Source organism: Podarcis pityusensis (assembly GCF_964106645.2).
Source record: "Podarcis pityusensis genome assembly, chromosome: 6".
Lineage (NCBI taxonomy): Eukaryota > Metazoa > Chordata > Lepidosauria > Squamata > Lacertidae > Podarcis > Podarcis pityusensis.
The window spans coordinates 18,188,680-18,332,858 of NC_138030.1; the positions used below are offsets into that span (position 1 = coordinate 18,188,680).

General features: G+C 42.4%; 5 protein-coding genes and 1 long non-coding RNA gene across 14 annotated transcripts in view; 2 read left to right on the forward strand and 4 right to left on the reverse strand.

Annotated features, from left to right (window-relative positions):
* Positions 1 to 3,160: 3,160 nt before the first annotated feature.
* On the reverse strand, positions 3,161 to 5,651 carry MOCS3 (molybdenum cofactor synthesis 3). Its single transcript, XM_081011404.1, has one exon. The coding sequence runs from the start codon at positions 5,639 to 5,641 to the stop codon at positions 4,331 to 4,333; it is 1,311 nt and encodes a 436-aa protein (XP_080867530.1). The 5' UTR covers positions 5,642 to 5,651; the 3' UTR covers positions 3,161 to 4,330.
* Positions 5,652 to 5,774: 123 nt separating this feature from the next.
* On the forward strand, positions 5,775 to 16,448 carry DPM1 (dolichyl-phosphate mannosyltransferase subunit 1, catalytic). Its single transcript, XM_081011595.1, has 9 exons — positions 5,775 to 5,951; positions 8,349 to 8,448; positions 9,711 to 9,744; positions 10,246 to 10,322; positions 10,443 to 10,468; positions 11,815 to 11,910; positions 12,368 to 12,436; positions 12,635 to 12,749; positions 16,101 to 16,448. The coding sequence occupies exons 1-9, from the start codon at positions 5,848 to 5,850 to the stop codon at positions 16,203 to 16,205; spliced, it is 726 nt and encodes a 241-aa protein (XP_080867721.1). The 5' UTR covers positions 5,775 to 5,847; the 3' UTR covers positions 16,206 to 16,448.
* A 13,725-nt stretch (positions 16,449 to 30,173) lies between these two features.
* Positions 30,174 to 77,883, forward strand: ADNP (activity dependent neuroprotector homeobox). 8 transcript variants are annotated; one of them, XM_081011045.1, is made up of 6 exons: positions 30,174 to 30,859; positions 33,078 to 33,188; positions 65,640 to 65,755; positions 68,402 to 68,494; positions 69,332 to 69,619; positions 73,665 to 77,883. In XM_081011045.1, exons 3-6 carry the CDS (start codon positions 65,648 to 65,650, stop codon positions 76,800 to 76,802), a joined length of 3,627 nt encoding a protein of 1,208 aa, XP_080867171.1. In that variant the 5' UTR covers positions 30,174 to 30,859; positions 33,078 to 33,188; positions 65,640 to 65,647; the 3' UTR covers positions 76,803 to 77,883. The 8 variants fall into 8 exon arrangements, with proteins under 8 accessions (XP_080867171.1, XP_080867172.1, XP_080867169.1 ...); XM_081011046.1 differs by having other exon boundaries at positions 65,643 to 65,755; XM_081011043.1 differs by lacking the exon at positions 33,078 to 33,188.
* Positions 77,884 to 79,466: 1,583 nt separating this feature from the next.
* BCAS4 (breast carcinoma amplified sequence 4) lies at positions 79,467 to 132,134 on the reverse strand. Its single transcript, XM_081011642.1, has 5 exons — positions 131,806 to 132,134; positions 122,036 to 122,107; positions 115,331 to 115,432; positions 112,808 to 112,942; positions 79,467 to 81,079 (listed from the first exon to the last, which is right to left on the reverse strand). The coding sequence occupies exons 1-5, from the start codon at positions 131,986 to 131,988 to the stop codon at positions 80,975 to 80,977; spliced, it is 597 nt and encodes a 198-aa protein (XP_080867768.1). The 5' UTR covers positions 131,989 to 132,134; the 3' UTR covers positions 79,467 to 80,974.
* Positions 125,518 to 131,042, reverse strand: LOC308480293. Its single transcript, XR_013988003.1, has 3 exons — positions 129,006 to 131,042; positions 127,928 to 128,066; positions 125,518 to 125,649 (listed from the first exon to the last, which is right to left on the reverse strand). It is a non-coding gene; the product is annotated as an uncharacterized lncRNA (long non-coding RNA).
* A 10,746-nt stretch (positions 132,135 to 142,880) lies between the features above and the next one.
* The window catches only part of PARD6B (par-6 family cell polarity regulator beta), a 19,819-nt gene continuing 18,520 nt past the window's right edge, over positions 142,881 to 144,179 (reverse strand). For both annotated transcript variants that reach the window (XM_081011467.1, XM_081011468.1), the window contains exon 3: positions 142,881 to 144,156. In XM_081011467.1, coding sequence (XP_080867593.1) covers positions 143,324 to 144,156 — 833 coding nt within the window. In that variant the 3' untranslated portion in view covers positions 142,881 to 143,323. The remainder of the gene's footprint in view (positions 144,157 to 144,179) is intronic.

Below are 144,179 nucleotides of genomic sequence, written 5' to 3' on the forward strand. Positions count from 1 at the left end.
TAATGAGACATGAACTGGAGAAGCATTCTGAATATCCAAAGGCCTGAAAATTAACCAGCATGTTTGTGATCCTACCGTGCCTGTGCTACTTAGCACTGTCCATTCATTTTAATGAAATCTGCATGGCCACCTGCAGCACCGCACTTGAAATGAATGCAGGCAACACAGAAACTTTTTGATTCATTCTTTTTTCTCTCTTTTTAACTGTCTGCAGGCTGTCATTATGTGCTGCTTTTGAACTGCTAAATTATACGTACCCAATTGCTGCTGTCGATTTTATATGATTTGCACAAAATTCTAGTCCTCCCAAACGAAGTGGCTCATTCTCATCCAGTATATTGAGATTCCCGCCATGAAAGTTATTCATGTATTACCCTGCAGCACCACCTAGCACACGTTTATTTAACTGTGCAAACTTTAAAATGCAATTTTGCACTAGATTTCACTGCAGGCAGATGTGCATGTTGTATTATTCCCATGAAATCAGCCCTGAGTGCTCACTGGAAGGACAGATCCTGAAGCTCAGACGCCAATACTTTGGCCACCTCATGAGAAGAGAGGACTCCCTGGAAAAGACCCTGATGTTGGGAAAGATGGAGGGCACAAGGAGAAGGGGATGACAGAGGACGAGATGGCTGGAAAGTATTCTTGGAGCTACCAGCATGAGTTTGACTAAACTGCGGGAGGCAGTGGAAGACAGAAGTGCCTGGCGTGCTCTGGTCCATGGGGTCACGAAGAGTTGGACACGACTAAACGACTAAACAACAACAACTATTCCCATGATGTAAATCTGCTGTTAGTAAATCTGCTGTTAGTATGTATGTGAGGGTTTTCCACAACAGCCATAGAGCCAGCTCATGTGTGGGCTGAATCACACTAAGAAGTGTCCAGGTTACTGCCAGTCATTGCTGCTGCCATCCGTCTGTCTCGGAAGATAATGGAGGAATGCGCCTTTTGGGGTGAAGTCAAACAGTCGGAAGGGTACAGTTCCTGCTGTGGCTGTAGAGGCTGACACAGGAGGCACATGTTTTGTTGCAGCTGTCACAGAGGAAGGCATCCGATTGTGCTGCTGCAGATGCACCATGATGTTTATTTTCTCTGCGCTCCTTGCTGCAGTCATTCCTTCTCTGGTCACTATGGATGCACAACCTGACAGCCTGTCTCCAGCCACTGCGGTCGTCTGCAGGGAATTCCCGCATGGTGGGGTTGGTGTTCCCAACCTTCATGGCATGATTGCAGATATCTTTGCAACGCAGAGTTGGTCTGCCAGTCATTACCAAGGAATTTACTGCAGAGGTACAGGCTTGCTACAAGATGTGCACAATGGGTGGTATTAGCCACATTATAACAAAAGTCTGTAGAAACCGCCAGTGTAGATCTACAAGTACAAAATGTAATATGGAAAGCACGAATGCCAATAGCAAACATGAAAACACACATTCAAATCAACCGTAAGAGCCAATGGTTTCTCAGGAATGTAATTGTAGTGATATAAATCTAAGATTGCAACATGATTCTGAGTTGCAGCCTAGCTAGGCCATGTTTCTTGAACCTAGACATTTAATTACACAAATGTCTAAATTAGCAAGATCAACTGATTGGACTGTTGAGATTCTATTTATTAAACATATATCCTAGCATTCATCTAAGGTCATGCAGACAGATAATGGGGAGGGGCGGGTGTGTAAGGTATGTTCAGCTTCAACTGTAAAATTGCATCCCATGTCAAAAGTCTCTAGCATGCTGGATAAGGGAACTAAGAGGAAGAAAGAATGAATGTAATATCACAGCCTATTAAAGCTGTTAGAAACATTACCCATTTTACAGTTAAGCCATATAGAGTGGTATCCAAGTCAGAGTCCAAGTAGAAACACTGAAATCAATGGGATTCAGTTAGTCATAATTAACTTGTCCACTGATCATAATGATCTGCTCCAAGATTTAGTCAGGTACCAGCCTTATCACTTTGTATTTTCCCCTAATCTCCCATAGCTTGGCTAAATACCACTATCATGTTCTCTAAAGCAGTGGTTTTCAACCAGTATGCCGTGGCACCCTGGGCTGCCTTGAATGGTCAGGGGTGCTGCAGGCAACACTGGCCTCTGTTGCTCTTTCCTTCCCTCCCTCCTCTGATGCCCTCTCCCATCCCTGCCTTTCAAAGACTTGAACAGCTGTTTGTTGCAGCAGCCCTGGCTACAAGCTCCCCAGGCAAATGGTGCCTTTGGGGCTGGGTTGCCAGGAGCTGAGGCGGTTCAGAGACCAGGGGTGGCTGTGGCAGTTGCCTGGAGGACTCCCAAGGAGAGAGGAGATTGAGGCGGAGGGAACACTTCACAAGGGAGGTTGTTTGAAAAAGGGTGAGGGGCTGCCAGCTCCTGAGCCCCACAGGGGTGCCGCAGAAATAATGTAGTTGGTCAAGGGAGCTGTGAACTCAAAAGGGTTGAAAACCCCTGCTCTAAAGTGTCCAGAAAAGATTTGATTGAATTTCTAGTACACATGCACTCCACCCTGCAAAAAGTAGCCCTATTTCATTTCATTTGGCAGGAAACAGGATCACAGTCATAGCTAGTAAACGTATGAAAAGGGGACAAGAACAGTATAGGAATACTGTATAACAGGAGACACAGTGCCATTAGCAGTCATGGTGCTCATGACTTCAATCTAAAAGACTAGATATGTTTTTCTGTTTAAATTTTATTGTAGTATTCTATTGATTATGGCATGCTTTCATATTGTCAGCTGCCTCAAGAATTACTGTGACCGAGGTGGGATATGAATGTTTTAAAGTTCTCTCTGTGTAAAAGTTCACTATTTAAACTCATAATCAGATACTTAAAAAAAGATTATTTGGGAATAATAAATTTTATAGCAAGCAACAACTGAAGTGAGAGGGACTCCCCAAACTCCAGCTTTCATCTTCATATATCTAATGCCTGTGTCTGCAAAGAAATATTTGGGGTGGGGGGGAGTGTGGACAGTATCTGTTCAACTATCAATAATCACATGGCTCTCATTCTCCCTCCTATTGTGACCTTTATTGCGCAGCTGTTTCACCCTATTTTCTGTCCCAAATCTCCAAGATCTGTTTGACATCATGAATTCTGAACACAGAAAAAAGCAACGCAAATGCTTGTGAATACATTTATATGTTCAGTGTGCCAAATTATTTTTGATTTATGTTTTTATTTTGCAGCACTGAGGAAGCACATGTTCTGTTAGTATTCTCCCAAGATCTGTTAGTTGAGTAAACATATGAGCTTTGAACTTCATGCCAGAGGAAATTTGTACACCGGTACAGAAGTACAGGCATAGAGATGAATACTATAGCACACAACAGACACCATCTTCTTCTTGTACAGAAAATGACTCTTTCCGAAATCCACTACTAGTCGGGTTCAAACAGATATGAGGGAGGAAACCTCAAGTTATTGGTTATATAAATGTCTTCCTCTAAGGTATTTAGGAATGCCTCTCTCACATGATTTTATAGCTCACAACCAAGCAGGTCATAAAGAAAAGATGGAGAGTCTGGAGCTAAAGGAAGAGATGAAGTGCTAGATAACAAAAGTTCCCAGCAATAGCGTGTGGGAGAAAGCAAAGTATGTGTGCAAAATGTAAACCCCATACACCCAATAGGGCTCAGGAGCAAATATTCTCCAAGATGTAGAGGCAGCAAATGGCATCCAAACTGATATAGTGGGGTGCAGCAAAGAGGGGAAGAAGGAACACATGAGAAAGTTGAACAGTGCTCTCTCTCAGCTTTGTTAAGCAAAATAATTACTAAAGACACACAAGGGAGATGATAAAGAAAAGTGAAGGAGAGACTGCCATTTTCAAAGTTCACTGGATCAGTGATGTTCAATGCTCTCAAGAGTATTAGACGATACATAAGTGGAACCTGATATAAGCCTTGATGTGGCTTTTGTCGCAGCTTAAGACAAGCATCAATACTAGTAAAAGGAAAAGTACTAGGGATTCAAAAGTAAAGATGTAAATAAACCAGCTTATTATGGAAGCAATTCTTCTGACACGAAGATTTTCTCATCTGTAGATCCATTAAAAGTAAAAGGCCTAAGTTAGTGATGTCCATTAATTTCATTGGGTCTACTCTGACCATGACTAGCATCGGCTACAACCCCATACGACTTATTGACAAATCAACACACACACACATTTGTCTTTTATAATAATAATAAGAAGAACTTTTTTCCTAAAAAAGAAATTTCACATATTCCAAAAAGGCTTCTGCAGGATTATTACAAATATTTTCAGCCACCACAGTGATCAATGAAACACTTGAATAAAAACAGACCGCTATTGCTCTTAGAAAACATCAATACTGGGGGAACTCTTCGTCGATTTTGCTAGCCCACGCCATCAGACCCCCCCTGATATCCTTGACAGAAATGGGACCAAGTCCATTCTGAGACAACCCCTGCAATATTCGCACAGCCTTCTGAGAGTCATTTCCCAATTTGCAGACCACGTAAAGGGGGAGAACCACGCTGTCACCCGCCCCTTGCCTCTCTTCGTGTATCCTCTGCTGCAGGGACTTCAAGGATCCTTCGTCTCCTCCTTCCAGCTTACTTAAGGACACGTGGAGGGAATGCGGCAGGCGGCAGATGTCCACTTCCACCGGCGGGCGCACGTCCACCAGCACGTGAGGAGCCCGGCTGTCCAGGACCCTTTTGTACTCTTCCACGGACACCCTCTCCTCGCCGCTCAACAGGTGCAGCGCCCGGCACTTGTCCGTTGCCGACGACCCGCAGAACTCCTCGTAGTCCTGGAGGGCGGTCACCGTGGGGTGGTCCCCGCACACGGCGCACCTGGGGTCCCTGGGCCTCAGCTTGATGTGGCGGAACCTGCCTTCCAGGGCATCAAAGAGCAGCATGGACCCGTGGCACGTGGCGCCCATGCCAGAGGCGATCTTGATCACTTCCAAGGCCTGGAGGGTACCGAGGATGCCAGGCACGACCCCCAGGACCCCCCCGTCTGCGCAGTTGGTGACCGTCTCCGGAGGGGGTGGCTTGGGGAAGAGGCAGCGGTAGCAGGGGCCCCCTCGGTGGTTGTACACCGCCAGCTGCCCTTCGAGCCTGAGGGCGCTGGCGGAGACCAGGGGCTTCCCGGCCAGGACGCAGGCATCGTTGACCAGGTATCGGGTGGGCACGTTGTCCGAGCAGTCGGCCACCACGTCGTGGTCTCGGACCAGCTGCAGGGCGTTGCTGGGCGACAAGGCCAGCTCGTACGGCACGCAGCGCACCCGGGAATTGAGCTCCCCCAGCGCCGAGGCCGCCGAGCGCGCTTTCGGGGTGCCCAGGCGGCTCTCCCGGTGCAGCACCTGCCTGTGGAGGTTGTCCAGCTCCACCACGTCCGGGTCCACCAGGCCCAAGCGCCCCACGCCCGCCGCCGCCAGGTACTGAGCCACCGGGCAGCCCAGCCCTCCGCAGCCCACCACCAGCACCGAGGAGCCCGACAGCCGCAGCTGGCCGCTCACGCCCAGCTCCGGGAGAACCAGCTGCCGGGAGTAGCGCCGGATGTCCAGCCGGCTCAGCGGGAGAAGAGGGCCTGGCGCTTCCGACTCCTGGGACTCGCCGCCGCCGCCGCCTCCCAACACGCTCCCCTCAGCGCACTTTCCCGCCGCCATGATTTACCTCAGCGCCTCACGGAGAGGGTAGAAACGCCTCAGCGGCGAGCCGCTGGCTTTTGGGAGGGAGGGAGGGAGCAGAGGGAGGCCTCGCCTCTTCCGCTTCCGCGGCTCTTCGGTGCTGAGGAGGCCGGTTGGCACGCAGGCGACGTCGGCTCGGCCCTTGCCAGGCCTCCGCCTCCTCCTCCGCCGCCGCCGCCACCGTCATGGCCGCCTCCCGGGACAAGTACTCGGTGCTGCTGCCCACCTACAACGAGCGCGAGAACCTGCCGCTCATTGTGTGGCTGCTGGTGAGGAGTTTCGAGCAGAGGTGACTGAGGGGAGGGGACTGGTTTCGTTTCAGCGGCTTGACTATATACAAAAAAGCCCCTAGCGCTAACGAGCTCCCCCCGAAAAAATCCGCCCCGTTCCTGTACTCCGCGTTAGTTAATCTGGAATAACTAGCCCCATCTCCCAGACCCCCGTTCCGTTTCCCATCGTCGCCGTCCTCCATATCGTGGGGAGAAGCTTTTCTCCCGAGGCCGTTTTAAAGGTGTTGGGGGTTGTGAATCCGTGGTATATGTACCCCGAAGTAAGGGCATGATGGTGTTGGGTCTGCTTAGCTTCCAGGGGTAAAAGATGTACTGTATCTGCTTCGTTTGTTTCAGGCAGCACCCTATAACTAGGTTTTAAGGATGCGTCAGACCCATTACGCCCCCATAGAATATGTTTAGACATGACTTTTGTCTGTTTGTTTTAGAAAAGCTAGGACTTCGCAGGGCAGCCCTGTACATATAAATCTCACTGTGTCTAATGGGGTTTTTACACTTAGGGGAGTTTGTGCATAGGATTAAAACCTGGCAGCACATGCCTATGCGTGTCTACTTGGAAGTAAACTTTCATTCGTGTCCAAGTGAGATTTCCTTCCAAGCAAGTGTGTCTTAGGATAGGTGTAAAACCTAAACATTATTTCCCCCTATCTGCATGTAAACTGGATGGTGATTTTCCAGGGACATTCCTATATTATTATGAAAATCAATTTATTAATCACCTTCTAAACCACTGTCTCAAGGCAATCTATAGACCGGTTTATGTGTACCTGCAAGTGAGTAAGTGTCAGAGTGTAGATTTTGTAGGTTTTCATTAAGCAGTCTTTGGATTCTTGCCTATGGTAAAAATTTTCAGCCTGTTTTCACAGACGGAGCAAGCGATGTGTAGATTGCCAGCAACTTCTCCTGAAACATGATTTTTCACCAGCTGTAAGCACATTATTGTGTGTTGATCAAGAGCCAAAATCCAATCTGATAGCTTTATTTATGGAGTAGTAACTTACTTATTAGGGACGCGGGTGGCGTGTCCACAGAGCCTAGGACTTGCAGATCAGAAGGTCGGCGGTTCAAATCCCCGCGACGGGGTGAGCTCCCATTGCTCGTTCCCTGCTCCTGCCAACCTAGCAGTTCGAAAGCACGTCAAAGTGCAAGTAGATAAATAGATACCACTCTGGCGGGAAGGTAAACGGCCTTTCCGTGCGCTGCTCTGGTTCACCAGAAGCGGCTTAGTCATGCTGGCCACATGACCCGGAAGCTTTACGCTGGCTCCCTCAGCCAATAAAGTGAGATGAGCACCGCAACCCCAGAGTCGGTCATGACTGGACCTAATGGTCAGGGGTCCCTTTACCTTTAACTTACTTATTTGGAATGCTGGCTTTAAGGGCCAGATCTCTTGAATGGGACACCTGGAGTAGTATTTGTGAAATACTACTCTTTGCCAGTAGTATTTGTGAAAAGGATCTAGGGGTCTTGGTAGACCACAGGCTTAGCATGAGTCAACAGTGTGATGCAGCAACACACACAAAAAGCTAATGCTGTTCTAGGCTGCATCAACAGAAGTATAGCATCCAGGTCAAGGAAAGTAATAATATCACTCTATTCTGCCTTGGTCAGGCCAGTACTGTGTCCAGTTCTGGTCACCATGGTTTAAGAAGGCTATTGACAAGCTGAAACATGTGCAGAGGAGGGTGACCAAAATGATCAGGGACCTGGAAACCAAGCCTTAATGAGGAACAGTTGAAGGAACTGGGGATGTTTAGCCCAAAGAAGAGGCTGAGAGGAGATACAATAGCCATCTTGAAATACCTAAAGGGCTGTCCCATGGAAGATGGAGCAAGCTTGTTTTCTCCTGCTCTGGGGGCTAGAACTTGAACCAATGGATTCAAGTTACAATAAATGAGATTCCATTTAAACATCAGGAAGAACGTTTTGACATTAAGAACTGCCTCCCTTGGGAGGTGATGGACTCTCCTCCTTTGGAGGTTTTTAAGCAGATGATGGATGGCCATCTGTCATAGATGCTTTAGTTGAGATTCTGCATTGCAGGGGTTGAACTAGATGACCCTTGGGGTCCCTTCCACTTCTAGGATTCTAATCCTTCAGTTTCTGAATCAGGCAAATGCCTGGGGCAACTGTGACCCATGAAACGAATAACCAGCATTGGCCAACAGTGCAAACCCTGCCGTTACTCTGCGGTATTTACTTGGAGCAAGGGCACTATGAAGCATTTCAGTTCCATTTTGAGAGGAGAGTGCATTGTAATAGAATTAATAACACCATTTACCTTTGATGAGGAACCATTGGCTGTTTCTCTCTGTTCCCCTACCCCCTTTTATAATACTTTATATACTTTTAACTTTTGAACCTGGCTTTAAAATGTAATTCTCTATTTTTTTCAGTGGAAATGATTTCGAAATTATAGTAATAGATGATGGAAGTCCTGATGGGACCCAGGAAGTTGCCGAACAGTTGATAAAGATTTATGGATCTGATAAGATTGTGAGTCATATGTTTATTTTTTCCCGTGACTTGTTTGCTGTTACAACACAAGATGCTTAATAATATTAGCATTAAGGGATGAAATTTGAATGCATGGGTTGTTCGTTTTCTTAACACTGAATTGTTTACCAGTTTATTCAGGTTGATAACATGGGTAGCAACATTGGGAGTAATTTGAATTATCCTGAATTAGCATATTTGGATATTAGCATATTTGGGTGCAGTTTTAATTTTCACTTTATAAAGTTGTGCTAATTCTTAGAGTTGTCATCACTTGACCTCATAGGATGCTCTAATAGCTGTCTGTGATAAATCTACCAGATACCACTTTCCCCATAATTTTTGCATTGTGACACACACAGAAGAGTTTGTCATGTTCAGCACTGCAACAGGGGATCCAGGTGCAGTGTTAGCAATGCTTCTTCAGCTGCATATACAGTGGGTAATATTCAATGTTGGTTGTAGTCTGAGTAGATCCATTGAAATCAGTGGACTCTACTTGTCCATTAATTGCAATGGGTTCTACTCTGATTGTGACTCAGTTGGATATTATCCAGTACATTTTCATCCATTTGATACTGTACCCACTCATGTTTGCAGAATTAAGTCCTTAAAGGTATATGCTGCTGAATACCTCTTGATGAAGCATTGCTAAGAAAAATTGGAAATGCATTATTTTTAAAAAATGCAATACATATTTCTGATAATGAACAAACTTACTTGCACTAAGCCCCTGCAGTTTTTATGTTAGCGTCTAAGAGAGCATAGATGTATGGCAGGTGTATGCCCTAACCCTGCTAGTCAAGCCTCCCTTATTTTGAAGTGCTTGGTGGTGATCCATACTTTACGCTAAGGGAGGGGGACTTTTTTGGCTCTTTGGGCTGAAATCAACAAGTGGGTGGGCTGACCATCTGTCAATCACCTGACATCGCAATGACTTCAAAGACCCAAAGTCAGGACTACAAAGCACCATGCACAGCTGATTCAGCCAGCTTTGGCTCTATTTCCCATATTCAGCAGACCATTCTAAACTTGGTCTACAGCTCTATATTCTGTAACTGTTTTGATCTGAATTAATGCCTGTGTAATCCAAATGTTAAAGGCAGGTTGCTCTGTAAATATGGAAGTGTAGCAGCCCTATTTGAGAGAAGAGCAACTGTGGTAGTGTTAATATTTAGCTGAAATAATAAAAAAAAACCTACAATCATGGATCATTTAATGCAGTTAATCGGTTGCTCATTTCTTCCACTGATATTTTACAGCTTTTAAGACCCAGAGCAAAGAAACTTGGATTGGGTAAGTATTCATTAATTTGAGGATTTACAAGTTTTATATCCTGACCTTGAACTCCCAGGGCAGTTTACCATTTTAAAAAGCGCAAGTTTAATCATACCTTTAACTCTGTTGGTTAGCGTGTGTGTTGAAAACTTGGAAAAAACTTACATATGTATATATATACCTTTCTGGGGGTAGGAAGGCATATTTGTTGGTTTTCAACAGCGTCCAACATACCACAACTCCAGTTAAATAATAAGCCGAACCTACACAATTTTCTCTAACCATGAAATTGCACTGTTTATCCCCATTTATACACTACATTTTGGGGTTGTAGTAGCCGCTTGAAATTCATGCATGGGATAGCAGATTGATCAAGCAGCCATTCAATAAAAATGTAGGGCATTTTTTTATTCCATATGTTGACTTTAAAGAGAAACTGAATCAGCCTTGTAGCTGACAGCTCACATACATGATTCTGAATGTGGGTGACAGATCTTGCCTTTGTATCATTTACACCAGGGACTGCTTACATTTATGGAATGAAGCATGCCACAGGCAACTTCATTATTATTATGGATGCTGACCTCTCACACCATGTAAGTGTTTCCGTTGTATCTGTGCATACATTTCTTTAGCCTTTATAAAGTTTTCTTTATTTAACTTGCATTGAGCTGGAGTATATTTTCATTTTCCCACATCTCTCTTTTGTGTTTCAGCCAAAATTCATTCCAGAGTTCATCAGGTGGGTAGTATTTTTAATATTTTTAGTATTTTTTAAATATTTCAGTCAGACCTTGACACTTATTGCCCAAGTACATATGAAGCTGTCTTATACCAAGTCAAACTATTTCTCCAACTAGTTCAGTATAATCTACACTGACTGGCAGCAGTTCTCTAGGGTTTCAGGCAGAAATCCTTTCCAGTCTTACCTGGAGATATTGGGGGATGAACCTGCAACCTTCTTCGTGTGAAGCAGATGCTTTGTCCTGTCTGCATTTACATTTGGTACATTAGCAATGGGCAATAGGTTGAACAATGAAAGAAATCAGAAAAGAAGAGTCTAAACTTTAATTTTGAATTGGATAAAGAATTGGATAATTTTGAATTGGATAATTTTGAATTGGATAAAGAATTGGATAAAGTTTGCAGCAAGGTCAGAATCCTGCCAAACTTCACAAGGATAGCAGCACAGAGATGTGAAAGCCCACAAAAAAAACACCTCTTAAAATTGTGGTGGCATGGGGGAACATATTCTGCCTATGCTTTTGAGTTTTTCTGAAAAATAATGAGTTATGAAATATTTTCCTCCAAAACAGTGAATAAAGTTTTTAAGACTAGGTTTTCATAAGCATACTCCCCCAGAATGATTTCTAAAAACTATGCAACAGGTAAACTTTTATGTAAAACTATGAAGAGCATCGGATTCCTGTACACCTAGAGTACAACTCTCAAATGCAAGAGCAAGAATCGTTTTTGCCTCTAGGGGGCACTGCCGTTGTCACAAGAGAAGGGAGAATTCAGGTTTTCTTTGCTTATGGGCTTCCTTTTGTTGATGTAGTTGGCGGATCTGTTTCTGTCTTTTCTGTCCTCTTGACTTGACCTCAAACTTGTCATCGTTTGATACATATGAAGAAGCAGACACTGATAGTGATAGCTTAGAAAATGAAAGTGATTGCATTCATGTAGTATTTATTGAGTCTTGCTCCCCACCCCTTTTTCTCTGCTATTTTTATGGAAACGAGTGTTTTGTGTGCTTGAAACAGTGAGGCACTGGAGGAGGCATAGTAAAACAAAGAAAATTATTATACTGTTGATTGTTTCTTCTGTTATTATTGCTTTTTGCCTGCTCCTCAAACTGGCAAAACTAAGATGGGAAGAATTAAAAGGGATTAGTTTGCCAGTTGAAATTACTCCCTTTTACTACAGCCTAGACCTGCCAGTCACAAATGGACCCTTTTTCTCCCCTTCTCAACTTGGTGCCTTCCTTAAGCTGAATTTATTGTATTAAATCGGACCTAGATTACTGGAAGTTAATAGATTTTTGTTAATGTAATTGTGTTTCCCTCTTCCTCTCAAATGTTTACATAGAACACAGAAAGAAGGTAACTTTGACATTGTGTCTGGAACGCGATATAAAGGAAATGGAGGTGTGCATGGGTGGGATTTGAAACGAAAATTGATCAGGTTGGTAGCTACTTCTTCCACCATTCAAGGTCTGTGATAGAAAAAGCCACACAGGAGGATTCTGAGTTCTGTTATTAACTCTCCTCCTCCTCCTTTTGTACTGTTCCAGATTAGTCTTTTATTCTTGCTTTTTTAAAATTCTTGCATTCCCCCCCCCCCCGTCCTACTTCATAGATAGTAAACCTGTGGGCAGAGATTTGATTATCTTTTATTCTTGTAATTCTCCTGGTTGTGTTTGGCAATATATAAACAATTTACAAACTGGGATAGATAAATCTTTTTTTGTTCTACATGCTTCTTTTCTTGGCTTGATGTGAATTAGCAAACTCTTCCAAATTATGCATTTGTATTGACACAGGCCAATGTTATTATAGTGAAATCCCATCTATAGAACAGTTTGTGATTTTTCAACATCGGATTCTAAATGTTTACCAAAACTCCTTATCTTTCTTGGCAGCCGTGGCGCCAACTTCCTAACTCAAGTTCTACTGCGGCCAGGTGCATCCGACTTAACAGGCAGCTTCAGGTGTGTTGCTTCTAACGTTGCATTCAGCTTTCAAAGATGAGCAATAGAATGAATGGTCAATTTGAAATGGATAATAATGTCAGACATGGATTGAAATTGTAAAGCTTGTTTAATTTTGGGAGTAAAGACTGCAATTGTGGAGTGTTTGTATAACGGAAATATTTCAAGAGGTTTTGATTTTATGTACTTTCTCTGTAGGTTATATAGAAAAGATGTTTTACAAAAACTGATGGAGAAATGCGTCTCAAAAGGATATGTTTTCCAGATGGAAATGATTGTCCGGGCCAGACAACTGGGTTTCTCTGTTGGAGAGGTAAAGAATGTTAAATCACAAACACTACATTTTAAATATTATAAATTTACCTGACGGATAATAGAATAATAATTGGCTAACAGCTGCAAAATGGCCCAGGAGGTGTAATAAGCCTGAGAGCTACTAAATCTAATATTGTGACAGAAATTACACAAATTATGTAATGTTGTGAGGAGCTTGGCAGTCAGCAACGTGCAAATGTAGGCTTGTGGTAATTGCTGTTAAAAATATGGATATTTAATTTGTTTAACATCCTGTACTGAGACAGGTACCCGCTTGAGTTCCATGTGTTCACAAAAATGTATTGAATTGAGCCAATAATCCAATGATCTCCAGTCATAACCCCTAATTCAGATCAGTTATACAGACACTGTGCAACTACGAGTTAGTTCTCTCCAACCTTCCAGCAACTATTTAGACTTGGACTGTCAACTTAATTGCTATTAATGAATTAGAGATAAAAGTTAATCCCTATCTATGCCATAGTACACTGGAAAGCCCTAATTAACAAATGTCTACCTAATATGTACCTAACTTCAACAGTCATTCCTTATTTTAACAAGCTTTAAACAACAGCAGGTGTGGGTGCTTCTTTTGCGGATGAAAATCTCTTCTTGGCACCCTCGCACAAACATGGTGGCCTGCCTTTGTTGTGGATTCTGCTCTGTATTTTGGAAAGTTGTTTGTTCACTATGCATTTGGACATCTCTTACGATACTGGGCGAAATTCAGTTGTAGTGCTAAGGAAATCATTCCTTCCATTTCTGCTTTGCCCTATGGAATGATCTCCCCTTGGCTCCCCCAGTGTGTTGTTCTGGACATTCTCCCAATCCTCCAGAGTGGATTTGGGGGAGGCGGGTATGAGAGGGAACAGGGGAACCCCAGTGCGCCAATGGGAGTCCTTGCACTGGTTTCCAGTAGCAGAACAGGGCAGTTGAATCTCATCCTATGTAACCAAATTTTGCATGATGGTTCCTGACATCAAGGAGCAGGTTTTTATCTATGTTTAGATACCATTTTGAATCAAGATAGTGGACTGAACCGTTCAGAACTGCACTGATTTTAATCACTGATTTCAAAATTGTACTTCTTTTTTGGTTTCTTAGGATTCCCAAACAGGTACAAGACTGCTAAGAAAATAAACATGTTTTATGAGATTATTTTTTAGCATAAGCGTTCTAGACTGTCTCATTCCACTACATTCCAAGCTGCTTTTTCCTGCACTGGCAAGAGCCTCCAGTAGGAGTCCCAGATTCTTTAGCAATTCTGTCTCAAGACTGTGCCCTTGTTGTCGTTGAAGCAACTGAAAATGTACTAGACAAGCCTCTGCCTTTGGCTCTCCATTGGCAGAAGAAACTATTGCCTAGAGATGCAACAACTCATGTTTGGCAGAGCGGCATGTGTGTGGGAAGCGTGGTTTTTTCCATTTCTGCCTGCCAGCTGATTTCTGGTTCAGTATGCCAACTGAGAGTACCTAGCCAGACTTTCTGTGGATTCCACCGTCTGACTTTGGGCCCTTGGGTATTATTTAACATATAGTCTTACACGCTGGAATGTTAAAGTTCCTGCTTCAGTATAGTGAAAATAGCTGGCATTCTAAAGCACTGCAAATCAGTGTTTACTATATTTAAATGAATAGCTACTGAATTAGAACCATGTGCAATATAGTTATTAAAGGAGCAGCACTTCAATATGTTTGCTACAAAAATAAAATGCATGTTAGGCTTACTGGTAATCTTATTTAACACTTAGAAGGTATATACAGTAACATTTGCCTCTCTTGTTCTCACAGCAACCCTGTGAGGTAGGTTAGTATTGTTCCCAAATTACAGATAAGGCACTCAGGATGAGAGGTAGTAACTTTCTCAGGGCTATATGAATTCACATGCTTCTCCAGATCAAGTCTAGTATTCTGTTCATAGGACTGTGCTAATTCCCCTAACAGTGCGATCCTATGCACGTTTATCATTGAATATTTCCTGCATTCAGTGGAAGTACTGTGTTACTTCCAGATAACACTTGGCACTGCTTTTGTAAAGGGTCACTCTACTTATTGTGCATATATTAGCTCTCAATTGAATTGCCGGTATTTGTACTTTTTGCATTTTGTTTCCCCCTTATCCCACTATTTACAACCATATATACCGGCAACTGAGAATTACACTTCATGCATCATGCTAGAATAAAGTGTGCTAGTTTTTAAGGTGCTACAAGAGCAATTGTTGTCTGAGGCTAGTGTGTGTGTAGGATTGTAGCCCGAGTATGTATCCCTTGGAAGTATAACACTAATTGCAGGTATAACACTATTTTAACTACTGTTGAGATGGTGATGAATTCTGCTGCAATATGGAAAACCCACCACCACATAGATGGGGATGCTGAAAAGAAAGCCAAACAGGATTTTGTCTCTGCTTTTCCCTTTGTTTAAAAGATTTATACCCTGCCTTTTGAACAAAGAGTTTTAATAATATTTTTGCCAGGCTGTTTGCAGCCATGCCCAATTCAAGACCTTGACTTTAACTTACAAAGCTGAAAGAGGGCCTCTCCCTATATCTGCTCATCCAGGCATTGACATCTGCAAATACGGCTTATTGGGTGGTGATGCGAGATAGGACCCCCTCTGCAGTACCACCAGATCTGTGTAACTCCCTCCCTTTGGGGGTGTATCCCTCACTGATGTCTTTTTGTTCTCAAGTCTTCTTTTCACCAGGTGTTTGTGGGTGGAGTGTAAGCCAGAGAAGTAATTTTTTATGCCTGCTGTAATTACTTTTTATGTCTCCTGTAATTGCTGATGTTATTGTTCTAATCTAGTGTTTATGCTGTTTTCTTGTACTCCATCCTGGGGTCCAAAACAAATGTTTCTTTAAAACAAACAAACAAACAAACAAAACAATTTAAATCATTAAAACAACATAACAGACAGAATAACATAGCAGGACATTTTGCTGCAGAAAATCGTCAGATTAAAATGCTGTCAAACACCTGAGTGAACAGAAAAGTTTTCAGCCACTGCTTGAAAGACCATGTTAACCACAAAGAGAAAGGAGAGCCTTAACTATTCTTCTGAGCCATTGGAGCTTCTGCCACCACATGCAAGATACAGTCATGCACACTAGGAACATGCTTTTACAGGAGATGGTAGCTGAGATGTTTTGGATTAGAACTAGATTTTGAGAGTGAAAATGGCTATGATAACATAGGTGCCATCATTTCATACCTTCTCACCAAAGCAGATTTTATTCTGGACATGATGCTAGATGGAGCTGAAGTGGCCCTTTTTCTTTCTTTCTATTACTTCTTGAACTTGTTATGTTAAAACTAAAATAATTTTGTGTTTTGTTTTTTTAATAGGTACCTATATCATTTGTGGACAGAGTCTATGGCGAATCTAAACTAGGAGGCAATGAAATAGTTTCTTTTGTAAAGGGACTGTTGACTTTGTTTGCAACTACATAATTTATTAAAGAGAATCTTCCTAGCATTCCATATACCTTTGCATTGGACTGAAGAAATTATTTTTATATGGGATAGTGGAATCTTGCTAAGTTTTCTTGTGGCTATATATAGAAAATCATTGCTAATTTCTGATTTGAAGAAAAACAATACAGTGCATATAATTCGGGCGGCATTATTTATTAAATGTGAATAATGATCACTGTGTAATGTTTACTATTCAAAAATAAACCCATTCCATTTAAATTGTGTTTAAATTTTGGGTATGTGTGGGATGAGACCACCTGCTCTGAATGGAGTAAGCTATTTGCATCCTTCTTTAACATGATATTCATTGTTTAAAGATTCACATGTCCGCTGGCGGGGTGGGGTGGAATGGGCCTATGCATGTTAGATTTTATGCATGTAGACTACATTTGCACGTTGCATCCCAGGGAAGCTGAAGGTGGATCAACTGCATTTGCCCCTCTCCATGTGCATAAGTCAGAGCAACAGAAAATACCATTCAGCCTGCCCCTCCATGTATTTAAATTAAGTGCATTTGGACCACGCAGGATCACACCCCTGATGATGAGCTGATGTGAGGAAGGCAGGTCCTATTTAGTGCTGGGTGTGGTTCTGCCTCTCATGGACCCAACCCAGCGCTAAGCAGCCTTGCTTCTTCTTCCCCCATCATATGGCACAGAGGGGAGAAACAAAACTACATTTTGCAAGCAACTGCAGCAAAGCAAAACAGTCACACTTGCAAACTGCAGCCTTGTTTCTCCTGTCCTTGTCAATGGATGGGAGGCGACAAACAACCACTTTGTCAGCTCTAGTTTCCCCAAGCACTGAACATGGGGCTGATAACATCCCTTGCAGTGTGGTTCCCAAGCGAAAACCCCCATGCAAGTTCCCAGGCTGTGGGGGCTCCTTCAGAGGAGGTGCTGCCCCATCCAGCATGGGAAATCAGCCAGTTTCTCAGACACAAGAACCACTTGCCCCTAAAACCTCCATTTTGCCAGGATTCAAGCCTAGTTAATTTCCCAGCATCCCCTGGTCCAGGGCCTGCACAGCCTCCTGCGATTCAAATGTTGTGGAGAAATAGAGCTGCGTTTATTTTATCAGCATATTGATGGCACCTGACCACAAATCTCTTAATAACTATTCTCAACAGCTTCATATGGATGTTAAGCAACATAAAATGCCCTATGGCATAACTGCTAGAGGTCCAAAAAACACACTCCTGGCGCTAAACTTTTGATTTGGACCTTTAGGTAGGGCCTGAACCACATTATGTAATTCATAATTGCACTGCTTTGGAAAATTACTACCCCTCACTAGGAATTATGGCTGGACTTTAGCTTCCTTGAGCATTTCTATCCAAAAGCAAGGCAGGATTTTTTAACAAATAATGTTCGTTTGGGACGAGATAGGCAAAAAACTCCAGAAGCACTTGGATATGGACACATGTACAGTGTGGCCTATTTTTCATGGGTGCACCTACATAAGATTTTTTGCAGCTAAATACAACAGTGCATACTTCTCTGAATACAGCTAGTGCAGTAATGTCTTCCTGGCTGTACACTTCTCCATATTTAGATTACTGCTAACATTAATAGAATCCTAATGTGAACTGTTCATGGAAAAACAAAACAAAAAGTACACTCTGATCCCCAGCAGTAATTTTTTGTGCAGTATACCTCTGCTCTTCAATTTGTAATTCATAGTATACATGAAAGGAATATGGAAATCAAGCTCCAGAGTTCAGGCTATATAGAATTGCAAATTATCCATGAATGGTTAGGTTCTCTTCTGGAAAATATAGCAGGCCCACAGGTACTCCCAAACTGTGATTGCATTGGGGGAGTGGGGATAAAACTACAACCCAATCTGTTATGTTTGTGTGTAGTGGTGAATGCAAGAGAAAAGGAAGCTTGCTGTTGCAAGACTATGTATTTCCTGTTGTGCTTTATAAATGTTGGTTGGTTGTTTTTCAGACTCCAGGCCAAAAGCAGGACATAAATCCACCAAATAAAAAAAACAGTAGTGTGATGGGACCTACATCTTAAGACTTGTCTGTTCACTGGAATAGGCACATGTAGCCAATGCCATTGAATTTACCACCCCATTTTACAAGTACCCAGCAAGAAATACCATTTTTGGTTGATTGAATATTAATATCTGCCAAGTTTTATTCCTCTTTTTTCAATAATACAATGCAGTTTAAACTGTTGATCAGGGAGCTATGAAGCCATAATAATAATAATAATAATAATAATAATAATAATAATAATAATTTTTTATTATTTACACCCAGCCCATCTGGCTAGGTTTTCCCAGCCACTCTGGGCGACTCCCAACAGAATATTAAAAACAAGATAAAACATCAAAAATTAAATAATTCCCTAAACAGGGCTGCCTTCAGGTGTCTTCTAAAAGTCAGATAGTTGTTTATTTCCTTGACATCTGATGGGAGGGAGTTCCACAGGGCAGGCCTAAGCTTACTCCAAAGAGTACAGATACGTTACGCTAATAATAGGGAAAAGCACACACTAAATATGTTCTCCTTGACCTAACACAACAAACTATTTCCCAAAAGGCACAATGCAAATGGAGAAATATTTCCAGAAAAAAATACCTCAGCAAAGTCTGTGGAAGAAAAATGCACAGCATCTGTCAGTATGCCAGTCTCACCAAATGTTTAGCTTGCTTAAAACAAGTAATATCCTTTCTACCCCAAATTTGGCATGGGCCATCCACCAAGCTTGCTTTTATTACACTGCCAAGTTTTAAGAGTTGAACCATTTTTTAACTATAAGCCTTAGAACCTCGTTCCCCCAGCCATGTCTCATTATAATGACAGTATGTGATCCAACTCCCTCACCTTTAAGATAGTGCCCTGGCTATAGTACTTCATATCTGAATTCATGTTTAGGAAGCTAAGATGAAAAAGGTTGACTTTAGTTTACTTTGAACCTAGTCAGCGCTTGATCAGAACTTGAGTTCATTGGGCTTAACATGGCACCTAAAAAAAATAATGTAAGGCCAAATATGCTTGGAAAACTAAATTTAGTATCATAGAATTGAAAGGGACTACAGGGGTCATCAGTCCAGCCCTCTGCAGTCCAGGAGTCTTTTGCCCAATGTGGGGCTCGAACCCACAACCCTGAGATTAAAAGTCTCGTGCTCTAGCGACACAGCTATCCCAGCAGTAATTCCTTGAATGCACAGGACTCAAGCCAGGCATTACCAACCTTCTCTTCACAAGAACCCTTTAAGTTAGCCTGCTGTTATGTCCAATATGCAGAGGAAGATTCGAGTCGGGGAATAGATGGTTTCAGGCAGCTGCTCTCACACATTCCGATAGGAGCATAGACCACCATTCTCTTCACACCCTCTTGTTAGTAAGCCAGTCCTCTAACTTACCTTTAACAAATTCCATTTACGTCCTCGGTTGTCTGCATGCTGGCATTATCTTTGATTCCTTCAAAGGGTAAGAAGTCCCTTCAAAGTGACTGGAAACAGAAATGTACTACTTGAATGGAAAGCATTCCTTTTAAACGAATGCCTATTTGCTCATGTTTAATTGCTGGTGTTTACTAAAATAAGCTCTAGCTTTCCTTTCTCTCTCCCTTCCTTCCTTCCATCCTTCCTTCCTTCCTGTGGCCAGAAGATTAAGCGCCATAATGTCATACTAACTGTCTGAGCTGATGGTGACTAACCAGAGTGGTTTAAGAATCACTCCCTCTTCCATTGGGACTCTGGGAATTGTAGTTCTCGGAGTGGAACTCTTCTAACAACTCTCAATGCCCTTAACTAACTAGGGCTCCCAGGATTCCTTTTGGAAAGCTATAACTATTTAAACAGGTATGATACGGCTTTAAGTATATAGTGCAGATGTGGCCTCTTGCCTACTTTTCGAAGTGTGACTCTAGATGTGCTTAATCTTGAAGTAGCTGGCATCTGTCTGTTTCAAGAGACAATGGAGTACGCATCTGGTGGCTGAAGTCAAACCGCTGCTTGCAGGCTTTTTCAGTGGGTGTTCTGATCATATGCGATTTCACACAAGTGTGTAATGGCCTGAAATGAACTCCCCACATAAGGGGGGAGTTGGCTGTCATAATAATAATTGTAATTATACATTGTCATTATTATTATTTACAATAATACAACTATTATTATAATATTTTACACCTGTGAACATAAATTGACACAACTCTGATCTCAGAAAGGGCAATATTTAGAGAATATTTCAGTGCCCTCAAACACTCTGTCGCCAACCAATGTGGCCATTCTCGAACATAGGAACTTCAAAGGGAGACTCCAGAGTGGAAAGACAACTTATCAAGAAGTTCAAATCTATCACCTGAGGCCTGACATTTCTTTTCTTTTCCCATTACAAGTTTCAAAAGGCTGAAGGATGCCAGGATGTTTCTGTTATCAACACCGCTTTGTGAATTATCTGTCATTATTTTGCATACGTTTAAGATAATTGTCAGTTCGCTGCTGTATGCATTTCGTATCCCTCTCTAACCTCACTGCTTATAATTAGGGACACAGGAAATTGTCTTGCACTGAGCAGGGTTCATCTAGCTCAATATTGCCTAAACTGACTGGCAGCAGCTCTCCAAGATTTCAGACATGGGACATTCATAGCCCTACTTGAAGCAACAGGGAATTTAACGTGGAACCTCATGCATCCAAGGCAAGCACCACTTTAGCTAATGGGGCCTCCTGCTGCCGCTGCGCCGCCAGAGCACGATTTCTGTTCTTATCCTGAAGCAAAGTTCTTAACCCGAGGTACTATTTCTGGGTTAGCAGAGTCTGTAACCTGAAGCATATGTAACCTGAAGCGTATGTAACCCGAGGTACCACTGTACTCTTCTACTGAGCTATGGTCCTTCGCATTCCCCACAACCACAGACCCTCCAAGTGTCCCTATTTTCCAGGGACAGTCCTGGATTTACAGAAGCCATCCCAGTTTCTGATTTGATCCCAGAACATCCCACTTTTCCTTAAGACGTCCCTATTTTCATCAAAAAAATGTGGGGATATGGAGTTATGCAACCCCCGAGTCAGGGAGAAAAGTAACTACTCAACCTTTAGAAGACAGCTGAAGGCAGCCCTGAATAGGGAAGGTTTTCATTAAAATGTTTAATGTTTTATTACATTTTTATATATGTTGGAAGCAGCCCATGGTGTCTGGGACAGGCATAGGCAAACTCAGCCCGCCAGATGTTTTGGGGACTACAATTCCCATCATCCCTGAACACTGGTCCTGTTAGCTAGGGATCATGGGAGTTGTAGTCCCAAAACTTCTGGTGGGCTGAGTTTGCCTATGCCTGGTCTGGGGTAACCCAGTCAGGTGGGCAGGGTAGAAATAAAAAATAATAAAATAAAATGCCAATTTTTATCAGAAAAATGATGGAGGATATGCAACCATGTATATGTACACTTGCCAACTTAGGATATTCCGTGCACCTGATGAACTTAACTCTAGCCCACACAAGGTTATCCCATAATAAAATTTGTTAGTCTTTAAAGTGCCACAGGACTCTTACTCATATTTGAATTGGGATATGTATCTAACAGAAGCCTTGGTGATGAAATGGAGAGTGTATTAGATTTAGGCCTCAATTCAGCTGTCTGCTTCAGCCAATTACAACAGAAAGTCTTCCTGGGCAAGTGACCCTAACTCAGACTCTTGTGTTTGCTTTGATGTCCATATGCTCTTCCTGCACATGCAGGAACAGCATATGCACATTTCATTTCAGTCGAGGGACATCTATTCATTTCAATTCATTTTAGTCAAGGGACATCTATGTAGAACGGAAGAAAAAGGCACGGATATGCATTCTCCATTGAAACAAACAAGGAATATTTTGCAGTCAGGGAAGAACTCACAAGGAAACGCTAGTTTGGGCTGTTTTACTCCAAGCTTCAACTCCCTGTGGGTACAATGGAAGCAACAGCCATCTCTCCCAGGGATTGTCTCAAAGCCCATGAAACCACCATCGTTTCCTTCATAGAATCATAGAATCATAGAGTTGGAAGAGACCACAAGGGCCATCGAGTCCAACCCCCTGCCAAGCAGGAAACACCATCAGAGCACTCCTGACATATGGTTGTCAAGCCTCTGCTTAAAGACCTCCAAAGAAGGAGACTCCACCACACTCCTTGGCAGCAAATTCCACTGTCAAACAGCTCTTACTGTCAGGAGGTTCTTCCTAATGTTTAGGTGGAATCTTCTTTCTTGTAGTTTGGATCCATTGCTCCGTGTCCGCTTCTCTGGAGCAGCAGAAAACAACCTTTCTCCCTCCTCTATGTGACATCCTTTTATATATTTGAACATGGCTATCATATCACCCCTTAACCTCCTCTTCTCCAGGCTAAACATGCCCAGCTCCCTTAGCCATTCCTCATAAGGCATCGTTTCCAGGCCTTTGACCATTTTGGTTGCCCTCCCCTGGACACGTTCCAGTTTGTCAGTGTCCTTCTTGAACTCCATGCAGGCGTAGCAGTGTCCTTCTTGAACTCCATGCAGTACGGTACATCGTCAAGCTATGAAATTCACTCCCTCAGTGATGGCATTAACTTGGATGGCTTTAAAAGAGGATTAGAGGAATCCATGGAGAAGGCTAGCTGGCCATTCCTTTTCCCCTCCACAGCTGGAGGCAGCACAGGAAGGGAGAGTTGTTCTTGTGCTCCCATTCTGCTCTCTGGTTTCCCACAGGCATCTGTGAGAACGGGATGCTGGACAAGGTGGGCCATTGGGATATCTAAGTAAGGAAAGGCAGAAAGAACATATGACGTGTAGAATGCTTTGCCATCTTTAACTTTGCAGCATGCTGGTGAAGGAGGGTTCGTACCTGGCATAATCTCAGGACTGCATGGAGCCACCGGGCTTGCAACCGAGGCAGCTAAATGGTACAAATGGAAGCAGTTGCAGATAGGGCTCTAGAAGGCAGTAGTTCACACACATGGTACCACAATGTGAGCGTGGTCCATCTGCAGTCAAATACTCACAAGGTAATACTCCTGCAGGGGCCAACAGTTCAAATGTCATCTCAGCCACATAACTCAATAGGTGGCCTTAGACATGGACGGGGCCAGGGCAGGGTGCAGGAGCAGCTGCCCCCGCCTAAATCAAGTACAGTGGTACCTCGGGTTACAGACGCTTCAGGTTACAGACTCCGCTAACCCAGAAATAGTACCTCAAGTTAAGAACTTTGCTTCAGGATGAGAACAGAAATCGTGCGGTGGCAGCGGGAGGCCCCATTAGCTAAAGTGGTGCTTCAGGTTAAGAACAGTTTCAGGTTAAGAATGGACGTCTGGAACGAATTAAGTACTTAACCCGAGGTACCACTATAAACAAATAACAATACTTAACTCAAAGTAGAAATAATCAGAATATTTGAAATTGAAACATTCACTGAGGTCATTTGTGAGATATTTGAAGGCAGGCCTGTTTAGGAAAATTTTTAATGTTTGAAGTTTTATTGTTTTAGTGTTCTGTTGGGAGCATCTCAGAGTGGCTGGGGAAACCCTGCCAGATGGGCAGGGTATAAATATTATTATTAATATTATTATTACTTGGATGATGTTGCGGTGCATTCTAGCGATGCAACTGACAACCTGACTGAGCAATAGGTGTGGCTTCGTGTCAGAGGTAGCTCGGTTCTGGAACAGGTCAGGTGGGTGTCCTGCCCACCCCCCCACCCCCGCTAAATCCTGGCTACGCCCATGGCCTTAGACAAACCATTATATATACTTAGCATACCTCCTAGGTAGGGACAATAATGGTCCTGGCATAACAGTTGGGGCTGTTGCAGTAATGATTGGTACAATTATCCATGAAGCACCTTGAACCCTTGAAATGCTTGTCTAAACAAAGCTATTATTCATAACATATATTTGGAGTACTACTGATGGATTGTGACTGGCAGTACATGTGTGGACTGGTGGGAAGGCCCACAGGCTGTTCAAATCCTTGGCCATGTATTCGACATGTACTCTGAGCACAGATATGCTTTGCACATACTGGATGTTGTCCCTATGGATGGAAGCCAGACCACCCAATCTCAGAGGCAGTGAGCAGGTTCTTGCCTCACTGAAACACTCTCCCTAGGTGCAGCACTTTAAATCTCCCCCATAGGAGTAATTCCCATTAATCTTTCCACCGTTTCCCTTTCTTTTCTCCGTAACAGCGCTTTATTCTTCATCCCTTCCACAGGGTTGTGATCTTTTTTCCCCAGCCTTCCCCATTCTGGCGCCATCCAGATTCCGTGGACCACAACTCCCACTAATCCCTGTCCATTTGGGCTGATCCGGCTAATGCTCACTGGAGTTCTAGTCCAGAAATCTGGAGGTTAACGAAATGGCAACCAAAATGAGCAAGGTGGAAGCAATTCATCCATGACAAAACATTGAAGCATTTGGGATTTTTTTCATTTAAAGGAAAGGCAAGTAAGAGGCGACATGATAGAAGTTTACAAAACTATACATGGAATGGAGGAAGTGGATGGAGAAAAAGCTTTTCTCCCTCTGTCATAATTCTAGGACTCATGCACATCCGATAAAACTGAATTTTGGAAGGTTCCGGACAGATTTTTAAAATTATTCGTTCTATTGCAGAGTTAAACTATGGAACCCGCTCCTGCAGGAGGCAGTGTTGGCCAACAACTTGGATGGCTTTAAAAGAAGATTGGACAGATTTATGGAGGATGAGGCTAACTGTGACTCCTAGTCATGACGGTTATGTTCTGTCTTCACTGTCACAGGCATGACTCTGAATTCCAGTTGCTGGAAGCTGCATGTGGGCAGTGCGCTCTTGTGTTCATGTCCAATTTGCAGGCTTCTCACGGGCATCTGGTTGACCACTGTGAGAGAAGGATGCTGGACTACAGGTAGATGGGCTATTGGCCTGATCCAGTAGGCTTGTCTTATGTTCTTAGGATGAAAGAAAGGCTTTGGTGTTTTAGTTTTTGTACAATGCTTGGGAATTTTAAGAACAAGGATAAATAAAAGTAAGGGTATAGTTAAGAGAAAGGGTGGCTCCACATTTAAGAAGGCGTTTGTCAACCTTATCTGCCAATGTCAGTGGGTCCTCCCAGCATCAGGCTCACGACCGCCATTTTAAATTTGCCACAACATCCTGGAGAGTGCAGTTTAGTCTCTCTTGGGCACAGTCAGAAATCAAGATGGCGGGTCCTGCTGTTCTCTCTCTCTCTATATATATATATACACACACATTTTTATTGATTTTTTTAACATATCAGTTCCAACAGTCATACAACATATCTTCTCATACTTCTCAACATATCTTATCTTATACAATGTTTTAGACTTCCGACAACACCTCTGATGATTTTCCGTTCTTTATCACTTATTCTGCATTTCTTAATTTCTATATTGCATTTAATTGTCCTTAACCAATAATTCTTTTCATAGTCTTTCTTGTAGTGTTTCAGATAATCCACTTTACAAAACTTCTTGCAGTCCTACTAGCGTAATCTGTTCATCACAATTACTTTTCAAATAGTTCATATATTTACTCCAGTCCTCTAAGAATCTCTGATCCCGCAGGTTTCGAATCCTTCCTGTTAATTTATCTAATTCTGCATAGTCTAGGTGGGTCCTGCTGTTCAAAGTGCTGGGCGCTGATACCAGGCCTGCTTAGGAACATTATTGGGGAGGAAGGAAAATCTGCCCTCCATCCCCTAGTGTTTCTTCTGTCCAAGCAACTTCCCCCGCCACCCCAACACTTTGTTCCACATTGCAACCCATTTATAGTAATATCTGCACGGTCCCCTCTGGTAGACTGAGATAAAAATGCTGGGATAATGAAATGATATACTAATAACTTTCCTTCATATAGGTAACCATATTATAATTAATCACATATATTAAGGATAATGATGATGCTTACCAGTACAGTGGTGCTAATGGCATGCTGTATATAAACACCTGCTATACAGCCACAACAGCAGCATCAAGTGGTATGATGGAACTCTGTTATTATTTTATTTATTAATTAAATGGTTATACTGCCCTTCATCCAAAAATCTCAGGGTGGTTCATAACATAAAAATACAAAATAAAACCAAAAAGTACACAATGGAAACAAGAACAAATCAAACCAATACTTCTCCCCCTTCACAAACACATTTAAAAGATATCAAGATTCACAAGACAGAGAAACTAGTAGGAGAACACTTCAATCTCCCAGGACATTCTATACAAGATCTCATAGTAGCTGTCTTATTACAAAAGAATTTCAGAAATAGAGTGGAAAGAGAAGTTGCTGAGTTGCAACTTATTACCAAACTTAAAACCATGGAGAGACCTGGTCTGAATAGAGACAATGGATTCTTATCTCATTATACATGATAAAGCTATTTTTAGCCATCTCACCCATTGCTTTTTCCTGTAAGACCAATTGCAGCCGTTAACAGTCGCCAACAGGTTTACCATACCTATCAGCCAATCACCCATTCCCACCACCCTTCTGAGTAATACCCATCCCCACCCTCTCACTATATATAAGGGTCTGGTGACTTCTGTTTCAGTGTATCTGAAGAAGTGTGCATGCACATGAAAGCTCATACCAATACAGTGGTACCTCGGGATAAGAACTTAATTCGTTCTGGAGGTCTGTTCTTAACCTGAAACTGTTCTTAACCTGAGGTACCACTTTAGCTAATGGGGCCTCCCATTGCCACCACGCCGCCAGAGCACGATTTCTGTTCTCATCCTGAAGCAAAGTTATTAACCCGAGGTACTATTTCTGGGTTAGCAGACCCTGTAACCTGAAGCGTCTGTAACCCGAAGTATCACTGTAACTAACTTAGTTGGTCTCTAAGGTGCTACTGGAAGGAATTTTTTATTTTATTTTATTTTATTTCGACATTTAAAAGGACATAGACTATTACATCAGGCAAAGGCCTAGTTGAAGAGGAAAGTTTTCACCCGGCACCTAGAGGTGTGTAATAAAGGTGCCATATTAACCTCCCCCAGAAGAGCATTCCACAAATGTAGAGCAACTGCAGAAAAGCCTCATATGATGATTGCAGGGTCTGGATAGGTTCATATGGGGAGAGGCAGTCCTTGAGGTATTGCGGTCCTGAGCGGTTTAAAGCAGTTTAGAGCCAGTGTGGTGTAGTGGTTAAGAGCGGTAGACTCGTAATCTGGTGAACCGGGTTCGCGTCTCCACTCCTCCACATGCAGCTGCTGGGTGACCTTGGGCCAGTCACACTTCTCTGAAGTCTCTCTGCCCCACTCACCTCACAGAGTATTTGTTGTGGGGGAGGAAGGGAAAGGAGAACGTTAGCCGCTTTGAGACTCCTTCGGGTAGTGATAAAGCGGGATATCAAATCCAAACTCTTCTTCTTTATAGCTCAAAACCAGCACTTTGAATTGGGCCCGGAAACTAATTGGCAGCCAGTGCAGTTGTGCCAAGACTGGCATCATATGCTTAAACGGTCTTGCCCTAGTGAGCAACCTCACTGTCAAATTCTGCACCAGCTGAAATTCCCGAACTGTCTCCAAAGGCAGCCCTACATGTAATACTTTGCAGTAATCTAACCTAGAGATTACCATAGCCAAGATCACCAAAGTTAGCCTAAGCCTGCCCAGATAGGGGCACAGCTAGGCCACCAGCTGAAGGTGATGGAAGGCACTCTGTGCCACAGAGGCTACCTGAGCCTCAAGCGACAGCAAAGGATTCAGAAGTACCCTCAAGCTACGTACCTGCTCCTTCAGAGGAAGTGCAAATCTATCAAGAGCAGGCAATCTCCCATCCATCCAGTCTAGGGAACCATCCACTAACATTGCCTCAGTCTATGCCAAAGCAGTTTATGTGCCAAACTGGGCCTAAAACCTAATTGTTCTGCTCATATTATTGCTACTGTTGTGTGTGGCTAGTATTTTCACCTCTTGAGCCACGCTGTGGTGCATGCTTGACATAATTGCATGTACAGTGCAATTACGTCACAGTTGCACTGTCCTATATAGTTAGTAATCAGACCGTTACTGCTATTATATGGTTAGGCTAGCTGTATGCAATGTATGGTTGCAGCTGCATTACCCCAGGCACATCTGCCAGCATAGTGAGGGGCTACTAAAGCAGTAGTCACTAATAATAATACCTTTATTGTCAATGTACAACCTTTGTACAATGAAATTAGCTTGCATTATCTGCACCATTGCAGCTTTTAAAAAATTGTGAGTTGAAATGTCCTTAGAATGGCTTCCCCTGTGATGTTTGGTCTCTAATTCGGTGATACTGAGCGTTACTGTCAAGGAGTCACCAAAGATTGGCCCAAAACAGTTTGCTGCACTCAACGTAATTGTATTACCTGATGCTACAGGCGTGCCACAAGATCTCTCGCAGTGTTCAAGAAAATGCTGAGGTGCATCTCTGAGATTATGCACTCCTGCCACAATACCACAGCTTAGGTTGCTTGTGTAGTCTTAGAATTATAAAATTGGAAGGGTACTGTGGAGGTTATCTAGCACAACCCCCTCCTTAATGCAGGATGTAACCATAACATCGCTGATAGATGGTTGTCCTGCCTTTGCTTAAATACCTCCAGAGACAAAAAACAAACAAACCACCATCTCCAGAGAAAGCCTTTCCACTGTCAAATACAGTGGTACCTCAGGTTAAGTACTTAATTCGTTCTGGAGGTCCGTTCTTAACCTGAAGCACCACTTTAGCTAATGGGGCCTCCTGCTGCTGCCGCCGCCACTACACGATTTCTGTCCTCATCCTGAGGTAAAGTTCTTAATCCGAGGTACTATTTCTGGGTTAGCGGAGTCTGAAACCTGAAGCGTATGTAACCTGAAGCGTATGTAACCCGAGGTACCATTGTAGTTCATACCGACTTGAAGTTTCTCCTAAGGTTTAGCTGAAATATGGTTCTCTGCAATTTTCACCCATTGGTTCTAGTCCTGCCTTGTGGAGCAACTGAGAACAAGTCTTCCTCAACCTACACAACAGCCCTTTAGATACCTATCGTGTCTGTACTTAAAATTATCTTCTCTATGTTAAACATACTCAGCTTTTTCAATGGCTCCTCATAGGACCTGAATTCCTGACCTGTTAATTGTCTTTGTTGGCCTCATCTGGACATACTCCAGTTTGCAAACCTCCTTCTTACAATGCCGTGTCTAGAAATGGACAGAGTACCTTTGACAGGGCCTGACCACTGCATAATGGAGTGTAATTATTACTGCTCACGCTTTGCATCTGTTAATGCAGCCTTAAGAATGTATTAGCTTTTTTAGCAGATGTACCATATTGGTGGCTCGTGTTCACTTTGCTATCAGCTGCAACATCTTGATCCTCTTTTCACATGCACCCGATACTGCATTCTGTATTTTTATTTTATTTTAGGTAATGTAAATGCTTAGTAGCCCATGCCAATGAAATAAAGGCCTGTCCAACAAAAAAACACCACCGGTATGCTGTTAATGCCACTGTGATGTTCAGCAGTTCACCCATTCTCTCTTGATGGTGCGTCAATGGTACCATGCCACATGCTGATGGGTGATCACCATTGTGCGGGAACAAATCTGGCTGTGTGTTACTGGGAGGTGTGAGGCACACTACTGGTGGCTCACAACACAAAAGGCTTCTGCTGCATTATTCCAAGAGCAGCCGCCAGACTGTGGCACAAGGATGCCTCTGCTACCCTCTGCTCCTCACACTCGCTCTTGCACTAGTGCAAAGGCGTGTGACCAGCAGCTTAGCGGCACGAGGTGTCAGGATGCTCGCTCACGTGGCGGGCTCACTCCCGAGTCACGTGGCCGCGGGCTCATTCCGGGCTCTTCCCCCTCCCGCGCGCCACCTCTTCCCCGGCGTGGTGACCCCCTTCCCCTCCTCCCCTCAGGGAAGGATGTAGTGCCGGCTGGGGGCGGCGGAGGGATAAGCGGGCGGCTCCGCGTTCCTCTCTCTCCGGCCCCAGCCGCAGGGCGCGGCGCCTCCTAGCGGAGCCGGGGCAGATCCCGCCGCCGGCTGCCTTTCTCGCGAGAATCCCCCCACTCTGACGGGGTTATGTAACCCGCTCCCCTCACCCACCCACCTACTTTTTTAAAGGGCCCGCTTCTCCTCACGCCGGGAGGGGAGGCGCGACTGAGGGGAAAAAAAAAAAAGCAAGTCCCATTGCCGGGGTCCGGCCTCCTCCCGGCTCAATGCCCCTCACAGGAAGGGGGGGGCGTGTGCGCCCGTGCCCGCGAGTCCCCCTCCTCTCCGGCCGGACAATGAGTCCCATATGCTAATGAGCGCCTCGCGTCACTTCCGCTCTTTCTCGGCCGCCATCTTGGCCAGGGCAGGTTCTGGGCAGGAGGGACCCGGCTGTATTGTCTGCAGGGCGCCTAGGGAGCCCCCCCTCCCCTTCCCCGCGGCCCGGAGCCCGACGCCCCTCGCCCCGGTGACGGAGCCGCTGCCGCCTCCCCCTCATCCCCGCTGAGGGCCCAGCCCCCGCCCTGCCCCCCGCGCAGCCGGCCCCCCCCGGCGCAGCCCGCCATCCAGCCCCCTTTGTCTCCCCCGCACCGCCGGGTCCGCTGCCCGCCCGCCCGCCCTGCCGGGAGCCGCTAACAGGAGCAGCAGCGCCGCCGCCGCCGGGGGAAAGAGCGCCCGCCGCTGCTGAGGAGGGAGCGCGAGACCCAGCCAGGTAGGTGCCTGAGCGCGCGCGGGAGCCCCGCGCAACCCTCCCTCCCTTCCCTCGCCCTCCCTTCGCCGCCGCCGCCGCCGCCTGCTTTCTTTCTCCTCCTCCTCCGGTGCAGCCGGGCCCGGCGGCCTCCGATGCTCGCATCTTTGCACATGCCGCTAAGAAGCACTCGCTCCCGGTCCCTCCCTCCTTTCTTCCTCCTCCTCCTCCTCTTCATCTCCAACCGTCCGAGGCCGGGTTGTAAGGCGCGGGAGGACGCCTCCGTAGCCGGCTTTCCTCTCCCTTGCTTGCCTTAACTCCGGGCGCCTCTCCGTTTGCATCGCGCTCTCTCGCTTTCTCCCCCCCCCCCACCTCCCGTTCCTTGCAGGGAGGCGGCACATGGATGTTGCGCCCGACCGCGATTGCATGGGCTGCATCGTGGACCGATGAAGGAGGGAACGAACGAACGAGCCGGGCGGGCGTGGGGGGGGGGGTGGGCAAGAGGATGGCGAATGCAGCCCGTCCGCTCCGGCATGCATGCTCGGAGATTCGCCTTTTCCTCCAGCATGTGCGCTGGAAGGAGAGGAGGTGCGCGGGGGGGGGGGGAAGGAGGGGAAGCGAGGAAAGCCCCCTTACGACTGCAGAGTTGGCGCTGGAAATTTAGAGCAGGCTGCGGTGCAATGAATGGAGAACGGCCGCCTCCTCTGCGACCCCCCCTCCCTTTCCTACTTAGAGGTGTCGGGTGTACTGGAAAAGGCGGGATTCGTAGCTGTAGCAGAGTAGCAGCTCCAAGCGAGTAACAGGCACCCATCCACCCCCGTAACTCTTGTTTACTGCATCCATCCCGCGCAGTAGTTCTTCTAACCTATATTTCAGACAAAGAAGAGGGAAAAGGAGGTTGCCTTCTGCTTCTGTCGCAGACAAACACCACCACCAGGCACTTTTCCCTCTAACGTGCCTTTCTACTCCGGTGTTGTGACTATTTATGTATTTGTCCGTCTCCCCCATCCCCAGTTCAGTTTTACTTAGGCGTGTGCGTAATCAGCGCGTGGCTTCATGTTAAAACTACCGTTGCTTGGGGTTTGTGGCCATCGAAGGAAAAAAATACCAGCCCCCACCCAAACTGCACCGCAGCCAAGTCGGTGGAATGGAGAAATGAGCATGCAAGTCAGTAGGGGGCGCATTCTTTTAACTGGGTAAGGCTGCTGCAGAGAGGGGGGGGAGGGCCCCAGATGCACGGAATGGAGTTGCCACACAGCGCCTTCTATAGGCCTGGGAAAATGGGCCTATCACTGCAGGCTCAGTTGCTCTGACAGCACAGGCAAAGATTTAAGAGAGCAGAGAGCATTGATTTTAAAGAATCTGGCCACTTCCATCTGCTTTCCTGGAAAACGATGACCAAGTGTCATCCTGATGTGGTACCTAAATTCTCTGCCGTTCTTGATGCACCTTACCTCCCTGAAGCTTTTGCTAAAAGTAATGGAGGTTGATTGTGTCTGTGCCACTGAAGCAGCCGGATGGTAGTTAAGAAGTTGCTTCCCAAAATCAAGGTGGTGATTTAAAGGAAGGGACGTAACTACAATGCAGTGAGGATGCTTTAAGCCTTTTCTAGGTTTAACATTAAACTTTGTTCCAGGTTTGAACATAAAACTTCATGATGAGTAAAGGAACTACACTTCAACTCATTTGTGATTGGGGATGCAATGTATATTATTTACTTGCATGGCTGTTTCTTGTGTGGTGCAGTTCATGATAATAGAGATTGTTAGGAATTTCCAAATATGCATTGCCTTTCCTCAGGCACTGTTTCTTGTTGAAGAAGTATTGCAGATATCTGTGACAATTAGGAGATAAAAACTCGAGTTCTTGGGGAAAACAAACAACTCCTACAAGTTCATCCTGTGGCACCTGCCAATTTTATTCTCAGAATTTCAATGTTTAGTGGAGGCAATGTGTCAGATAAAGAAAAATGTCACATGTGCAGTATGGTGTGACCTACATTTACATTATTATCTCCCTTCCTGATGTCATGCTTTGTGTTGTAAGAGTACCAAATTCAGGTTTTTGTCCCAGGATCTCAAACACCACTTCCTTCACCTGGACAAAAGTGGTTCTGTGTGCTCTGGTGATAGATGCTAAAATGAACTGAGAACTAGGCAGAAGCTTTAAAAGCTTATTTAAAAGATAGCTGCTTAAAAAGCAAGACCAAAAAAAGTCTACTAACGTTTTGTGTTTGTTCTAGAGTGTTTTGATGGGAACTGGAAGCAGTTGGATAGCAACCGATCAACACATTTATTGCAATGTGCAATGAAGCCAGAGCATCCTAGAAAAATGAAAGAACCATAGCTTCCAAGTATGTCTGGTTGAGGTTGCTTCCTTGAACTATGGTTGTTTAAAGAGTTGACAGTGTTTTCAGTGTCAAGAGTATAAACACCTGTCAGGAAAGATGTGCATTTTATCACAGTTAATGTACTCTGCAGTTAAAAGAAATACTGTATTGAACTTAATTCATACAATATCCACCACACTTGTATGATTCTGCAGGAATTCATCCTACTTAATATTTTCTTACATGTGCTTTCCCCCCTTAATGTAGAGAAACATTTTCATTCCTTTTCTGCTTGATTTTTTTTAAGATTTAGAAAGTTTCAGCTGTGATAAATATGCCAACTGTAAATTTGACATATTTGCTTGCTGGAATATTTTGGACAACTGTTCTACTCCAGTGGTTTAGTAACCGATAAGGAATCATTCTGATAGGTCATGAAATCCACTTTGAGTTGGTATGATTCAATTTAGACTCTATTCCCCCCCCCAAACACTTTCATACATGTTTAAAATTACAAATGTTGGAAATCCCAGGAGAGATTATACTACATAGCCTAGTTCTGTATTGCATGATGCTACTGTGATGTCTAATAAACGAAATGCTAAAACCATTTTACTTGAGTTTCAGCATGTAGTGTCTTGAATCCTATTCTACATGCAGAAAACTACTCAGCTACAGCTTATTTTAAAGTCAAGTGTTGTCGGTTAGTAATGGCAGAAAGTAGAAAATGTGTCATGAAGCACACATTTTTTGCAGGTTTTGTAATTTTAAACAAATTAGAGTGGTGTCATCAAGAAAAAAAATAAATGCACAGGAATTCAGAAAGAGTTATTGACCGTTGCTGCAGAAAGCCCCATCCCCAGGTAAAACGCAAATATTTTGAACTTCCCAAAGTGTAGGAGATGAAAAAAACAAAGATGAATTTTCTTGTAGTGCTCTCATTTGATGCAGAAAGTTCTGTAATCGTTGGAAAAGGATTGGGCATTGTGTGTGTGTGTGTGAAACACTTTCATAAACAAGGACTTCGTTGGCTCCTTGCAACATCAGTCACCTGGAATGGGATGGGGAGCACACATTTCTGTTCTCAACTCTTAATTGTAATTTGAGATGGGCAGGCAGAGCCCTACATTGCCTACATTTAGTGCAAAGCAATACTTGAACATTTCAGATAGTTGTGAATGAAATATGCACATCTCAGTGCTCTGGGCAGTGGCTTTGAGATATTTAAGATACAGTACTTTTAACTGGAATAGTTAAAAAGATTTGGATTGAAACTTGCAGTGTTTGTATGTCAGTTTGGTAAAAATCCTGGGTACAGCCTTGTTTTATGATGCAGGCTGCTGGTGGCAAAGTTTAGAGCAGTGTACATCTTTTTCTTGCACAAGGCTGTGGATGCAATTCCTTGTTTCTCCAGTTGAAGAATCTTCTGCATCGGAGCAGGGAAATACCTCTGCCTGAGACATTAAGTGTTATTACCCATTGTAGTGGGATGCATAGTCAAGCAGATCTGACTTGTAAAATTTAGCATTGTTTTATTCTTATTCGATGGATTGTAAATGGACATTAAGACCAAAGCAGAAAAAAATCAGTATCAGGTTTGAAGATCTGCTGTCAGGCTGCAGTTACACTTACCTGGGGGACTCAGTAAGACTTGCATCTAAGTAAACATGAATAGGATTGTGCTGCAATTCACTTGAAAGGCCAAAATTAGAAGTACATTAAACATTTTACTTGAACTGTATACATGACAGAGCACCTGATTTTTTGCCAGTACACTCCAGCAAGTGAAGACATTTATCCCATTCAAAAGTTTATCATGAGGGTTGAAGGACCCTCTGGTACAAAATAGGATATGATGTAGAGGGCTGCAATTAGTATGGGGTTTGGTGAAAATTGTGTGTTTTGCCTTAAAGTTATTCTGATAGTAGGCCACCACTGAATGCAACCTCATGCTTCCCTGAAGTAAGCCACTGTCAGTAAATAACTTTATATGGTCAGATCGGCGTAGTTATCAAATGATATTTGGTGTTTATATACTTTGCTTTTAGCTTCCATATCTGAAAATAATCTATCCATATTTATTAAACAGAAAAAGCTGCAGAATGGAATTGTATTGTAATTTCAAAATAATTAAACAAGTATTAAGCAGTATGAAAGTGTGATCATGTACTGTACACAGTTACTTGTTAGTCTTCTTGAATTTACTGGGATTTGCTCAGTCATGTGTCCAAGCCAGTGTGCTTGAAGCCCTGAAGATTTGCACTGTACTTTAAAAGGGAGAAAGGCAGAGAGTATTGAAACTAATCAGCTATGTGTGAGTGAATGTCTTACGCTTTAGCTTGTTCCGTTTTCTTTGTCTTTTTCAATAACCTTTTTACTGTCCATGTGCCTGTCTTCATCTGTTCCTCTCCTGTTTGATTCTTGATCTATATTTTTCTTTGTTGTTGTCACCACGGGACATAAAAACACAAAACAACATTTGTTGGATCCAACTGTCCATTCCATTATCCTGTTTGCAATAATACTTGCTTATGGGTGCTTATAAGAAACAGCCACAACTTGGTCCAAGAGGGGAATATACTGTATTATTGCTTGCTTGTTCAGGGGTGCATGTGCAATGTTCCTGTCTGACCTGATCATCCAAGCTTTGTTTTGCTGGAGAGTTTGAATGCTTGCTCTCTACAGTACTCCTCTCCTCACATACCCAGTTGCCGGAGTTCCTTGTTTGTTAAATAAGTTACCCCATGCAACTGGCTGAAGCACTCCCTAAGAGAAAATTTGCAACTCATGATCAGTTCAGACATCATGGGAAAATTGGTTTAACAAACCAGGAAGTGTCTTCTATAGCCAAGGGGTGGGGAGAGAAAGGAAGTGCTTGAGGTCATCAGTTATTCCTGCTTCAGTAAACCATAGTTTGGACTGGGAATTTTGCATCAGACCTAGCCAAGGGACTTGATAGCATAAAGGCCAGGGATACACAGAGGAATGCGTACCGTAACTCTTTCATTGTGATTTTCCCCTGGTTAGATTTCTGAAGTCAGACATCTTGTAGCTCCCAAGTTACATTGGTCATTACTATGCTGTGAAAAGTATGCCTACTTTTCTTAAGTTCACTGCAGTATTAGACACCCTTATTAGGTACCTCATAGTTTCTAGGTTTTGCATTTGTCCTTGGTACCCACAACTTAGCAGTAGGGAAATAACATACAGTAGTACCTCGGGTTAAGTACTTAATTCGTTCTGGAGGTCTGTTCTTAACCGAAACTGTTCTTAATCTGAAGCACCACTTTAGCTAATGGGGCCTCCCGCTGCTGCTGCTGCTGCGCCGCTGGAGCACGATTTCTGTTTTCATCCTGAAGCAAAGTTCTTAACCCGAGGTACTATTTCTGGGTTAGCGGAGTCTGTAACCTGAAGCGTATGTAATCCGAGGTATCACTGTGCAATTGATGGTCTAACATTTAGGGTTTTCCCTCCGGCATTTCTACTCTAATTTTTCATATGAAATAGTGGCTCCATAATGCTTTGTTTTATTTTTCTTCTACTTGTTCTTACACCCTCTCTTCTGCTGTCATAAATCATTACAGTACTATACTAGGTACCGTATGCCCTATTGATATACATAGAAACATTGATGTGTTCTGAATTGTTTCCGGTTCCTTTCTTGTTAGAAATACTGTGTTAGGATAAAGTGGCTTTAAGCGGTGATTACAGCCAAAATAAGTACTTTGTATAAGACAGATGTCTCAGTAGTTATTAGCCATTTATAGCTAAATGATAGCAAATGTCAGGGGCAAATAGAGGATGGACATTGTTTTCATGCCCTGCTTGTGTGTTTACAGGGATGTATGTCTGACCACTATCAGGAATAGAATACTGGAGATAGATAGATCTTTAGTCTGTCAGCAAGATACTGAAACATTTCCTTCATGGAAGTGAATGAAAACAACCTTTAATTTCCAACACTGGGCAAAAATTTGTTAGGAAAGTGTATTGAGTAGTATAGTAAAATGTTTACAATGGGTAGAATTCAGTGTTGCACTCTTCCAGTTGCTCTAGGTGTCCAAGCATTTCACCTTGTCAATTGGAATACTCTCCCCTCTTTCCCTGCCTGCTATTCTGAGGGTCCTCCTTTGAGCCAATTTTGGTGGGCATATGAGCAGGAAGCCCTGTTGCGCAAGCTGATGTTCTTGCACATGGCTTCTGCTGGTGGGGCTGGTTAGGTGATTCCCGCCCATTTAAAAAAATGTCAAGCTACTTTTTGCAGTTTGTCTTTATTACTATTTAGTAAAGCACCCAGAGAGCTAATTATGAAAGTCTGAGCCTTCAATGTAAAATTTTGTAGGGCCCAAACCAGCCAAAGGTAAGCAGTTTGAAGTTGTACATGTTTGGATTGGGAGTTCAGCATGCATTTCATAGAATCATAGAATTGTAGAGTTGGAAGGGACCCCCAAGGGTCATCTAGTCCAACCCTCTGCAATGCAGGGATCTTTTGCCAATTCCATCCTATATACAGTTACCTGGAAGCTAAGCCACACTAAGTGTATAGAATTGCAGCCTTAAGCTCATGCCTAACTGTCCTGTACAAAGTACTTACCTATGGCTAAATTGTTCTCTTGAGTATTTTACTTCTTTTACAGGGATTTCCACCCTGCTCTTTAACCCTAAATGGACTTTCAGAGCAGCCAACAATTAAAAACCAGTAATTTAAAGCAAGCATTTATTTAGCATGTCATGAGTGCCCAAAGCTATGTTTGTTAAATAATCAGTCACAGCAACCCTGAATTAACAGACTAGTACAGTGGTACCTCCAGTTGCGCACGGGATCTGTTCTGGAGCTCCTGTAGGATCCCGAGGAATTCGCAACTGGAGGTGCCTGTTATGCACGTGGTGCGGTAAAGCACTTCTGCGCATGCACACAGTGCTTCTGCGCATGCACACGCAGCGAAACCCAGAAAAATACTTCCAGGTGTGCCACGTGCGTAGCCAAAAGGATATGCAACCAGAGGTGTGTGTATCCCGAGGTACCACTGTATTGGACTGAAGTTGTAAGTATAGTGGTACCTCGGGTTAAGAACTTAATTCATTCCGGAGGTCTGTTCTTAACCTGAAACTGTTCTTAACCTGAGGTACCACTTTAGCTAATGGGGCCTCCCACTGCCACCACGCCACCAGAGCACAATTTCTGTTCTCATCCTGAAGCAAAGTTCTTAACCCGAGGTACTATTTCTGGGTTAGCGGAGTCTGTAACCTGAAGCCTCTGTAACCTGAGGTACCACTGTAGTGTGCCTTCAGCTGCCCAGAAAATTCATGGCTGAGATTGTAGTAAGCAGCCTGGGCTTTAGTTGTAGACAACAAGAGATTAATGATATGTTAGACTAGGGTGCACTGCAGTACACAAGTTCTTCACCTTATTGCAGTTCCCTACATGTATTCCTAAGCAGTGTGGCACACCCCCCCCCAATGATGATGATGATGATGAGACCAGTAGCTTGCCTTGTTTTCTTAATGCAAAATCTCACAGAAGCCTAAGGCCCTCCAGTTGTTATTGGACTTCAGCTCCCATCAGTCCCAGCCAGCAGCCAGGGATGGTGGGAGTTGTAGTCCAAAATATCTGGACCAACACATGTTACCCATTCCTGCTGTAGGCAGATAGCAGAAAGTCTGTGTGGATGTCCCGTCCCCCCGCCGCTTATGTCACAACTGTTTGAGATACCTATTTACCTTAGTATTTAATTTGCATCAATAGTTATCTTCATATCTGTTGTGTGTCCTTCAGTACAACCCCCGTGACACAAACAGTCACAGGTAGAGTTGACAAGAAAGTGCTCATGGCAGTATTTTCCCTTGGCTTGCACCCATGTATTTGTCTAAGCAAGTACATAATTGGCGAAGGTAAAGGACTGTTCATAGGGATGAAAAATGTGTCTTGTGACCTGATAACAAAGCTGCCTACATTTTGAAGAGACTTTGCATGTTTTCCTCTTTACATGATAGGGAATACAAGGCTTTAATTTCCACAGCAATCAGTGTGATAGCTTCGTGAAAAGTAATACGTAATACAGATTGCTCTGCAGCTTAGCGCTTCATAAGGAAACAGTTAATTCCTTTTCTGTTAAGAAGTTAGGATGCATGCCCCCGCTAGATGGCGTGTCAGCTGCCAGTGGAAAATTCCAGAACTCGCCATGAGTGAGAAATGTATGTGAGTCAAAAGGATTCTGTTTGCTAGGCTGCAGAACAGATGGGAAGACTAGACCAAAAAAGGAAGGTGGTCTTTGTAGGTTATGTCTGCCTTGAAGCCCTCATCAAAGTCCTTCCTTTTAACATGACAATCAGGTGATGTATCAGCAATTGTCTAACCTGTGGCTCACAAGTAAAATAACCTTGGTGCTGAACATACTTTAGTGCCTAAGCCAATAGCTGAGCCCAGCCCATGCTTGAGTGTAAGCTTTCATCCTTCCATCCTCCTCTGTATTTAACTGGAAGGTTTTGTGAGAGTTGGGTAGTCACAGAAATTCCAAGGGAAGTGTTTAAATAAACTTGCAACTGGAATCCTCGGAGTTAGTGTAATTCCTCTTTAAAAGCGTATGCCAAATAACAGTTCACGTGTTTCTGTTTAAACGGCTTCCTAGCAGAGCAGTAACCCTGGGACATGAAGTAACCAGTAATGTCAAAGGCACAAAAAGACTAAACCCTCCAACATTAAGCGACAATTGAAAATTGCAGTCTTTTGGCCTAAATGGCGCTTCCTTTACAAGCTTCATCTCTCTAGCAAACATGTGCTTGTCAATAAAAACTTTTGAAGAAATAGTGCTTCTACTCCGTAATTTCTTAGAAAACTTTCTAACTAGTGGTTGAGCACTCTATAAATAGAAGTGAAGCTTATTTTGCCTTGTCTTTCAAAATAAAAGCAAAGTTAAGTTTTATAGCTGAAACTAACTTCACTGTTACACAGCTATAAGGGTTTTGTTTATAGGTAATTCTAACTAATTTCACTGTGAATGGTTAATACCCATATTTTCAGAAAATACATGTGCAGACAGAGGGAGAGGATTGCGCTCCCCCCCCCCCGCACACAGTAGGACTGTAGCAAGTGCATCCTCCGTTTTGAAGTGATGTTTTTATGGTAATCAAATGCCTTTTCATGAAGCATGCAGTGTTGCTGAGTGAAATTGCTGAGCTTAAAAAGTAATTTAAACTTGTGGCAGGATGGTGGTGGCTTTTATCTGGACAGCTTCAAAGTAAGGTACTGGCTATTAGAATGAATTTCTGATCCAGATGGTCCTTTAAGGGGGTGCACCAGTGTCTCCTAAAATGTTACTGTTCCATAGTACAATGAGTGTCACACTCCTACATCAATATATTTCTTGTATGTAGAACCAGTGTAAGCAACTCAGATAAATAACCTAATCACCAAATTGCACCTTAAACCTATGTGACAGTTGCCACAAACGAATGTCTACGCACCATTCTTTTTAAAAGTAATATTTTTATCACTACTACTACTATTCTACTATTTTCATTTCTATGCTGCTATATATATTAAAGAAAAGATCTCAGAGCGGTTTACAACACATTAAAGCATCAACTAAAACAATCCAGAATAAAAGAAATTCAAGCTTCAAGGAAAATATTTCAGATCCTTCTCTAAGTGGCATTTGGCTTTCCGCATATTTATTTACCTACTTAATTTATATAGCTGCCCCATAGCAAAAGTGCTTTAGGAAGCCAGTGTGGTGTAGTGGTTAGAGTGTTGGACTAGAACTTGGGAGATCAGTGTTCAAATTCCCACTGAGTCATGAAGCTCACTGGGTGACCTTGGGCTAGTCACAGCCTCTTAAGCTACCTCACAAGGTCGTTTTAGGGATTAATTGAGGAGCGGGGTGAATCGTGTACTACTGAGAGGAAAAAGGTGGTATATAAATGCAGTGGTTGCAGTTAGGCTTCTGCCAGTTGCAAAATGCTCCTGGCACCTGGCTAATTTCCAACACTAGAACAGCTTACTGTGATTTGGGTTGGAGTAGCTGAAGGTGAAGGTTATATGGGGTTATGCTACCTTTTCAGAGTGGCTTTAAAAATGTACAATATATGCTGTTGAACATTTTAAAATTATTGTTTCATAGACTGAATTTATTTTGGTCTGTGACTAATATCCAAAGAACCATGAATTGTTCCAGAAACCCAAAGTGGTTTTGGATGTTTATATCCAGCAGTAGCCCCTGTCCCCTGCAGTGTAACAAACCGCTTTTGCAACTGAGTGGATTTTCAGAAGTGGGTTATGATGAGACAAAGGAGTAATCTGCTCAAAGAAAAAAAATGAGTTGTTGGGGCACTAGTACAATTGTAGCTGGTACAATTTGGATGCCTGGGCTTAAGATGTTTTTTCTGGATCCTGGCTCATGCGTTTAAATTTCACCTATGGTTTTAAAGCTACCATGCCATAATCATATATGCTATAGTGCCTTGTAAACAAAACAGATTGACTTGAGTGGAGGAGCCTTGTAAGCAGATGACCTAAATCTAATCTCATGAACGGTCTTGGTTTGTTCGGTGCTTACATCAACAGCAGTGTTAAAAACTCGGGTAAATAAGCAAGGCACCAAATGACTCCTTAAACCAGGATTACAGTCACCAAAATGGAATGCCTAGTTGCCATTTTAGGGCCGGACGGTTTGAACGTTGTATTTTTCAATACAACTTTTTGGTTCCTGAAATTTGTTCTGATTATGCAGATAAAATATCACAGATAGAATTCTGCAGGATGTGTGTGTGGTTAGTGTCTAAAAATAGGCAAGATCCAAGGATCTCCAGGCATGCACCTCCAGATGTTGCCTGGGTATCTTCACATGGTCACACGTGGCCAATAGCCAGGTGCAAAATGTGCCTGGCAAATTTCGAATGCTGATCAACAGGCTGATACACTCTATAGAAACTTTGTTATTTCAGAAGGAAAGTTAATGATCCCAGTTCAGCGAGTCACATAAACCTCTATTACCTTGAATGGTTCATGGAGCCAGTCCAGGCAAGATGTATTTGCTTGTCTAATGTGTTACCGTTATCTGAAGCTATTCTGCTTCCTGAAACTTATGTTACCTGTTATGCCTGGAAACCTTTCCCAGAATGCCTTGTTTCCCTTACTTAATTCAAATCCCTGCTTCAAACTCATATTTTCACGATGGTATTGGAACACTCTCAGTGATCCCATGCCCTACTGTAACTAAGCCTAAGTCCTCAGAACTGATATTAGAATAAGTAACTGATGCAAGTTGCAGTAGAAGCAGATGCATAGCAGCTATCATTTCCGCATTCTTTTGTAGGAAAAAAAGTTATGAGGAGTACTTGTTGAATTAAGCATGCCGCAAGTCAGTAGAGTTGTTTAGCGATTAGCAAGTTCTGTAGACATTATCTACTCGTAAGGTGTACAGATTTTGTTGTACAAATTTTGGATTGTGGTTTTCTTTAAGTTGATAATGTTCCTGCAACATAAATGCGCTACTGCATGTAGATATGCTAACAGTTCCAAGTTCAGTCCTAAGCCCTTTTAATTGGAAATGTCCTCTTGTCCCCAAAAGAAAGGGGGAATCACTTGGTTCTCACCTCAGCACTAGAACTTACTTTAGGATGACCGTACTCCAACAGTTGTAAGATTTCTGTACTTTTAAAAGCTCTATGGAAATCAGACATTCTTCAACTTACATTGAAAGGACAAGAAAAACTGCACTAGTTTACCACAGCCTGCTTACTACTTACAGAAAAAAGCCTGCTTATTTTAAAATACGACTGTACTTAGATGATGGTTTCTGTGAAATGTGTCCTTGTTGTGCTCCAGATACATCTTTATTTTGATTTTAATGACCAAGTATGTCATTATGTACAAAGTTGACTAACTTTTAGAAATATTGCAGGTCTACCCCTTCATTGCCTGGGACTGTCAACTGCATCACATAGAGAGTTATAGAAGACTTACTGGGATGGGATAGTGCATTCGGGAGCCCTATTTGTGAACTTGGGATGAAAGAGAACATCCCTGCATGTGCTGGTTCCACTTCCGTCCTTTGCATGTTCAGCATGAAGATCTGAAGTGACAGTCTATCAAGTAAAGGCTTTCTGATTCCAGGGAGGTTTCTAAGCATGCTTGCCCAAATGCACTTAGAATCCCCTTCAGACTTCGGTGCTGAATAGAGAAAGCTCTGAAGTGGAGCCAGTGTGTGCAAGGATATTGGGGGCAGGTTTTGTGTCCCTCTCCCCACTTTAAGCCCACAGCCATTATTCCCAAATGCCTGAATAGGATTATAGCCATCAACAAATTCTTCCTGTTGGTGCTTTCTCTCAAAGCATTGGGAATAAGTTAGCTATTAACTTAAGCATGCATAGGTTTAAGTGCTGTGAGCAGCAGTGGAGAAAAGTAGGAACTAAAGGCATGCTAATGTATAGAAAAAGTACAGTGGTACCTCTGGATGCGAACGGGACTCATTCCGGAGCCCCGTTCACATCCTAAAGTGAATGTAAGATGCGCATGCGCGGGTCGTGTTTCACCGCTTCCGCACATGCGCGTGACGTAATTTTGAGCGTCTGCACATGCGTGAACGGCGAAACCCAGAAGTAACACGCTCTGTTACTTCCGGATCGCCATGGAGCACAACCTGAAAATATACATCCCGAAGCTACTTAAACCTGTATACGAGTCAGTGTTTTGATGAAAATCTCAAAAAAAAAAAAAATAATTATAGGTTGAGATGCTACCCTGCTATAAGTACTACTTTGGATTTTGCTTAAAATGTAGGCTAGTAATGAACAGACTGTGGCATAAGACTGATAACATTCCAATTTATTGCATGCTTAAGTGTTCAGTATGCTTATAGATGAACTCCTTGGCTTAATATTCAACGAAGTATTTTGCTGCATTGGCAGATGTGGATTGGCTAGTGTGCTATGTTTTTGTTCCAAGTAGTTACTTCTTTTAATAGTGCCACTTTCTACTGTAGTATGCTTTTAGAACTAATTGTCACAACCATAACTCTAAGGCTTACCTCACTTTAATTTTATTTAACACTTGGTTTTGTTTAGGAGGATATGAACTTTCGCCTATGCCTGTGCTGTGACCTCACATAATAGGCGTAATACTCGCTGAAGTGGGAGGTTCGGTAAGGACAATGATTTTTTGGAAGCTTTTGCACAAAATGCCCTCAATAAGTCTGAAACCAAAGCACCATTAATTTGGTACATAAAATGTCTGTATTATGTGCCCTGAATAATGAAAAGAGACTTTTAAATGTTCAAGAATTGGTACTGCACCCAAGTGGTGTGTAGATGAATGGTTACTTTGGGACGCGGGTAGGCAACCTAAGGCCCATGGTCCACAAGTGGCCCACGGGGGTCGTTTAACCAGCCCACGAGCCGCCCTCGAACTGAGTCGCCCGCTCGGCGAGTCCCCACTTGCTGCGCTAAACCAGTGTGGTGCGGGGATTTGCTTCCGTGGCGCCGGAAATCACGTCTGTGCAAATGCAGACGCTGGAAATTGCGGGCTCACACCCTCACGCAATCGGGCCCACAGAGGGATCTCTGCTGGAGTGAACCGGCCCAGGTGAGGTAAACCTTGCCAACCCCTTCTTTGGGACATGGGCTTTCATTGGCCATATGAAAAGCTGGCAGAGATAACATGCTGGGAGCTAAGTAACGTGGTGCAAAGAAGAGAATTTCTGTTTCCAAAGGTGCTTGCACAAAACCAGTGGTAAAGGAGGGGTGCCACTGATGTTATATGAACTTAGGCACTGTATTAAAGATTATAACTACAAGCTTTGTCCCTCCAGTTATCACCATTGTGTGTTTTTTTTAATTAAATAAAAAACCTTTATTTTTCCAAATACAATGCAGCCTAGAGAGTTGTAAGTAAATGAAGAATGCAACCATCTCTGACCCCAGTGTACAAAACCTTGGAACCAAAAGAAAAAGACCCACCCCAATCCTGGCAATACAATTAGGCAACAAATAGATAAGGATAATACTGCCTGAAGCTGCTGAAGGTTAATCAGGGAAGCAATGAGATTAACAACCAAATTGTGAAGGAAATAATATGCAATATTAATAGGCCATGTTGCATTATAACTCCTGTCATAGCGACATAGTCTCAGTCAGTATTGTTTAACAATCTTTAAGGTTCCTTCGTTTTCAAGAAACACTGGTTTGAAATCTAGGCTGGTTCCACATATGGTGTTACTACCCTGAAATTGACAATGTATGTAGAAAGTGATATGACTGGCTGAAGTTAATTAAGCAGATTTGAAAACCTATTTAGCAGCATAGTAATACTTGAATCACCTTTATAAATAAGCAGTGTTTGAAGCCCAGATGGTTGAGTGTCTCTGAATGAAGTTGCTCTTAAAGAAGTTGCCAAGTTAATGCATTTTAAACAGAGATGTATTTGCACCTGTTCGAAAGCTTAATTGAAATGTTTCCTAGTTTGAGTTCCATATTTATGAATGAATATAAATACCTTTGCTTTCTTTTAAACTAAAGAATTCATTTTTGCATCTTCATTCACACACATATTATATTCCTTGTAATTAATCATTTCTCCAGAATACTATTGGCACCAATTTATTGGGGATGTTTTCAAGATGGAATTTGCAACAAACTTTACAACAAACAACAAAGTTAGAAGGAAGCAATGTGACAAAAGTATTCTTTTAGGCAATAGGCAAAATAAATGGCCTTTTTCTCAAATGACTCCTACTGCTGCATATGCTAGAGCAGAGCATAGAATATTTATCTGTAATGACTTCTGGCGAGATACTGTTTTGCTTTTGTAGACTTTGGAAACTACAGTGGTACCTCGGGTTAATTCGTTCTGGAGGTCCGTTCTTAACCTGAAACTGTTCTTAACCTTAGGTTAACCACTTTAGCTAATGAGGCCTGCCGCTGCTGCCGCCGCTGCACGATTTCTGTTCTCATCCTGAAGCAAAGTTCTTAACCCGAGGTACTATTTCTGGGTTAGTGGAGTCTGTAACCTGAAGCCTCTGTAACCAGAGGTACCGCTGTATTTTGTAGCACCCAAGCCACACAGTAATTAAATAGGGATGAAGTGTGTGGTAACTCAAGAAGAGGCTTGGAGAAGGGGTCTCTTAACCTCCCTTTTTGTCAGCTATTGCCCACTGATCTGCAGCAGCACTGGTATCTTATGGTTTTGGTCCTATTGAGTCCCAATATTTCTTGATAATTGGGGCTTGTAAACAAACATTTACCTGCGAGAGTTTATTTCCTGAAATGTAATCCCATGCTGTTACAGGAATGTGTATATACATGAACAGCTAATGTAGTTCCTTGCCATGAGTTTGTTGTCCTGGGCAACAGTAACATGTGAATAAACTATAACATTAGCTCTATCTTTGCATTTGTTCTTGTACATGTTCCTGGAACTGTGGGAAAGCAACTGCAGTGCTCCTGTAAGTAAGTGTGAATTGAATCCTGGTGGATTGCTTAAAATGGTATGACTAAAGGAAATAAAATGCAAGTAGGAGTTGAGGCTGCTTCCTCTTCCTGCACCCCCAAGATTATTAGTAGTGTCATGAGTCCCGAGGTGGTGCTGGGCTCAGGAGTGGAGGATAACATTGGAGTGGGTGCTGAAACCAGGAAACAGAGGTTGGAGAAGGCCGGTACTTAGCCTCTCCCAGGGCTCCTATCTACCCTCTTCCCTCCTGGAAAGAGGAGCACAGCAGTGGGAGGGCATTAGCCCACTGCTAAGGGTGGAGGAACCAGTATCAAGGGGACGGTACAGCCTGGTTGCCCAGGACCCAGAATTGCTCCTGTTACTGGGAACAGACACATCCTCCCAAATGCAGTGCTCCTCTGACTAGACTTACCTAAACTATTATAATCTGAATTGGGGAACTGGAAAACTATCTGGTACTAGATCACTAAACATCTACTAAAGGTGTCAGTATGAAAAATAATTATCTCTTGTCTATCCTGAAACTGATAGGAGATTCAAGGTAGGCAAGAGATCATTCTTGTTCCAACTGCATAATTTAACAATGGCCACATCCGAGGAAATGGTTTCAGCTGGCTGGCTAAGCCAGTTGACGGTAGGTAGAATCATAGAATCATAGAGTTGGAAGAGACCACAAGGGCCATCGAGTCCAACCCCCTGCCAAGCAGGAAACACCATCAGAGCACTCCTGACATATGGTTGTCAAGCCTCTGCTTAAAGATCTCCAAAGAAGGAGACTCCACCACACTCCTTGGCAGCAAATTCCACTGTCGAACAGCTCTTACTGTCAGGAAGTTCTTCCTAATGTTTAAGTGGAATCTTCTTTCTTGTAGTTTGGATCCATTGCTCCGTGTCCGCTTCTCTGGAGCAGCAGAAAACAACCTTTCTCCCTCCTCTATGTGACATCCTATTATATATTTGAACATGGCTATCATATCACCCCTTAACCTCCTCTTCTCCAGGCTAAACATGCCCAGCTCCCTTAGCCGTTCCTCATAAGGCATCGTTTCCAGGCCTTTGACCATTTTGGTTGCCCTCCTCTGGACCCGTTCCAGTTTGTCAGTGTCCTTCTTGAACTGTGGTGCCCAGAACTGGACACAGTACTCCAGGTGAGGTCTGACCAGAGCAGAATACAGTGGCACTATTACTTCCCTTGATCTAGATGCTATACTCCTATTGATGCAGCCCAGAATTGCATTGGCTTTTTTAGCTGCCGCGTCACACTGTTGGCTCATGTCAAGTTTGTGGTCAACCAAGACTCCTAGATCCTTTTCACATGTACTGCTCTCAAGCCAGGTGTCACCCATCTTGTATTTGTGCCTCTCATTTTTTTTGCCCAAGTGCAATACTTTACATTTCTCCCTGTTAAAATTCATCTTGTTTGTTTTGGCCCAGTTCTCTAATCTGTCAAGGTCGTTTTGAAGTGTGATCCTGTCCTCTGGGGTGTTAGCCACCCCTCCCAGTTTGGTGTCATCTGCAAATTTGATCAGGATGCCCTTGAGTCCATCATCCAAGTCGTTGATAAAGATGTTGAATAAGACCGGGCCCAGGACAGAACCCTGTGGCACCCCACTAGTCACTCTTCTCCAGGATGAAGAGGAACCATTGATGAGCACCCTTTGGGTTCGGTCAGTCAGCCAGTTACAAATCCACGGAGTGGTAGCATAGTCAAGACCGCATTTTACCGGCTTCTTTACAAGAATATCATGGGGCACCTTGTCAAATGCCTTGCTGAAATCAAGGTAGGCTACATCCACTGCGTTCCCTTCATCTACCAGGCTTGTAATTCTGTCAAAAAACGAGATCAGGTTAGTTTGACATGACTTATTTTTCAGAAATCCATGCTGACTATTGGTGATCACAGCATTCCTTTCTAGGTGCTCACAGACTGTTTGCTTAATGATCTGCTCCAGAATCTTCCCTGGTATTGATGTCAGACTGACTGGGCGGTAATTATTTGGGTCCTCTTTTCCCCCTTTTGAAAATAGGGACAACATTTGCTCTCCTCCAGTCTGCCGGGACTTCGCCTGTTCTCCAGGAATTCTCAGATGACTGCCAGTGGTTCTGAGATCACATCTGCCAGTTCTTTTAATACTCTTGGATGCAGTTCATCTGGCCCTGGAGACTTGAATACATCTAAACTAGCCAAGTATTCTTGTACTATCTCCTTAGTTATTCTGGGCTGTGTTTCCTTTGCTGAATCATTTGCTCATCATAGGTGATGGGTCTCAAACCCTCAGTGAGTCAGGGATGTGCCCTGCATGCAAAGACAGGTTCTGACGAATTGAGCAGACAAGACCAATAGCGGGCCAAATGGTCAAGAAGGTGGTTTCAGCATGTGCTATAGAAGGAAGTGAGGGGCAGGTGGGGCTTGTCAACCTGGGAAGGTAGCCCGTCTAGGAGAAGAAAAACCTCCACTGCCCTGTTGGTTATACTCATTTGTGAGAAAGGCTTCAGGAGTAAACCCCGAGAAACAATCCTGGCAGGCTGTGTGATTCTTCATTGGTTTGACTTCACCCCAGAAGCACACTCCATTGTGTCTTGAGACAGACAGATGCCAACAACAGGTACCAGTTGCCCCAGTTGAGATTATAGTAGTTCAGGTAAGACAAGCTGAATAAATGAATAAGGATGGGAAATACACTGTCATATATAATAAGAAAGTTGGGTAGGGTACTGAAGGATAAACAAAGGACAGGCTGAACATATGCCACCAAACTCTTGCTAATCAATAGTCAGAAAACTGAACAAAAGCAGCTGCTTTTGACATTTTGCTATCCATGCCTGTGAGCACTCTGATTAGAAGGGGTTGGGTGAAATTCTAGCCTTTGATTGGAACCTAGAGTAGCCATTGGGTAAACTGTAGGTCCCCTCCTCACCTCCCTGGCAATTTCCTTATGTGGTAGTGTTTGCCTTTTTTGCAGCCTTTGAGACCAGGCTGTTTGGCTTTCTCAGAGAGCATTTTGAGCTCCAGATTGGTTCAGAATAACTTGCTTCAGACCAGGTCTGAATCACTGCGAATTGGCTCAATTAGGTTCAGAATTTGAGATTCATCCAATGTGGTCTTGCAGTCCCAGTTACTATGTCCCATTTGAGAAAACGTGGTTATTCTTGAAGAGTGAACCTCATTTTCCGTGCTGGTGTTTGTCTTTTAGTTTGTAGCTGTAATCTTGACTGAAACACATATTTATTAAATTGGAATAAACTGGAAAAGTTTATATTATAAAATGCAAGCTATGTGTCTGGTTTACTGTTTAATAAGTTGATTTCCAGAGGGGTAGCTACGATAGATGAGGTTTGTCTGCTTCTTTTAAGGTGTGGTGAAGTGCAGCACAGTGACAGGTTCTGCTTTACTAGAACAATTTTAGGTATCAATCTGTAATGAGATGATATGGCTATATTTAGGATTTAGAGCATTCTGGCCTTATTTATGCAGTTATGCTGTTCAGGTGTTTCCGGGTCCGCCTTTTGATGATACCAACTATTATGTATAAACTGATTTAACCTAGTTAAGAACTGAACTGCTTTTTATGTTGCTTTTCCATGGGAGGTTATTACAACATTTGTTTCCAGATAAACACAGGAAGTAGTGGAAGGAAAGCACTTGCTGTGATAAACTGTTCTTAACCAGCCAGCACAGTCTGCAATTCAGTGTTTCATGTTCTGACACCCACAGTCTAGTAGTTGTCTGTCGGCAGGAGCCGCAGACGGTTTCCCCCTAAGAAATTCAGTCCAATTAGTAGTATTAGATTAAAGCTGCATACTTTCTAGTGCTTGTTTTGTTGTGTCAGTTCATTCTTGCTTTTCTCTTAACAACTGTTTGTGGTTTCCTGTATCATAATGAACGTGGGAGGACAATGCCACTATCTTACCTCCATTAGCTTGGTCTAAATGTTGGAATGAAAAATTCCTGCCAATTTTATGGTGCAGAGAAATTCAAAGGGGAAGTGGGATCAAGAAAGTAGAGACAAAGTCCCCCTGTTTTGTAATACTGAAGCGTGGGGTCACTCATTGAAACGGATAGAAGGTTTAGGATACACAAGAGATAATTTTTCACACTGCATAATTTGACAGTTGAGTTGATTTGTAGCCATCTGATAACAGATAGTTTTCCAGTTGTCTCAGTCATGACTATAATAGTTGAAAAGTCCCTAGTCAGGCTGTTGTGACCTTATAGTCTTTGCTGTAGTTTTGAAGGTGAAATTATCCTGAGGAAGTCTTGCATTGAAGAAGTGAAATTCCCTAACCTCAGGGTGCATTTGTTTTGAATGCAAATTGGTCCTTTTAAAACCCCTATGTGCACATTGCAGCTTGGGTATGTTGCTTGAGTCACCTATGTACTTCAGTCTCTGAGGTCCAGTAATGAAATTTATTTATTTAGGGGGTTTTTTATACTGCTTTTGAAGCTTGTTTACATAATAAATGGCAGCTTAAAACAATGTTCCAGTAAAGTTGTTTCAGAGTCTTCTCAAGGGATGGGCTTTCACATGCAGATTTTTTCAGACTCACCAGATTGTCTACACAGATTCTGGCTGTCTTGGACAGCAGTCCTCTCAAGAAATACCCAATCCTACCCCAAGTCAAATTTGGAGACAGATCAGACAATTTGCAAGGGATTTCTCCTGCCACGCAGCTCTTTCTTCAGGTGGAAGAAACCTGTCACATTCTCCACACCCCAAAAAGATTGAAAAATGGGGGAAATGATTATGAAATAATTTATAAAATGATTATGAAATAATGAAATAATAAAATGGACAAAAAAATTAAGACTAAGTTTTCAAGTACTTACTGCACCAAAATGTTTTCTAAAACTGTAACAGGAAGTCTTGTGTAAGATGATGTACAGTATCAGATTATTGCAATTTCTATCTATACAGTGAGGACAAATTGGTCCTGAAAAGCAAAGATGCATTTCTGCCTCTTGGAAGGCACTGCTATTGTCAGAAGAGAAGGAAGAAAGATTTAGTTTCTTCTTTGCTTGCGAACTTTCTCTTGTTGACATAGTTGGTGGATTTGCTTCTGTCCTCTTCTCTATGCATTGAAGGATTGAGAATGAGAGAAAGTACAGAACTACATAATTTTGTTTCCATATAATTCACGCTGCTGCAAATATGTTGGACCCAGGATTCAAAGGCAGAAATGTAAGTGACAATAACATTGCTTCTGCATTTGACTGGACTACAAAACACACAGCACGCTTAGGGCTTGATTTTGCGACGGTACTTTCAGATGTTGCAGAGTACAGAACATCTCCAGGTATTTGGCCAAGAAATGTAGTTTGGGATTCTGCCAAGCATACCACTCTTGCAGCATGGTGGCAAAGCCTTTTGTACAACACAGCCCCTGGTACCTCTTGCTTCTGCAGCAGGCGAAAGATGTGGGTGTGGAAATACACCAAATCAAGAAATAAACTGACGCAAACAGTAGAGGTCTGGTTCAATCTAGGGATTTTTAGAAGTCCATTGTAAATATGGTGATGAATATGAAGAAACAGAAACAGATAGTGATAGCTTTGAAAAGAGCCTGATTACATTTCATGTAATGTTCATTGAGTTTTGTTCCACCTTCCTTCCTTCCTTTTCTCACTTCTTTTTATGTCTGCTTGACACTCTGGAGGAATGGAGAAGACACAGTAGTTTTCAGAATAAGTAATAATTTGTTTTACTCTACGCAAGTGATGGGATTGAGAATTAGGAGAAATTTGTTTTGCTTATGGGACGTGGGTGGCGCTGTGGGTTAAACCACAGAGCCTAGGACTTGCCGATCAGATGGTCGGCGGTTCGAATCCCCGCGATGGGGTGAGATCCCGTTGCTCAGTCCCTGCTCCTGCCAACCTAGCAGTTCGAAAGCACGTCAAAGTGCAAGTAGATAAATAGGTACCGCTCTGGCGGGAAGGTAAATGGCGTTTTCGTGCGCTGCTCTGGTTCGCCAGAAGTGGCTTAGGTATGCTGGCCACATGACCCAGAAGCTATACGCCGGCTCCCTTGGCCAATAAAGCGAGATGAGCGCCGCAACCCCAGAGTCGGCCATGACTGGACCTAATGGTCAGGGGTCCCTTTACCTTTACCTTTATTTTTGCTTATGCAAAGGAGTTTTTTGTTAAAAATATGTGCTCCTGAAATGAAGTTGAATGAATTTGGTTTCCCGTTCTTTTATATTCGGCTTGCTATGGCAATTTCTGAAATACCTTAATCAAGCACTTAAAGATTGCTCCTTTAACAGTTTGTAATGTTTCAGGTATAATATGAAACGCTTATAAAAAGAAAAAGTAATCCATATAGGGCCTTAACAACTTTTCTAAGCACTGCCATGCAACTTGTATATTTAGGCTGGTTCGGAAGTGATATAATGAATCTACACTTTCATTTAAGATTTACAAGCTCACCCAGTCCAACTGACCATTGAACAGTTTTGGCTGTGGCTGGCTTTAGTCCAGCTCTTACCTAAGTAGGCAATAGTTGTTAATGTCTACATAAGGTCAGAAATCATTGCTATGTAAACAGTTTAGCGTATGATAGATTATTTTATCAAAGCGTCACTATGAAAATATTAACAACTTTGTATTTGTTGAAATTGGTTCTTTTTTTGCAGGCAATACCATTTATCTAATTGCACTACTATTGTGAGTATTACTAATGTAAGCAGAATGCCTACCAACAGGCAAAAGTAAATGACTTCTAATTACATATGTGCAATGCAATCCTATGCATGTTTGCTATTAGCAAGAGCCGGTTGTTGTGTGATAAGAGTGTCAGACTTAGGACCTGGGAGAGTTTCAAATCCCCACTTAGCTATGAAGCTCATTATGTGATCTTGGACTAGTCACTGCTTCTCACCCTGGCCTACTTTACAGGGTTGTTGTGTGGATTAAATGAGGAGGGGGAGAACCATGCAATGCCACATTGAACTCCTTGGAGAAAAAAGTGGGATATAAAGACAAGAAACAAGCAAGACTTACTCCCAAGTGTATTTAGGATTTCATCCTCAAAGTTATGTACAGAATCAAATTACAAACAATATAAAACATTCAAAGACAAAAACACATAGTGAAAACAGCAAAAACAGCATTTAATTCCCACATGTTCATAGTTTCATCTGGTTTGGTGAGAATGCATGAAAACTGGGAGTTTTTGATTCTTTATGTATTATCATTGTAAAACTTCTATACCAGTGTATGCACTTTAAGTAGTGATCAAGTCCCCACCCGCCATATGGAATTGATTGATTGATTATAACCTGAATTACAAAATTGAGAAACAAAATTGGTGACAGAGACCATGCATTTGGCACCAGTAAACCTCTTGTGAGAGGCTGTTCATAACTTTGGTGCCACCACCAAAGAAGGCCCTAGTTGCCAGCCACCTCACTTCATGTGGGAGAGGCCCTCAGAGCAGCATGTCTGACTAAGATCTTAAGGATTGGGTCGGTATATTTGAGAAAAGAATGATATTTCAAGCAGCCTGGCTGTTAGGCATTACAGCAGGGATGGGGAACCTTTGGCTCCCCAGATGTTAGATTACCACTGCCATCATTCCTGGCTGTTGAATACATTGGCTGGGGCTGATGGGAGCTGGAGTTCCATAACATCTAGAGGCCCACAGATTCCTCACCCCTGCTTTAAGGGCTTTGAAGGTTAAAACCAGTTCTTAAAAACAGGACCCACAAACTGACTACAAGACATTGCAGCTGGCAGAGCAAAGGGAAAATCTACTGTCTTGTGACTTTGAGCAAGTTGCTCAGTTTCGGTTTCCCCTTTTGTAAATGAAAGAGCTCTATACAGGAATAAATATAAGTGGAGATCTGCAAACTCTTGTATATTTTTGTGTTTACAGGCCCACTTGTTCCCGGCTATACGGACCTAGATTTGAAACAATAAAAACTGCTAGCACATTTGCAAAGCTAAGCAGAGATTGGTATGGTTTCAAATTAGATGGAGGTCTGTTTGTTAGAGATTCCTGCATTGCTCGGGGGGTGGGGTGGACTAGATGACCCTTGGAGGTACCTCCCAACTCTACAATTCTGTGATTCTAGGAAGGTACTAATTTCCACTCGTTGCTTCAACGTTTTCAAAATAATTGTCTCCCTGACCTCTCTTAAAGACAGTATGTGGAATCCAGTTGGTGCCCTTGTACGCATGGAAGGGCTTTTGGTTCAGTGGAGGCATCTATTAATGGAATATGTCAGGGCGCCTTCTGCCAAGTTTCCCTTGCCTGTGACTCCGCAGTGCCACCACCCCTGCAAATCAGCACCACAGAGTTGGGGGGAACCATCCAGAACATGTTGGGAGGTGGTATGGAGAGCAGCAGGGGAATGGGGGAAATCAGCAGAAATCTCCTGTGCTCTCCTGTTAGCTGGATCACCTCTGCTGGATCAAAAGCCTTTCTGTGAATGCAAGATTACAGATTGGATTCCTCCCAGTGGGAACTAATTGGACCTGGATAGTGCCAGAACAACATTTTAAATAGGAATTGAATTGAAACTTTAGGTGGTTTCTTGAGAAATCATTTAGTATATGGCCTTGTAGCTGTTATAACTACCCATCTTAAAAACAGCTCCATTTTCCCTCGGTGTTGTGTGATGATTGTGTTTTAACGCTTTTCTGACCAGGAATATTCCATGACTGACAAGTAGCTGAACCAAGCCATTACCCAAGATGCTTCAGATTCTCAGAACTATTTCAGACAATGCAGCCTGCCTACCTACCTGAGGCTTCTATTTTGTTGAATTGATCTGATTTTTTTAAGTGCAATTTTTTTTAAAAAAAAGATTTTCCTTCTGTTGTTTTTTTTTAAATTATTATTAATTATAATAAGGTCCCGGGATGGGTTACAACAATGAAAAATACAGTTTAAAGTGGTTTAAAAACATGCAATTAAACAATTGCAAAAAAGTAGGGTTAGTCGTGAAAATAAACATCTCAGGTGTCAAAAGCCAGGGTAAAGAGGAGCATCTTCAGCATTGCCAGACACTCCTCTGGGGGAAGGAGTCCTCCAGTTTTGACGCTGCCACAGAGAATGCTCTCGTTAGGACTACCACCATCTTGAGGGTGCCAGAACCACCACTGCCATTTTTAGTACCTGAGATGGTCTGTAAAGAAGGAGGCTACTTTTAATGAACCATCTCATTTAGATCTATGGAGACATCCTTGCTACAATCCATTATCTGAAGTTGTCTTTGAAAATATACATTAGATCATGTCTAACTGCAAAAATAATGTTGAAACGTATAAATTAATGGTGGTTGATGTGCTGAATATTGCCAATTCAAGAAACTTTCGAATCTGCCTTGTACTTTTAAGACCATTGATCCATCTAGCCCAGTATTTCCTTGCTCTGATTGACTGTAGTTCTCTTTGTTTTTCCCCAGTCACTGCTACCTGAAATTCTTTAAGAGGAGATGCTAGAGTTATCGGCCCAGCACTAGCCATAACCTAGAATAGATGGCTTGAAGAAAGACTGGCACTTCTTTTCAGTACAGAGATAATGATCTGCTGATAGATCTAGCCCAGAATTCTCTACTCTGGTAGCATCTCTCCAAAGACCAAAGTCAGTAGAGCATGAGACTCTTAATCTCAGGGTTGTGAGTTAAGCCCCACATTGGGCAAAAGATTCCTGCATTGCAGGGGGTTGGACTCGATGACTACAATTCTTTGATTATGCTCATGGTGGTATCAGGACTCAGCTATGCAACTCAGGGTTGTGGCCCCTTCCAACTGCACAATCCTATGATTCTTAGCTCTGCTTACCTCAGATCCTATGTGCTGTTAGAGAGCTTTCACACAAATTTGACTAAAGTTAAATACTGTAAATTTGTGTAGCTCTTTCAGTAGCATTACCTAGAAAATAGGGAATTGAATGGGTTTTTATGGAGCAATGGGGACTACAATTCTATTATTTCTACCAGTTGACTTTATCACTCTGGGAATTTTGATGACCCCCATTCTCAAACCTTAATATTTCTCAGCATTAGCAGAGTCTGACCCTCAATATTTTTTTCTCATTGGGTATTTTTTAGAGACTATTCAGTCCTCAGATGAGGTGGGTAGGCTGCTTAGTCTTTTCCATACACCTCTTCAGATGAATCAGTTTCTCCTTGGGTAAGGTGTGTATTGTTTCAAACATTCTCTTTGAATTAATGAGAAAAGAAATTGCATTAGAAAATTATCACAGAGGAGAGAAGATTTCACTGAAATTCTCATGGGCAGTGGGTGTAGGGATTGTGTTAAACTTGCCTGTTATCTGAGTTGGCCAAAGGGTGTTAGTGTCATTATACAAATCATCTATCCAGTACAGTGGTACCTCGGGTTAAGTACTTGATTCGTTCCGGAGGTCCATTCTTAACCTGAAACTGTTCTTAACCTGAAGCACCACTTTAGCTAATGGGGCCTCCTGCTGCTGCCGTGCCGCCGGAGCACGATTTCTGTTCTCATCCTGAAGCAAAGTTCTTAACCCGAGGTACTATTTCTGGGTTAGCAGAGTCTGTAACCTGAAGCATATGTAGCCTGAAGCGTATGTAACCTGAGGTACCACTGTAGTCTGCACTCTGCAGCCCTCCTGTGTCCTGGCACTTTAATTAAAGGTTAGGGGAAGACTGTCTCCTGCCATGAATTTTTTTCAGATCAGGAAGCATGGACAGCCAGGAAGGCCGTGGAGTTTGGGAGAAATTTATACAGTGGGGAAGTGGGACCACTTATCACTCTTGCCACCTTGTAACGATAAGGTAAGCTCAAAATCCTACATGGTCCTCTTTCACAAAGGAAGAACACTCTTGGGAAATTGGAGGTGAGATTTCAGCACAGCACTTGTTTCTGGGCGTTCTTCACTAGCTGATGGTAACATCCTCATTTTGCCCGGGTGTCCTCTGAGAATGTCACACACAGCCATGTTTGTTGGCAGACCAATGTTTCATTCTGATTCACCATTGGCAGCATTAATGGTTCTTCTACCAGAAGTCATAAGGTACAGGAACTGTAGCAGAAGAGGAACTTGCAGGAATAGGAAGGCTCTGGGAACTCATTGCCTTCAGCAGCTACAGAGAAGTATGTGACTAGTTGTTTATGGGTCTAAAGGATGGTTCCTTTTCAAATGGGTCCTGGAGAAGATGCAGAAATCAGCAGTCTAGGGTGATAAATACTGATATTTGATCTCTTAGAGAGAATTATTGGAAAAATATCAGTCTGTGATCCCTGACCAAAAGCCTAATATACCGGTACTTTGCACATGAGCTGCTTTAGTCAAATGGACTTCCTCTTGTTTTAGTTCCATGTGAAGCTACTTATGATGCTTAAATGTTGCCTTCCTGGATTAGATCAAAGGTCCACTTAGGCTAGCTCACTGACTCCAAGTTTTAAGTATCTGAGTTCTAATATTTTGAGGTGCTAGAAGTCATTTCTATACTACAGGGTTCCCGGACTTTAATATCTAGCTGCTCCCATCATCCCTTGCTAGCAGGACCAGTGGTCCAGGATGGTGGGAATTATAGTCCAAAAACAGCGGGAGACCCAGTTTTGGGAAGGCCTGCTTTATTCCACATAGTTCTGTCAATCTTAATATGCAACCCTTAATCATTCCCTCTTTTCCACTTCTAGCACTAGCCTTAGTATACTGACCCAAGAAATAGAGGATAGTTTAACTGTCCCATTTTCTGTCCCTCATTTTAAGGAGCAAAAGCATTCTCCACTGGAATTAGGAAGGAAATGCACGGGCATCAAAAGGAAAACATTATGGTCTCTTTATTGTAAACTTCCCCTCTTCATGATTCTTTTAGGGGCCCCCCCTCTGGTACTTGAGATACAGCAACATGATAACTACAAATGTGGGCTTGATGGGCACATAACACCATTACAGTGGTACCTCGGGTTAAGTACTTAATTCGTTCTGGAGGTCCGTTCTTAACCTGAAACTATTCTTAACCTGACGACCACTTTAGCTTATAGGGCCTCCTGCTGCCACCGCGCTGCCGGAGCACGATTTCTGTTCTCATCCTGAAGCAAAGTTCTTAACCTGAAGCACTATTTCTGGGTTAGCGGAGTCTGTAACCTGAAGTGTATGTAACCTGAAGCGTATGTAACCTGAGGTACCACTGTATGATGGTAGTTTTCTTTTAAATTCTTTCCCTTAACCCCCCCCCCCCATTTTTACTACCAAGGCTCATTAACGAGATACCTAATGAGCTTTGTATCATAACCTCCATATTTTTTCCGATGTGGCTGTAGCCTCTTTTAAATCCTCTTCAGAATATTTGTATTTAGGATATTTGTCTCTCTCAACATCACTTAGACCAGGGATTTCCAGCCCAGCAACCTCCGGGTTGCAGGCCTTTGTGCGTTTTTGCTGGGGTGGAGGGGCTTGAAAAATAATAATAATAATGATTATGATAATAATAATGATAATAATAATAATAGGCACTTCCTATTATGATGGGAGAGATGCATGTTTGGTTTTGTAAATGTGAACATAAAAAAGAGCCTATGGGATCAGGTCAATGATCTATCTAGTCATTGTGGGAAACCCACAAGCAGGATTTGAGCACAAGAGCACTCTCCCCTCCTGTGGTGAAGTGTATGTGTGAGAGAGATACTTGTGTGTCTGTGGTGTGTATGTGTGAGGAGTGGGTTAGCCACCTTGTGCTTTTTTTTTCCTCCTGGGGAATGCTCCCTGATATTAGACAGCAACGGACAGCATCAGGGTGTGGATCTGGGTATAATCAGTATTGTGTGATTGCCACAGTCAGGATGAGCAGGACACTGATGACATCTCACAGGAAGCATGAGGTGGGGCAGCAGCAGCAATGACTGCACTCTCTCTAGTTTTCTGTTACGTTACCCCCATCCCCAGCCGTCACAGCGCTACCTTCCAATTCAAAATGTACCTGCTGATCCGAAAAGATTGGCGACCCGGTAAGCCTGTCCGATTGTTGCTCAGCTCTCCCTTCCCTGCTAATCCCTTTCTCTTGCTTACATTACCTGTGCCTGGAGTTCAGTTCCAGGCTTGGTAACAAACAGTTATTGAGGGCATTTCTTCTTCACCATCCAGTTTGTTTTACCTTGAAGGCCGCATCAAAGTGTATTAAATAAATATTTGAGAAGAATTGGGAGTCTTAATAATTCTGCTGTTGGTTCAATTCTTCAAGAGCATTCACAAAGCAAGATCAGAATTCTAAGCAGAGAAAGCATTGTATTCCTTTCAGAGAAGAGTTGATTCCAGGCAGTCATGGTAGCGCAAGATTCTTCAGTCACATGGAAAAAGATTTTGGGTTCTAGATTGGAATTGTAACAGGACCTGTAGTGAAGAAATGTGCACAGGACGAGCAGTTATTTTATTTGCTTCAAGGCTAAGCTGGGTCCAGTATGGTTTCAAGTTGGATTGGGGACCGCATGTTGAGATTCCTGCATTGCAGGGTGTTTGCTAGATGACCATAGGGGTCTCTTCTGTGATTCTATTATTGCTTTGTAACTCATCTTTTCCAGTTGCACTTTGTGAATATAGGTCATATTGAACCATTCTAATTCAGTGAAACCAGCCACCTTCTTCACAAGTGAACTTGTATCATTATTAGCAAAATGCTCTGTGAAGGTATAGATGCTTCTATCTCCAGTTGTGCAGAGATGAAAATCACAGCACAGTGGTACCTCAGGTTACAGATGCTTCAGGTTACAGATGCTTCAGGTTACAGACTCCGCTAACCCAGAAATAGTACCTCAGGTTAAGAACTTTGCTTCAGGATGAGAACAGAAATCATGCTCTGGCAGCGCGGTGGCAGTGGGAGGCCCCATTAGCTAAAGTGGTACCTCAGGTTAAGAACAGATTCAGGTTGAGAACGGACCTCCAGAACGAATTAAGTTCTTAACCCGAGGTACCACTATACTCACAACCAGAATGAGACGTGCACTAAAATCTTTAATCTTCTGAATGCTATGAAGTGATCATATGCCCTCATAACTTTTTGTGAGCACAAAAATAAAGCAGCTTCTTTTTTCACTGACTCCAGCATCTTAAGGTGGTGGTTTTTTTAAAAGCATTTGGCCTTTGTTAATCAGATCACTATGCATGTGGTTGCTCACTTCTTATCCAGATGGTCAATGTGTTTGTGAATTACAGACACATCAAGAACATTAATATGTTCTCACACAAATGAAATGTTCATGTACAAGTGTATAATCTTTTAATTGCGGTAGAATTATAATAAGGTAGAGCTGATACTTCTACTGTGAATGGGAAACACTTTTGTATTCCATGGGAACCTGCTTCATTAGGCAATCGGTTGCACAATATTTTTTCCAGAGCGGCCACTTGTAAACATGTGGTGACAGCTTTTTTTTTGGGGGGGGGGAGAGGTTTTAGTCCTTCAGTTTTGCAGGATAGAATCCCAAACAAAAATTTAAAAATCCTAAAACGAGGGTTGGGAGAGAAAAAGTTACTACAATTTTGCTGATAAGTACAAAATCTACCAGACAACTAAACATTTACTGGAGTGTTCAGAAGCTCAGATAGTCAGAATTCTCCTGTCAAGTGTGGATTTTGTGCTTCACAACTATGCAGGTTTCTAAGCTACCTTATTTAGTGTGGTCTCGTTCTGAATGTCTGTTTCTGCCCTGGCCAAACATGTTCTTGGAAGTGACCTGTTTTGTATGAAGATGCCCTAAATACTGGTCATGCATTAGTGTTGTTGCGTTAGGTGAAAACACTTGAGGGAGGTGGAGCAGAGGCAGCGAGGAGTCTGACTCACTGAGAGCTTCAAAGGGCAGATGAAGAGGACTGCAGTTGATCCCGGGGCTTGAGATCCCCCCCCCCCACCCCTGCTCTACAAAGACCAGTAGCTACAACTGGTTTAAAAACAAAGTTCACCAGAACTTGCTAGTGTTTAAACAATGCACTTTGCTGAGTTGTCTGGAAAGCAGGGGGCATCTTAACAGGAGTGAGGGCAGGAGTGGGCATACATCTGCCTAGCAGGTGGTTCTAGCTTGAGGCAAGCTGCTTTTCAAAGTAAGCACTTCTTCATGGTTTGAATGAACCAGATTCTGCAGGTGCATTGTGGGAGGTCTTAGTGTTTGCAACCTAGTATAAGATATCTCCTACATGCCCCAGGCAAAACTTTCAATCCTGCCAGCTATAAGAATGAAATTACAAGGGCAGCACAGAGGTGGCTTGTTCACAAACACACGCAAGCACATACATAATGGACAGCCCTTTGGCTTTTAAAAATCGATCCTCATCAATTGTACTAAAATAGGGGTAGGGACGCGGGTGGCACTGTGGGTAAAACCTCAGTGCCTAGGGCTTGCCGATCGCATGGTTGGCGGTTCGAATCCCCGCGGCGGGGTGAGCTCCCGTCTTTCAGTCCCAGCTCCTTCCCACCTAGCAGTTCGAAAGCACCCCTAAGTGCAAGTAGATAAATAGGTACCGCTTTCTAGCGGGAAGGTAAACGGTGTTTCTGTGTGCTGCGCTGGTGCTGGCTCGCCAGAGCAGCTTCATCACGCTGGCCACGTGACCCAGAAGTGTCTCCGGACAGCGCTGGCCCCCGGCCTCTTAAGTGAGATGGGCGCACAACCCTAGAGTCGGACACAACTGGCCCGTAAAGGGCAGGGGTACCTTTACTTTTAGGGGTGGGCAATTTCCTTGTCCCCAAAGACTGCATGCCGTGGTGGGCTATGGGCCACATGGCTGTAGTAGGCATGGCCTGGGCTCCCCCCACCCACATACTTCCCAGCTTAGTCTCTCGTATTTATCCTTCCCCCAGTGTCTCAGTGGAGAGAGAGAGAGGTTTAAGCCTTCTCTCCTGGAGCACTGAGATCCAATAACATCTTCCTCCCTGCTGCAAGCTGCTGGGAATATTTCATCTGTGCAGTGAGAAAAGGAGGGCACATATGTTGGGAATTCAGGGAGCAAGCCATTGTGTGCATCTTGCACATCCTGGATTATTTGCACTGGAAGCAGCTATGCAGGAGGGGTGGGGGCAAGGGAGGTTGAATCAACTGAGGAGGGAGCCAGAGGCTGCAGATTGCCCATGTGCCATTATGAGACTCTTTGAATATAGTGGGTGGAATTCAATGTCACGCTCCTCTGACCATTCTCTCCTCTGCACTGAGCTGGGGGTTCTTGCCCCCCTGAGCAAAAAATTTTTTGGGGGTGTTGGGGGAAGAGCGGGAAGGGCAGCCCTGTTGTACAAGTGGAAGTCCTTGAGCAGTGCTTCCACTGATAGAGCTGGTTGGGTGAATTCCACCCAGAATGTTTGTTGGGAGACTAGTTCATGGGTGACACAGGCATATGAACATTAGTGATGAACTGTATAATATATTGCAAGTCAGGTACAATAAGAGGGTTGGCTGGTTTGTTGCATGGTAGAAACAAAATATATTTGTTTCTCCACTTAATATGAACCAAAAGAAAGACTTGGGTTCTGCTCTTTCAACTTTTGAATGTTTATTGGCCTTGTGTGTTAATTCTGAAGCTTCTGTTAGCAATTCGGAGGGCAAACAGTCCCAATTTTGATAATAGAATATACATTTTTACTCTTCTGAGGATACGAATTTTCTAGAATTGGTTTTTGCTTCATTTGTAATTTTATGCACAACCCTAAGTACAAACAGCAGATTGTAAATCGCCATCCTCCAGTTACTGTCATAATTATGGTAAGTGGTGAACTCTTAACACAGAAAGTCTATTGTGTGTGCTTATTCATACCTGATATTGATCAAATACCTTCTCAATTTCCTTATAATCACATTAAGACATAAGGTCCACTAAGGAGCAGTTTAATGTTATTACAGTGGTACCTCGGGTTACGTACTTAATTCGTTCCAGAGGTCCGTTCTTAACCCGAAACCGTTCTTAACCTGAGGCGCACTTTCGCTAATGGGGCCTCCCACTGCCACCGGCACACAATTTCCATTCTCATCCTGGGGCAAAATTTGTAACCCGAGATACTACTTCCGGGTTAGCGGAGTTTGTAACCCGAAGCTTTTGTAACCCGAGGTGTTTGTAACTCAAGGTATCACTGTACATTCTTCAAATGCATCATTCTATGGGCTCATAGAAGGATATTTTAACAACTTTAGCAGTTGTCATATGCTTGGGACAGCTGATGCATTTATTTATTTTCTCTCCTGCCCTTCCTTTGAAAGGAGCCCAGGGTAACAAAACAGGTAAAAAAAAAAACCCCACAAAACATTTTAATAAGAATCACATCTCCTCACTGCTAGATAACTTCTAGAGTTCCAGGCACAATATATTTCAGCAGCCAAATGCTAGGGTACAATTGCAAGAATGTTTAAAACTCTGCCCAAAGTGAGAATTAAGATTCAGCCACTGCTTTAAGTTGTAAGTATTGCCAGGATACTGATGCAAGCAGTTGAAATACAGATTTAAGTTCTGATGGAGTTTGAAAAAGCCAAGTTGTTGATTAGTTATGAGAATGCTGTATGGGTTATGGGAGTGGAGTGGGATGTGTACATAGGGGTGAGTACTGCTGCAGTTTTGTGTGTGTGTGTGTGTGTGTGTGTGTGTGTGTGTCTGTGTGTAAGTTTCAATAAACTTGGTAATTTGAAATCCCTGGAATTTGTCATACTGGTTTCTAAACAAGACTTAGAAGAATGAGCTGAATTCACAATCATTTGGATTTTGAGGTTCAAACGCTTTGTTGTTTGGTTGTTGCTTTGATCTTCTAGGTAGTATTCTCTTGAGCTCATTGTTGAGCTGAGCATATTTATCAGTCAAACTCCTAGCCTGTCTGCCATTCTTCGTTGCGTGCCCATAGCCCCGCTTCCTTCATGCACTAGACTGAAAAACCGAACTCTGCAATTTCACTGAGCTAACGCAGCCTGTTGACGAAGAGGGTAATGGTGTGAGCAATGGCTGATTTATGTGTTCTTCATGAAAATGGAAAACTATATCATGACATAGAAAAGAGTTAACGTCGGGCCCCAGCCATTCTATTTGCCACGGCGAGTGTGGGACTCCACCGAGGCACATGTGACAAGGGGCCGCAACTTCCTTGCAACTTCAGACCTGCAGAAGTAGGCTGAGATCATCCTGGCCATTGCTTAGCTGTCCTTTCCACCTTCCCAGCTCCAAAGTTGGAAGGATGGCCAAGGCTTGTACATCAGCTGTCTGGAGTCATGCAGGCAACAAAACAGGCAATATCCTAAAATCGGCCAGCCTTGTATTTTACAGGGCAGACAAGGGAAGGGTTCAGGGGAAAGGGTGGGATATGAATTGAATTATTATTAATTCTGAAGGTACATTTGATTCTTTCTCCACATTAACCCTTTCTCTTGGGAAAGGTGAGTTGTGTGTTGGGAACCTTTTCCCCTTCCCTCCAGAAAGGCCACTCTCCTCAAACCAGCAAACTCCCATGTCTAAGGGAGAAGAGCTGGTGATTATATTTTTTGGCTTTTATACTTTTCCAATAAGACATTGGGCTGGGGTCATCTACTAAGTCCGGCTCTGAGGGGAGGGCGAACTCCCAGAAAGAGTGCACTGCAATGCTTGCACTGACGTTCCCCTTTTCACAACATTGAATTCCATCCTTTGTAGTTGTCTTTAATTTATGTGTATTGTATGTGCATGTAAAAACATGTAAACAATTGACTTGGCCAGCAAAGCCAGCCAAAAACTGTAGACCTTTTGTTAGAGTAGCATCTTTTGTTGGGATGAATTTGACTTTTCCACATGAGAGCGGGTATGCAACTATTGGTCATAAAGTTGGATGTGTGTGTCCAAATCTGGACACTATATTCTCTGTTCCTGTAAGGTGTTTTTTTTTTTTTTTTTTAACTTTTTCTAAAGTTTACTTACCTGGCTCAACTTTGAAAACAAGATGGCTGAACAACTCAGTTTATTTTGAACTGCCTAGAATCTGAGGGATATGACGTGCATAAATGTAAATAGAAAATTGAGTGATAACAGACTTTTTGATCTGAATTCAAGTGCTTTGGGACAAAATGTTTTCAGTAAATTATTTTCTCCCCCTCCCTCTTCTCTCCCCCCTCCCAGTAGAAACTATGTTCCAACTTCCTGTCAACAACCTTGGCAGTTTAAGAAAAGCCCGGAAAACTGTGAAAAAAATACTAAGTGACATTGGTTTGGAATACTGTAAAGAGCATATAGAAGTAAGTACAATCTTCCGTTGAACTCTTGGGTTGCAGTTTAAATTGAAGGGCTGTATCTTCTGTTGGGAATATTATAAACTGAAGTTTCAGGAGAACAGTGATTGACTGGTATTACAAAAGTGGCATGAGTTTTTCACTTCTTGGCTGTACTCACTTATCAAGCCAAAAACTGTGATTATCTGCTTGGCTGCCACCCCACCAAGGGAGTCATCTCCTGAGAGATAGAGAGACATGGAGCTTTCCCACCTAACCACTTCTTGGTATCTTTGTGGGAAAGGTTGGGGGTTGGCTGGTTTAAGTCTGTGCCACCAAGACACACTGGTTGGCCTCTGGATGGAGAACTTCTGTCACATGCTGCACTTGTTATAGGGAGATGATGATGATGATGATGATGATAAATTTTTTATTTGTACCCCGCCCATCTGGCTGGGTTTCCCCAGCCACTCTGGGCGGCTTCCAATTTTTTTAAAAAAATACTGTAATAAAACATTAAAAGCTTCCCTAAATAGGGCTGCCTTCAGATGTCTTCCAAAAGTCTGGTAGTTGTTGTTCTCTTTGACATCTGGTGGGAGGGCGTTCCACAGGGCGGGCGCCACTACCGAGAAGGCCCTCTGCCTGGTTCCCTGTAGCTTTGCTTCTCGCATTGCTTCTCGCAATGAGGGAACCGCCAGAAGCCCTCGGTGCTGGACCTCAGTGTCCGAGCAGAACCACAGGGGTGGAGACGCTGCTTCGGAGATGCCTCGTAGGTAAGATGTCCAAGGAGTGTTGCTGAAGAAACTCCCAAGGAGTTGTTTCAAGGCAAAAGGATGATCTCTCTGTGTTAAATATCACAGCATTAACTGTGGTAGTCTAGTAATGTAGTACCTGTGCCTCAAACTGCTTCTCCCTCTGCAGTGGAGAACCTCTTCTGCCTCCTGAAGGGTGGAAATCCAACCATGAAACAGGTGGTACGGCTAGCAGGCAGGAAAGGAGAGGGAGAAAACGGGAGATGCTACAGAATACTGCTTCTTGCAAGCCCAACACGTTTTGGAAAACCTTGCTGGAGGGCATGTTTTTATCAACAGTTCTGACACACCAGGGGTTACTGCAGTATCCTTTGTATGTTAGAACTGTTGCTGAAATCTGCCCTTGAGAAATGATTTTTTCCCCCAAAATGCATTGGGCTAAAAATGAACGCTGTCTTGTAGCCCTTCGAGTCCCCCCCCCGATCACTTTTTTTGTCTGCTAAATTGTGAATCTGACTTATGCATTTCAAAACTGTGCAGCTGTAATACTAGATTCTCTTGCTTAGCTACTACCAAAGTTTTAGATTACTTCAATTAAATGGGTGTGTGTGGTTTTTGCATATAACCAACAAAATGGATTGATGTTAACACCCAATTTATCAGTAATAAAATAAACAACAATGCACACTGGTTCTGTTTAGTGTTCACAACTGCAGCACTTAGAAGCAGCTATGATTGATTTCATTGGGACCAATTTAAGCATGAAATACTTTGAAAACTGGACAAGTTATTCCACAATAAATTTGTCAGTCTTCAATGTGCCACATGACTCTTGCTTTTGGACAAACGCTAAATGCATATTTTGAAAAATGTGGGCTGAAATTTCATGTTATCTGTGATTTTTCACACAATCATTTCTAATTTTTGTAGTCTGGTATATAGATTCTGCTCCTGCACAGGACAGATCTAGGAGGATTCTAGTCAGGGAACTAGTTCTCATGCCTTCTCCTTTTGAGAAGGATTGGCAGTGAGAGCAGTTTCATGCTCTGTGATCTTCTGGAGAGCATTCTCAGTAAGGTTCCCACTGAGCCTAGCTTTTTAGAGACTACTCTTTCCGTTTCTACGCCTTTTACTTAAAAGTACAAATAGCCTGTCGACACACAAACTACCGTACTTTTCCGTCTATTAGATGCCCCCATATATAAGACTCCCCCTTATTTTGGGGGACTCAGTTTTAAGAAAATGAGGGGAGATGGCCCAAAGTTGTTGAGCCTCCTTCCCCAGGCAGCTGCAGGCAGGAAACCCTCCCTAGATTGTTTCCTGCGCACAACAGCATCGAGGGAAGTTGTGCCCCAGCCAGCCAGCACCCCCAGATGGCTCCCCGCGTGCAGTGGCATCTCCCCCCCCCCCATGCCACTGTCCGTGTCAGTTTTTTTGACATGATTTTTGTGTCAAAAAACCTCGTCCAATACACAGAAAAATACTGTAATCTATGCTTCTGCAAGTATTTCCTTGCTCATATGGTCTGGCAAGCTCATTCCCTCAAATAATTTTTCATATGTGATTATCTGTGTGACTTACAGATTGCATAAAAAAATTAAACGGACTTCGTAGGGGAAAGCGAACAGGGGCGAGACAAATTTAAGCAATTTAAAGTCATCTTCATTTCAAAGGAATGTTAAGTACCTGTCTTCTATTGAAGTGGTTGTATCATGCCCTTAATTAGTAAAAAAATAATAAGTGCATTAATTAGTAAAAATTATACTCCCTGGGAAGTTTTCTGTTAATGAGCCCTTTTATTTGCAATTTTTGGTACCTTAATAATTCTTCTTGAATTTTCAAGATCTAAAGAAATGAATAGGCAATCATTTTGTGGTTTGTTATTTCTATTTATGCTTTTGTCAATCTTCCACTGTTGCAGGATTTTAAGCAGTTTGAACCCAATGACTTCTATCTGAAAAACACTACATGGGAAGATGTTGGATTGTGGGATCCTTCACTTACAAAAAATCAGGTTGGTAATAATGTGGTAAAATGACCTTAAATCTGAAACCAATTAAGTTTGGAATCGTGTTTTTATGACAAACGTTAAGTGCTTTACAACCTTAATTATATCTGTTTACGAAAGTAATAATTCCCACTGATTTCAGTGAGATTTATTGCAAGATGTGTGTGCATAGGATTACAGCCCAGATGTCAGCAGAGGTGGGACAGAAGAAAAAGAGTGTTATAGTATTATGGGGACTGCACTGTGGTGTCTGGAAACTGCAGTTGCTGATTAGGTCTGTTAAAATCTTTTGCACTTGAGTTTGGCAGTGAGTGTACTCCTGAATATGACTTAGTTGGATATTACCACTAGTAGTTCAACATATCGAAGAAATTTAAACTTAACTAGCAAATTTGGTGTCCCTTTTAAGATAAGCAGAATTGAGAAAGAACTGACAGCAGGTAGTTCAACTCTGATATACTACCAAAACATTGTTAAAGAAACTTAACAATGGTTTGGTGGGTCTGAATTGACAAAGCATAGTGTATACAGTGAGGGGGGAAAGTATTTGATCCCCTGCTAAATTTGCCCATTTGCCCTCTGACGAAGAAATAACCAGTCCATAATTTTAATGGTAGGTGTATTGTAGCTGTGAGAGACAAAATAACAACAGGAAAACCCCCAGAAACCCAGAAGACAAAAGTCAGAGATTGATGTGCATTATAATGAGTGAAATAAGTATTTGATCCCCTATCAACCAGCCAGATGTCAGGCTACCTGGTATCTTCACTGTATGTAACGAGCTGAGAGTAGAAGCACCTGCTGTAAGGGAGAGGTCTTACCTGTAATCCCACCTCGTTACAGTACCTGTACAAAAGAGACCTGTCGACAGAAGCAATCAATCCAGCAGATTCCCAAGTAGCCACCATGACCAAGACCAAAGAGCTGTCCAAGGATGTCAGGGACAAGATTGTAGACCTGCACAAGGCTGGACTGGGCTACAAGACTATTGCCAAGCAGCTTGGTGAGAAGGTGACAACAGTTGGTGCAATCATTCGCAAATGGAAGAAACACAAAATAACCGTCAACCTCCCTCGGTCTGGGGCTCCATGCAAGATCTCATCTCGTGGAGTTGAAATGATCATGAGCAAGGTGATGAAGCAGCCCAGAACTACACGGGGGGGAACTTGTCAATGATCTCAGGGCAGCTGGGACCATAGTCTAAGGTTATCAGATTTTTCCCAATAAATCTGGGGATGCAAATAAATTAATATAGTATAATATAATTAATATAATATAATTAATATAATATTTTTTTTTAAAAAAAGGAAAAAAACATTTTAAAAAATTAAGAAAAAAAGTCAACACCACAGATCAAAGTTTGCTTTAAAACTGAGCTGGCGAGGAGGTCCTCTCTGTGAGTGTGCAGACGGCACCCAGTGGGGATCCCGAGATGCAGCTGAGCCTCCTGCTCGCTGCGGGGCTGCCCCAAAGCTCCCAGCCACCGTCGGCTGAAGTGATCCAGTGTTCCCTGCTGCCCCAAAGCTTTTGCACGAACACACCCACCCCACACCGCTTCTTTCTCTTTCTCTCCCCAGCCCACCTCCCTCCCCCCATCCCTCCTCCTGTCCTCCCCAAAGCCATGCAGCCGCAAGCAGCTCAAATGGAGTGGAATATGGCCAGTGGTGGCAGATTGAGCCTTTAGATTATCTCCTTCACATTTGGTACCTAGGTAAAGGTAAAGGGACCCCTGACCATTAGGTCCAGTCGTGGCCGACTCTGGGGTTGCGGCGCTCATCTCGCTTTATTGGCCAAGGGAGCCGGCATACAGCTTCCGGGTCATGTGGCCAGCATGACTAAGCCGCTTCTGGCGAACCAGAGCAGCGCATGGAAACGCCGTTTACCTTCCCGCCGGAGCGGTACCTATTTATCTACTTGCACTTTGACGTGCTTTCGAACTGCTAGGTTGGCAGGAGCAGGGACTGAGCAACAGGAGCTCACCCCGTCGCAGGGTTTTGAACCGCCGACCATCTGATTGGCAAGTCTCTAATCTGCTTTTATTTGCCAGAAGCCCCCCTCTCCTCCCACTAGCTTGGGTGAGTGGGTGGTGGCGATGAGGAGGCAGAAGTAGTGGTGAAGAAGAGAATATATGTGTGTGCACGCCCCCCTATTTTTTTGGCTGCTGCCACTTCTCTACATGATATGTTTAAATGATTAGCTGAGGCCAGGGGTGGGTAGAAGAGAGAGAAAGAGGGAGTGGAGATTGGCGGAAGAGGTGGAAGCAGGAGGTGGCTCCAGTTCAGAACTAGTGGAGAGTCTGTGTCAGGACTTCGCAATCTCCAGTCACACACACAGGAGAGGTGCATGAGCGAAAGGGAGCTGGCAATACAATTCACTGGGATTTTTCTTTTTTCTTCTAGGGGCGATTTCACTTGCCCCCTGCCCTCCTTTCCCTCTCTGTTTCTCTTTCTTTCTCTCTCCATTGCTTTGAGTGCGACCAGCTTTGTTCTTGATCTCCATTCACGGGGCCGCAGCAGCAGCAGCGTCAAGGACAGGGGAGAAGCAAGGAGGGTGGGGCGAAGCTTGAAGAAGGGTTGGAACTGGATCCTGCCGTAGGCCAGGATGCCATCCAGGGAGATGTAAATGAGGCCAACGGAGAGAAAGGGGGCTTTTCTTTCCGATTTTTCCTCTCTTGCACGTGTGCCCGTGCTTTGCAATCACAGCGCCTTCTCCCCACTTCGCCTCCCTGCCAAACAATTGAGTTGATTCTGGCTGCTCCTGTTGGCGTCCTTGTTTCCTGGGGACATTTAATGAAATCTGGGGATATTTCAGGGGTGGAATTGGTCTGGGGAAACATTTGCAAATCTGGGGACTGTGCCCAGGAACTGGGGACGTCAGATAACCCTACCATAGTCACCATGAAAACAGTTGGTAACACTACGCCGTGAAGGACAAGAGATCTTGCAGAGCCCACAAGGTCCCCTTGCTCAAGACAGCACGTGTACAGGGCCGTCTGCAGTTTGCCAATGCACATCTGAATGACCCAGAGGAGAACTGGGTGAAAGTGTTGTGGTCAGATGAGACCAAAATCGAGCTCTTTGGCATCAACTCAACTTGCCGTGTTTGGAGGAGGAGGAATGCTGCCTACGACCCCAAGAACACCATCCCCACTGTCAAACATGGAGGGGGACATATTAAGCTTTGGGGGTGTTTTTCTGCTAAGGGGACAGGACACGTTCACCACATCAAAGGGACGATGGACGGCACCATTATCGTCAAATCTTGGGGGAGCACATCCTTCCCTCAGCCAGGGCATTGGAAATGGGTCGAGGATGAGTATTCCAGCATGACAATGACCCAAAACACATGGCCAAGGCAACAAAGGAGTGGGTCAAGAAGAAGCACATTAATGTCCTGGAGCGGCCTAGCCAGTCTCCAGACCTTAATCCCATTGAAAATCTGTGGAGGGAGCTGAAGGTTCGAGTAGCTACAAATCAAGCTCGAAATCTTACTGACTTGGAGAGGATCTGCAAAGGAGTGGGGCAAAATGCCTCCTGAGATGTGTGCAAACCTGGTGGCCACCTGCAAGAAACATCTGAAATCTAATTGCCAACAAGGGTTTTGCCACGAAGTACTATAAGTCATCTTTTGCAAAGGGATCAAATACTTATTTCACTCATTATAATGCACATCAATCTTTGACTTTTGTCTTCTGGGTTTCTGGGGGCTTTCCTGTTGTTATTCTGTCTCTCACAGCTACAATAAACCTACCATTAAAATTATGGACTGGTCATTTTTTCATCAGAGGGCAAATGGGCAAATTTAGCAGGGGATCAAATACTTTCCCCCCTCATTGTAATAGGCCAACAAACTAGAGCTGGTAAACCATAATTTAGTTTGCAAGGCATAAACTATGGTTTAGCATGATTAATGAATTGACAGACCATAGTTAAGGCCTTTTGTTTTCCTTGCAGAAGCTGCTGCACAATAGAGAGGAGTGAATCTGTGATTTATGAAACTAAGAGGGCAGAAAATGAAAGCAGTCTAGCAGCCTTGAATTATGGTTTGGCTGTGGTGTGTTTGGAATCTCAAAACAGTGATTTGAGTTACACACTAAATTTAGCACAAACCATGGTTTGATGTCTGAACTGTCAGGGTATATTTACCGGAGCAATCTGAGTTTATCTAGTTGCAGACTGTATCAGATTGAAAGTTTGGAAACTTTGATAAAGCCATAATTAGATGTTGCACCAATACAAAGATTCTAAAAAGAATTTGTGCATGCTTAAGTATTTATCACTGCTTGAGAATCTGGTATATGCTGATGAATCACTGGACTGGTTCAGGTATAGTGGGAAACTGCGCTTTCGTGTTATGAGAACACGTGGTGGCACAGCTTAGATTTCTATGCTCTCCCATTACTTCTCTGGGGAAATGGAAAGCTGCTTTCATTCTTGAGCTCAATAGAAGCCATGTTCTGGTGTTTTTACTGCTGTGCATGCTAACACTTATGTGAGAGAGACTAAGAGCACCCTTACAAGCCCTACTTCCTCTGAAGCATAACTTTTTTCCAAGTCTTTCACAAGTTGGGAGGATCAAGTTCTGAAACCGGGAGCCTCCTTTACTTCTGGAGGCTCCTTACACAATTTAAAACCCTTAGTTTGAAAGTGGTGTGGCTCTGTGAAGCTTTCAGTCTCCTGAAGCACAAAGTTGCAGGAGAAGATGGGGGAAGCATGCAGCCCAAAGGTCACTGCAGCTCGTTCTCTTAATGGGAAACCATGGTTTGTAGCATATGCTAGCCCTACTCAGAGTAGACCCATTGAAGTTAATGAACATGGCTAACTTAGGTTCATTATTTTCAGTGGGTCTACTCTGAGTAGCACCAGCATAGGATACAACCCATGGCTTCCTATTACGTCTTAAGCAGGCAGCTGTTTGTAATGCTTGATTTGCAGGGGCTGAATGATCAAAAATAAGGAAGATTCATTTCTCTGTGGTCTAGGACTAGTCTTTCTTAAAGACTTTCTATGAATTGCCTGATTTTTGCCAGCTTAAAAAAAAAGAATGTTAAATGGATGATAGTTCCATAAGTTTGCCTTGAAGCTGTGATCCATTGAGTCAGAAGGATTAGGAAAGGTAATGCAAATCAAATGCAGTTTTTCTGATACTTAAGTTTCTTTTTTGTTTTGTTTTTAAGGACTATCGGACAAAACCCTTTTGCTGCAGTGCATGTCCATTTTCTTCAAAGTTCTTTTCTGCCTACAAAAGTCACTTCCGGAATGTTCATAGTGAAGACTTTGAAAACAGGATCCTTCTCAATTGTCCCTACTGTACTTTCAATGCAGACAAAAAGACTTTGGAAACGCATATTAAAATATTTCATGCTCCAAATGCCAGTACACCAAGTGGAGGCATCAGCACTTTTAAAGATAAAAACAAGCATGATAGCCTTAAACCTAAGCAGGCTGACAGTGTAGAACAAGCTGTTTATTACTGTAAGAAGTGCACTTACCGAGATCCTCTCTACGAAATAGTTCGAAAGCACATTTACAGGGAACATTTTCAGCATGTTGCTGCACCTTATATAGCAAAGGGAAGTGAGAAGTCACTCAATGGGATTGTACCCTTAAGTTCCCGAGAAGAGGGCATGATTCACTGCAAACGCTGCCTTTTTATGCCGAAGTCGTATGAAGCTTTAGTACAGCATGTTATTGAAGACCACGAGCGTATAGGATACCAAGTGACAGCAATGATAGGGCATACAAATGTGGTAGTTCCAAGATCCAAACCTTTAATGCTAATTGCTCCAAAACCACAGGATAAAAAGCCTATGGGACTTCCTCAGAGGATGGGTGCCCTGTCCCCTGGAAATGTCCGGTCTCTTCCATCCCAGCAAATGATGAATCGACTGAATATACCAAAGCCTACATTGAATTCTGGAGGAGTAAATATGATGTCCAACGTTCATTTGCAACCGAACAACTATGGTGTGAAATCGGTACCGCCAAGTTACGTTGGTCACACGGGAGGAAGGCTAAGTTTGACAGGTAGTTCTCCAGTTTCCCTATCCCAGCAGTCTCAATCAATGAAGCAGTATTCCCCAAGTGGAAACGGGCGACCTTACCCTCTCGGAGGGGAACCAAGATCGCAGGCTACAGCAAGGTACTCTCTTTCGTCTGCCAACTCATCTTCACTTTCATCAGGCTCACTGAAATCAACATCATTAGGTCAGTCTCAGGCAGCATCCAGAATATTAACCCAGTCCACACCCAAGCCTCTTGCCGTTGGCCCTATATGTACCACTTCTGCCAATACTTCATCAACTCAGAAATGGAAGATTTGTACAATCTGCAATGAGCTCTTCCCTGAAAACGTGTACAGTGTTCATTTTGAGAAAGAGCACAAGGCTGAAAAGGTGCCCGCAGTTGCTAACTACATCATGAAAATACATAATTTTACTAGCAAATGTTTATACTGTAATCGCTACTTGCCTACTGACACGCTGCTCAACCACATGTTAATCCATGGTCTGTCCTGTCCCTACTGCCGCTCAACGTTCAACGATGTTGAGAAGATGGCTGCTCACATGCGAATGGTTCATGTCGATGAAGAAATGGGGCCCAAAACTGATTCCACGTTAACGTTTGATTTGACGTTGCAGCAGGGTAGCCACACCAATATACACTTACTTGTAACTACCTACAACTTGAGAGATGCCCCTGCCGAATCCGTCGCTTACCATGCTCAAAATACCGCTCCAGTTCCTCCAAAACCACAGCCAAAAATTCAGGAGAAGACAGATGTACCTGTAAAAAGTTCTCCTCAAGCGGCAGTCCCCTACAAAAAGGATGTGGGGAAAACACTTTGCCCTTTGTGCTTTTCAATCCTGAAAGGACCCATTTCTGATGCACTGGCACATCACTTAAGGGAGAGACATCAAGTTATTCAAACAGTTCATCCAGTAGAGAAAAAGCTTACATATAAATGTATTCATTGCCTTGGAGTCTACACGAGTAACATGACTGCCTCAACTATAACCCTGCACCTTGTCCACTGCAGGGGTGTGGGGAAGACTCAGAACGGTCAAGACAAAGGTAATGTTCCCTCCCGACTAAACCAGTCTCCAGGTGCAGGACCTGTGAAACGTACTTATGAACACATGGAATTCTCTCTGTTGAAGAAAAGAAAAATGGATGACGACGATTCCCCTTCCGTCTTTGAGGAGAAGCCTGAAGAACCTGTAGTGCTGGCTTTAGATCCCAAGGGTCATGAAGATGATTCTTACGAAGCTAGGAAAACATTTCTCACCAAGTATTTCAATAAGCAACCATATCCCAGTCGGAGGGAGATTGAAAAGTTAGCTGCCAGTCTCTGGCTTTGGAAATCCGACATTGCTTCACACTTCAGCAACAAAAGAAAGAAATGCGTTAGAGATTGTGAAAGGTATAAACTGGGTGTCTTGCTAGGTTTCAACATGAAAGAACTGAACAAGGTTAAACACGAAATGGATTTTGATGCCGAGTGGTTGTTTGAGAACCATGACGAAGAGAATTCCAGAGTCAATCCTAGCAAAACTGTTGATAAAAAGATAAACCTAGAGAAAGATAATGAAAGTTCCTCAGACAGTTTTGAGAACATAGAACAGGAATTCAACGAAAGCAATAGTCCATTTGCAGAATCTGTGTCTAACTCTGGTCGCAAAACATCTATTAATAGTATAAATGAGACACCAGATGAAAGCATATCTAAGGAGACAACTGAAGAAGCCACTTTGGAGTCTCCGGAAAAAATAGACCAAAAGGAGGATGGAGACCCCAAATACAAGGAGAGTAGCTCTGCAGAAGAACCAACAAAGCTGGTAGCTGAAGGTTCAGACAGTGAAGGTGACCAAGAAGATCAAGATGATCCCATTGAATGGAAAGTAGAAGCATCGCCGTCTGAAAGCGTACCTGGTTCTCAGCAAGTGTCTGACTTTGAAGATAATACATCTGAAGTGAAACCAGAAACGTGGACGGATGAATCATCCCAAAGTGAAGATGCTACTAATAGTAAACCAGTTGCAGAAACTAAAGGTGCTGCCTCTGAGAGTGACGAAGAACAGTCAAAGTGGAAGAATAGTTCCTATGGAAAAGTGGGTGAGTTTTGGTCCAAGGACCAGTCACAGTGGAAAAATACAACAGAAATTGAAGAGAGCTTGTCAAATCAGCAGATGGAGTGGCAGAACAGCACAATTGACAGCGAGGACGGAGAACAGTTTGACAGTGTGACTGATGGGGTTACGGAATCGATGCACAGCACCCTAACTGGGGTAGAGCTGAGTAGTCAGCAAGCATAAGCTGTTAAAACTCGAGACTCCATATCTTCCACTTGACAACCGTCTAAACATTTTCATTTCAGAACGACTGCTAAGTTCATTGTAAACTGGTACTGCCTTTTGAATGCAAGGTCACCTGGTTAGTGGCTGTGAGGCTGCCACACCGATTCCAGTTCTTATTGCAAAGTATGCTGTTGGCAAATCTCACTTGAGAGTATCTGCTGTGACGAGCACAGTAACTTAATGTGAAAATGGATATGTTGGTGGCTCCCAGTTGCTCGCTGAAGAAAAGCAAAGGTTTTATTTTATTGGCATTTTCAACATATTTCACTCTGTATATGTTCAGCTGTATGTCTTTTTAAACATTACCCTTTTTCACATGGTAGTTTTAGGGCCAACATATGAGCTACCAATTCAATGTGTATAGTAGGACTCTGGGGAAATTGTTTTTTTTCATGTATCATTCTGAATAGTTGAAATGTATATTTGTACAGTCTTTTAGACCTATTCAAGTGATGCTTATGCTATTGTTCTTGTGTACCCATCATAGATTTGGTTCTTTTTTCCTTTTTTTTAGTGTTGCCCTGCTGTGTAATAAATGCTGTATCTAGTTTACCTAGCAAAAAGCTTGAAACTGCTATAGTAAGAATTTTGACAGACTTAGTTTTTGCACATAACCTTGTACAATCTCAAAACAGAGGCCAGCAACATAAAAGTATATCTGGACTCTATTGTATTATAGAATTTTCTTGTTCTTGAATATCCTTGACATTACAACTGATGACTATGTATTTCAGAGCCATTTTCTGAAATCTTTTAAGCTAAAAAAAAAAATCACATGCAAGAAACAAGTTTGCAGCTACTAATTTTGACACCTTTTAGATCTGTATAAAAGTGTACTGTGTTAAAGCAGCATACGGAAATGAGTGCTGCATTTTTGGATATTTAGTTTTATCTTTAGTTAACACCAACATGGTGTTGTATTCATTTATACCATCTAATATATGACACATTGTTGTAGTATGGATAATTTGTGATCTTTATTTCCCCTTTGTATTCATTTAAGCATCTAAATAAATTGCTGTATTGTGCTTAATGTAAACATTTGCTTTATTACAAGGTCTGCATCCCTCATTCTAAAAACTCTGCTTCATTATGTTGGCTTTTGTTGAAAGGAAGCAATCTTGGATGATGATGCCTTGAGAAAACGAAAGATTTCTGCTGGAGCAGTCTCATACAAATCACAATAGGTGGCCTATATGAAAACGAATCCTATGGAGCCTCAATCAAGTAATAGACAAATACAAATGTAAAAGACTATATAGGTTAACTGATGTGCAAATATGCAGCATAGCCAATTTAAAGTTGAGCATTTTAAAGTCCCATTGCTTTCTGTGGGGAAGTTAAATGTATACTTAAAGATGGGGCAGATGAGCAACATGAAGATAAATTAAGGTAGTAGTGAGCATTGTAACTTTGGAAAGTGTTCATATATCACATATTTCTAATATAATTCATGCATTTATCAGCAAATGTTAAAAGTAATATACCAGGGGCATCTTATTCCATACTAGGAGTGAATACATAATGATATGTATTTTCCCGTAATGACAGGCATAGGAAAAAAATACTCCAACATCCCAGTTTGTACAGAGACCATTCTGTTCAAGTGACACAGCTTACTCATTTTCTCAGTTATTGAAAAATGTAAATGTTTTCCCCTTTTTCTAAAACCTCACTTGTGCGGAAGGAAGCTTTTTAAACATCTTAGTTTTGCTTCATTGTGTTGCGATGTGCTGGAGTCAAGGATGCATCTTGTTCTAGCAGGAAGCGGCAAGAATACAACCTGGGCAACTGATAGTGGTGGACTCATAAGGCAAAAGCTCACAAGAAACCTTACAAACGTTCTGATGATACATATTGACGACTACTTTTGCAGAGGAGGGTAAGTTAGTCCGCACATTTGCAAGTTTTTTTTCCTACCAGTTCACTAATATAACCAGGTATTAGACAAGCTAGTAGTTCCTGGTAGTCAGTTAATCAGGTATTTGGAGTCGACCACAAAGCAATTACCGTTTTTTTTGCTCTATAAGACTCACTTTTTCCCTCCTAAAAAGTAAGGGGAAATGTGTGTGCGTCTTAGGGAGCGAATGCAGGCTGCGCAGCTATCCCAGAAGCCAGAACAGCAAGACGGATCGCTGCTTTCACTGCGCAGCGATCCCTCTTGTTCTGGCATCTGAAATTCAGAATATTTTTTTTCTTGTTTTCCTCTTCCAAAAACTAGGTGCGTCTTATGGTCTGGTGCATCTTATAGAGTGAAAAATACGGTAGGTCCAACTTGCATATTCCAGGCCACAGCCTGCCATGAACATAAAAGTCTAATATTTGCACTGGTGCCCTTGAAGCAGGTACCGTTTGTACTCACTCCTTCTTAACCTTTTTACACAAAAACCTAATCCTTTTTGCTAGAGTTCTCCCTAATGTGTCAGCATTCCATATGCTAATAGGATGTATTCCAGGAACTTGCCACAGGAACTTGCGTAACATTTCATAGGTTCTAAACCACTTAAACAGGACCTACTCCTTTTCTGTGTTTCATTTTTGGTTTATGCCATAACTGCTTCACAATTGCAGAATAATTTGTGAGTGTGTAATGCAACACCAATGTCAAAAAGAAATTAAAAGTTTTCACACTAGGTTTTTTATTTTATGCACATGATAGTATAATAAGAAGCCAGATGTTCCGTCAGATGTAGGCAACATGATTCTAAAGACATTTTTGTGAGCCCTCTTGGGTAACCTTGGATGAGCCAGATTGCTTTCGTTTTATATTGCATTCATGAAAATCAATAGATTGCAGCAGTCTGATCATATATTTTTAATATAGCCTTCAGTATTGATCAATTCACTCGAAAGGATACAGTCGTTTACTTCTGCAGTCTAAAATCTACATCTCCAGAAATTAGTAATAGTTGTGCATGCCTTAAATGTTCTAAACAGTCCATTGCTGTTGTGAGCAAAACCAATGGAAAGAGCTGGGAGATCCTAAGGTATGAGCTCCTGTAATTGCAACATCTGCAGCAAAAGTTGTGTACATACACTGTATAAATACAGATACACAGCTTGTTCTTGGCTGCATGACAGAATTTAGGCATCCCGGCAGTGCCATTCATTTCAGTAGAGGCAGAATACAGACAAAGTCCATGTGCTGATCCACTGCCTTTGTTAAAATGAGTGTTAATTCATTTCATCCCTTTTAGGGAAGTACTTTGTATAGAGGGATCGGAAAATGCTTTAAAATCGCATTTAATGGAGAGCTGGCCCAAGACATCTTGGCACCTGAGGCAAACCACAAAATGGTGCCCCCCCCCCCTGCCTGCCAGGAAGAAGAGTGAGTGAAGATCTGGAATAGAGATCTACATTGGGATCTGCTGTCGTGTGGATTCTGCTTGAGGCAGCCTCGCCTTGCCCTGTATATGAGCAGTACCGTTTCATATGGGGGAGTCTGCCTCGTATGGCTTATATGTACTGCTTCTGATCGCTTATACCTTTGTGGCTGAGCTTGTAACCAAAGGTTCATGCCTCAAAAATAAGACACTGGATGCAATGGCCTCTTTAGTGTGCATTACGTATTTTAATTTGCTTGTTTTGAACATGCTGTGGTTCAATAACAAGCATTTTCCAGAACTAAACCATTCAAGTTACACTTCAGAAGAATTTTGAATATATGTGCTATTTGGAAGGGGGGAGGTAAGTAAGATTGTGCCACTTTATTAGGCAACTTTCAAAGTAGGATTTCTACACTGCAACAACCTTGGTATAAATGAAAGATTGTAGCAGTTAGGCAGAGAGTAGGAAAATAGCTTCTTGCTGCAATCCATGGTACTTAAGGTAAGTAAGTTTCATCCAATTTTGACATCTTAAATGTGCTATTCCTGCTTTGTTTACATAAACCTGTCTCAAATGCCAAATGGAAGCAAAGCAACAAGACTGTATAAAGTTTTTGTCATAGCACAAGGACCATCAATACTTGAAAACCAGCAAATCTGGGGATTAGTTTCTCCCTCATGGGAAAGATAAAAAGGCAGAAATATTACCACTCTTCCCTTCTTTGGTCTAACATCTATTTTACTCTATCCCTGTAGCTGTTCAGATCAAGTTCTCTCAAATGCTAGAGACGATTAAATGCAGCCTTAGTGGTTCTGGTACTTGCTGCCTATATATTTGATAGGAAAATAATCTTCAGTTCTGTAGAGTTCTGGCAGGCTGTAAGTGTGCTGCGAAGCTGTGGCATGTTTCTGAAAAAGAAGAAAGACATTAGTTCTCCCTCAGCTGGTCGCCAAAGAATTAGATTTTAATTAAATTGCTCCTAACTGATTAAATCAAATTTAAATGTATATTGTACATAATATCTAAGTGGAAGTGGTCTTCTGAGCATCAAAAATAAATTTGGGAATTCTGAATATTTCCAATCGTTGCAACAAACTAATGGTAAAAATTCGTTTTAACCCCCCCCCACCCCCCCCAAAGCTCTAGTCCTGTTAGCAGCATGAGATCCAAACGAAAGTTGATATAAGTCTAAGCTTGAGTTGCCTGCAGATTTCACTGGTCATGGGAAGAACCAATTTTGTGACGGAATTACCTCTTGAACTTTTGTTAAATTACTGAAAATCAAGTAATCTTATGTTTGATTTGGTGCAGAAGAAGATGGCACCTATCCTGGTGGCAAGTCCTTCAAGCATCTCAAATCTTTGCTGCCTTTGCCTTTGTATCAAGTTACGTTGTACCATTTGAAACTTTTGTTTTGTAAATGTATCACACTCAATACATTTAAGCTCTCGGGTCTTTGTTCCAATTCTGTGCTAGCATTTAAACAGTAAATTAACACTGAAATCTTTCTGTGAGTGAAAGACCTTTCTGGCTTTTCGGCAAGTAATTTGGGGGAAGTGATTGCTAGAAGAACTGGTGGGTGCAAGAAGAGTTTGTATTAGCTTGGCAAACATGGGTTTTTCGGATTCTAATGCCCCCACCGGCAGACTTGGAAGCAGAATGAAATATTCCTCTTAATCCCCCCCCCCCCAAATACCCAAACTGGACCATGTGAGGCCTGGAATGACTGCTGGCAGGAAGATGCAGGTCAATGCATCCTTATTTCAGCCTGGCCCTTTGGAATTAATGACTTTCTGAACTTGGCCTGTGGGGCATCTGCATCCTTGTCACAGTACCAAGCTTCATCAGACCAGGCTAATATAACAATGTTGTTTTCCCCAAAAAATGTGGCCAGTCGGATACTGAGCTCACAAGCAGGGCATGAAGGCAACAGTCTTCCCCAGCTGTCTGTCCCCAGCACTATCTGCCTCTGAAGAAAAAAACAAACAAGTTTCTGTTCTGTTGTATAATAACTCAAAACTCTTCTGCTTTCATTTCCATATAAAACTGAAAGGATGAGTAAGTGTTTAGAAGGGGGCTGGTTCTGGATTGACAGGATGGGGGAGGGATTCCTAATTCTTGTGCACTGCTCAAATGGCAAATGTGAGTCTGGAAGCACATTTTTAGGCATGTTTACCTGGAAATAAGTCAAATTGGGTTTTGCTGGACTTTCTTGTAATTAGATTCAGGATTGCAGCTTTCAGACTTTATGAAACTTCAGTCCAAGAAAGAAGCTTAACAAGATACTTGAGGACAAGAGAACTGAGGCACTAGGTAGTGAAATCTGCTATACTGCCAGCTGTCAGTGAAAGCCTATTAGGAGGGTCTTCTATTCTTAATCTCCTCCTCCAGAAACTGGGCAGGGGGAAAGGAATGAATAATCAACCAACAGACCCTTTGTATCTTTACTGTCTCCTCTTCAACTTTTAGTTACTGATGGCTTCCTCTACAAGAACCCTTAGCATTTCCCCCCCCATACACATATTTTTAAAATGCAATTCATTCTGAATTTCACTTCGCCATTCCCATCACCCTAGGTCGGTGAAGACTACCACAAATCCTAGACCTGTATAATTTAAAAAATCCATATTTTTATTATCATGAAGAAAAAAATAAATTCCATTTAGCCATGCAGAAGCACTCTCCTAACAGCCAGAGGTCCATAATCATTACACATCTCAGTGGAATTGAAGGCATTTGATTCAGCTATAAAGTTGGAACAGGTTGATATCAAACTTGACCCACTGTAGTAAGGAAATTGTAGCTGTGGTAAGGTAGGCAACTTCTTGAATAACATTCCCTAACCTTACAAGGGAAACCGTTAATGGCCTTTTCCTCCAGTGGTTCCAGAGTGGGACAGTTTTAACTTCTGGAGAAGTATCTCCATTGTAGCAAAGTGACACCAAGGACTTCACCTAAAGGCCCAGCCCAGCAGGTAGCTTTCTTTCATTTGTGCATCAGAGAGAGAGACCGTTTCTGACAGAGACACTGGATATGTTTGGTTGTACCTCCAAAGCCTGAGCGCATTCCTGAATTCAGATGGCCGCCTTCTGGTATAGTTAGTTTCTCGTGCTTGGCAAGAAACCTTCAACGCGGAGCAGGAATGCAAGTGGCTGGCACCAGAGCCAAAAAGGCTGGTGAGCACTGCAGTTCCTTTGCAGCTCTTTGCTGATCTCCAGCTTTTGCATCCGTGGTGAGGCAAAGGTGCTCCGTCACGGCAACCTGCCTTTCGCATTGCATGGCTGCACTTCCCATCATTGCACAGAGCCTCCCTGAAATGCTGCAGAGGAGGTTTAACTGATAGTGGCACATCTCCGTCACACAGTTTGAGAGCCAACACCCCCACCCCTGGCTCATCAGCCTCAAAATGGCAACGCGCCACAGCTCAGTGAAGGCTGTTGCACATCAGCACTGAAACCAGCATCTAGTGGCTTCCTCTTGATGTTTTCTCTTGGTGACTCAGAGTCAGCAAGTGCACGGGAGGATTGCTGGTCTCGGCTTTTTCCCTTCCATGCAGCCCTCCTTCCCACTGAGGTGCCGGGTCAAAAATGTGGAAAGAACACCTGTGCAGTACTGAGGCTTAATTAAATGTGATAAAGAATGCCAGCGCACTTCCCCTTCCCCTCCGGAGGCCCAAGTTTGGCCAGTGTCTGCACCCAAAGGGCAGCAGCTCAGATCAGAACAACATGGAAAGGACAGGTAGCCCTGTGTAGCTTCTGAAGTGAAGAAAATGGAGATGAGCAGCAGCTCCCAGGCTCCCTCCTCTTCAAAGCAAGCTGGCCATTCTCTCTGAAAAGCAGCAGTACTGCTACTAGGAGCTGAGCCATAGGTTGGAATATATTTTTTTTCTTTATAATGCTATTTTTGTGTTCAAACAACTAACAAGATTGGGCACTATCCCCTTTATCGCCTAAATATCACATCATTCTTTTCATTAAAGCATTAAGGTTACCAGTTGACCATAGTTTAATTCTGCTGGTCCGGCTTCCCTATTCTAGCAAGTTGAAGGGAATGGATGCATTCTGTTACCTATCCATCTTAAAGCAGCACTGGCCTACAGGTGACTCCTCCCTCTGTTGCTGGCATTTCATCAGCCAGCGCAGCCAATGGTCAGGGATCGATGATGGGAATTGTAGTCCAACATCTAGAGGGCCGGTTGTTCCCACCCTCATGTAAGGAGGGCAACCAAAATGGTCAAAGGCCTGGAAACGATGCCTTATGAGGAACGGCTAAGAGAGCTGGGCATGTTTAGCCTGGAGAAGAGGAGGTTAAGGGGTGATATGATAGCCATGTTCAAATATATAAAAGGATGTCACAGAGAGGAGGGAGAAAGGTTGTTTTCTGCTGCTCCAGAGAAGCGGACACGGAGCAATGGATCCAAACTACAAGAAAGAAGATTCCACCTAAACATTAGGAAGAACTTCCTGACAGTGAGAGCTGTTCGACAGTGGAATTTGCTGCCAAGGAGTGTGGTGGAGTCTGTTAGGATAACAGAGTCTCCTCCTTTGGAGGTCTTTAAGCAGAGGCTTGACAACCATATGTCAGGAGTGCTCTGATGGTGTTTCCTGCTTGGCAGGGGGTTGGACTCGATGGCCCTTGTGGTCTCTTCCAACTCTATGATTCTATGATTCTATGATTCTAAGGTAAGCCAACTGGTAGAATGAGTGCCAAAAGGCTTTTCTGAGCCCAGTACACTGTACATGGATTGCATTTTCTGCATTCACAAATGACACAGATTTGCATATTATTTGCCATTTGCAAATTTGCACCCTCTTTTGCGGGTGGAGCTGGGCCACACAGAAGGAATTGCCTTGCTAGACACAATGTTGACAGGTGAATCCCCATAATTTGATTTCCATACCAGAAAAAGGTTTCCTTTGCCTAATTTGTGCTTGCCACACTGCTGCTAAAGGCTCAGGAGCCCTGCTTTCCACCCTAAAACATGCAAAGAACAAGTAAAGAGAAAAAGCGACAAACCGTTTGGGCAACCTGGTAATACATTTCTTTTAAAATAACTGTGTATATGTGTAATATAGCATCCACAGGCAAAAAAGGTGATGAGACACCAGAAATAAAAACACAAAGCCAGGTAAATTAGTACTCCCCCTCCTGACTGCTACATTCCACTTGTGATACTGTACAGCGGAGCACAACTAAAAACCAGCTTGTCAACCTTGAGAAGCAACAGTCTGAGCAAACGCAGTTTCACATTCTAAACCTTCTACCATGAACCTGCCACCAACTCTCATAACAGGAGGAAGTGTACAATGGCTGCAATTCTAGCCCTGCTTAACTGGGAGGAAGCTCCACTAGCTTCAATAGGATTTACTCCTGAGTAGAACTGGTTAGGCCTACACTCTGTATCACAGGCATCTAATTTTAGTCCTTTTAACCAGACAGGTGCTTCTTTGTACTAGGGAGTGTTTTTTTTACCCTCCACCCATGAAGCTCCAAGACTTCAAGCAAACTTAATCTGACCTGGTTATTGTGTGTTTACTAAGAGGCACAAGTCCCACTTGTATTCATTCAGCCGAGCTTATTCCCGGGTTGGTGTGCACAGGAGACTGATTCCTAAGAGGAGTCACCTTAGGCCAGTCACTGGTGTTGGGAGACCAAGGAAAGCAAAACACTCTACTTTTTAGTTTTTACTATTTGCCCTTTACTGGTAAAATAGGAAGGAAAAGCACATCTGATCACATCTTTCCTAATAGCTTGCTAAAAAAATAAAAGCTATTCCTACTTTTCCAGTGTTCTGCCCCAGTGGCAAAGCCATAGGATTTTAAAAAGGTTAGATTAATTTTTTTTGTTAGAATTATTAATATTATATGCCTTTCTTTATAGCATAACGTTAGAACTATATTTAAGTTCTGCTTTGTAGTAATACTGAACCCTTTTGCCCCTTACGAGAAAGCCAAGACTGCAATCCTGTACCCACTTATCTGGGAGTAAGTCCTGCTAAAGGGCAAAGGAAGATGAGGAGAAATAGTAGATCTTTAAACTGCAGAGATTTCAAAGGGAAGAAAATGAGCCAGAACCAGGAAATAAAAAATTGTACTTGATGGGGAAACAGCAGCTCTTTAATATCCCAGGCATTCCAACCACCTGGTGTCCAAGCATCCATTAGCTAAAGACAATGAAAGGTTTGAGCAGCGAGCCTAACTCATCTCATACAAATCACTCAGAAGTTTGCCTGCACACTTTTCTTTGAATCTTCCCCTAAGCCTAGTGACTTCACCTTTTCAATAATAACATGAAAGCTTGCAGCCCAGGCCCCCTGCTGGTCCAGCACACCATTGCCCTCTTACCTGCCTCTCAGCCATGAGGGGCAGAATTCACACTTTTACCACCAGGCATTTTCGGGGGGGGGGGAGGGAAAGAGGTACTTCTGTCTGAGATGCCAATGTTGCTGATAGCCAGCAGTCAATATTACACTATATGGGTCATTGTAAAAGCCATTCCTTGTATCTTTATTATTATTATTATTATTTCATAGAATTGTAGAGTTGGAAGGGACCCAATGGTCATCTAGTCCAACCCCCTGCAATGCAGGAATCTCAGCTAAAGCTTCCATGACAGATTTATTTATAGAATAAATGAGACCCCTGGGCAGCATATAAATTGAATTAATAATAATAATAATAATAATAATAAATCACCATCCCATATTTTACTATCCAAGTTTGTATAATCAAGGGTTACCTCTGCAATGCACTCTGTTGATACTGTTCAAGCAGTGGTGGGTCAGTATATATTATCCACACATTCTGGAACTGTCAACTAGGAAATCCACTGTCTTCCAAGCTTGCCTATAACCCATAAACACCAAACTGTTGAAATCCTTCATACCTTCTGCTATGAGACAATTTGCTTGGGACGTATCAATGAAATGGTTATCTATGGGCTAAGAAGTTCAGTAAGGAAAGGCATGAGAGCGGTATTCTTGAAGACCACTCCAAAGAGAGACGCTGAGTCTTAATTAGTATTTTTTCTAAAGATAATCAGATAGGAAAGTAGTTTGTTAAACAGTACCATGGGACAATTCAGACAGATGGGATTTTTTTATGTTGGTGTGCCAGCCATGGTGTTGCTTAACTGTCTTAGGACCCCTAGACTTCTGGTGCCAGGCTAAATTAAGGCAAATAAAAGGATCCTTCGCCCACAAATACTCATGTTCTCGAAGTCTGAAACATTTTCTAGGAGCCTATACACTACTTAATAGCTTTCACTTTCCATTTTGCTCATCTCTACTCCCAAACACTGCTTCTTGAGAAGCTAAGAAAACTGAGAAACAAAGATAAAATACCTACGCTGTATTCAATCACAGTGAACTGGTGCTCACTCGATAAGACTAACAAGGGAACTGTATTTTCAAAGTTACATCCATACTGAGGTCCAAGCAGCTGGAAAGATTAGTTCCTATTTCTCCTGGGGTTCACAGTCTAATAGCTGCTCAACAGAAGCAAAGAATAAAACATATATGGGGCACCTTGGCAGAGGCAGGTCTGTTAACAGCACAAAGTGACAGCAAGCAGCGCTAGCCCAATTGTTAAAAAAAGGTGAGAGGCCACATCACAGATGATCTGCACAAAATCAGGTTTTGCTGTCCACATAACCACCATTCTAGGATTAGACAAGATTATCTGCTTCACCATATAACACTCCTCATACTTCTGTTTTAAGACCAAAGCTCAATCAAGAAGAACAGTTCCATACTTTCAATATCACAATCTGTGTTTGTGGGGCAAGTGGCTTTTTAAAACAAAAAACACCTTAATACAAAAGGAATGCATACCCAACATCTATTTCTATGTTTAGAGGGTCAGACTCCTAGCACTTTTGCGTTGGATTTCCCCTGAGTCGACAGTAGTTTGTAAGAAACACCAAAGAAATGGGGAGAGGGGAATTCTTATGGCATCTGTCTCTGTGTCTTCATTAGTCACTGGCTTCAAAAAGGGAAAATGTGTTAATATTGAGTTAATTTTCCTTTATCAGCTGGTTTGGAAGCCTGTTGTCAGACAGAAAGGTGGGATATCAATATTTTAAATAAGTCCAAGGTAACCTTGGGATTCCCAACCCTACGTGGCAGTACATTTATAGGAAAGCATCAGCAGATGGGAGGTGCTTCATTTGACTTCTGCTCACGACTAATTCTCTACAAAGGTGTCTTCCTCCCACAGCTGTTTTCACAGACACCCCCCATCATTCCCTTCTCCCCTAAGCTAGGCCCAAAGATCAAAAAGTGTCGCTGGTTGTGAATTCAAGGGAGAGGAACTTGCAGAGAAAACATGGGCAGGCAGAGAGAAGGTTTCAATACTCTGGCCCCACATGATCTCAGAAAATGCAGGTCTGGAATCAGGCATCTGCCAAAGTAACATGTAGCTTGGTCCTTGACTAGGCATTGTTAAAATTCCTTCCTACGTTTCCAGATTCTGAAGGGCCTGTATAGCCATTCTCCATGAACTGCATTCTACAAAGAACCTCAGTGTAGGTGGAGTCAGAGACTAATGGCACAAACAGCTCGGGAGTTGGCAAACTGCCAAGAAGAGGCCTTCTGAGTACTTAGCAAAGTGAAACGCAGATTTACTTCAGCACATATAAAAAGTGGTGGCACAGATATAGGCAGAAAGTGGGTGCCATGGAAGAGAATTCTGGTGCCATGCTAAAGCCCAATGCACTGGACACAAGTTGTAACCTGAGCCCTTTCTGCCATGCAAAATCAGGAGAAACTTGTGCTTGGAGGAGAAAAATCAACAGGTTATGAGCATCTCCATCACTCAGTAAATTTGGATATATAACCAACCACCCAACACTTTAATAGTATATAGTATTAAGGATCACAGTAAGGGTAGGCTAAACTAGTCATCCTGAATAAGCATAACGTCTTTATGAACAGTAAACAATGATATATTCTTTAAATTATATCAATTTAAATTATATCTACTTGGAATATGAGTTTAGAAGATAGACAGTTTGGGATTTTAAATTCCTAAGGGTCACACCCCCTGACTTCCTTATGAGGCTTGAATGGGGGGAGGAAATGGAAAAGAAAGGGTATTTTTTTCAATAATAATAATAATAATAATAATAATAAATCCTCCTCTGCCCATAGCAGAGAGAAAAGAAGTGGGGGGGGGCTTCATATCTGTATTGGAGGAAGAGAATGTGAAATAGCGGCATAGAGACTGGCTGCATGGGCAGGAGACAGGTGCCATGGAAAACACCAGCCACCACCTGACCACACAGAACTGAGCTCATCTCCATAGCAATTAAGGAGCCTTCATTAAGACACTTCTCACAAAGTTCTAGACTTTTGAGAGCTAGACATTTACACTGAAACCATAAAGGCACCAGCTGCTAGATTCTATACTTGAAATGACAAAACATATATATAATACACACAGCCCTAAACCTGAAATTTGGAATCAATCTGGCAGTCCTTACAACACTGGGGACCTCTGCTCAGCTCAAGATCCCTGGCTTCTCCTCTTTTCAGCCACAAACTTAGCTAAGCTTTCCTATATGAAGTTGCCAGAAGCGACATGTCTATAAATGAGGGCCTCTGCTTGTTTTCTATCTGCTGTTTGTGATCCACTTGACAGTCTGTATCTGCTGGCACTCTGGGCTTCGTGCAAGGGCGTTTTGCTCTAGTTTCTAACACAGACTGTGCAACGCTGCCTCCGAACACGACACACTTGCGCTGAAAGGAAGAAGAAAAGAAAACGCTGAGGTCCAAATCAAAAAGCGCTTTAACATGCTCCATCTGCTGCATGGTCCCCCAAGTGGAGGGCTATTCTTACACCCACTGCTGCGTCTGTGGTAGCCACAATGGCAGACAGCTGCAGAGCTGCAGTTTCCCAGCTGATGCCAGAGGTAGTCCATTAATGAAAAGTCTCAATTAACAGCACCAGGAGGCAGGCCACTCTTCTCCACATTTACACACAGAGGGGAAACGAAGTTCAGGGAGGCTACTATCCCCGCTCCAGTTATAGATAAGAGATTAATGCATGACCCAGAATCTGGAGTCAGATGCAGGAAAAGTGCTAACTTCAAATGAAAAACAAACAAACCATGCGCTACACCACTATGAAAAGGAGCCACTTCTGCAAACAAGCTCTGCTACTTGAACCCAAAAGGGAGGGGGTAATACAAAAAGGTCAGTGTGTTGGCCTCAAAACCATCCTGATTCCCAAGAAAGGCAGAAAACTCAGACCTTGAAACAATGGAGAACTGTTTGTCAATTAAAGGGTTAAACACCTGTAACCCACACCCCAGGGGTCCATATAACTTTTTTGGGGGGGAGGTGATATTGGTGCACAGATCATGGGGAGAAAAAAGCCCATTCAACATGGCAATAGCATAGCCAGCTAAGAGGGAATAAAAATAGTCTTGTGTATGACTATGTGAAAACTCTCTCTCTCTCTCACCATAGAACTGGCACTGCAGCATGGATGGGGGATGGGCAGCCAGAAAGAGAAGCTGCAGTAATCATGGCGACTCCTGCAGGCTGTGCTCTGCTAGGTAAACTACAGTGAAGCACTGTGTAATAGCAACCGCTGGCCACAGCAACTGCAAAGAGAAAGAGCTAGAATTTTCCCAGCAGGCCAGGAAAGCTTCGCTCCTACTGGCCAGGAGAGAACACACACAAGTACACAAAATGCACACACCTTTCTTGTCGAATTAGAGGCAACAGGAGTCTTCTGCAGGTTAAGTGCAGTTGAACGAGGGCAAAGAATACAGGCGGTTTAACACTCAACCGGAGCAGAATGCGCAGCAAAGCTGCCGTTAGGGCAACGGGATCTTTGGATATTCAACTGCTTCTGTTAGCAGGAATGTTCATCTACCAACAACCATTCTGAAATAGCCTATTAGTGCCCGATTATTTGAAATGAGCTACTTAAGAGCGACTAGTGCAAAAGCTTAGATTGCAGTGCAGTAAAAAAATGGCCTGCAATCCATGCAGGAAAATCTAATGATACTCACGTGCTGATGCACTGACTCAAGTTTTTAGACTTTAATAGTTTGCTAAAAACAACTGTAGTTTGTTCTGACCAATCTATGTTGTTGTTGTTGTTGTTTCCATTTATATTCTGTCCTTTATCAAAAGATCTCAGGGCGGTGTACAACATTAAAAACGTACAAGTTGTGCCATTTGTTTGGTTCACAGGAAATACATGACAACAATCAGCTGGTAAAGAAAACGTAAAGGCATGTCCAAACCCAGAGTTTAAAAGGTGGTGGTGAGGAAGCTCTTCCCTTCCCCTTAAATCTGATCTTCCTTTAATCTTTGTTGTTGTTGTTGTTGTTTAGTCGTGTCCGACTCTTCGTGACCCCACGAATTACTGAATACAGTTGTACCTTGGCTCCCGAATGCCTTGGTACTCAGACGAGCTTCCTGCAGCCAATCAGAAGCTGCGCTTTGTTTTCCAAACATTTTGGAAGTTGAACAGACCCGGAAAGGATTCCGTTCTATTTCCAAGGTACAACTGTATACCAACACATAATTATATGAAAAGGTAAAGGGACCCCTGACCATTAGGTCCAGTCGTGGCTGACTCTGGGGGTTGCGGCGCTCATCTCGCTTTACTGGCCGAGGGAGCTGGCGTACAGCTTCCGGGTCATGAGGCCAGCATGACTAAGCCGCTTCTGGCGAATCAGAGCAGCATACGGAAACTCCGTTTACCTTCCTGCCGGAGCGGTACCTATTTATCTACTTCCACTTTGACGTGCTTTCGAACTGCTAGGTTGGCAGGAGCAGTGACTGAGCAACGGGAGCTCACCCCATTGCAGGGATTTGAACTGCCGACCTTCTGATCGGCAAGTCCTAGGCTCTGTGGTTTAACCCACAGCGCCACCCGCGTCCATAATTATATTACCTTTCTTCAAAAAGCAACAACATATGCCTACCTCCCTTGTCTGACTTGTCTTTCAGACTTTAAGTTTCTTGAGGTGCCGGTCTCTTTTTTCCAAAAGATGCTCTGCGTTGATGGAATGGTACATATAATAGGCTTTGGGGACAATCCTATGGCAAGATGAGCAGATTGGGATGCAGACGAGTAGAGTGGGATGCAGATGATCTCCATCAGCATCAAGTCCTTGACCCTGGCTCAGCCAAAGATACATTGGCTTAATTTGCTGATCAGGACTTAGCCATCTAAGTTGAAGCTGACTGAGCCAAGGCCAGTGTTATGTCCCAAAAGGGGGACATTCCAGGGGTGTGGCAGGTGCAGGACCAGAGATTGGGGACTTAGGCTGCATCTCAAGCCTGCCCAGCTCAGCCACGTGACTTGGCAACCCAAAGTAGAAGACTATTTTGAAGGCTCACTTGCTTTCCTTCTGCTGGGCTTGTGCCCTGCTATGGAACAGAGTTTGGGTCTGCTGTACTTTACTTTGCCTTAACTTACCCCAGCATGCCTTTCACTACCTGCTTGTGCATAGGATTGCTCCCCTAACCATTATTTAATTCTCAAGGAAGAAAATATGACAATCCTAAAAAGAGGTTTACATGACACACATGCCATCACATTTATGCTGTGTTAAGTTGCACCATTGTGGTGTTATGCTGGTCACAACAAATGTGGTTTGCACATTTTCTCAATGGCAAGAAAATCAAAGAAGAGAATAAGGTTATTGACATAATATACATATAGATATTTCTTTTAATTTCTTGATGTAGGGGGAGTATGTTTTTTGTGACTAATGTAACACTCAAGTAAAGTAAGTTTTACTCTCTGAAGTTCAGCTGATTGTGCTCCTAACAAAAAAAAATCTTTTCATATTCACCACATGAGAAAGCAAACTGTCAATACAATAAAGGGTCATTAACCTATTCTCTATTTCATTGGAGAGATATTTAACTGAACTTTAGGAGGAGGGAACAGAAATTCAGAGTCATCTTGCAGGTCGTGCTTCTGGTTGTTTTGCTCATGTATAAAATGGCATTTTGAAAAAACTGTTTGCCACATAATGAAACTTTGGAAAATTATCTTTAAAATGATATTGAACAAGTTAACTATATATGAAAATGAAAGATGAGTCTGTAGGTTGACATTTTCAAAAAATTACCCATCCAACTATGAACAATTACTTTCTTCCAGAAAGAAGTCTTTGTATGGTAGGCCACTGCCTGCCTGTTCTTCTAGATAATGAATAGCATGTGTTTCATATATCATCCCTCTGTTTTGTCAAAGGTTTGCCTCAGTTTAAGTATGAATATAAGAGAAACACACCCTTTTTAAACTAGGGGCTAGGCTTCTGACCACTGTTTCTACTTCTTCTTGAATAAAAACTAGCTAGAATAAAGGAGACAAACATCAAAGAAGTCCATGTTTCCAAATCCCTGATATCTGAAAAGTTTGTGATGGGACCATCCATAAAACATTTCCAAAATATGATTGTCATTAGCCCGGTCAATAAAAATGTACACTATTCAGTGCCTTCATGTTTAGAACTTGTCAGTTGAACATATCAAAAATAAGAAAGCACATCATCAGATACAGGGCTGTGTTATGATAATCGTATTTAATTTGCATTTGCTAAGAGCCCAATCACTGCAAGATTTATAACAGCTTAGGGTACAGGAAGCCATGCACAGCTGCTCTCTATTTTTTATTGTGTTTTGGAATGCTGTGAATATTTGCAATTTCGGGGTGAACAACAAAACTGCACATCCACTTTCCCCAAATGGCAGCAGGTATTACAAATATTACCAGATCTGTAAAAAAAGAAATAAAAAAATAAAAGAGGCAGCTTCATCGTGCAAGCTGTTGTGCATTTATGTCAACGGCACCTGCAGTGCTAACAATGATAAAGATCTGTATTAAATTACGGTGCTGTGTTTTTGAATGGGCAACATGACAAGCATATGTGATGCACATTAATGATTGAAATCTACTTTGTGAAAACGGCATAGCCACTTTTGTGGACAAGTGTCACAATCGCGTGATGCCATTGTGACACGAAAGCAGAAAAGGCTGTGGAAATAAAAGGAACAGGTTTTGCACACCCTTATTAATTTTCATCTCCTTATTAAAAGTGGGTAATTTACATTGTGGACAAATGAATGCGTTGAGAGGAGGGGGAGGAGCTGGTTTCAAAACTTCACACTCCTCTGTTATTCCTCAAGGACTCATTGATCGCCGAACCTCAGCACATATCAAATATTTCAAGTGGAACAAATTCATTAACTTGTAAACACTACTTAACTAGCTGCAAGTCCATGACAGAAGCCTACATCATTGTTAAAATCAGCGTCTAGGGGCAAGGATTGCGTTTTGTGTGTTAATACTTGCCATCTGCTCATGTTGCATTTTCACCACAGGAAAAAAAAATTGGAATGGCAAGAGAGTGCTTCTAGCTTATGCAGAGCTACTGTTTGTACAGATGTACAAAGTTGAATGAAGCAAAGCAGACAAACCCACACCACAGGAAAAAAAAGAGAACCTGAGCAAAGTTGAGTGGCTTTTCAAGGTATTGCTTGCGCCTTACAACCACCACACTGGGAAATCCTTTGGAGGGAGAGAGAGAGAAGGGGGGGGGGGGGAAGTGCCTGTGCATATTTGATACTCCAGACAGCAAGAAATTTGCCTCAGGGAAAAGCTCTGTGGAGAGAGTTGGGGGAGGTGCGGTGCGCTGAGAGTGGAGCGAAAATGCCTTGTGTTGGGAGGCAGGCGAGAGATCGGCCAAACGTTATGACTCCTATAGGCCACAGTGAAGAACAGCACCTTTGCTGCAACCACCATTACATCACAGCCAGAGAGCTGCTAGCAGCCTACAGAAAATGGCCATAATCCTACCCAGCCAAAAGCAGATGCAGCAGCGAACACCCCACCTCTCGCCAGGCCGCTGGAGACTTACATAAGTGCTTCTGCTCACCGGAAATAATTATTTCCTTGAAAGCAGTTGCCCTTTGAAAACGTCCATCGAAGGCCTAGGTTTTATTCATTTTTAAGCAGAAGACCGGCCTGTTGCTATTGAAAGCGTGAGCCTTGGTTTAGCCAGGCCTTAATGAGTTACACTCTTCCTGCTCCCCTTGCAGAACGCTGGTTTTAAGACTGCGCAAGGTATTCCATGCGGCATGAGTCGGTTGATCTTATTATATAAAGTCCTTCAACAGGGAAACATGAAACGGACCTTTGGAGAAGAACACAAAACTAACATGCAGCTTTATCAACAAATTGGTTTCCTTGGGGCTTTTTCCTACCAAACAGGTCCATAAGAATGTGTTGCTGTTTTTAGAATTTGGGTAATAGCAGTTTTTGATTATGAATTGAGCAACATGCTGCCATTTTGTAGGTGTTCAAAAGGACTGCAGAAATATTTACATTCTGGGGTGTTAAAACCAAAGCAAGTAAATCTCTGTTAGGTATGTTGAGTTTGAGAATGTTCTCATGTCTCATCTAGTTTTTTTAATTCCTCACTTGCATCTCTTCTGTACATTGCAATCTCATTTCTCCATTCAACAAAGTATCCTTGTTTATCATTATGAAAGGCAAGGGTGTTAGACAGAAGTCTTGAAAGGAAAAAAAAACCAGATTGAAAATGAACTCTTCTTCCCAGGAAGATGATAAGTTTCATAACCTCTGTTCATAAATTTCACAAGGTATTGACTATTAAAATACTTTAAACAACTGATAGAATAAAGGTGTGTGTTTTTTTTAAAAAAAGAAACCTTCTGAATGGAAAACTTGGCCATGTAAACATGATTTTATTCAATACATAGCCATTTGTTCATCACTAGCCAGCCTAAAGTATAGCATTTTCATAGAAAACCATGGGACACAGAAATACAAACTTTGCCCTCACCAAAAGTAGTGTTTTGATTCACAATATGTAAAATTTAATTAAAATCCCCAGCAAGATTAAATTCACAATTCTTCACCAGCAACAGGCAACAAATGAGATATGTGATGTGAGATTTTAAAGAAATAACCTCCCAAAGTGAGTTTCTCATATCAATATGTTCCTCAAAGATAAAAGCCATGCCACCTTTTTTCTGATTTAAAATGGAAGCCATTGGCTTAAATCTTAAAATAAGCTAATTTAAGGAAACCCAAAGAAAGAAAGTCTCCTGTCTCCTCTTCCCCTCTGCAACTACTCACGACCCCCAAAATACCTGTCCGTAGGGTTAGCGGTTGGTGAGATGGAGCATGGGAACCTTTCCTGTCAACTTCCTGAAGTTAAGTTATCCTGGGATCCAAACTAATAAGTAATTCTCACCTCAAAGGAGCCCCCCATCCTTTAAGGAAAGATAAGAGCTCAGTGCTAAAGCACAGAAGGTTCAAGGGCTGGGAAAGAACTCTCTAAAACTGTGGTGATGTGCTGTCAGCCAGTATAGATGATACAGTGGTACCTTGGAAGTCGAACGGAATCCATTCCGGAAGTCCGTTCGACTTCCAAAACGATCAGAAACCAAGGCGTGGCTTCCGATTGGCTGCAAGAAGCTCCTGCAGCCAATTGGAAGCCGCATAAGCCATTCAGGTTCCAAAGAACGTTCACAAACCGGAACACTCACTCACTGTTTTGTGGCATTCAGGAGCCAAAATGTTCAACTCGCAAGGCGTTCGGGATCCAAGGTACGACTGCACTGAGCTTTGGTCTCTCAATGTAAGGCAATTTTCACACTTGTATTTCTACATGGTCAAACACAGACAGCCTCCTCTGAAAGCGGTAATCCTGCTGCATCTCTGTATTGGGAGTGATTGCATACTCTAATTACAATGCTGCAATAGGGGGGGAATTACCACCCCCACCCCCCGGTGAGGGTTTGTTAGAAATGTTCTGAGGCCAAAGCATAGGTGTAACATGCACCCTACTCCAAGGTTGATATTTTGGGCTCACCAGAGCCTTTGTTTAATTTAGTCTCATGATGCACTACATAGGAGTTCCCTAATGGCAGCAAACCGTTTTGGAATGACAGCTATAAATTGCTAATCAGAACCTTTATTCCATCCCAAGTCTCATCAACAACAGCATGACTTTCAGAATAGGGTTGCTATTCTCGGCTTGAGAGTGAGAGGGAGGGGAAAGGGGATTAGAGTAAAATAGTGATAGTAAGCAAAATGAATGAAGGGAAAGAAATCAGCCAAAGTGTAACTGTCCAAGAATGGTATTTCTGTGCTCTTACTACCACATTAAGCTTTTTAGAAGCAGAACAGGGCAATCTGAATCAGCATGCCCTCTTTCATATTTACCTTCCTGCTTCTTTGTCAAAATCCTGAAAATCCAAAGGGGGAAGCAGAGAAGAGGAAACCGATTTAGTAGTTTTTCCATTACTTCAGTCACCCTTCGTAGTAACAGATTCCAGATGTTTATAATCCTAAACAGGGACAGCTGATACATCGGAGAAGTGGGGGTGCAGCAAGCCCCACCTAGACTGCCAACAAGCTGCACAACACAAAATACATAATAAAACAAAAGCAAATAACCCCCCTCCCACAAACACATTTAAAAGGCCAAAGAATATTAATCAACCAAGGGCCTGGTTAAAGAGAAATATTTTTGTCCGGCGTCTAAAGATGCATAGTGAAGGTACCAGGCAAGCCTCCCTGAAGAAAGCATTTCACAAATTGAGGGCCAATGCAGAAAAGGCCCTTTCTCGTGTTGCCACCCTCTGGACCTCTCATGGAGGAGGCACATAAAGAAGGGCTCAGATGGTGATCGCAGGGTCTGGATTGGTTCACATGGGAAGAGGCGGTCATGGGGGTATTGCCGTTATGAGCTTGTAAATTAACTTGTAAAAGAAGAACACTAAAATTAATTTAGTTAGAGTCCCTGTGCTAAAGAATTGTTATCATCCAGTGCTTTACATCTCTAGATCTTAAATATATTGGTCTTAAACCCAGCTCTAATTTGATGTGATGTGTGTGAAACTAGTAGTAGCAGCAGCAGAGAGAGGCACATCCATCAAGTTCAATGAGGCCCAAATGACTATTTCAAGGCAGGCACACATTAGATGTGTGCAAATGGAAGCAACCACCAAGAAAATAAAGGAAACTTACATTTAGTCACCCTGATCCAATAAGGTTCAAATAGGCTGCAGTCTATGTGTGATATCCAAAGTCTTAAGTAGTCCCATTAATAGCACTGGACTTGAATTCAACAGGCCTGTTCCCTAACAATCAAAATTCAAAAGGATCCTTGCATTTGGCACTGAGAGCCACATTGCAAGTGTTTCATGAGAGCAGTAGAAAATTGGCAAAGTTGAGCTTCCATGCAGTTAGCACAAAATTTTCAAAAAAGTTACAGCTACCCAACAGCAGTCAAGGTGAAATATACTCGGAGTCGAGAGTGGATTTCATGCTCTTTATTTAGCTCATAGTGGTGAGGAGGAATGGAAGTTCCCCCAGAATGTCTGCTTTATATACATCATTTACACAATGGGCCCCACGTGATTGGCTAATTCCAGGATTCTTCTGTAGGACAATCAGGTTGCGGATTCACTTCCACCTGGAGCTGGATTGGGTGGCTCCTGTGGACCAATCAGGCTGCTGCATTCTGGACCCTATTGTTCTAGGACCAATCAGACTGCTGCATTCTGAATCCTATTGTTCTAGGACCAATCAGACTGCTGCCTTTTGGATCCTATTCAACTCAGTACATAACACAAGGGCAAATGTGGAGCAGGATGTAAAACTTGTAAATATGATGTGTCCCATATACACTTTAACTTTTACAAAGTTCCTACTCGACGTTACTTTCTCCCACTTGCAGTGTCCCAAAAGCTACTTGAAACTGAGTTGAGGGGATGGAAATGCAGTCCTGCAATTCCTTTGTGCTTCTTTCTGCTGTATCATCTTTGCCCTTTGCTGCCCTTGGTATTTTAGAGTTCGGAAGGAGATGGGGGGGTGTTTCCCCTACATCTTTAAAAACAGACCCCTCAACAAAGCCTTCTCATTCTATCACTCTTCCCGTTCTTCTTCTGAATGGCATCACTTGTAAATTATACATCTATTTACAGGATTTAGTAACACATTAGGCTGGGTTTGTCTTTGCCCAAGTGTAAATGTTAGGTTCCAAGTTAAATTTAATGTAAATCGCCATGCCCTCCCAGGGCATTACCTAACATTACAGGCAATCTTTCCTAAAGAATATACTGATGGAATTCACATGCTGAAAAACAACCATCAATATTTAAATTACGTCAAAGGCTTTCCAGTCATTGGTGTCTTGAATTTTCTCTCTAATCTCTCTCACTCTCTCTCAAAAACAAACAAGAACAAATATTTGAAAACATCATGAGCATCCGTAGATAGAACGGCAAATTTACTATATGAGTTTGCCATTATCAATCTGTCTTGTGAACCAGAATTTGAGATGTGGGATGTCCCGCCCCCCTCCCCATAGCTATACACGCTTTCAGAACTTGTTCTAAACTTTGAAAAATGAAGTGCCTAACATTTCAAAAAAGCAACAGAGTTCTATTTCCAGCAAGGCGACGGCGACTGCATTGGAGAAGTGTTGCTAAAATACCTTTCTAAAAAGTGGTAGGTGTCCAAAAAAACGTGACTAATCTGACCTAACCTAAAGTGGTAACGCCACTCAGCCGCAGCACTGAGGAAATGGCATAGGAGGGGTCTGACCAGAGGCATGCATGAAGTTGAGTTGGGGGAGGGCGAGACAGGAAGGCAGCAATCAACTCCCCAGACCAGACTGTGAGAGGCAGGGCTAAAGTGAAATCCTAGCTAGAAGCAGAGCTGTACAATCCATGCAGATGTGCTCCAATACACTCTGGGAGGGAATTTTAGTATTTACTATAGCGCACCACAAACTCAAAGCTGTGCCACTGCCCTTTCCAAATGAATCACTTAAATGATTTTCAGGAGATGTATCACTTTAAGATGTGTCTGGGGTGGAGGTTTCTGGAGTTCCTCTTCATACATATTAGCTTTCATTATGGGTGCAAGTTTCCAGCCAAAATTGGAAAATACAAAGTAATGGACACCTAAGGGGTGTCATTATGGCTCAAAAATATGGCTCATTTAGCCACAAATTACGATTCCAACAACATACCAGACCATACTATAAACTCCTAGAAGTAATTCTTTATTGTTATTAACACAACTCTTTGAGCACTCATGTGATTCACAGGTCTCTCATACGCTTTTGCTAGTTCTGCTGGGTGGGTCATGAAACTTGATCTATAATGCCACTGGCATGATCCTTAGCAGGCTCACTTTTTATTAAGTCTAACCATTTCCTGTTACAGCATTCACAGGTAAAACATCTTGTACCAATGAGTTCCACAGATTAACTGTCTTTTGCATTAAAAAGTAAATTCATTTTAAATAAAGGCTTAAGCAGTCACGTTTTAAGAAGTGGTTACACCCCACCCTCACCCCAAATAACACTATCCCACCATTGAGTGATTCTTAGTTAACTTTTCTTTAAAGAAAAATAAAACCGTATTAAATTCACAAACTTCTCCCCTCTTTTGCCACAAGTCTATTCAGAAGATTTTTGAAAATTAGGAACCCCCTTGCTAGATCAGACCATATCTAACTAGAGCAGGCTTCCTCAAACTTGGCCCTCCAGGAGTTTTGAGACTACAATTCCCATCATCCCTGACCACTGGTCCTGCTAGCTAGGGATCATGGGAGTTGTAGGCCAAAAAACATCTGGAGGGCCGAGTTTAAGGAAGGCTGAACTAGAGTTTAGCATCTTGTCTCCCACAGAAACCTGCCAGAGGCCTTAGGACCACAAGCAGGACAACAGCCTCTGATACTGCTGTACCCTTGCAACTCATACGTATACTGCCTCTGAACTTGTAGGTAGCATATAAGCATTATGATGTGTCTTATCCCCTTTCAAAGCCATCAAAGCTAGTGGTCACCACTGTAACTTGCACAGTGAATGCCATGGTTTACTTACGTGCCATTTTAAAAACTACATTTTTTTCCTTGTTTCACTGGATGGCCCCAAATTCTAGAAGAAATGATGGGAAGAAAAAGCCCACCTTTCCCCATACATAATTTGAAATCCCTCTTGAATTGACAGAAACCTCTCTCCCCCCCCCCGCCTATAAAACAAACCAAAATAGCGGTGGTGGGACTGACTTGAGATCCGTATATAATTTGGAACTGAGAAAGAAAAACGGAATTAGAGATCTAGCCTCAGAGCATAAAATGATGACTAGCAGACAAACGGGGTGAGGGAGGGGTGGGGAAGCTAAGTAGCAGGGAATATCTTTAATGATAATGTAAACATAGTTGGCTCTGCGCTGATTTATTTCATCGAGGGCAATCAGTGCCAGAACACGACAATCCTTGCTACTGTTGTTCTAGTTAAAGTACAGTAGTAGAACATTAGCTTCTCCTGCATCAGCAACGAATCCATTCATGTGACAGGAACATGCAACCAAATGCCAGACATTTAACTACAGCTCTGCCCCCTATGTGAATTCCACTCACACACAACCACGTTTATGTGGGACGCTGTGAAATAAACAAATAAATTGCCCTTCCCTTACTCGGGACTGCTGTTTGAGCAAGGGAAGGTGGCCTTCGACTGATCAGTGGCGCTCCCTGCCTCTGCACGATCCTGGCCAGCTGCTGCACTCACAGCCTGCCCTCAGGCAGGCGGGTAAGCTGTGCAGCAGCCCTGAGCAATTTCCAGGATGAGTCTCTCACTCTCTCTCTCCCCACCCACCCCCCTTCCCGCATGGCCTCCCTATTAAGTGGGGTGTTCCCCAATTTATGTGATTTCACAACCAGGCCCAGATCAAGAATGTAATGCCCTTCCTTTGTAAATTTGCCTGTGCATGGCTGGAACATATGCAGACACTTAAGTCAATAGTGCTGCAGAAAACACTGTCATGCTGCAGTCCCAGCAGAAGGAGCAGCTACAAAGGGACACAGGAAAAGGCAGGAGACTCCCAACCACTTTCCTCTGGAACGAGTTATGCTTCCCTGTTGTAGCTCATAGATATCGATGCAGCACGGGGCAAGCCTGACAGTGCAATTCATAAGGCACTCTCCCAGGTGGAAACATGAATGCAGGGTTGTGCTCTACCAAATCTACTGGGAGGCACAATAAATGCTAAGATAAAGTTACAATATTCACATAAAATATGTTTTATTATACTGACCTGATATCAAATTCATATGGACTACTGTCAATAGCTGCAATGCTCTTGACACCATTTATTTTTAAAAAATATTAACTTTGAACCATTTACTTAGGAAACAAATGTACATTCCTGTAATAATAATAATAATAATAATAATAATAATAATAATAATAATATTTATACCCCGCCCATCTGGCTGGGTTTCCCCAGCTACTCTGGGCGGCTTCCAGCAGAATATTAAAATACAATGATTCATCCCGTCTTAAAAGCTTCCCCAAATAGGGCTGCCATCAGATGTCTTCTAAAAGTCCAATAGTTGTTTATTTCTTTGACATCTGCTGGGAGGGCATTCCACAGGGAGGACGCCACTACTGAGAAGGCCCTCTGCCTGGTTCCCTGTAACTTTGCTTCTCGCAGTGAGGGAACCGCCAGAAGGCCCTCAGCGCTGGATCTCACTTGTCCAGGCAGAACGATGAGGTTGGAAATACTCCTTCAGGTATACTGGGCCGAGGCAGTTTAGGGCTTTAAAGGTCAGCACCAACACTTGGAATTGTACCCGGAAACGTACTGGGAGCCAATGTAGGTCTTTCAGGACCGGTGTTATGTGGTCTTGGCGGCCACTCCCAGTCACCAGTCTAGCTGCCGCATTCTGGATTAGTTGTAGTTTCCGAGTCACCTTCAAAGGTAGCCCCACGTAGAGCGCATTGCAATAGTCCTAGCGAGAGATAACCAACGCATGCACCACTCTGGCAAGACAGTCCATGGGCAGGTAGGGTCTCAGGCTGAGTACCAGATGGAGCTGGGAGACAGCTGCCCTGGACACAGAATTGACCTGCGCCTCCATGGACATCTGCGAGTCCAAAATAAAGAAAGCACATGCATTGTTTGATACCATATTGCAGAGATTCAGCACCAAAGAAACTGGACTGCCTTGATGTACAGTGCATCCCCACATAACAGTCTCCATCCACAGAAAAGTTATGAGGATTGGAACATTAGGTCACAAAGTCCACCTCAGTCCTTTCCTTTCCTTTCAGGGATCTGAAGATCTAAATTACCCTATACTGGGGAAGAAGGACAAGCCAATGTTGTACCGATGTAGCACAAAACTGACATGGAGAAGTTCTCAAATTTGACTCTGGTGAGTTATTCCAAAGAAAAATGTGATCCAATCCAAGACTGAGTAGAGTTTCGTCTGCTTTCCACAATAGGTCAAATAGGCCAATGGAAAAGAAAAGTAGCAATATATTTGGGGGTTTATAGCATAGTGGCAGCTAGGGGTGGGTGGATCTATCATTTTCGGTTAATTTTTCAATCTTAAATTCAATTCTCTATATTTCCGCATCACCCTGCATTTTTAATAACAGTCCTCATAAAAATTCATCAACATTTTAGTGCAAATTTCTCCTGATATATACATTTGCTTGCAATTTTGCCCAATATATGCATTTTTGCAAAGCAATTTCCCCTAAAATAATGCATTTTTGTGTTATTTTCAGTAATATGGAAATTTGTAGATGCATTTTTGTACTCATTACTTGGCAAGAGAAGGTTCGGAGAAGCTGCAAAATTAGAAGTGCAAATTTCAAAGAATGGCTGTGTTTTGGTAAGTGCAAATTAGGTAAATTAATCTTAAATGCATACTGAATCCAGTTTCTCCCCCATCCCTAGAGGCAGCTCGGCTGGTATTGCACCAAAATAGGATCGTTGAAATCTGATCGTAACATTCCTTTCTAGTGATTTCATTATGGTTCAGCTGAAAACATGCATTTTTATCATCTGGAGATGGGCAGCCAGTGGTCTCATAGGATCTTGGTTCAGAACTGTCTAGTAGCTGTAGTTTTAAACAGTTCTCTCTAGTTCTCCTGAGTAAAAATGATGTCCTTCTGTCAGCCAGCGTGATCTCAAAAGCAACAGAACTATCTGTGGGTTTTTTAAAGTGTTTAGTTATGCAGGATAATGCCCTTGCCAAAAAGACAAAGCAAAGTCCATGCATTGCACATCAGATGGATAAACAGCATATCAGATGGCTGCATCTGTATTGAAGTTTTTGAGCATTTAAAAAATGTGAACGCTGGAGCAAGACATGCACACTTCTGCACCACCCCTTTCAGCCAATACAAGTGGATTCTCTCTCCAATATTTAGTGAAGCCAGGGCAACCTCCGGTCCAGAGTTCCTGAAGAATGCTAAAAGTAGGGGGGGGGGGGGGGGAGAAGAGACAACAGTATACAATGCTGATGTGCTGCTCTTCATAAACAGAGAAAGAATGCTAAAAAAGTATTGCAGTTGTGCATATTGCCTCAAGGCTCTTTAAGGCCAGAATACAGCACACATAGAGAGTTTAGCTGCAACTAGCTGCTATTCCATAACACATGGAGGGAAAAAAAGCCTCACTCCAGAAAACTACAAAAAGGCTTCAAGAAGAAATGAAACTTGATGTAAAGCACTGAACACACGTCTGTTCTAACACATATGGAACAAAAGTCTACATTCTATTTTCTGATCTAGATGATCCCAAAGCTGCAGACCTGCACCAATGGGTAACAACCACTCCATCAATTTCTGGCTTATTTAAGCTCTACTCTCACCCGCAGGGCACAATAATTTCCACAAGCATCCTCTCTGACTTGTCTAGATTTTATTTCAGTCTGTTCTACTTAATCCTTCTGACCAGCTTTAAAACACACTGGTGAAGGACAGAAAAGGCTCCAGATATGTAATAGAGACTAATCAGCATATTGATGACAGCCAACGGCAAATCTCAGGAACATCTCTCCCAGGAGTTTAACTTACACATTTAAAAGCACTGGTGAAAGAACTAAACCTTGTGGAACACCATGCACCAAGTTCCACTGGGCACCACAGTTCAAGACGGACACTGACAAACTGGAACGTGTCCAGAGGAGGGCAACCAAAATGGTCAAAGGCCTGGAAACGATGCCTTATGAGGAACGGCTAAGGGAGCTGGGCATGTTTAGCCTGGAGAAGAGGAGGTTAAGGGGTGATATGATAGCCATGTTCAAATATATAAAAGGATGTCACATAGAGGAGGGAGAAAGGTTGTTTTCTGCTGCTCCAGAGAAGCGGACACGGAGCAATGGATCCAAACTACAAGAAAGAAGATTCCACCTAAACATTAGGAAGAACTTCTTGACAGTAAGAGCTGTTCGACAGTGGAATTTGCTGCCAAGGAGTGTGGTGGAGTCTCCTTCTTTGGAGGTCTTTAAGCAGAGGCTTGACAACCATATGTCAGGAGTGCTCTGATGGTGTTTCCTGCTTGGCAGGGGGTTGGACTCGATGGCCCTTGTGGTCTCTTCCAACTCTATGATTCTATGAATCTGTGTCTCCAAATATCCAGTTTAACTGGACCATAAAACTACCAGAGACCAGCCCCCAACACCCATACCAGAAAGGACAACTCACCCTTTAGAATAGCATGGTCCTCTGTAGAAAAGCTGCTGAGAGGTCCAGGAAGATCAGCAGAAAAGTATTCCTCCTGTAGATATCCAGGAGCAGATAATTCACCAGGGCAGCCTATGTATTCTCTGCCCCAAAATGAGGTCTGATACCAGACTAAATAGTGCATCTTTCCTCAATTATTTTCAAACACATCTGAAGTCGCTCTACTACCAACGGCTCAAACAACTTCTTTAAAGACTGGACACAGGCCTATAACTGGCTAGATCATATTTTTTAAGGAACTGGTTTGCTTTTTTAAAGGAAGGCCAAGTCACTACTACTTTTACAAGAAAGATAGTCTTACCCTTCTTCAAAGGGGCATGTAGAATACATGATGATAATTTGCCAGTCCTGGTGCCCAACTCAGTAAGTTGCAGTGGGAACCTTGGGCCCTCAAGATGTTGCTGGATTCCAACACCTATCAGCCTCAAGTCAGCAAGGTCAGTAGTCAGGGTGATGGATGTTATAGTTCAATAACATCGGGAGAGCCACAGATTCACTCTTCCTGCTGAGCAAGTAACTGTTGTCTTCCATTTTCTGATTATTTCCTTTCAGTGAACACCAGAGCCTATGAAACACCAAGTGAGTGAAAAATCTGAATATTTACAGGAGAGGAGGCTACCTGTCTGTAGTTCCCAGCCATGTACCTCCAGTTGCCACCTCTCCAGAGTAGTTTAACTGAGAAGAGGAAGAGAAGGAAACTTAGGTCTCCCATTTGCTATCCTAGGAAACTGCAACTTACTGCTGGATTCCTCCTTGGAACAGGAACAACTGCAACAGGGCAGAAGTTGGGGGGGGGGGAATCATGGGAACTGAGATATGGGTCTGGAAGGTAGCTAGGAGCAGGGCTACACAAATATGAGGTATTCCAACCCTAAAATGTTACCTGAAGTAGCATGCCAGTTACAGCTTTCAGTGAGAGTCAGCCATGATCAAGATGACTCAGAAATATCTTTTATGTATTCAACAGCAGAAGTTGTTAAAAGCTCCTCTATAGATTGCACACAAGGACCCCTAACCCTTACTTCTCTTTCCTGGAGGTTTCCAGCATTGCTCAAGATTGCTTCTGTTAGCCTCCTGTTTTTCATGCACACCAGAGGCAGCTTCTCTGACAGTTTTCCAGTGACCCGATAAGAGACATCAACAAGCTTCTGTTGGCAAGTAGCCAGATCTTTGAGAGTGTCATATGTGCAGTGACAGCAGCAGTGAGACAGCAAAAGGGGCATGGGCTCAGGTGATGCATACCTGCATTAACCAGCTACAGGGCTGCCACTTTTTAATCTAGAAAATTATGGCCAGTCTAATTACATCAGCTAAGGCAAAACTGGGAGTACATGCAACCACGTGTAAGCAAGTGGTGGTTTTTTTATTATTAGCCTAAGCACAACTTCAAACTAAGGTTGGGTTTTTTTTGGCATACAATGTTTGTGTAATTCAAAAACCTTCATGTGCTGCCTTAAGAAGCCCTTCCTCCCAAAACACAAAGTTATTTTTCAAACTGATGACACATGGGATTTTGTTCAGACAGACAGTTCTTCCTTCACTGAAATATGGATAACAAGCATCTACGTATTATGGACAGGGCTCCAAAATATGAACAACTTAACATGGCCACAGTGCTACCAAATATCTGCAGTATATTGTAGTATTAGAATGTCCAACCATATAGGACAGGTTGGGAACCTGAAGGCCAGGGGCCAAATGAGGCCGTCCAGGTCCTTCTATCTGGTTCTTGGGGCTTGTAGGGGGCTCTCCACTCATGAGGGAATGCAACCTTTGGGCTGGAAAAAGGACAGCTCTGGTTCTGATCCACTCTTAGCCATAAGTCTTCAGACCAGTCACTATTTTTCTGTCTTGCCTACCTCCCAGGGATGTTGTGTGGGTAAAATGGGAGGTGAGATAACATTCCATTTAACCTGGGAGAATTAAGACGATGGGCTTTAAGGAGATGAGACTGCAAATTATTGTATGTGTGAAAACCAAAACTTAGCAGAATACAAACAAAAATTATCATTGAGTGCTTTGTCTACTTTATTAACATTTATATTCAGCTGTTGAATAAGCTTCCAAAATAGTGTAAAAGCCATATTAGAATTTCGATTACATACCTGCATGGTTGATCTCTCACTGAAAAGATTAGCTAGTGAAATAATGAAGAGAAAAGGGCGGAATCATTGCACAAATAGAAAGGAACAATGTCCTACATATATGGGGGAGTGATCGTCCTCTAAATGTCAAATGCATTTAGCAATAATTCAAAAGCAAATCAAAAGCAATAATTTCCAACATAGGTGGCGCCAGTTGCAAAATACTATTGCATCTAGTGCTCTGGTGGACTGGGATAAATATTTTTCTTTTGTGAGCAATCAGAAAGATTCAACTGTTGTGCTGTCTTACACTGTTTTGCATGTACATGTGTGGATGCTCCAAAGTCAACCTCAAATCTAGTTCCTTAAATGTTCCAATGGCTTCAACAAAACATTTTACTCATTCAGTTGCAATTCAATGCAACAGCTAGGTAAGTTTTAAAACTAACTTTCAAAGTCAACTGAACTAGGATTTCTGACCTAGCTGTTACAGCCCAGATGACCTTTTCTGTCTCTAATGTGGTTTAGCTAGTATGATATTGTGAACAAGAAACCTAATCTATCTCTGTTGACAGAAAAAGCAGAAAATATTGCACACTGCTTTGAATTCTTTAGCGGAAGGATAAAATAAAAATGCAACCTTTAAATGTTGGACTTGCTTCTAATCCTACAAGCGACAGTAAACCTAAGGCTAGGGTTTCACACAGACACCGTAAGTCAACGTGGTGAGGTTCATGCAGTGGTAACTTTGCACAAGTTCACACATAAAAGTTCATCATTCATTGATCAGGTGTTATCATCCAATCTGATGCTCCTGCCACCACACCTACATCGAGCTGATCTCCACTACTATCCCTCTCAGCAAGCCGCAGCAATGCTCAGCATTGGGAAGTCAGGCATGTCCCACCAACCACTGCTGAGATCAAACTAAACAATAGTTTTCAACTGAGACAATTAAAACATTCTGTTGACTGCCTTCAAATACTCAGTAACTATGTGATGAGAAACCTGAAAATACTAAATTTTCTGCTAACCAGTTCAAAGGTTCTTTTCATGTGTGACCATAAACTCTGAGATTCTCTCCTACTATTGTGTGAATGTTGCTAACGTGGAGGGAAATGCAGAAGGTTTTTTAACTTGAAAGTACATTTTAGCTAATATAGATTTTCCATTTGCATGGCAGCCCTATGTAAGCAAAACTCTTAGCCTAGTATGCAAAAATGGCATTCTTTCTGCATTTCCAGAGTTGGGTGCTGTACCAAAAACATGTTATGCAGCTGTATGAATGTGCCGTGAGCAACATAACTTCAACTAGAAGCCCATTTTAAGTATCACTGCAGTAGCAATGATTTTGCATTAACTGACCTCTGTGTTGGCACTTCAGAAAATTATACAACAAAACACCACCACAAACTGGCTAATAATAAATAATAATAATAATAATAATAATAATAATAATAATAATAATAATTTATTTATACCCCGCCCATCTGGCTGGGCTTCCCCAGCCACTCTGGGCGGCTTCCAAAAAAATATTAAAATACTGTGATACATCAAACTTACAGTTTATAAGTACTGTATAAACCAAATTTACTAGAATAATAGCTAGAATAGACTTATAACCATTCAAACAACAAACATACTAAGGTGTCATGTGCAAGACAAAGCCTGGAGATACTGTAAACATGGAGGGGATAAATGTACAACTCTATCTTAACAAGTTACGTGTACAATAAACATTATAGACTGAATTAATGAACCGTTCAACAAGCAGCCTAAGTCCAATCACGGAACGGCAACCCCGTGCCGCCACAACAGCAAGGGTAGCACACTGGAGAATATGAAAAAGTTTTTCACAGCTGTTTCTCAAAGAGTGAACTGGATGAGATGTTCTTCAATGGGTCTTGAGTTGGAAACACAAAGCCGTATACATGGATCAATCAGGGGAAGGCAAATCAAAGCCACCACCCTGGTGAGAATAAGGCAAGTGGGCAAAAGGAGACCTGTTCTCCGGATATATTACAGGTTTCGCTACATGCTACATCAGTCCGAAAAGCTGCATGGTACAAAATAGCACTCCAATTACAATGTGTGGTAAACCATAAAAATTAGAAAATATCAGTCTCATACTGTACCTTACCCAATCTTACAAAATGGTTTGCTCAGGATAAAGGAGGTATTCATAGGCACAGCTAGTGTTCAGACTCATAACAAGCAGTTAAATACAATACAGGTGTATAGAATCAATCATCACATGATTACATGGTTAAAGGTGCAGCATCACTTTTCTGTTACAACCAAACAACAGTATACATATTAACTCATACATAGCATCCTAGATCGAATTCAGTATTCAAACCCTTTGGATATAAGGTTCCTAATTGAAATATTAATTTATACTCCTTTTGTAACAAGGCTCTTCGTATATCTACAGTTCTAAAAGGTAGTTTTTTAAAGGTCCACAAGATAAAAAAACCCTCAGATCATTCTCTGTATGGGCTGCTTGCTGGAAATGCTGGACTAATGGGGAGTCTAAACACATGTTATGTATTTTGGACCTATGCTCAGAAATTCTGGTCTTGCAACAGTTCAAAAATTGTTCAACTAAAAACTGTGTATATTGTATCCGCTGTGCTTGTGGGCTGTTATATGTAGGCAGTACCATTTGTGCAATTAGGACCAGATTTGCCTTCCCGTGATTGATCCATGTACACGGCTTTGTGTTTCCAACTCAAGACCCATTGAAGAACATCTCATCCAGTTCAATCTTTGAAAAACAGCTCTGAAAAACTTTTTCATATTCCCCAGTGTGCTACCCTTGCCGTTGTGGTGGCATGGGGTTGCCATTCCGTGATTGGACTTACGCTACTTGTTGAACGGTTCATTTATTCTGTCTGTATAACGTTTACTGTACTTGTAACTTGTTAAGATAAGAGTTGTACATTTATCCACTCCATGTTTACAGTATCTCCAGGCTTTATCTTGCACATGGCACCTTAGTATGTTTGTTGTTTGAATGGTTGTAGGTCTATCTCTATTCTAGCTATTATTCTAGTAAATTTGGTTTATACTTATAAGCCAGTTTGTGGTGTTGTTGTTTTGTTGTATTATTATCACTGTCACCACATTTTATATTTTGTGTATATACTTCAGAAAATTAAACAGGATTGTAAAGCAGACATATTGCTTTAAAGTTCAAGGTGAAAATAACCCTCAAAAAGTTCACCTTTCTACAACTCTTTCAAATGTATTTGTAGGAAATAAAGGTAAAGGTACCCCTGCCCATACGGGCCAGTCGTGTCCGACTCTAGGGTTGTGCGCCCATCTCACTTAAGAGGCCGGGGGCCAGCGCTGTCCGGAGACACTTCCAGGTCATGTGGCCAGCGTGACTAAGCCGCAGCTGGCGAGCCAGCACCAGCGCAGCACACGGAAACGCCGTTTACCTTCCCGCTATAAAGCGGTACCTATTTATCTACTTGCACTTAGGGGTGCTTTCGAACTGCTAGGTGGGCAGGAGCTGGGACCGAAAGATGGGAGCTCACCCCGCTGCGGGGATTCGAACCGCCGACCATGCGATCGGCAAGCCCTAGGCGCTGAGGTTTTACCCACAGCGCCACCTGCGTCCAATTTGTAGGAAATACATTATATTTTAAACTATAAGAGATCTGTCCACAATTCTATTCTGTTTAAAGAAGATGGCAGAGCTTTTAAGAGCACGGCAAAATGAGTCATTAGCAAGGAACAGAACAAAACCACATTCACCTGCAAACAACCTGAATATGAAGTCATCTCACCACAGAGATGACCTGGCAACAGCTTACTGTGCTCTAACAAAATCCAGGATAGACTGCTGCAATGAATTATACATGCGGCTATCTCTGAAAAGTGTTTGTACTGTCAACAAATTTGGCAGCCAACCTTTTAACCAGCACTGGCTGCTACGAAAACGTTACTCCACTGGTTAAAGATTTGTCAATGGCTTCTGGGTTGTTTCTGAACTCAAGTAAAAGAAATGGTTGCAATATTTATAGTGCTAAACAGCTTGAACCACAGTACGTAAAGACCATCTTCTGCCACATGAACCTGATTTGACAAATTATGTCAGCTTCTGGGGACCCTTCTCTTCAGAAATTAGGGAGATGACTATTAGAGAGATGACCTTTTATGAAACTCTACATGCTTGCTACATGCCTTCATTCCTCTCTTTTGGGAGCCAGGGAGTAGTCTGTCCTATTCTCCCGTACTTTTAGGAGTTCTCTTTTTTTTTACTGCTCTTCTGATCTAATGAATTTATTAAAATTTATAAATTTTGTTTCATTTCTATTAGGTTTTATCTTCATAAGGGCTTTCTTTAGATGAAAGGTGGGATAAAAAATTGTAAATAGATAGATAATAGTTTCTTGGGTTGCCTTTGCGATGCCTGCACACAACGTGGCATGGAAAGAGACTAATTGGTGATTAAGAAATGGAGGTGTGTAAGGTACATAACTCAAGATTACTTGGGTAAGTGATATGAGCCATCCTTTTGTGGTCGAAATAGAGGTTGTATCCCAATGTCTCAGGTTCACAAACTGCTGCGGACTTGAATTCTAGCAGTGGTATGATGGACCGAATAATCATTTTGTTGGCACTTAAGATGTAAGTGGGTGGTGCATCTGAGGCCACAAATTGCAATTCTAAACAGGGCTCCATGTCTCTAAAAGTGCTTCTCCACCCACTGCCAAAAAGCATCAATTCCAGGGAAGAAAGAAGCACATAGCAATATTCCACAACACCCTGTTAGCAATTAATAATTTCATTGTTTTATTCCACTGTATGCAAACCACTCTGGGAGCCCTTTTTTGGCTGAAGATTGGGGTAAAATGTTCTAAATAAATAAATAAATATAAAGAAAGAGTAACACCAGATGAATGGGATAACTGTAAGGAGGTTATTTCAACAGGCATCCCCCCCTCCTCCAACGCATCACAGAACTTTGACACTTACTTTTTTAAATGAAGGTGTAGCTACTGAGCCAAACAGCTTCTGCACAGTGTAGGGAAAGATGGCATGAGCCTTCTCTGCCTTGAGGACTTGTTCTTCTAGGAAAGAGACATGGTGTCCTGCCATTTTCACAAATGCCTAGACATGCCGGAAGAGGAGAATAATAATAATAATAATAATAATAATAATAATAATAATAAATTTATTTATACCCCGCCCATCTGGCTGGGTTTCACCAGCCACTCTGGGTGGCTTCCAACAAAATATTAAAATACAATGGTCTGTTAAACATTAAAAGCTTCCCTAAACAGAAATAAAGCTAAACAGTCTCTTTTTTTAACTTGGTTTTAGTGCTGCCCCAGTTTTATATCCCAGCTTTAAGAACATCTCTCCAGAGTCCCTGCTTCTTCCAATAACTCAGAGTAGTTTTTTGTGAGCAACGGTCATGCTAAATCATTGCACGACATGTGAAATGAAGAGGGCTGTACCAATTCTCCTCCTAGTCCAAGCAAAATTACTATGTATACAACAGAAAATAATACTTAGAATTTATTGGCCTCCACTACATCTGTACAGAAAAGGATTGTCGAAAACAGCATTTTCTTGGAGATGTAATAAGGATAGTGCTTCTTTGAAATACATGTTTTTACAATGTCCTATACTTACTAGGTTTTGGGAGAAAGTAGTGGATTATGTAAACAGGAGTGTATGAAAAAAGCTAAAATGTTCAGAGGATAATATTCTTTTGAACTACATACCTACTATATGGAATTTGACAACTGGACATTAATATTAATAATAATACCTTAAAGCATATCTAAAAGCATAATAAAAACATCAAGCATCAAAAACCTCCTAATTCTCCTTGACATCTGATGGGAGGACATTTCACAGTGAGGGTGCCACTACCAAGAAGCCCCTCTGTCTGGCTCCAAGTAACTTCGCTTCTCACAGTGAGGGAACCAGCAGAAGACCCTTGGAGGAGGACCTCAGTGTCTGGGCTGAGCAATTAATGAATTCATCAATGAATTCCCTGTGCCCTTACTATGGCCAAAAGACTGGTATTGCTGCACTAGAAAGATAAATGTGCAGATCCATTTATTAAAAGGACTGAAGATCTGACTACACTTGCCACCTATGAGTGGATTGCTTACAGATGTAGACTTTTGCATGGGCACTTTCAAATGCTTTAATTAACTATGCAAATCTAATAGAATATAATAAGAAATACAAATAGGTTCCTTCAACTATCATATACACATCAATAATGTTAACTTTCCAAACACAATTGTGCTAGGAAGAATTTCCATCAGTGCACACAGAGGTTGGGTTTGAAATTTAAGAATTTACAGTCCTGATAACACAAAGACTTGTGAGTCACTGAAAGTGATATTAAACAATGCCATATGTATAGTGCCATGTTTTGCTGCAGAAGCAGACTTCCTCACAGCCATTACAAGAATGTGGCTTGTTAAAAAGAGAACATAATTCTGTTAAGTCACATAACCTTCCCTCATATAAACATCCGGCATTCACAACACACATGCACTGTGGAAGAGAGAAGCAGGCAGATTTGCTACCTAACAGAGTAAAAGAAGATCTATGAATGTTTGTGTGTATGCAATACCTTATCTGTATTCATTTATATTCATACACACAATCCTCATAATACATATATGCACACATGCCCACCTCTCAACAAAACCATTCACACGCGACTACAGTGGTACCTCGGGTTAAGTACTTAATTCGTTCTGGAGGTCCGTTCTTAACCTGAAACTGTTCTTAACCTGAAGCACCACTTTAGCTAATAGGGCCTCCTGCTGCTGCCTCACCGCCGGAGCACGATTACTGTCCCCATCCTGAAGCAAAGTTCTTAACCCAAGGTACTATTTCTGGGTTAGTGGAGTCTGTAACCTGAAATGTATGTAACCCGAGGTACCACTGTATCACATACATAGAACATTCACATTTTCAGTCTATCAGTTGACTTCAGGATTGGTTCAGCAGAGAAGGCATCAGGTAGCACAAATGAACTGTACGCTCCTCAAAGTGCCCTTGGGCCCCGTATGTAAATTCTAACACTTCTGAGTAGTTAGAATATTTATAAATGTCCCATGGATGAATCAATGGCCTAAGAGGTCTCATTTCAATCTACTGAACCCAGTTCTTGTAGCCAATAGCTATGAAGATTTCAAAGACTGCAGATTGTATTTACCTGAGTTTTTATTACCTGGTTTGTTTGTTTTGGGGGGGGGGAGGCTGACAAAAGCATTATATTACTGCAACTCTGCATGTTCTAGGCTTTAGTTTGATGCTTCACTGACCTCTTCACAGCGTTCAAAAAACATGCAACAAGAATTAAAAGCTTCATCGTGTCAGTCCTGCAGAGAGCTGAATAATGTTTTCATGTTTCTAGGCATGTGCACCAGATTTCTAGGCTCACTTTTAAATCTTCAACACAAACGCAGAAAAGAACTTTCACATGCATATTCTTTGGGACAATTACTTGATGTGATAACAAACCTCTAGCTTATCCACTTTGGTATAAATGCTGTTCATTTCTATCACCTTGGCTTTAATTAGTGGAATTGCCTCGTCCAAGAGTTGGGATGTATTGCTTCTAATCTGTATAGACAAAGGGGAAAAAATCTGTATCAGAAAGCACTAACAATAAATACCAGACATATTTCACTCACTATTTAGAAACTGAAGTACTATTACGGTGTTTTATTTATTATATCAGTACTGTGCACTTTCCTTAAGAAAGTTAGCTTATACGTATAAATCTCCTGATGGACTCCCGTTCAGTCCACACCTACATATCCTCAATGATGCTACAGTATCAAGTGCTCCATTATGAATTGAGAACCATGAAAATATTCTCCAGATGTTGCTGCACTACATCTCCTGTTACCTGATGGGAGTACAACAACGTTGAGAGGACCACTGTTTCCCTACCTTTGCTTTTGAATCTGGGCACATGCATTTGCAACAAAAAAAAACACATGTTTTCACACAACAATACAGCTATTTGGCTTTCCGTTCACCCTTGTAGGAGAATGAATGCCATGCGTATCAAGTGACCATTGGGCATTCTCTAACTGACAATTAGTTGCCTTCAAAGCTATCCAGTGAAGACTCTGAATAACGTTAAGATAACATATTCTTTACTATAGCACTGCGGAACCTGAAGCGCTACAGATGTTGTCAGACTCCAGCTTCCATCCGTTCCACCTAGCATGGCCAATGGTCAGGGACAGTGGGCATTGTAGTTATGCAACATCTGGAGGGCCTCCCATTTCCCACCCTGCTTTACACCAACAAAAGATGAAGCAGACAAAGGTGGTATCATCACCATTTGACATCCCTTTGAACCAGGTCTTTGTTGTCCAAACATTTACAAAAGCAACAGAGCACTTCACGGACTAAACAAAGTTATTATGGCATAAACCATGGATAGGCAAACTAAGGCCCAGGGGCTGGATCCGGCCCAATCACCTTCTAAATCCGGCCCACAGACAGTCCAGGAATCAGCGTGTTTTTACATGAGTAGACTGTGCCCTTTTATTTAAAATGCATCTCTGGGTTATTTGTGGGGCCTGGCTGGTGTTTTTACATGAGTAGAATGTGTGCTTTTATTTAAAATGCATCTCTGGGTTATTTGTGGGGCATAGGAATTAGCTCATTCCCCCCTCCCCCGCCGCCAAAATATATATATATAGTCCAGCCCCCCACAAGGTCTGAGGGACAGCGGACTGGCCCCCTGCTGAAAAAGTTTGCTGACCCCTGGCATAAACTCTAATCCATGAAATCTTATGCTATAATAAAAATGTTAGTATTTGAGGTGCTTCAGAACTCTGTTGTTTTTGCAGCAGCAAACAAGCATGGCTAACTCTCTGGAAATATTTAAAAATCATTGGTTCAAGGACAAGGAAACGGGGCAGAGGTTAGAAACTGACCCTTAATTTACCAAAGATAAGCAAGCGAAGGTTGCTTGTTAATGTTGAAAGAAGCAACCTCAAAAGGCCTTTTGCAAAGCCAACGTAAGTACATTGAAAAGAAATGAAGTTTGAAATGTAGACAAAACAAGGAGATATTAATCTACACAAGAACACTACAGGTAAGCCCTATAAGGTCAAAACGGGCATCTTCCTCCAGATGCAGAAATATATAAGAATCAAAGAATGATAGAATTATACTGTTGGAAGGAACCACGAGGATCATCTAGTACAACGCCCTGCAATGCAGAAATCTGTTCCTCAAGAAATAGAACACCTTTTTGCCAGAGATTAGCAGGTTGAATTAAGAACCATACCAACAAAGAAACCAACATAGAAATATGCAGCAAGCCCTTATTTACTCCTCACCCTTGCACCCCCTTTGCTAAAAAAGAAATTCCATTCTATCCTCCCCTCTTAGATAAAGAGAGAGTGTTGTGAACTCTGATGGGATCTTTTCTTCTCTCCTCTCCTCCCTTCCCCCATGGCAGGTTCTTGAAAAATAACATAATCCCTTTTCCCTGGGAGTAACCAAAACAAACTGAGCAAGGTAGGTCCTCCTAACTATCCCAATTGGTATTGGGTGGGTGGGTGAGAAGAGAGCAGAGGGTTCTGTGTTTATCAGGGAAACAACCAGTATGAAGAAGTTGCCACTACTACATGAGGGAGAATGCCTTTGATTTTTTTTATAAAAAGGAGGTGATCTGTCACTTCAAAATACTTTTAGAAAAACATATTTTTGTTTCTTCTTGCCCACATTATTTTTGTCCCACTGATCTGACACAGGAGAGAAGGCAGTAAAGTCTTTGTGTGTGCTGGTGCATGTGTCTGCCTGTGTTGAGACAGAATGACGGTTCTATTTTCCCTTTCCTCTTTTGTGTCTACATATTTCCCGCAGTGAGCCTCGAGCTTGTACACACTGCCCTTCCCAGCCAGCATGGCTGCAACAGTTACTCTGGACATTTTCACTTCTGTTTTAGACCAACCAGTTTGCTGTGACATTCACACTCAGGCAAACTGTAGTACAGTGGAACCTCGGGTTACGTACCGTCCTCCTTACAAATGCTTTGGGTAACGAGCTCCGCTAACCCGGAAGTAGATGTCCCTAGTTGCGAACTTTGCCCCGGGATGCGAGCGGAAGTCGTGTGCCAGAGATGCAGCAGCAGCGCCTCATGTTAAGAACGGTTTTGGTTTAAGAACGGACCTCCTGAACGAATTAAGTTCGTAACCAGAGGTACTACTGTAGTCTTAATTACGGTTGGTGGAAACAAGTCAACTTCAAAAACACAAGACTGGCTCACATGTAACACTAAAAGAGCCTTCACAGATCCAGCGGCCTCCTGACGTTTTGGTCTACAGATCCCAGTTGGCGAACCCTATGCCGAACCATCAGGAGGGAACCCAAAAAAACGAAAGCGAAGATGTAGAGATCCCAAAACATGACTGATGGATGACCAGATGGGCTTAGGTATAGACCAATCTAGTGTGCCATTCTATATCTAAATCCTTCTGCTTCGTAGATTAAATGAAATAAGTCTCACCAGGTTTACTACGTTCAGCAAATCTAGCTTCCCTGGGCTAGAAATCATTACATCAGTAGGCTGTTTTTTAAAACCCTCAAAACATGAGACTTTGCTGATTAGTTCTGTTTCACACACCCTGCTGATCAAGGCTCTCACATCTACAAATACATGAATTTGATAAAAATGTATGGCCGTGTAAAGAAAATCTGATGTCATACATGTCTAATGTGATGGATCTCATTTTATATATTTATATAACCAGCACTCTCAGTTCAGCCACATCTTTGCCCAAAGATTGTTTGAAGTTAGGATTCTCATAAATCATAGGAACCAACAAATTTATGCAAATATATAAAGAATCATTGAGCCCAATAACTGTAACAACTAAACATACCCAGAGAAGCAGGATACCGAAAGCAGTGAAACAAATTAATGTAGAATGTTTTATTGACTCACTAATTAAAACGATGCATCCATTTCTTCATGACAACAAACAGAAGACTATAAATTCCTTGGTTTGTTTTTATGTGCAAAAATTGGAATGAATCTGAAAGATGACATGAAATTTTATTGGATACTATTTCATACACTGCTGAAAGGAAGCTGCCACTACAGGTATTTAGCACTGCCAAGCACAAATTCAGCAGACTAAGCATAATGCTTTGATGCTGCCAGATCAGGTCAATAATTTGTATACAGCCTAATTATTCATACTTCAGATTCTCTAAAAATGTTTTCATGGGTAGAGCAAAGATGAAGCAAGCAAACACCCCCATTGAAGAAAGGGATTTGGGGGGGGGGGGTCTCGAGGGAACACTCAGTTTATTGAACCAACTTAAGTGATTTTTGAAAGTTTTAAATAGCTGAAATGCCAATAAAATGAAGTGTACCTCAAAACTCAGTACAGGCAAAAGTTTCAATTAAACTTTCCCTATAGGGAAAATGAAAAAAGAAGTGGCTATTCCTTCAGTGGCCCTGAAACTTGCAAAAATATTACAGAGCCACAAACTTTAACCATTTTGTTTGAACAGTTCCAAAATTGAAACCTAAAGCACTATAATAAGATTGATCAGAATAAACCTTTGGCCACTTGCAGAGTTGAATCAATTTTCAGCATTCATTGAAATATTAAATCAGTAACGGGGGAGTAAGCAACATTGCCCCTGTTCCAGCTGTTATGAGCAACATAACTTTAAAGTCCCAAAAATAGTGGTTTGCGCAATTCCAAGCACTGGTACGTACCTTTAAAGGCAGCCCTACATGGCTTGGGACCTGGATAATGCTTTCACCTACATCAACCAGCCTGTACACTAAAATCTTCCCCAAAGGCCTTCCTCTGGGTGCTGCCGCCACCATTTGAAGCAAATGGGAGAGGGCCCTTTTAGTTGTGACAAGTTGCTTGCAGAGCCCTCTCCCTATGGAGGTTTGCCTGGCAAGAATGCAGATGTTGTTTAGATTCCCAGGCTTTTAACCTCCACTGTAATTTTCTCCTGCTGCAATAGTCAGTGTTGCCTTCTACTGTTTTTGCTTGTTAAGGTAAAGGTAAAGGTACCCCTGCCCGTACGGGCCAGTCTTGACAGACTCTGGGGTTGCGCGCCCATCTCGCTTAAGAGGCCAGGGGCCAGCGCTGTCCGAAGACACTTCCGGGTCACATGGCCAGCGTGACAAAGCCGCATCTGGCGAGCCAGCGCAGCACACGGAAACGCCGTTTACCTTCCCGCCAGTAAGCGGTCCCTATTTATCTACTTGCACCCGGGGGTGCTTTCAAACTGCTAGGTTGGCAGGCGCTGGGACCGAGCAACGGGAGCGCACCCAGCCGCGGGGATTCGAACCGCCGACCTTTCAATCGGCAAGCCCTAGGCGCTGAGGCTTTTACCCACAGTTACCACAGTTTTTACCCACAGTTTTGCTTGTTACTGTTAAGCAAAATTTTGAAATGATGGCAGTGTAAAAATGCTGTCTGCATGTGATAGTGTTGAAAACAATGGCAAAACTGCACTGGAAACCAAAAATCAGATTTAAAAAGAAGTAGGATTTTAACTTACTCACCTATGGAGAGTTGTTTTGATTCTTCAAATCACACAACTGTTTTCCAACTTATGTAAACATTTAGACTAGTATCACAACCCTATCCATGATTACTCAAAAGTGTCTTCCATTCAATTCAGTGAGGCTTACTTCCAGGTAAGTGGGAAATAAGGATTTTGTGAGCTGCAGCTGTCACAGGGAATTTAGAGGTGGCAGAAGCCAGATACAGCTGTACCTCGGGTTAAGTACTTAATTCGTTCTGGAGGTCCGTTCTTAACCTGAAACTGTTCCTAACCTGAAGCACCACTTTAGCTAATGGGGCCTCCCACTGCCGCGCGATTTCTGTTCTCATCCTGAAGCAAAGTTCTTAACCTGAAGCACTATTTCTGGGTTAGCGGAGTCTGTAACCTGAAGCGTATGTAACCTGAAGCGTGTGTAACCCGAGGTACCACTGTATCAATAGTTAAACAGAAAGCTAACTTACTGTTTCAGCATACAGTGGTACCTCTGGTTATGGACTTAATTCATTCTGGAAGACCATTCTTAACCTGAGGTACCACTTTAGCTAATGAGGCCTCCCGCTGCTGCCAGGTCGCCACGCGATTTCTGTTCTCATCCTGAGGTAAAGTTCTTAACCCAAGGTACTACTTCCAGGTTAGCGGAGTCTGTAACCCAAAGTGTTTGTAACCGGAGGTACCACTGTACTAATTATGTTACAAAAATATTTGATGTCTTTCTTGGGAAGATCTGCTGCAGCATTTCTGCTTTGGGTGGGTTTGAGACATTTCTTCATTTGCACTTTCCTAACTAATTCCTACTAAAAAAGGGGCCAAGTTGGGCTGCTGTGACAACATACAGCAATTCCACTTCTCCTAAGCATTTCCAACCGCACTGCATATACAGCAGTGGTGAGGAAAGATGCTGATAGCATTCTTATCAATTGCAGCTTATCACTATTTTGTTGTCTCAAATGAGTTTGCACCTTGTGGCAACCAGATGACTGCATTATTATCAAAGCTATTATTCAGCCACCCCACCCCAAGTCTTAAACCATCAACTGGGGGGACGCCAATCATCGTGACAGGTCAGCATGGAACCTCCTGAGAAGTGCGCTTTGCGACCCCACCAAATAATAAGGGCAGCAGTGCTAACAAGCAACTTTTCCCAAAATGACCTTTGGGTACCTGTTGTACTGAATGCCACCAGACTTTAACCTCTCTGGAAATCTAGAAGAGGGAACATACAGAATGGGTGTGTGTGTGTGTGTGTGTGTGGAGATGAACCTGTCAGAGTGCTTTAACAACAAAAGCCAGAAAGGCATGGGGATGATCTAGGTTCCTCGATGTGCGTGTGTGTGTTGTAAGGAGCACATTAAATTTACAAGCGGAGAGCACTAGTCTAGGCCCTTAAATATTAGTGCGCCAGAGTGCCACCTTGTGGCTAAACCATCGCTGTAATAAAAAACCATTTCAGGGAAGGTTGTAATCAAGATGGCTGCCTCGGGAAGAGAGGGAGAGAGAGAGAGCGTGTTCCCTCCCTCCCGTCACCACAGCTGCCTGCTGCCTTGCCTGAGCTGCCTGCATGGCTTCTGAAACACTCACAAGATGGCCTCCACAGGAGCCAAACAGAGACAACAGTTACAGTGTTCAAGGTCTACAGAGGTGGAGCTAAGTACATACCAGATCAGTCATGCCACAGAACTCATCCAGTCTTATTAACATCTCTTCTATAGACTCCTCTATTTCTTTCACCTGGAAACAAACAAACAATCTTAAGGAAGTTGCATCTATGAAAGAGCAAGGCGATCGCCTTCCAAGAATAGACATTAGCACGGTCTGCATTTCAATAAAGTTCAGCGATGCCACTCAGCTATTAAAAATAAGCGCTGGTAATCAAATAAAATAATCATTTGCCATTTAGCAATTAAGTGTCAAGCACAGGCACGCGGACACAAAATCAAGGTTTTTCAAGAAATAGGCTACATTTTCAAAACGGATCGCCTCTGAAGTTTCAAGACTGCCCATGGCAATTCTCAAGCATACGATACCTTCAAATTTTGAGTATTTCCTGCTTGGACAGTCTGCACACATTATAGTTGGTGTGTTGCTGAGACATAGGTCTACTGTCCGAGCACAGATCAATTTTTTAAAATGGAAATCACATTTAAGTTGATGGTGCTGTTAAAGAACCCAAATTATTTCTCCATTTTACAGCGATCACTCGAGAGCAATTTTAAACAAATACAAATCTTAGTTGAGCTTTTAAACTTGGATGTTCACTTCTTTCAGAGTGGGATTTCCAAGGAAGTATTTCTACTGTATAATTAGCAAAAGCAACAGAAACTCTTGGGATAGCATGTTGCGGAAAGGAAAAGAAGTGAGAGGAGGTTTAGCCACTCGCAACATCTACCTTCTCTCTTTTGTGCTGATGGAAGTTTAGAACTTCTGTGTATACTTGTAGAATGGTGACATTTTCTCTAAATTTGTTGTTTGGAAGACAATTTCAGAGTTAACAGCCAGTCTCAGCAGCCAATCATTCACACTCGTAAAAGTTTGACCACTTTAAAAATTGAACAGCTTACTTAGGGTCTTGAAGTGAATACAGTCATAGCTCGGGGGTTGAAGTTGCTTCAGGTTGAGCGCTTTCGGGGTGCACTCCGCGGCGACCCGGAAGTAACGGAACGCGTTACTTCCAGGTTTCGCTGCTCGCGCAGATGGTCAACATGACATGACGCGCATGCACAGAAGCAGCGAATCGCGACCCGCACATGCGCAGACACGGGTTGCGTTTGCTTCAGGATGCGAACGGGGCTCCGGAACGGATCCCGTTCGTATACAGAGGTACCACTGTATAGAGAGAGAATCCTGGTGAAAACTAGTTTTCTCCACCCACCTCTGGATCATCTTAGGACTGGTGTAGACAACCTGGGATACAACCTCAGATTTATAGCCCACCCCACTCAGGGTCGGCAAGTAAACCAAAACATAATGAAAATAAAGGAAAACCATTAATTTAATGATTTTTTCATAGCATTTCTCAACTTAACCCATAAATAATATGGCCTGAGTCTTAACCATAGTTGACCAAGGCTAGTAGCTTTGTCACAAACTGCCCTCATGCCAGCATAGATACCTTGCCTTAACCATGGCTCATGCTAACCGAGGTTACTGTGTTAACCATAGTTCCAAAATCATATTAAGATCCATAAAAGGTAAAGGTAAAGGGACCCCTGACCATTCGGTCCAGTCGTGGCCGACTCTGGAGTTGTGGCGCTCATCTCACTTTATTGGCCAAGGGAGCTGGCATAAAGCTTCTGGGTCATGTGGCCAGCATGACTAAGCCGCTTCTGGAAAACCAGAGCAGCGCACGGAAACGCCGTTTACCTTCCCGCCGGAGCGGTACCTATTTATCTACTTGCACTTTGACATGCTTTCAAACTGCTAGGTTGGCAGGAGCAGGGACTGAGCAACGGGAGATCACCCCGTCGCGGGGATTTGAACCGCCGACCTTTGGATCGGCAAGTCCTAGGCTCTGTGGTTTAACCCACAGCGCCACCCGCGTCCCGCATAAGATCCATACTGACTGCCTAATAGCTTCCGAGCCAAGTTCAAAGATTTGCTGCTGACATATTAGGCCCTAAACAAGCTGGGACCAGTTTAGCAAAATTTCTGCCCCAGTACGGACTAAGGGTGGTATCCAACCAACCTGTTCAACCAGTGCAAGGATTTAATACAGAATAAGTGAATTAGGGTTGCCCACTGTTCAAGATCAAAACCCTCTTTATAATTTCATATAGCGGTTTTGCCACAGAGATATAACCCCTTGGGATAAAAACACAATAGTTATAGTATGGGGATGAAAAACTATAAGACTAAAGGGATTTGATGGGGGGAAAAATCAGTTCTGAAACATTGCCACCAATGTGGTATTGCAGGCTTGTCTTTAAATGTGTAAGGCAACACCTATCAGAACACCTTAACCATCTAGTAAACCAATAGCTTTATCTTAAAACAATGAAACAAAAAATATTCATAGGGAATTCTTTGAAGAAGGTACTTCCTATAATGTCTCTGTGCAAGTATTCAAATAAATATTTTGATTATTTCCATATAGAATTATTTCTATCTCACCAAACATTAAAAGAAACCAACATGGGCAGTGAAAAATATAAAATGATTAATAAGTTTACATCAAGAACTCAATAAATCAGAAGAATAACTCAATTTAACTGGATCACCTCTTAGGGAAAGCATGGGCAAACAAATATGTTTTAAGTAGGCACCTAAACGCCCTGTGGGTTAAACCACAGAGCCTAGGGACTTGCCGATCAGAAGGTCAGCGGTTCGAATCCCTGTGTCGGGGTGAGCTCCTGTTGCTCAGTCCCTGCTCCTGCCAACCTAGCAGTTCGAAAGCACGTCAAAGTGCAAGTAGATAACTAGGTACCGCTCTGGCGGGAAGGTAAGTGGCGTTTCCGTGCGCTGCTCTGGTTCGCCAGAAGCGGCTTAGTCATGCTGGCCACATGACCCGGAAGCTGTACGCCGGCTCCCTCGGTCAATAAAGCGAGATGAGCACTGCAACCCCAGAGTCGGTTACGACTGGACCTAATGGTCAGGGGTCCCTTTACCTTTACCTAAACGCTAATACTGTAGGCACCTGACTACTATTCGCTGGGAGCAAATTTCAAACAGCAGGCGACACAACACTAAAAGCCATTTTTGTGTGGACTTAAGAGCATGCAGCACTACTTAAGAGCATTTATTTCAAAGATCCAAGTGACCAGACAGAGGCATATAAATCCTGGCGATCCCAATTTGCTTGGGGCTTTATTTGCTAAGAGAAAGACCTTAAACTTGGCCAACTAGCTTATTGACAAGTCAGTGCTGTTCTCTCAGCAGTGGTGTTACATGTTGTTGAAAGGACTCCTCCTTGAACAACTTTGCTGCTGCATTCTGCACCAGCTGCAGCTTCCAGCCAACTTAAAGGAAAGGTGCATATAGAGTGTATTGCTGTAATTTAATGGTTGCTGACCTTCTCAGGCATATGGGCACATTTATGAGAACGTATTCTGGATATCAAACATAAAATGGCTATGATGCAGTGAGACACAGCACAAAGTAGCTGCTGCATCCAAAGGCGCAGAAAAAGAGACATGGCAACACAATTGTGCAAATATGGAAAACTTTAATTTAAAAACTGTTTGAAACATGTAAACAGCCAAACACATTCTTAAAATCTCCTTTACCAAGCATTATTCGGTCTTATCTGTTGCTGGTGAGGTGCTGAAGATTTAAAGCTAGAAGAATATAAATAAAACGTGTTTCAAAATTATTCTTGAACTCGGTTATTGCATGAATATAAATACATGCACTATCTATCACAAATGAAAAGATTTATTTAATTCCGGCTGGCTAGAAATCATGCTATTTTTATTATTTAAATAATTTTTATTCCACTCCTCAGCTGGAGAACTCCCAGAGTGGCCATACAGGCCGCGAAAAAGAATAAAACACAGAGCCTGACCCTAGTCTTACAATCTGGAAAGGCATGGCACAAAAGGAAAATGAATTGGGAGGGAGGAGGAAATGATCAAATGCATGTAGAAGTTATTCGTTACAAAAATATGAACAGAGAGAATAGAAGAGAATAACTGATGAGAGACAACACACCAGAGTTGTGGTTGAAAAACACTGCCCCAGCCTTGCTGACTGTATAGACTAGGCTGCCTTTTACTGGTGACAAGCTTTTGAAAAGCACAGAATTCCACTTCAAGGAAGAATAAAAACAGAAAGAGTTGTAAACCAAGGAACTGACTTACTACTCTCACAAACTGGGACCACACCCATTTTAAATTATTCTGTCATCAATGCAAAGGGGGGGAAATCTTACAAGTACTCAAAATGTGCAAGTACTGTGGGTATGTGGCCTTAGGTTCTCACCTGTCTTTGGCATTGCTCATTTAGTCCCATAAACAAAAACTCATCTCAAACAGAAGAGAATCAGAAAACAACAGCAGCAGGAGGTTGCATTAATGTTTTAGCTAGTGCCAGCAGCTTGCTTGCTATATATTATATAATATAATATAATATAATATAATATAATATAATATAATATAACAGTAGTATCATACCAGCACCATCATACCATTGCTAAAGCCTATACAGGTACTTACTACATTATTTCACCACTTCCTGACATTCAAATAGAGCAAGTATACTTTTGCAAGCATGAGGTTCAGCTACATGATATGTCAGTTACTTCTAGTGCTTATAGATTCTATGAAAAAGAACACCAGAATGTACGTATAGGAAACAAAACCATGATTAAACCACAGCAAAATGAATACTGAGGTCCATAGCTCAGTGGCAGAGTCCCCTGAAATTGCAAGCAGAAGGTCACTGCTTCAATCCCGGCATCTCCAGGTAAGACAGGAAAAGACTCCTGCCTAAAATCCCAGAGGGCTGCTGCCAGTCAGTGTAGACAATATTGAGCTAGGCAAACAAACAGTCAGACTCAGTATGAGGCAGCTTCTTATGTTCCTAATGCAAGTTCACAGCGTTTTACCCATAGCAATGTCTAAGTCAAAAGCAAGGAGTATGTGATGTTTCTTTCAGCTTCCATTTTAGCAAAATGTTTATTGAAAAACTGGAGCCTTGGTATTTTTAGATTAAAATCCAAGGAGTATAATCTACATCAAATCCATTGCAGGAAACCTATAGCTTCACACCTGGAGAATCTTGAGATCCAATCATATAATGAGATTGGTTCCTATGGAAACATGCCGAGTTACATGTTTCAATACTTTTACCATAGGGATTTTGTGTATCCTTCCTGTCTGAGAGTTGGATTAAAAAAAGGAACACTATTAAATCATTAAGGAGACTCTGCACACATAATATTTTAACATCCTTGGCATCGTTCTGTACGTTGCCTTGAGCAGTATTAGACATGTGACGTACACATACAGTCATACCTCGGGAGTCAAACGGAATCTGTTCCAGAAGTCCGTTCAACTTCCAAAACGTTTGGAAACCTAAGTGCTGCTTCTGATTGGCTGCAGGAAGCTTCTGTCAGACGTTCGGCTTCCAAAAATAGTTCACAAACCGGAACACTCAGTTCCAGGTTTGTGGCGTTTGGAGCCTAAACTTTCGAGAACTAAGCTGTTCAAAAACTAAGGTATGACTGTATATTAAACAAAATTTCAGGGGCAGGACGGAAATTATACACAATTCAAAAATTAGTAACTGTGCACAGTTCTGTGCCAAGTGACACGTTTCAGTCACGTAAGACCCAAAACTGTAGCACAAAGGGCTTTAGCATCTCTGTATGTGGCACCACACGAACCCTGCAATTCCCCCAACTGGAGGCACATTTGTATCACATTCAATTCAGACAGAACCAAGGTGCATTTAGACTTTTTTTTTTTTTAAAAAAAACTAAGATAGATCTGTACACTCTGTAGTTAGTAGCCATGGTACTGGAATGATATGGATTCACTTGGTCACTTCAGAGTAAAAAAAAGCAGGGTCTAAAAGGCACAAGTAAACCAAAACAGCTTCAGCTGTACAACTTACATTACTCTTAGCACTGCAGCCACCATGGAATGAACCCTTAAGATACAATGAGAAGGCGGGAGGGGGGGCAGCATGGACCCCAACACAGCCTTCATCCTATTCTCTCCCTGGGCCAGTCCGGGCACATTCAACAATACTGCTGCAAATCACGAAAACAGGAAAGGGACGCTGAGCCTGTAGCTCATTCATTCATCTTTCTCCTAGTGACTGTGAAGGTTTGTATTTGCCAAAGTACATTAAACACACAAAACATTTTCAGACATCTGTATGTAGTTATTTAACGTGAATCTGCTAAAATATGCATTAAAAATAACTATTAGGTGACAGACAAATTAACATATCTATTCTACAGCAATATGAAAGACAAATGAACACACAATAAAGAAACAACGAACACCAAATCTTTTGCAACCTTCAAAGCTAATGGATTTCTCTTTCCCCTTCTAATTTTTTTTGCTGTATTCTTTTTACAGTGGTGCCTCGCAAGACGAAATTAATTCGTTCCGCGAGTTTTTTCGTCTAGCAAATTTTTCGTCTTGCGAAGCACGAAATCCCATAGGAATGCATTGAAATTCAATTAATGCGTTCCTATGGTCAAAAAAAGTCCAAACAAAGCCAAATTTGGTACAACAAGAGTTTATTAAGTGCTCTTTAAAGTCACACATACTGTAAAGAGCATTTCAAAAATTGAAGGAACAATAAATTAAGTTTCTAAACATGACAGAAAAACATTTAAAAATCAACAAAGTGTACAGTACATTTTCTAAGACTCTGGGGGACAACTCGAAGAAGGTTCCTCTTCCACTCTTTGCTTCTTGCTGAAGAACCCCCTCCTCAACTGTTCCCCTGTTGGGTTGTCATTCCCCCAGCCACCCACCACACAGAAATTCAAATCCAGAAATTTTTTAAAAAAACAGCAGAGTGGCCCAATGGTCACAGAAAATCATAAAAATGCAGAAAAAAACCACACAAGCTTCCAGATTCTTGCAAACCCCTCCCCAACACCAAGTCCTTGAATTCCAAACACCCCAACCCAAAATCCAAAAACCCCCAAAAAAGTTTTAAAAGTTTAACTTACCAAATGGCTGCAAAAGAAGTTTTGGAAAAGCTTCAAAAATCACCAAAGTCTTCAAAAACCTCAAAAAAGGCTACCACACCGCGTTCTATGAGTTGCTCATCGAAGTCAAGTCGCAACTGTATTAACGGTGTTAAGAAAAAGGAAACAAACTTGCAAGACGTTTTCGTTTTTCGTCTTGCGAAGCAAGCCCATAGGGAAATTCGTCTTGCGAAGCAGCTCAAAAAACGCAAAACCCTTTCGTCTAGCGAGTTTTTCGTCTTGCAAGGCATTCGTCTTGCGGGGCACCACTGTATTCTTATTCTTATTCCTTATGTATGGTTTAATAGATCTGGGGTGGCTAAGCTACAGCCCCTCAGACACTGCTGAACTGCAACTTCTGTCATCTCTGGGCCACTGGCCTATTGCAGTTTGAACCCCTTCAGATATACTGTGCAGATGTGCTCTAGCAGCAGCACCATCTGCAACAGCAATTTGCTGCAGTTGCTCCCCCCAAGGAGTGATTGCTACTGTTGATTTACCTCTTCTTGCCCCATATCACAGATAAACCAAGGGTAGCACTGCCAACTCCTGGGCACTGCTCTTTGTGGTGTCTGTCCCCACCTAGTTCTCTAACTGTAGCAGATGGAACGCCAACACAGAAAGGAATCAGGGTGTATTACCTGTGACAGTACAACTTTGGTATTTTGTCAGCTCCACTGACAGATACCTCCTGCTCTTGAACTGTTTCTATTCCAACTTGTCCTTATAAGACCTGCTATTTAATTTAAATAACTGGTACCTGAGCTTGCTATTTTCCTCTTTCCTCCCTGTCCCTTTTCCTTTTATGTCATGTCTTTAAAACTATTAAGAATAAGAACAGGGGTCGTCCTGTTTTAAATGACTGCATATAAGCCACTTTGGGAGCCTTCTGGAAGTTACATTCTAAATAAATAAATAAAACCTTTTTTTATAGTGCAACTATGCACATGCTGACACAGAAGCAAGTCTGGGTACATACAGCAGCATACTTTGCATGCAAGTCCAAATTTCCATTCCTGGCATCTATATACATCTTATACTGTACTCTGTATAAGGCAGCTTCTTGCATTATTTCTAGATAAACGGGCACAGCACTGTAACCTTAGGATATAAAATTAATTTTTATAATATTAACTGACATCTGCAAGCAGATGTGTCTGTGCGTATGGAATTCTTTAGCTTTCCTATGCTTCTACAAATACTGAAGGGAAGGTGGCTAACCGTTAGCTTTGGTGGTGATCATAGCTTTTTTTAAAAAAGAAAATGTGTTTATGTTTTACTAAGTAGTTTGTTTGTTTGTTTGTTTTACTGCATTGAGGCTTTCTCTGAATTTCAGCCACCCAGACAGCCCAGCTTGGTAGAGGAGGTGGGACAGAAATCTTAAATAATAAAGTGGTTTGATTTTAAAAAGATAAAGGCTGCCTTCACCAATCACACATGCTCCCAGTTTATTTATCTGCTCTTCTAAGAATAGCAGTGTCAAATAAGTTTGTGTATAGCAGAACTTCTTTGCTTGATAATGCTAACTAACCATTCCTCAATTATTTTCCAGGTTGCATTCATGTATTAAGACAGACCATCAGAAAGCCAACTAGCTCAAGTTAATTAGTTTGGCTCCACACAGAATTGCTTTTACAGAATTAAGACCGCCTTTCTGGACAGCTGCTATAACAGGGTTATAGGGTTTGGAACAGCTGCTATAACAGGGTTCCAGGGTTTGGAACAGGGTTTGTGAGTGGGTTTAAGACAGTTATATAAAATGTTATTGACTACATTCCTTTATATAAAGATTCTTATTAAAAAATCAGGAAAAGTTGTCCCATCAAGTGGGAGTTGAGTGTACTTATTCGTTTATTTATTTAATAACATCTTATATACTACTTGATTGTTGTAGAAGAAACCTCAAAGCAGCTTACAAAAAAGATAGCACAATAAAACGATCACCTAAAATATTGCAACCCTAATTAAAAACATACAGAAAGTTAATACCAGAATAGATTAAAATGAACTAAAACTCATACAAACTTTCTAAATATCTGCGTAGGCTTGTCTAAATAAGAATGTCTTCGGCAGGCACAAAAAAGAATACTGTTGCAGGACAAGGGAAATAATGATACCTTGCGTATTTTCTCTATTTGCACTGGCTGCCAGGAAAATAAGACCCGAATTTGTGCCTCAACTCTGAATGGATCCCCACCTCCACGCCCACCCCCTGCTTCCCTTTGTTATGGCTTAGCTTCTAATTATAGCATGGCAGAAGGGTAGAGCTGAAAGGGACCCCAGGGTCATCTAGTCCAACCCCCTGCAATGCAGGAATCGCAACCAAAACCTCCCTGACAGAGGCCTCTGCATAAAAGCCTCCAAGGATGGAGAGTCCACCGCCTCTCGTGGGAGTCCATCCCAAATGGCTCTTACTGTTAGTTTAGTATTCTATTGTGTGTGTTTGTATCTAAATATATGTGTGTGTATGTACACGTGTACACACACACACACACAAAATGATAGGATACTAAACGAAGCCTGGCATCTATTGTGTGTGTGTGAACGTATACACCCCCCAGAGACACGCGTCACCCCCTCGCAGCGTGGCTTTCAAAGTCCCCCCACATCCGCCAGAGACAAATGAATCCAACCCCAACCCCCCCAAAAAAATATTTTGGCGGGAACCCCACCCCCGCCGACACGCCCACCTGCCCTTCCCACCACCGTAGCTAAGCAACGCTTCCCCTCCCCCCCCCGCCGCGGGTGACCCCTCAGCCGCGGCCGTTAACCGCCCACGCACCTCCTCGCGCCCCTCTCGCCCCGCCTCAGGGGCCAGGTAGAGGGCGAACTGCCGAGCCTCGCGCTCCTCTTCTTCCGCCCTCAGCTGGGGCTCCCCGTGGCCGCCTCCCGCCTCAGCTGAGGGGGACAAGGTCGTCGACGAGGCCGAGGCTTCCCCCCGCTCCGAGGCCGCCGCGGCGCTCATGGCGGCCGCCGCTGCCCGCAGTCGACTGGGCCCGGAGGCCGTGGGTAACGGCTTCTCCAGCCCCGGCTTGGGAATCCCGCCGCAGCCAAGCGCCGTCGGCCGGATCCGAAGCGGCTCCCTTTTTCCTGGGGCCGCGGGGCGAGCTCGGGGCGCCCCCTGGCGGCGGCGGCGTGGAAGTGCTGCTCCTCCCGCCCAAAGGGGGGGGGGGGAGAGGCGGCGGCGCCCCGCATCGCCCTCGATTTTGCCTCTTCCCCCTCGCAGGGGTGGGGAACCTGTGTCTCTCCAGTTGCCGTTGGAAGACGGCTCCCGTCGGGGCCAGGGTGAAGCAGCCACCTCGGGCGGAGGAAGCACAGGTTCGCAGACTCGGAAGGGACACCGAGGGTCATCTAGTCCAACCCCCTGCAATGCAAGAATCTTTTGGCCAACGTTGGGCTCGAACCTGCGACCCTGAGATTAAGAGTCTCACGCTCTACCCAACTGAGCTGACCCAAGGCAGCGCCTGGCAGGGAACTGTCCGCACAGATATCTTGCGCCGCCAGCGCACAAGCTAGGGGGGGTAAGGGATGCTGTGGCAGGGCAGGGCAGCACTCCCTGTTTCGCATCAAGCAGTAATTACCTAACCCATGCAATAACCAATAGCTCATCATATGAAAAGATCATTTGATAAAATTAGACCATTGCAGTTGAGCAGTCAGAATGCACTGCCTGCCTTCTCTATAAAGGGACCCTTGACCATTACGTCCAGTCGTGGCCGACTGGGGTTGTGGCACTCATCTCGCTTTATTGGCCGAGGGAGCCGGCGTACAGCTTCTGGGTCTTGGCCAGCATGACTAAGCCGCTTCTGGCGAACCAGAGCAGCGCACAGGAACGCCGTTTACCTTCCCGCCAGAGCAGTACCTATTTATCTACTTGCACTTTGACGTGCTTTCAAACTGCTAGGTTGGCAGGAGCAGGGACCAAGCAACGGGAGCTCGCCCTGTCGCAGGGATTTGAACCACCGACCTTCTGATCAGCAAGTCCTAGGCTCTGTGGTTTAACCCACAACACCACCCTCGTCCCTCCTCCTTTATATCATTGCACAAATGTCTGGCTGTTGACCAATTGCAATGCAATCTTTAAATGCATGGCTATTCAGGCATAAGCTCTGCCAAGTTTGAAGGGACTTCCGGGGAAGTGTACTTAGGTTGTTTGGTGTTATGTTGTGGAGACTGCCTATTTTGGTGAGAACAAAAATGAACATTTTTTGAAATATTTCAAATATTTTCTGTGGGTAAAGTAACTGCACACCTGATTATCTGCTCCTTTGTTCATTTAACTGTTGCGTTTGTATGCTACCTTTCTGCCAAGACACCTTGGGGTGGTTAAGAATTTAAAATATTAAAAATAAATAATGAAAAACTCTTTTCAGGTGATTGAGGATACTTTCAGGAGTTTATTATGGGATGGGTTTCCTAGCCCAGGTTACATTTCCTGCCTCCCACCCCATTCTGTTTGTTCTAGAGTTCTTGGATTTGTTTGTTTGTTTAACCCAACAGCTTTTTGTTGTGTTCCTTTGGTAGCTGCAAGATAGACAAGAACACAGCAGGTGGAGCTTTCCCTTCTCCATTATACAGTGATGGGGAAGCTGTAACTGCTGTAGAGAAGAATAAGAATGCAGCCTTTACATGCAACATGATGCTTTGCATGCTTGCTCAAAGATTGCCCACAGAGTTCAGTGAAACTTACTTCCAAATATTTGGAAACAGGATTACATCCTAAATGATATGTGTCAGTATTTAAAGGCAGAAGCCTGTGTGCACTGAAACAGTAGACACAACCTGAACAACAGGCAAACACAACTGGCCAAATGCAAAAATGTCCCTTTATGCAGATAGCAGACACTGAAAGTCTTAAGGAGCATGAAGGTATTCCCAGAAAAATTTTTACACACTCCAACATCAACCATGCTTGCCCTAGTGTAGGACCAGCAGCAAGATTCTTTACATAATGGATGTGGGTGGAGACTTGTTCATAGAACAGGCATAATTTACACTGACCTGTCACCAAAAGATATTGCACACAATTGAAGCAATAGACATTAAGACTTAGCCCCACTCATTTTATAAATTTATTGTTGACCCGTTCAGATAGTGAATATGTACGGTATATGTCTCTGTCTGGACATACAGTGATATGTACAGTATATTATTTTAGCAAAATAAATAAATACTTTAAAAAATATTGAGATGTGCCTCTAGATTTGTCTGCTGGCTTTATATATATATATATATATATAGGCAGAGTTTGTAGCCTTTGGTGGAACCTGAGATTATTAATGTACTTTCACCTTTTGTTCCTCCCCCCCCCCCCCCCACTAGATATGCCGTAACCTAATTAAATCCGTTTAACACAGTTTCGTCTTCAATTATTACAGGCTGAAGAATTTCACAGTGCACAGCAACATCATTTTCTCTGTCTGTTGTTGTGTTCTACTTTTCATCCTACCTGATGAAGAATGTTGGTCAACTGTAATTTTTGCCCATGTCTTTGTAACATTTTTGTTGGACCTGTTAAAGGTATAAAAGTAACCTACTGTTACTTTTTGGATTCCGCCCTCCACTCCAAATGGACCAACATGGCAGCCTGCCATTATATACCTTTAGGTTGTTGCACCTTTCCTGGAATGTGAATTCATTTTCTGAAAGGGCAATTTCTTTCTCTCTCAATTCTTTGACTGATGTTTGAAAGCAAAGATTACTGGCAATGTTCACTCATGTCAGTAACATGCTCACCATCTGCAAGAGGAGGAAGATCTGGCCGTTTCCTTATAGCTTGGTCTAACAAATTACTTACTGGGTATTAAGAAATAATTGGGCATCACAAGGGAGGCATCTTATGATAAGATTTAAACTGCTTTACTTCAAAGTGATTACATTCTCAGGACTTAACCAAGTTGGCACGTTACCTCGCAGAACCTCTTCAAAATGAGGGGATACAGAGAGTAACTTTCTCAAAATCTATTATAGAATTTCGTAAAGTTTGACATTGCCAACATATTTTCATTGGCAGGCAAGATTTGTTTTAAAAAAGAGCCATCTTAAATACATGGGTTTTTTTAAAAAAGAGAATCAAGGCTTAAATTTCTAATTGGCCCCTTACTCAAGTCACTGGAGGCTAAAATTTCTTAATTATCAGAATAGTTGAACAATAGGACCAATTACCTGGGGGAGGGTGTCTCCCATGCTGGGGGTCTTCAATCTTTGTATCCAATTTCCTACGATTTTCCAACTCCAAAGACTACCCATAGTGGGTACATGTAAGCCTCAGCCTCTCCTTATTTCTCCTGGGGAGTTAGGGGAGGAAAAACAGTAACCCATAAGGAAGAAAATAGAATCTTGTTTCTCTCCCACATTAAATGAAATATTCATTTCATATTCCCACTAGTATATGTTGATATTTCTCTCGTTTCTCAGCGATGCCATTCTGGCTGCAATGGAATCGCCCACCAACCGAGTTTGCTATTAAGAGGAGTAATATTGTGGTAAATACCAAAAATCTAGTGAATACTTCATTGGCATTTTTAGTAATCCTTAAGATGTTAGGTGGCTAATGGAAAATGTATAAAAAAATTCACACACACAAACACAATTTACTGGTAATTTTGAAACTAAGTTGGAGTTCTTCAGTAAGTGATGAAATTCCCTCTCATTTTCACCATTTATTGGTGAAGGCAGTGGCGGATGCTGGCACCTCAAATTTCAGGGGCACCCTGTGCGACACCAAAATCTGCTCCAACAACTTGATACCAAGGCTGAAGAGCACCAGCCTAAAGCACTTGAAATAAATCTCCTGGGCAGATGAGCATTGGCATACCTGTTGAAATAACATATTGGGCATTTTCTTGTGGACATGCAATGCCAGCCATCTTTTGTGTGTCACTGCCAAAACAGATCTACCCTCATTGTATTATTGAACTATCCCTCCATTTCCTGATTCTCTGGAGCTACACATGTAACTTGATCTCCTCCCATCTGTACTCATCAAGCTAGACTTTGCACCCATTTCTTCGTGCAATCTCTCTCTTTACCACCAGGTGGCAGCATTTTGGTGGCTACACTTGATGACAACCCCAACAACAATCACATTCAGCAGCCATGCAAATTGAATCAATACTTTTATAAGTAGTATAGAGGCATGGCCAAAAAAAAAAAAAAAAGGATGCAGGGCCATCAAATTGGCATGCATGCAATTAAACGGCTGGGTTTCCCTGTAATAAGCACAAGTACATAGGAATCCATAGGAAGTTGCCTTATTATATTAAGGCAGACCATTGGTCCATTTTGCTCGGCATTGCCCACTCTCTGCACATACTGGCAGTGGCTTTCTAAGGTTGCAGACAGGACTCCTTCCCCAGCCCTACCTGAAGATGTCAAGAATTTAATCAGGGACCTACCACTGAACTACATCTGCTTCCCTAAAGGATCCTCTCTTAATCACCTCTTCCACTTTAATGCTGGAAAATAAGGCCATTTGAGACAACCAATGAGTTGGAGACAACCAATGAGTTGGAGGCAACCAATGGAAGAAGTGACACACAAAGTAGCAAAATTCACATTAAGGTTAGCCCTATTTAACGACTTCCCCTACCCCGCTCCGCAACTAGGATAATAATGAGAATCAAGCAAATTATGTAGTATTGCATAATTTACACAGGTTGCTTTCATTGTCTCAGTATTTGACTTTATATTACACACAATTCTGTTTTAATTCTGTGCTGGGTGGGGACACTGCTGGCCTCAGTTATGGTTGGATGGCTAGTATTCTGAATGAGATTTCACTGTTGACTTCTAGCAGCTTTCAAGGTTTGTTTGGGTGCAAACATGAAATACGGCAAATACAAAATACCGTGGGGGCACATTCTGTCTAACTAGCTCCAATCACAACCCTTCCTTGCAATTTTATTCGCATCTTTCATAAATAATGTGTTCCCACACATTAATGCTTCCTGCAGGCCATGGCAAGTTTGCCAACCTAATTGGCATTACAATTTAAATGACAACTGAATGTGGGAGTTACTCCACCCTGGCTAATTTATTTTTCTCTAGGGAACAGAATGAGCTGCTTGATAAAGCAGAAGATGGGACGCCTGGTTGCCTTGTAACCTTGTTTTGCTTGCCAGTTGGCCCAAAATAGATGACTTAGGGTGTTTTCACACTTTAGCTGTTAGAACCCAGTGACATAATGTCAGCGTAAGGTGTTCATGTTTGCAGTCCTGCCCAGAGTTAAGTGAGATTTAAATATAAGTCATATTGGGCTGAATTGCAACCCATCAGAGGCAAGAGAGAGAACAATATACACTGCCTTGAGCTTCTTGGAGGAAAGAGGAATAGAAATGTAAGAAATAAATGCTTCCACTTTTTCCTCTTCCTGTTTTACACAATGCTATATTGACTAGATTATAACAGGAAACAACCAACCATATAAGAGTCTCTGCTTACACTTGGTTGCGTTCTCTTTTTACCTAGGGTCCAAACAAATACTATTTGCTTATTTTATAGAAATACATTTTACATACGTTTCAAAAAGAAAATGTTGCATGATAAATCACTGTGATAAAAAAAATCAGCCTAAACCATGATTTAAAAGGCAGCAACAGCATCTATCTCAGTAGAAAGGTAGCTTTCCTACCAAAAAAGTAATCAGTGGGAAGAGACTGGGTAATCCCCGCTATGTAAAAACTTCCCTGGTTTCAAGTTTGACAGTTTCCCCCCACCCTCGTTGACACATTCATGTCCCCACATTTCATTGTATTCCTGCATACTTTACTCTTCCAAGGCTCCAGGAATTTCAGCTGTGAGTAAAACCACGTATGTAAACACAACCAAGATTGCAGAACACCAGCTATCTGATTAGCTCAAAGAGAAAAACCTGAGGATCAAGTCATTGTGCAGTGCAGGTGAAAGGCCACCCAACTCTCATGTGAAAAATAAGCAATGGGTGCAAGGTACACACCATTTGTTACACAAGTTGTGTATGCAACTATCAGTCATGCAGAACTGGCTTCACCAAAGGAGGAAACAGTTTCTATATCATTTTAGGGATCCAAGGCAACACTAGCAATGTTTCAGGTAGTGCCTGAGGGTATTTTTGAAAACCCAGTAAGCTGTTGCAGGCACTAACTGCAATATATATTTCACAGAGAAGCTCTGATGGGTCAGACCTGCCCCCTAAAACATGCAAAACACCTACATGCACCCCAGAATCAAACGTGAGGAAGAATGCAAGCCTACCGATCCATACAAAATCCAAGCACCCTTAATTTTTAAAAGGGGGGTGCAGGGGCCTTGGCACGCTGGGGGGGGTACCATAGTGCCCATAGGTGCCCACTTTGGGGGCCCCAGATATAGTACAAAGGATCTGGATAGCATGAGGCTATGGAAGGCTGCTTTGTGAATAGCAGGCATTGGTATCCTTATCTGCATGAATTTGCCTTATCTTTTAAATCCGTCTAAATTTATGTAGCCATCATATCTTGCAGCAGTAAAGTCCATAGCTTAATTATATGCAATGTGAAGTACTTTTTCTTGTCTGGATACAGTACGAGAAAAAAAGAGAAACACTCCACACTATCCATCTTTACCAATCCAACAACTTCTTCCTTTCCGCTTTTCAAAACTAAAAAGCCCTGGGTAAATAAATATCTTTCTCATAGCGGAGTTATTCTCATCCAGTTGATGGAGTGGACTTTGGCCCTCCAGCTGTTGTTGAACTACAATTACCATCATCCCTGGCCATTGGCTATGCCTGCTGGGACTGATGGGAGATAGCTGTAGTTCATCAACATCTGGAGGATGAAATGTTTTCCATACTGCTCCAGCCCCTTAACTGTTTTGATGACCTTTTCTGCATCTTTTTTAGCTCTGTAATATGTTTTTTGAGACACAGCAGCCAGAACTGTGCTCAATATGCCAAACACACTTGCATCAGTAAAAGCATTACAATGTTGGCATTTTTCAAAAGAGCAAAGGAACTCCTCTTATCCCATGACTTCCACCTTTGCACTGACTGAGGTTCTGACCACACAACTCAGGGTGTACTTAGATTTAAATCAAATTTATTCACTATCTACACCACAAGCTCAAATTGGTTTTTGTTGTTACTGTTTGCCAGTGTACTCTGGATCTTGGAGCTCCAACAGGCGCTAGGAAATGCTAGCAGAGAATTCAAACATCCTCACAAAACTATAATCCTCAATACAGTACACTTTTAGGAAATAATAGACTATTAAACTTAGGTTTGCACTATAGAGGTGCATCCAGTGGGAGCTGGTGTTAATATACCACTGTTTCCATCACACTTAGTATATTTCAGCAAGGTTTTCTGCACTACTCTGCACTATTCTTTCTGCTCTTTGTAAGACATTCTCTGGGCTTTGAGGCATAAGTTGTAAAGGCCAGTGTAATGTGTACCTACCATGCCAGTGATAAAGGGAAAAAGGGGGACAGCCTTATCTCCTCTGTCAAAACCCGCAAGTCACCAACTTAAAATGCAGTCATAAGATAATTTACAGCATTTAAGCGGCAGATCCAACTGAAGTCACAGAAAGTGGCACACAGTTTAATTTTGCACATAAATGCTAAAAAGGGTTGGGTTTTCAAATCCCATGGAACAGGCAAGTACTTGTGTCAAGTTTCTTCTCTAAAAGCATGAGAAATTAAATTATACAACTGGAGTCATAATTGTCTTTCATGTTTTATAGCAGAAACCTTAGTGCCTGTTCATTTATTATTTCATCAAACTTCACCCACATTTAATATTAAATGGGATTTAAATGCAAAATACTCTAGTCTAACTGGCTTTGTGGATCACAGCCATGATCTTACAATTTGAAACACTTCTTATGTAGGAGTGAACACACCCAATGCCAATTAATTGGTGAAACCTGAGGTAACAAGGTTTCGCAATGCATTGAATTTTCATGTTAGATTGAAACTTTTATTCACTCCTGAAGACCTGGTCTGTGCCTTACCATTTTAACTTTCTGATCATATGCTAAGGGAACTTATGAATACCTATGAAGAATAATTATGTTTTTACAAATTAAGGACATAAACTCCATCTCTAAAATCCAGCATGATGAACTGACCTTTCCAAACCTGCCTTTCATGATGTCCCCTCTTTATGAACTGAGGTGTCCAAAATGAAATAATGAAACATTTAACTGTTCCATATTCATTTCTTTTCAGAATGCTAAAAATTTATGCTAGAAAACTTAAAGTTAGGGTTTGATCACTCCTTGGATGAGAGACCACATGTTGGTGCTATGACTAGTTTTGAAGTGACTTCTACAACAGAAACTATGGTGGTCATTTTGATTGAGGAGATGAGCGATTGTTTTTAGCCCTTTCAGAATACCCTAGGAAAAGGTAATGTGATCCTGGTCCTTCCTTTTTCTAGTGATTGGCCTGATTGTGGAAGGATAAGCTCTGTGCTTTAGCAATATCTGGGATAGCTCCAATGAAATGCTATATTGACCTGGGGAAGATCAGGAAGTAACTTTTGAGATCTCTTAAGTAATAAAGCATTCTTGAAGGCATCTAAGTTTAAAATTAGCAATAGTTACAGTTTTTTATTATTGAGTCTGTAAAAATATGACTAACATACAACTTATGCCAATTTGATTTTTGTAAAATCAAAGTCCATTTAGTGGTATTGACGTACATCATACATTAAAGTGGTAAGAAAAATACTGACATTTGACATATTATACATGTTCATGTAAAAATCATGTTGCATAAAGGTTTTAATTAGAAAACACACAAGTCACAAAAGTACACAACAACATCCTAAATAACATAGCTGTGGAAGAACAGAGATTTCACAGTTTAGCTTGACTTCATCAGAAACTATAAAATAGTTCCAGAAAGCTGTACTACTAGCCATATTCTGCTCTCTTTCAGATAAGGTGCACTTAAAAGGCAAATCAGTCTTTAAATTGCTGAGTTTTTTTTTAAAAAAATTCTTTTAATTTTTGTATATCAATACAAACCTCAAAAGAATTTTGATTCTGTGAAGTTGTCCATACACATTCATTGTAAGATTCAATCAAAAATTGAGAATGCATTTATGTATGTTCGTGTATGTACACACACATACAGAGCAAACAGCATATTAGAACTTGTAGTAAAATTTTAAGTATCTCTGGGTTTTAAAGTAAAAATTGTACATACACCAAGCCTTCATGTCTTCATCTAGCAGACTGACCTTGTCCCCCACAAGATGCTAGCTGTCAAAGTTTAAGAGGTAGTATATGAAAATCTAATAGTTTCACTTATACTGAAGCCCAGTACCGTTATATATATATATATATATAATTAAAATGTACTATTATTCTGTTTCAAATTGATTTTAAAAGGCTTAGTAAAAATAAGGTAGTGATAAACCATCATGGCAACTGCATTACTTTGCAATTAAATGCAGTGCAGCCTGTCATTTTAATAGCAAAACACACTGGGCCTTTTGCTTATCCTCTCTAGTGTTCATTGATTTCCCCCATCCCCCAATGTTTAATTTTATTGGGTATAATTACATTAATTCAAGCCAAGATTATTTTATGCATTACAAGGATATGTATAGATATATATGCTTTTTAAAGAACACACTCCATCCTGTAAAACAAGCTACCTGATTGAGGCTAGTATCATAAGGAGTAAAATTTAAACACAGTTTAATAAAATATTTTCTTAAGTTTGTAATTGCACTAATATATCCAAAGTGTTCATGCACATGATTGCAGTACAAGTATCAAAAAATCAAACTGAATGTGTTAAGCAGCACAACAACCCTATGTGTGTTTCCACAATAAATTAACATTCAACTCTTTCACTAATGTTTTGGTTTCCATGCTTCTGTGTAAGTGAAAAGTTCATTTTACACCTTATCTACCATATAATGAACCACGGTAAGATCCATAGTCGTACCAAACATATGCATCCATGAAAATGGCTACCTGATTGCACACATTATCTATTTGTGGAACCCTCTTCAAGTGGACTGTACTTCAGTCATAATTATGTGAAGAAAAAGGAATAAGCACATGCCCAAAGGATAAATATTAGGATGCCTTTTGCTTAGAATTCTAGAAATAGAAAGCATTTTGTCAAGGGGAAAGTAACTAAAACCAATGTTCTAAACTGCTTTATTTGTGGTTATATAATTTGCCTCCTTTTGGGAACTGTTCCACTACAAAAGAACCTTCATAAGCAGTAAGATTTATGTTAGCCAAATCTGTCATTAGCACTTGCATTTTTATATTCATTCCATAAGTTACAGCAGTGGCGGATGCCATGAACCAAGAGAACTAATTAAGGAACAATATTTTAAGTCTTTCACATTATGGGTACAATACAACTCCCACTGACGTAAATGGAAAATCCAATTGGTTTTTGTGGAGCTTGATTGCATCATAATATTTCAAGATCACAGTTTTTCTCATAAAAAGGGTAAATGTACACATCTATATATGATATGATCAGACAAATAACTTCTTGTTTTTTAGTGAGCTATCCAATCCATACAAAATAGCAGTGATTTATCCCTCCAACACCAGTAGTAGATCACAAAACAGTTTAAAAGTTTTTTTTAAAAAAAGTTACACTTCACAACTATCAAATCAATAAATCCAATGGACAGTTCTCTCCCTTCTGATTTTGTGAACTGCTTCAAGAAATTTTAGAACAACTGAAGTCAATCAACTCATTGAATGCAATCCAATACCGACTTGCCTGTAGTAAGCAGAGTTCAACTCAATGGAGCTTACTTCTGAGTAAATATGAATAGGATTGTACCGATAATTAACATTCCAGATTATTTAAATTTCACATGTCTGGAGTATGGAGTAAGAAGGCCAAAAATTGTTGAAGTTTATGTTTGGTTATTTTATTAACATTCTCGTGTTGAAAAATGGTTCAGGCTGGTTCTCATATGACAATACTCAAATCCACAATTAAAACATGTTCCATGAACAATACATGGAACCAGATCACAGGACAATAAACTAAACGGTGGGGCTCCTTCTAGACACTGACATTCTGAAAAATAGACCTGCACAATTTTAGGTCATGGAAATGCTGTCCTGCCTTGAACCACAAAACCACTCAGTATGTGTTCCAAAAACACTTGCTTCTCAGCTGGGTATCAAAATGGAGCAGTTCCTGTGAATCATAGCAGAGTGCTCTAATCCGTTATGCAGATATCAAAAGTCATTGGAGTATGGTAGTTGAGAGGTACGTCCTGCATGAATACAGCCAAGTAAAAAAATTCTTATGGCCTTTTTAACAAATAAGCTGTTGTAGTTTCACAATGTTATGATTGTCCCATCTTCTTCTAAAGTCTTTGGGTCTGAGTCCTGGATTTCATACTCCATGTTAATGCTGCCAGTTGAACAATACAAGTTTACTTCTCTGGAAGAAATTAAACCATTCTGCACAGATTCATGATTGGTTTCAGTTTGTGTCAGTGACTCAATGCTGTCACTGGAAGGAGCTGCTTTTGGAATTTGTTGTGGCTCACCATTATCTTCAATAATAATATCATCTTCATCACTGTCTTCCTCTTCTTCAGGGTGGTATATGGGCACAGTATGTGGAGTGTAACTTGGAAGGCTGGTATCTGTAGACTGTCCTGAGCTACCAGAAGTCCGGCTATTCCTAACAACATTGTTTCTCTGATTCGCTGGTCTCACAGTAATTATTAAGTTTCGGCTGTTAGCAATCATCATATCTGTAACCTGATCAAGGCTTTTACCTGAAACTTCTATACCGTTTACTTCCAGAACTTCATCATTTACAGCTAATAAGCCTGTGCTTTGAGCTAGTCCACCAGGAACAAGCCTAGATATGAAAATTCCTGGTACTTTCTCTAACCCATGAGGCGTTACTCTGACACTAGAGCCATCCCGTATATAAAATCCTAGAGGCTTGTCCGTTCCATATTTATAAAGCCGCACTCTGCGATGGGTTTCTGGAAGTATGTCTACATCTATAATAGAAGATACTGGTCTGAAGTCTTGCGGCATGCTAATGACAATGTGAGGCTTTTTTCTATGGTTATCTGGACGCAACACGTTTGTCAAGACATTTTTCTTCCTTGTTATGGTATCCATCCCAAAGGCACTGTAGTCTGCATCTTCTGTACAAATGGGAAGAGAAAAG

What these genes read in the sequence shown, in the direction of transcription:
- ADNP (XM_081011045.1), top strand. Translation starts at nt 65,648, where the DNA reads ATGTTCCAACTTCCTGTCAACAACCTTGGCAGTTTAAGAAAAGCCCGG. An exon ending in ACTGTAAAGAGCATATAGAA is followed by an intron (nt 65,756 to 68,401) that starts GTAAGTACAATC and finishes CCACTGTTGCAG; the next exon opens with GATTTTAAGCAGTTTGAACC. An exon ending in TTGAAATGATCATGAGCAAG is followed by an intron (nt 69,620 to 73,664) that starts GTGATGAAGCAG and finishes TTTGTTTTTAAG; the next exon opens with GACTATCGGACAAAACCCTT.
- MOCS3 (XM_081011404.1), bottom strand. Translation starts at nt 5,641, where the DNA reads ATGGCGGCGGGAAAGTGCGCTGAGGGGAGCGTGTTGGGAGGCGGCGGC.
- BCAS4 (XM_081011642.1), bottom strand. Translation starts at nt 131,988, where the DNA reads ATGAGCGCCGCGGCGGCCTCGGAGCGGGGGGAAGCCTCGGCCTCGTCG. An exon ending in GGCGAGAGGGGCGCGAGGAG is followed by an intron (nt 122,108 to 131,805) that starts GTGCGTGGGCGG and finishes GTTTGTTTCCAG; the next exon opens with GTGAAAGAAATAGAGGAGTC. An exon ending in TCTGTGGCATGACTGATCTG is followed by an intron (nt 115,433 to 122,035) that starts GTATGTACTTAG and finishes TTGTCTATACAG; the next exon opens with ATTAGAAGCAATACATCCCA.
- DPM1 (XM_081011595.1), top strand. Translation starts at nt 5,848, where the DNA reads ATGGCCGCCTCCCGGGACAAGTACTCGGTGCTGCTGCCCACCTACAAC. An exon ending in AGCAAAGAAACTTGGATTGG is followed by an intron (nt 9,745 to 10,245) that starts GTAAGTATTCAT and finishes CATTTACACCAG; the next exon opens with GGACTGCTTACATTTATGGA. An exon ending in TTCATTCCAGAGTTCATCAG is followed by an intron (nt 10,469 to 11,814) that starts GTGGGTAGTATT and finishes ATGTTTACATAG; the next exon opens with AACACAGAAAGAAGGTAACT.